The 144,179-nt window shown below is 40.2% G+C and overlaps 1 protein-coding gene and 2 long non-coding RNA genes across 4 annotated transcripts; 2 read left to right on the top strand and 1 right to left on the bottom strand.

The window, feature by feature from the left end:
* Positions 1 to 34,396: 34,396 nt before the first annotated feature.
* LOC111933206 (uncharacterized) lies at positions 34,397 to 139,614 on the bottom strand. 2 transcript variants are annotated; one of them, XM_086844328.1, is made up of 18 exons: positions 136,142 to 139,614; positions 134,930 to 136,088; positions 132,824 to 132,993; positions 92,825 to 92,925; positions 89,802 to 89,924; positions 84,936 to 85,058; positions 76,005 to 76,063; positions 75,391 to 75,532; positions 74,549 to 74,684; positions 51,115 to 51,267; positions 49,633 to 49,880; positions 49,068 to 49,156; positions 44,976 to 45,046; positions 37,426 to 38,092; positions 36,739 to 36,778; positions 36,326 to 36,394; positions 35,440 to 35,735; positions 34,397 to 35,140 (listed from the first exon to the last, which is right to left on the bottom strand). In XM_086844328.1, exons 1-2 carry the CDS (start codon positions 136,340 to 136,342, stop codon positions 135,144 to 135,146), a joined length of 1,146 nt encoding a protein of 381 aa, XP_086700454.1. In that variant the 5' UTR covers positions 136,343 to 139,614; the 3' UTR covers positions 34,397 to 35,140; positions 35,440 to 35,735; positions 36,326 to 36,394; positions 36,739 to 36,778; positions 37,426 to 38,092; positions 44,976 to 45,046; positions 49,068 to 49,156; positions 49,633 to 49,880; positions 51,115 to 51,267; positions 74,549 to 74,684; positions 75,391 to 75,532; positions 76,005 to 76,063; positions 84,936 to 85,058; positions 89,802 to 89,924; positions 92,825 to 92,925; positions 132,824 to 132,993; positions 134,930 to 135,143. The 2 variants fall into 2 exon arrangements, 1 of the variants encoding a protein (XP_086700454.1); XR_002866564.2 differs by lacking the exons at positions 34,397 to 35,140; positions 35,440 to 35,735; positions 36,326 to 36,394; ... (9 more) ...; positions 134,930 to 136,088; positions 136,142 to 139,614 and adding an exon at positions 71,473 to 71,526 and having other exon boundaries at positions 42,044 to 45,046.
* On the top strand, positions 44,996 to 47,014 carry LOC147651352 (uncharacterized). The gene is made up of 2 exons (XR_015274597.1): positions 44,996 to 45,059; positions 46,033 to 47,014. It is a non-coding gene; the product is annotated as an uncharacterized LOC147651352 (long non-coding RNA).
* LOC147651351 (uncharacterized) lies at positions 136,170 to 143,914 on the top strand. The gene is made up of 2 exons (XR_015274598.1): positions 136,170 to 136,764; positions 136,855 to 143,914. It is a non-coding gene; the product is annotated as an uncharacterized LOC147651351 (long non-coding RNA).
* The last annotated feature ends 265 nt before the right edge of the window (positions 143,915 to 144,179 follow it).

Genomic DNA, 144,179 nt, shown 5'->3' with positions numbered 1-144,179 from the left:
GAATGTCACCCTGCTGAAGAGGAAATATTAGCAAATAATGTGAATTTAGGTATTTAAACAGAGCACCTACATAACACTATGATGCCTGAAGGGATATTCTACAATTCTTAGAATTAGTGAAAATAATTAAAATGTTATTTTAAACAGACTGAAATACTAATTATTGCTTTAACTGATATCCCATTTATAGCAAGTTACATTTAACATTTCATTAAGAAAGCAAATGCAAGAAGTATCATTCATATCTACTTTGTTTATGGGGCAGCAGTAAATTCAATTTATCAGTAAGTATGCAAATTAATATAAAATGGGCCAGTACATTTAGCAGAAGAAAACTTGTCTTTTCTGAAGCTCAAAGAAACCAGAAGCTAAGGGGAATAAAAAATAAGGAAAAAACTCTATTACAGCTCAAATTCAAGGCAGCAAATTACAAGATTTTTCTCTCTACCCAAGACAGAAATTCAAATAAATAAAGAAGTAAACATCAACAAGAAAATCTGACACAGGCTGCCAATTCTTTCCCCATCAGCTGAATTAAATCATCCCTTGTGACTTTAAGGAGAAAACCAGTTTTCTTTCTAACCTAAAGACCTAAAGACAATTGCCTGCAGAGCAAGGAATGTCCAAGACATTTGACAATTCCCCTCATGAGTTGTACCCAAATATTTTTGCCTTGACAAGAGAGAGTACTGGAAAGAGAGAGTTTGTGGAAGTAATTACAGAATGTTGCAGCTACTCGCTCTTCCAACACCAGCTTAACCTGTTCCCCGTGGGTTTCCTGTTTACTCAGGACCTCTGAGGACTCGCATTACTCCTGTCAGCAGGACAAAGACACTTAAGAACAGGAAGAACAGAAAATCTCAACCTTTGCAAGCCAACCTCATCTGTCTCTCAACGCAGACTTGCCCAGACCTTATGGCCTAAAGCCCCAGTGCAGCACTCCTGGCATGGAAACCAATTCCAGGCAAACAGAAATCCTTCCTAGCAGTACCCTAGGGCTGTGCTCCCTAGAAATCTTTACCCTCATTGAACCAGACTTCCTTAGAAGATGCTAAGATTTCTTCCCCAAATAGCATGCTCCATCTCAGATGGGCACTCAGAATATTTAGGAAGTGCAGCAGGGTGTTCTTTGGAATCCTGCAAAACTGTTATTTTTCTTGAATTTTGAATCTTGCTTGCAAATCCCATGTCACTGTTCAAGAATCTTTCTGTGCAGCTGATCACGTTAAATTCTCCCCAAAACTTACACTGTTTCCTTCCTCTTGCTCCTATTCTTTTGCTGTTACTTGCTGTCTCTCTTGTTCCTGTCTCTGTGGTCTTCAAAGACCTGGATTCCTCTCCTGTCTCCACACCAGGCACACTCAGCAGCTGTGAATAAGTCATGTCTTTGCATATTTGCCATTAATTTCCAAACCTTTTTTAGATTAAGATCATTCATTCCCATGTGTATAGAACCTGCTATAGCAAGACCCTGATTGCACTTGAGGTTACTGATGTATGAAGGAATAACTACATTTCAGAGGGGAGAGAAAGGCTGAAATCAGTAGAACAACTGGCAGCTCTTATTACACAATAATAAAATTGAATCTCATATTATACATTTATTTCTTAGCTAGTTCTTTCTTAAAGACCTAGTCAAAAATTACCTCCTATTATAGTGTGGAGAGGAAATCTAGCAAATAACCCCAGTTTTTTAAACCAGAGGAAGCAGGAGGTGTAAAAATAAGAAGTGATGTATGTTGAGACAAGGAACCAAGTTCTTTTGCTTATTCTTAAAAGAGTACATTGATGTTCTTCCAGGTTTAGAGAGTATTTACTTTCTGAAATATGTTTTAGAGAGTGTATTATGGTCATATTCACAATTGGCCTCAGAGAAGGACACGGACTTGGAGCTTGTTCAGGGTAATTTAATCAATCTTACACAAAAAAGCAACAGCCAACCATTATGGCCCAAGTCAATACTAAAATGATTTCCCAAAACTCATTTCAAAGTCTCTTCCAGGAATCAACTGGTAGCTCAAAACACCGAGGCTCAAAAATGAATTTAATTTTCTCTGAAGTCCATAATGGAGCTTTTTTTTTAAAATAAAAATTATGGTTTACTGCCATCTTTAATAAAATACTATGCTTTGGGTAGCATGTCATTGTGTTCCTGGTAACTCCTCATTTTTTAACATAAATCAATATATTTGGTATGGTTGGTGCCACATCATAATGACAAGAAATACTAAGGCAGCTCATTTTGTAGAGGAAAAACAAACACATGGCATATATTTAATCTGCCTGCCTACCTACCAGATGGAGAAAAGAAGGGCCAAGACACTGATGGAGTAACTGTTTAATCACATCAGCTTGGTGGCTTATTTATAAACACAAACAAGTCCACTTGCACCTTTGGGAGCTCACCATGTTTTCTCCCAGCTTCTGAAAGTGCATGGTGGTTAATATTCCATTTACAGAGGAGACAGATACGTGATATGATCATGATATAATAAGGAAATAACATCTTTGTGACTACTACCTCACCTGGATTCCTGTATTATAACTACTTGAGAGCTAAACTGTTCCATTTCATCCACTGAGAATACCTCTGATTAATTTAAAAATTCTCATGTTTTGAGGAACTTTTCTTGTAAGTTCCATAAATATATCACAAGTACCTCACAGCTATTCCACAGAAAGCATCACTTACTTCAGCAAGATGTTTATTCAGGTACAGACAATGGATATTTTGACACTTTCTCCTTCACAGATTTGCTCAGTGACAAAAGGCGTGCCAGATTTTGTCTCATTTTTGGGTACTTCAGTTCCAGTTTAAATCAATGAAATTATTTTGTGGGATAAAAGGATACCCAGAGGAGCAGAGAATGGCAAATGTTTGTCTTGGAATACTCGGTGTGGGAGAGGGCACAGATCCTGTAGCACTGCCGACCTACTGATATTTGTGTGGAAAAGGCAGAGAATTCAGCTCTTGCAAGAAAGCAGAGTTAAGCCCTGTCTAGTCTGTGTCACTGGGTTGTCACTGATGTGAGCTACCTAAACAATGCTCACATGCCCTACAAATCAGAGAAATCGGACTCGGGGGGAATATTAGGGAGCAAGAAGAGGAGAGAGATGTAGTGGAGGGAACAGTTGGGATCATAAACAAAAAAACCCCATATATTTTTCCAGGACTGAAGGAATGCCAGCATTTTCCTGTCTCATTAAAAGTGTCCAGAAACATCCTGCATATTTTTAAATTCCTCTGTTGAATTACAGATTTTGTCTGCCACTTCTTTAATTTTTTTTTTTTATTTTCTGTCCTATTTAGTTTTGGTTTGGATTTTGTGGGGTTTTGGTGGGTAATGAAAAGAGTGAAAACTGAGAGAATGTATAGAAGGAAGTAAAATTTTCATTGATCCATTAAAAACACTAATACAGTAGAAAGATTATCATAAATTCCACATACAACTTTAATTCCTGAAAAAACCAAGAACAAAACTTTTTGTCTGTTTTCCTAATTTTCCTGGGGTTCATTTAGACAGAAAAAAAAGAAATAGAATCATATGGAAATATCAATGTAAATATGATACCAAAACTAAGCTGCAAACTTGAAAAAACAATTACCTTTAGATCTACTTACCCAGGCACCTGATGCATTTCCTCTTGCATAGCCTTTAAATAAGCATTGGTTTTCAATACAAATTGAAATACAAACGAAATACAAATACAAATGTTAATTTAAGCAGAGTTGAGGGGGCTGGTGGTGAGGCTCTGTGGGCTCTGCTTTGCAGACAGTAGGACCAGACCATCACTGTTGCTGCTTCTGGCCTAAAACCCATGAACCAATGAATCACAGGGATGGTGCTGCTGCCAAGTCAATTAGCAGCACATAATCCAGGAGAAAGAATTAATTATCACATATTCACCTTCTGCCTTAACAGCTGTGGAACTTTCTATTGGGTCATTTACCTGTGCTGGACTCTGGGTGTTTCACACAAATCACTTCATCTCTGGCCTCTGGATTCAGAAATCTACAGAAGCAAAGCCTTTGGCTCTCTTAAATTTCTTAACTTGGATACTTTGGCTCACAGAGTTTGTGAGGATTTGACACCAAATTTTCCTTTCCATAGCTGTGGTTTATGTGGGGCAGGGGCTTACTGGGACCAAGCTCCAGAATCTTGCTTGGACCTCTGAGAGACCTCTCAATTTCTTATTCCAACCTCCTGAAAAAAATTGTCCAGTTATCCTAAGCCCATGTTCTTGATGAAAACAAATTGTTATGATTTTTACTATTCATAGGGCCACCACAATTTTTTCTCTTTAAAAGAAGCATTTTATTTTTTTTTTTTGGTTCTTTATGGGTGTAATAAAGAATTGGATGAATAAAAATTCGAAAGAAAAAGTTTAAATAAAGTATATGTGATTGTAAATGATGAAAATATGGAATGAGAAATCCTCCTCCAAGTCGAGGCAGGATTTCTCTTCCAAAGCAACAGATTGCAGCCAAGCACCCAGATAACAATCGCAAGCAGGCACATCAGCCCCGAAAGAATGGGCAGGACACGGGCCATCAAACGAACAAAAGAACGGGCCCGGACGAGATATCGCCGAGCCCGAGCATCTCCGCCCTGACCACCTGTGCTGGAGAAATGGAGAAACTAGACAAAGGAAGAGGAGCCAGCCGAGATAAGCCATCGGCTCCAGGATGGCTCCCACCACTCCACCCTAATGGCCCGGACCAAAATGATATCAAAAAGACATCCTGGACCTCTTTACATATGAGGAGCCTCTGCCCAGCATCTATTGACTCTATTCTCCAGTGCCAGGAAATCTATTCTTCGAACAATCAAGAACCTCTTAGCAAAGGGTGCCTGCTTGGAATTTGGCCTCGGGACACAAACTTCCTATAAAAACCCAGGCCAAAGGACTCTCAGGCGTGGATTTGGGAGCATCTATACCTTGCGTATAGACCCTGTCCACCCAGCGCTGCGCTGCTTATTTTATTGTGGTTTTTTCTCTTTGTTCGAATTTATTATTGTTTGATAATAAATTTTCTCTTTTATATAACCCGAAATTGCCTTTGCATTTATAACAGATTGGTGCCGTGACTCGGATAGGAGAAATTGCAGGAGAATCTCGCTACCCAGGACGGGTACCCCCGCTGATTTTAGCGGCCTGGTGAGCCGAGAACCTCCGCAGCACATTCCTATATCCGAACCAAATTTAGGCTAAGGAAAAACCACAATAAAAAGGGAGAAAGGATCCAGAGAGCTCGGGAAGGCAAGGAGCCTTCGAGAAAGCCACGGCTTGGTAGCTCGTAAAAAGTCATCTGTGCACGAAGACACCCTCGCAGGAAAATAGCTGTAAGTATTGTGAGGTTGAGCTGGTGATTGGGCGATTGTGTGAGACGTGATCTGATCACGAAGCGAGTGCGGACTTCAAGGTCGCGGTTCCATCCTCCCGCGAGGGAATTGGCCGGCCGAGAAGGAAGCGATTCTGTGTGAGAAAGGTCTCTCTTTACACGATTGTAAAAACCTGGGACGAAGGAGGTCCTGGGGGACCGATCACAGGAGGCTGAAAGGGGAAGAGGACGTCCTGTCGAGCTCGGGAATTAGTAAACCCTTTCAGTCAACGGGCCTAAGCAAAGGTCCAAGAGAGAATCGAAGTGCTGAATACAAGAGACTCCAGTACAGCTAACTGCGAGGTGAGTATTAGCAAAGACTTTGATTCATCTGGTAAAGGCGGAACGAACACAACGCAAGAAAGGTAAGATATTTTTCAATATGAGACAAAGAAAAAGTAAGATGCAGAAAAAGGGTAATGAAAAGGGTCCCTCTGAGAGAGAGAAGGGATCACTAGACATCCCACCGGAAAGTCCCTTAGGATGGATGTTAAAATATTGAGAAAATTGCCCTGAGAGAAAAAAAGAAATCTAAGGCAAAAATGATCTGGTATTGTGCCGAGGTCTGGGGAGGGCAAGAACTGAGAAACCACCTCACTTAGCCTGTGGTGGGCACATTTGAAAGGTGGACGTGTAACGAGTATATTTGCGAAGTATAGAGCAGAGAAAAAGTAAGCTACAAAGGAAGAGCACAGGGAAAAATCCCTCCAATCCGGAGGAGAGATCACCAGACATCCCACTGGAAAGTCCCTTGAAGTAAATGTTAAAACACTGGGAAGATTGTCCCCTGAGGAAAGGGAAATCGAAAGAAAAATTAATACATTATTGTATAGAAGTTTGGGGAAGACAGGAGTTGAGAAGTCACCTTACTTAGCCAGTGTTAGGCACATCTGAAAAAACAGACCTGTAATAAGTTGTTCTCCTATGTGGAGAACAAGGACCCCTCGGACCCCGAGGAGAAGGAATATGCTAAGCTCTGGTTAAACGCCAGAGTAGAGCTGTTCCCAATGAAACAAAAAGAAAAACGTGAGTCGAAAACTGAATCTTGGGAACCCCTTGACCACTTACCTCCCCCGTACCATGGACTGGCTGGGCCGTCGTCCCCAGATCAAGTGGTGCCTTCAGCACCTTCGGGCCCCCGAGACCAACCCACTGAGATGCATGTGTCTCAAGCGGGAGACTCGGTGCTGGCAGCGATGCCGGCAGCCCTTCCCCTTTCCCCGCCTGCAAACACCGTAACCACAGGAGTCTCTTCAGAGGTTTCTCCGGCACAAGGCTGGGGACAGCTCTATCCGTCCTTGCCGGTCCGGCCGCCACAGCCGGGACCCTCACACTTAACTGAAGGGGTCCCTACCGGTAACCGGGTGGCAGGGGAGTTCCCACAATCAACAAAAGAGAAAACCCCCACAAACCTCAGTTCCCCTCCTGCAAGTAGAACTCGTTTGAAAGCAAAAATGATGGGCGAGGAGGGGGGGGAGAGAGTAGTGAGAATGAGCACCGGTTGTTCCCTCTCAGGGAAGTACCGACAGCCCCGGGAGTGATTGGATTTGTGAATGTTCCTCTTAACTCCGGGGATGTGCGAGCGTTTAAAAAGGAGATGGGGCGATTGTTAGACGATCCTTTGGTGTAGCTGAAAAGCTGGATAACTTTTTAAGAAGTAGTATTTACACATACGATGATCTTATGGCCATCCTGAGATCGCCTGTTTAATCAAGAGGAAAGAGAAATGATTAAACAAGCCGGTATCAGAGACTGGGACCGACGCAGTCCACAGGGGACACCAGGACCAGAAATGGCCTAGCGTGAGCCCGAGCTGGAATGCCCAGGGAGGAGGGCAGGCAGAGCATGGTGGATTTAAGAAACATGATTGTTCAGAGAATAAGAGAGGCAGTTCCCCGAGGTCAAAACATTAGTAAAGTGTTCGGGGAATGCCAAGGGAGGGAGAAATCGCCCACGGAATGAGTAGAGAGGTTACGGCGAAGTTTTCAGATCTACTCTGGAACTGACCCGAACTCTCCCGTGGGGGAGGTCTTACTAAAAACACAATTTGTTGCCAAATCCTGAGAAGACATTAGGAGGAAATTAGAAAATATTGACAGGTAACAAGATAAAAGCCTCCAAGAGCTTCTGAGGGAAGCTCAAAAAGTATATATGAGAAGGGAGGATGAAAAACAGAGATTGTAAGCTAAGGTTTTGGTAGCTGCGGTCAAAGAAGTCCAAAAGCAAGAACAAACACAAGGTAAGTTTAAAACACTACCTAGAAAACAGAAAAGCACTCACAAGGCAGCCCCTACCCCACAGAGAGAGCTCCCCAAATGTTACTACTGTAAGAAAGTAAGATACATTCAGCAGGATTGCAGGCAAAGAAAAAAAAAAAAAAAAAAAAAATGAAAAGATTTTTCAAGAAGATTAGGGCTGTCAGAGGCTCTTTAATTTGGGGACAAGAACATCCAAGGAGCCCTTGATAAAATTAAAAGCGAGTCCCCAATGGCAGGAAGTAAGCTTTTTAGTGGACACTGGAACAGAGAGAGGTACTCTGCAGAAATTGCCAGAGGGGTGTGTGACAAGCAAGGAAAAAGTTTTTGTAATTAGAATCAAGGGGGATCCTTTCAAAGTATCTGTAATAGAGATGTAAGAATAGAATCGGAAAATAAAATTTGTTTAAGAAATTTATTGCTTGTAGAAAAAGCAGATTATAATTTATTAAGAAGAGACATGATTGTTGCATTAAGAATTAATATCGTTGTTAAAAACTCTGAATTAGTAGTAAAAATATTCAAACTGACTCCCAAAGACGAAGAAGAAATTAACCCTAGAGTGTGGCACTCAAAAGGAGAAATAAAGAAATTAGATATCAAGCCTATTAAAATAGAAAACGAGGACCCTGAAGACCCTATAAGGATCAAACAATATCCCATCCCGATGGGAGGGAGAAGGGGATTAAAACAAGTAATTGACGACCTCCTTAAAGGGGTACCCTGAAACCCTGTATGTCTCAGCATAACACCCCCATCCTGGCTGTAAGAAAAACAGATAGCAGTTTACGATTAGTTCAGGACCTCAGAGCTGTAAATGTTAGAACCCGAACCAGATTCCTGGTGGTGGCCAGTCCTTACACTTTACTGAACAGGCTCTCACCTAAAGATGTATAGTATAGTGTAATCGATTTAAAAGATGCTTTTGAACTTGCCCTGTAGATGAAAAGAGTAGAAATTTCTTCGCCTTTCAGTGGGAGGACCCGGACACAAACCGAAAGCAACAGCTGAGATGGACCGTCCTCCCGCAGGGGTTTGTAGAATCCCCAAATCTGTTCGGACAGGCTCTGGAACAACTACTCACCCAATTCATTCCAGAGGAGGGGACAAAATTGTTACAATATGTAGATGACTTGTTAATTGCCGGAACGACGGAAGAAAAGGTGAAGAAAAGCACGATTTCTTTACTGAATTTCTTGAGACAGAAGGGGTTAAAAGTATCTAAATCCAAATTGCAATTCACAGAGCCCGAAGTAAAATACCTTGGTCATTGAATATCTCAAGGGAAAAAGAAATTAGACCCTGAGAGAGTAGCAGGGATTCTTGCACTCCCTGCCCCAAAAACAAAAAAGACAGATAAGACAATTTTTGGGGCTCCTGAGATATTGCAAACAATGAATTGAAAGATTTAGTGAAAAAGTAAAATTTCTGTATGAAAGGTTAAACACTGATAAGTTGAAATAGACTGAGCAAAATGAATTTAATTTTCAGAAATTAAAAGATGCACTCATAACTGCCCCCGTACTAACTTTATCGGATACCAATAAGAATTTCAATTATTCGTAGATGTGAATAGACAAGCAGCACAAAGAGTTCTGACCCAAGAGTGGGCAGAAAAAAGAAGCCCATAAGGTTTCTCTCAAAATTTTTAGACCCGGTTAGTTGGGGTTGGCCTACTTGTTTGCAAGCAATTGTGACAGTGGATTTATTAGTAAGAAAAAGAAAAAGAAAAAAAAAAAAAGGGTAACTTTCGGAGCTCCCTTGATAGTCTACATGATGTAAGAAATATCTTACAACAAAAAGCAGAAAAGTGGTTGACTGATTTGAGGCTTCTGAAATATAAAGCCATCTTAATCAGCTCGCCTGGTTTAGAATTAAGAACCACTACTGTGCAGAATCCTGCGCAGTTCCTGTTTGGAGAACCAACAGAGAAACTATTACACAATTGCATTAGAACTGTGGAATTGCAAACTAAAGTTAGACCAGATTTAGAAAATCAGGAGTTAGAAAGAAGAGAAAAGTAGTTTATAGATGGATCCTCAAAAGTTATTGAGAGAAAAAGAAAGTCAGGATATGCTATAGTGAATGGCATATCAGGAAGCATTGTGAAATCAGGCCCCCTGAAAGCAAGTTGGTCTGCACAAGCTTGCGAGCTTTATGCTCTCCTGAGAGCCCTCCAGGGGTTGAAAAGAAAGAGGGGGATCATCTATACAAATTCGCGGTATGCTTTTAAAGTAGTACATACTTTTAAGAAAATTTGAGAAAAAGAAGTCTGATAAATACGAAAAGAGTTAATCCATAAGGAAATCATTCGACAAATTCTACAGGCTGTCAGAGAACCAAAAGAAATATCAGTTGTCCATGTAAAAGGACACCAAACAGGATGGCAGTTCCACACCCGAGGTAACAACCTGGCAGACAAAAAGGCAAAACGAGCGGCTTTGTTAACCAATCTGCAGAAAAGAGGACTGATTCCCCAAAGCACAACACTGGGATTTGCCATACACCAAATGCAGCCTGGGGATAAAGTCCTGATCAAAGCTTAGAAAGAGCTCCCCCTCAACCCTCACTAGGAAAGACCGTTTCTCATCCTCCTGACCACAGATACTGCTGTCCGGACTGCAGAAAGGAGCTGGACACACTCACCTCGAGTGAAAAAAAGTAACAGATTACAACTCCTCCGAGAGGAAAGTCACCACACCTCCGAGAGAGCTGAAAATCAAACGCCGGCGTCATCACAAATGACAAGTGACGACCAGATAAGTTGTATTAATCCTGATTGTAATTGTTTTCCATTTATCCACTTCGAGTGTGCTTATTGTAAACAGATTTGGGTAGCCCACTGTTTAAGAGGGTACAAACCTAAAGGATTGTGCACAAAGTGTCTAGAGAAAGAACAGGAGGAGACTAGCCGTTTCTTAACACTTGCCACCCGGGCGGGGTCCTTGGAACTAAACTCTCCTGAGTGGTTCCTATTGTTCCAAAAGGGGTTAAGAGGCCAGTTAGATTCCAAAGCCAAGGCTTTAGAAATCGAGGGCCGAAAAACAATTAAAGTTTAAAGTACTGTGTAGGACAGACCCAACTAAATCGTCTCGGTGAGCTACTTTCAAAAAAAAAAAAAAGGCACGCCTTAAAGACTACCAGGGCCCCTGAAGACAGTCCCTGCTGCCGAGAAGATGATAATCCCCGCCGTATGTTCCTATACGGGCGAAGGGCAAGGCAGAGGGATGCAATGGTGGGGAATCCTGATAGTCCTGAACCTAGCCGTGTGCTTAACCGAGGGAATGAGTCCCAAGGTACCTCCAGGGGGAGAGTCCCCTAGAGAAGTGTGAGCAGTGTCAGACTGCCACAGAAACCGGACGAAAGATTGACTGTCCTCCAGAACTGCAAAAGGGGATGTGTTTTTCCAACAGCACTCAGTATAAGATCTGTAAATTAAAGGGGGAGGTCTGATGTTACCGCTCAGAGGCAAGTTTTAAAGACGGGCAGTTTCAAACTCCTGAAAGACAAAAGATCAAAACTACCCACTTCAGGTACAAGAGAGAAGTGGGAGGGATTCCTCCGATTTCAATTTATAGTCAATGTAATAAGACCATCTAGATCAGAAGAAAAAGACAATCCACCTTTGTAGCATATTTCAAAATCAATCCTATGTTACAATAAAGCGAACTTAAAAACGTGTACTATAAGTAGAAAAATGTATTAAGAAGATAGAAATTTAAAACATGAAACAAAAGCTTCCTTCAATAATGAACCAATAATTTTAGATTTGTTAAAAAGTGAAGTTAACCGAGTATGTTTACAATTAGACCAAGTATTCTGTTTCTCCAGAGATGAAGACGAGTTAAATCCTAAAAGCAAAATATCAGACTGAGAGAAAAGTGAATGTGGTTAATCTCACACTCATCCCTCTGTAAAATTGAATAAAATAATACGAATTTTTAATGTAGTCAAATTATTAGGTGGGGGACTGTAATAAAGAATTAGATGAATAAAAATTCGAAAGAAAAAGTTTAAATAAAGTATATGTGATTGTAAATGATGAAAATATGGAATGAGAAATCCTCCTCCAAGTCGAGGCAGGATTTCTCTTCCAAAGCAACAGATTGCAGCCAAGCACCCAGATAACAATCGCAAGCAGGCACATCAGCCCCGAAAGAATGGGCAGGACACGGGCCATCAAACGAACAAAAGAACGGGCCCGGACGAGATATCGCCGAGCCCGAGCATCTCCGCCCTGACCACCTGTGCTGGAGAAATGGAGAAACTAGACAAAAGAAGAGGAGCCAGCCGAGATAAGCCATCGGCTCCAGGATGGCTCCCACCACTCCACCCTAATGGCCCGAACCAAAATGATATCAAAAAGACATCCTGGACCTCTTTACATATGAGGAGCCTCTGCCCAGCATCTATTGACTCTATTCTCCAGTGCCAGGAAATCTATTCTTCGAACAATCAAGAACCTCTTAGCAAAGGGTGCCTGCTTAGAATTTGGCCTCGGGACACAAACTTCCTATAAAAACCCAGGCCAAAGGACTCTCAGGCGTGGATTTGGGAGCATCTATACCTTGCGTATAGACCCTGTCCACCCAGCGCTGCGCTGCTTATTTTATTGTGGTTTTTTCTCTTTGTTCGAATTTATTATTGTTTGATAATAAATTTTCTCTTTTATATAACCCGAAATTGCCTTTGCATTTATAACATGGGTTTTGCACAAAGCTCCCTATGGTGAGCTCAGACAGTGAGGAACGAGCAGGATATGCAAGGGTTCTGTCCCCTCTCAGATTCAATAAATGGATCTCTAACAGATGGCTAATCACAAAGATAACTATTAACCAATCCTAGGAATGCTTATCTCTTCCAAAAACATCATGGAGGGGTATTTGGCACGCTGTGTTCCAGCACTGCAGCTGCCCTAGGCTGGTGCAGAGATTGAAAAAACAGAGTATCTGGTGTCCTGGTGGCTTATTTTGATTCTAACTGCAGCCCTTTATCAGCCATGGACCTTTATTCAAGACCAGCAAGGGCTGAATAATTGGATTTTCTTGGCAGGTAACCTTTCTTACGCTGCCAATTAATCCAGAAGAATAAAAAAGGGCTACTGATCTCCTGTGAGAAGAAACACCCAAGTGATCAAAGGCTGGATTCCCTCTCCCAGCACTCCTGCCAGTGACTGTGTGTGATGCATATGTGGACATACTGCTCATGCACCATAAACGGGCACATTATCGGGTTTTTCATTCATCTGGAAGTTCAGTGGGAGTGATGGAGGTCCTGCATATTCATAAATATGGAACAGATGCCCAGTATAATCAAATTTAGCCTGAAAAATCCTGGCTCAAGAAAGGAAACTTGTGTGGTAAAGGGATACAAAAATCTTAGAAGCGTGCGCTGTGATGGGCAGGCCAGTGATTTTCCCTGTGCTCTCTGGCCAATTAGTCATAAACCCTTCCCTGCAGCTCCCCGTGTTCCATAAGATTTTTTCCCCTCTCCTTCCCCTTTTCCTGCTCTGATCTGGGTACTATTTCCAGAGAGTGAAATACAGATAAGCACCCTCTTAGGCAGACAGGAATATTGACTGTGGGCTGCACGTTCCTGGAGGAGCAGAGCAGCCCTAGGAGGGCTCCAGAGATGGTGATGCCACACACAGAGTGTGGCAGGAGCTGAGGGCTGCTGGGGGCTGTGCCACACTCCCAGGAACATCTCTCCACATGGTTCCCTTCTGGGTGGCTCATATCTCTCTGGCACTTTTGAAGTAAAGGCAGAGATTCGTATTCCCCATGTCCCTGAGCTCTGGAACAGGGTCAGCCATAGGTGTCCCCTTTCAGCCCTGCATGGCACAGCTGATAAACAGGATTCTTTCTCTCCACCTCACTGATGTGCTGCCTGCCCCAGGGAGCAAATCTGAGCCATCCAGTTTGTCCACCTCACTGCACAGGGAACCCTGTGCCCTCATATTGTTTTGTGTTCATTCCTGGCAGCTGGGCTCACAAAGGCAGGAGCTGCAGAGAATAAAGCAGGGACTGGCTCTGGCTGAGCCCAACATCAACAAGAGGAGCTGTGCTTTGGATTCTCCGCTGCTGATCTTCAGCTAATGTAAATCAACTTGATTCTGCTGGCATCAGTGGAAATGAGCTGATTCAGGCCATTTATAATTTCTTCTTGTTTACTTACTGCATCCTAATGACTGCCAGGCACAAAAACACCTGACTGAGGACATTAGACACAAAGGCTTTATACCCCTAATGTTTTGTTCAGTTAAAGACTAAGACCTAACTTTACCTTCTGATGAGAAAGCCAGGCCCCTGAACACTTAGCACTAATAAGGTGCTTTTCAGTTTCTAAGTGCTTTACAAACATTAATTAATTATTCCTTTCAACAACCCTTGGTTATTTTCAGTGACTAGAGTGCCTGTTTACCGAGTTAGCTCCATTGGTGCACAGCACATTGTTGGCAGCAGGCAGGAGCATAAATTGATCTATAACCACACGCTGTAATTTGCAGCAGATTTGCTTCACCAAACACCATCAGGGCAGCTCCAGAAGCAGCTCGGAGGAGTGACCACTCCTCCCCGTGTCCTGTGGTGGGGATAACCTTTACCTTCCCTGCTACACTGAGCAGAAACAGAGAATCTGTTCGCTGCACAATTTAGCTAATTCCATGGGAACATATGTCAAACGGGAGCTTCGCACAGCTGCAAGAAAGTAGCAACAAATGTTGTATGTGTCACACAGAAACACCCATTACACTACAGAAATGACACAGAGGATAGACAGATTTCTGGTTAGAGAGGTTGCCGTGGTAAGGCAGCAGAATTTCCTGCTTGCAATTAAAATACAAAATACTCCTCATCTGTATCTGGAAGAGGTAGAGAAAAAAAAAAAAAATCTAACCCAAAAATCAGCCAACCAACCAAAAAACAGAAGCATGCCATACTACCAACCCTAACATGGCCAAGTTCTGCTGGAAGGGAAGATGACCAGAAGGCAGGAGCCAGAGTCTCACACCCTCACCTCAAAACAAGGGTGGTGAAACAGTGGCACAGGTTTTCCAGAGGGGCTGTGGATGCCCCATCCCTGGAAACACATGAAGAAGCTTGGACAGGGATCAGAGCAGCCTGATGTAGGGGAAGGTGCTGAACTAGATGACCTTTGAAGGTCCCTTTCACCCCAAACCTTTCTATGATTGTACAATTCTCTGATTCAATGATCCCTGCTCTGTTCAGGCCACACCAAAGATGTGACCCACGTCTTGGCTTTCTAGAAGAGCAGCCTTAGCCACCACGGTCTCATTTCTCCCATCCCTGTTTCTCTCTCCCCTTACACCACATGCCAAAGGGAAGGAATGCTTTCTGTCAAAAATGCAAAAATAGCAACTATTATCATGGGCAATACCTCTGCAATAGAAAACAAGGTCTTGGAAAGTGTTAAGAGATCACTTTTTAATTAGACATACCCACAATTTCTCCAGGAAGCAGACTTCTGACATAAAATGCTGAAAATATCTAGGTGATCATAACCATCAGCAGAAACCAGGCACAGCTTTCTGCTGTGTCTCCTGCCCAGGTCCTGGTTACTGAGGGGCTGGTACATGCTAGCAGAGCACCAAATGCACCCAAACCTCATTTTATGGAGCATTCAGAGCACTCTGTCTGCTGCCAGCACTGAGGTGCTCCAGCTGTTTCCTTTGACTTTCTTCAAACTCTCTTTGCTCTGGGCAATCAAGGACATGGCTTAGCATCATGTACACAACAGGAATTAAAATTGCAGAGTCAGGAACTAAATCTCTCAGTAGAGGTAACCTGCACCCCGGGAGGGATAAGGAACACCAAACTTTAATGCTCTGAGATGTACAGCCTAATTAATTAGCCACCATTCACCTTGATCATATTTGCAGTGCTTTATCTGCAGGTGGAGCTGTGCTGGCACACACTGGGAATGTACTGTAGGTCTCCAAACAGAAAGAAGATGTATTGGCAAATAAACTCTTTTGCCTGTATACCTCTATCCATACCAGGGCTTTTGCAAACACTGCTATTTTCTCACAGCCCTGCTCAGCAAATCTTTCAGCAGCATTAAAGGCCTGAGACTGGTTACTGAGCATTATCTTCAACATGGGTGTTTACAGCTCCCAGCACCTCTCCTGAAAAAATCTCACTGTAAGTAATACACAAGTATTTACCGGAATCAGGAGGAAAAAATTCAGTCTATTTTCAGTCTGAATAGCTTAAATTGGGCTCTGGGATTCTTCGATGCTTTGGCTGGGAGGAAAACAAAACCCCCTCCTGCCGATGAGTTCTAATTCGCCTCCATCTAGGCTGGGTACAAAGAAATGGTGAGGTAATCAGACACACTTCTGTGTCTGCTCTGCAAATACTCAGCCCTCACCTGAGAAAATGGCACATTGCACACTGATGCAAATAAAAGCTTTGGGATTATATTCATTCATCCCAAAACAAATGTAAAAATAATTCCTTTCCTGAAGTGTTGAGAGACAAGAAAATTATTTTCGTTAATGAAATACAAACATCTCTATCTATGGAAATACAATGTAATTTTAACCTTTAAAATTTTTTAAATTTTTAAATTTAAAATTTTCTGCTTCTGATAAATAATTATATTCCTGCTTCTGACTTCAGGGGGTCGCATGCAGTACAATTTTTCTTCATGTTAACATATAGTGCAGAAAACAATAAAATGTGTCACATTCTAAAGGATATCTTTTCATTGCTTACAGACACATACATATCAATATAACTTTGCATTGATTCTCTGTAAAACATTTATATCTTAAAGGTACAATGATTACTGTAATACCACATGTGACCTCAAGATGAATGTAATAGTACCACAGATATAGAATAAGTAGTTTTTTGCAGCAAATAAGTTGAAAATTACACAAAGGGAATAACCTTATACATATAGAAGCTGTATAAAATCCTTCCTCCAAGGAAAGGACACACCAGGAGGGTAGTGGCTCTTCTCTTCCAGTAACTACTCTCCACTGCTGGCCAAAACTAGAACCTCTAGAGCAAGGTACCAAATCTCCATGAAAAATGTGCAATTAGATGGGTACAGTACAGTACAATACATTTCCAATATTCATCAGGAAAATATGTGGATCATGCTGTGAAAAGAAACATGAGGGAGTCCTATTCCTTTCTGAAATTGGGATTAACAGCCCCTGGTCCCAAACTAATTTTAAAGAATTCACCCATGGATGTTCTCTTTATTCTAAATATCCCCAGCTTTCAGACTTTTGTTATGTTTTTGGTCCCTGCTACATTCCTGGCAACACAAAACACCAACTAATTTAACACATATCAAAATTATTTTTCTCTACCTTTTGAGTTCACTGAGTACTACCTACCCCCACATGAGAAATGCAGCCAATTAATACAGTCTCCATAGCAATGACTTGTACAAAAGCATCCAAGTCCAACAGCAATTTTCAACAATGTAAACCTGTGATCTCTTTATGCCATGGAAAATTTCTTTCACCATTTTTTTTATTCTGTATAGGAACCAAGAGATAACTTCCACTTGCCTCTTATGATTTTGTAGGAAAACAGAGCAAGAAAGAGGAGCATAAGAAACATGTTCACTCTTGCACTTCTCCAAATGTGGGTGTTGGATGTGTTTGTAACATAACTCGTTGCAGCTGATTGGCACCAAGCCCTGACACGCTCTCTGTCTAATAAAATGTGTTCTCTTGATACCAAATTCCAGTCAGGGGAACTTGGTTGATATATTCTAAATGTAAAATATTTTAAACATCCTAGACACTGAATATGTGAAAAGGATCATTATTCACAGGCTGCTAATCAAAGTTTTGGTTTGTGTCATTATTTGTTTGGTTTTACATGATTCTTGCTTGCTTGAGTGAAAATGTCTGGTGTTGGAAATTGTCACATTTCTCTCAGAGAAGCAAGGCAAGGAGCAGTGCTGCATTCAGAAAAGCCCAGGCATAATGGCATGCTTGTTTGTTTGTTTGTTTTTCTTTTGGAAAATTCTGCACTGTTTGTTAGGTTGTAAATTATTGATTTATTTGGTGATTTGCTTTGCAGCAAATTGAAGTCATATGCAAGCTAAATACAGTTTCACTTAAGTTAATTATGATGATGGGGACTATAAAGCTTCAGAAATAGACAATTGAACTTGACATATATACTATAAGCCAAAATATATCCCTTTTCCACAACACCTACTCCCACTATATAGTAAATGTAACTTAAACTTCATTTATTTCATTAACAGCTGCAACATCTGTGCCTATGAAAGCTTTTAGGTGCTACGAAACAATGGCAAGGAAATATTTTAGGCTCTCCTGGTTTCTCTGTAGGGAGAGATCACCCCCAGAATGATGTGGCCTCAGAGGGTCTAAACCAACAAGTGGGGATGGGGACACCATGACCTTCCCACCTCTTTTCACTGAAAGCCAAAATACAATTAGTGTTTTCCATGTGAAACATTTGCTGAATTACCTTTCTTTTCTGTATTGTTGGGGCCATAGATGTTCCTCAGAAAAACAGGTTTGGAAGGTATGAACATCTGGATGGAAAAACTGGAAGCTTGGCAAGAGCTGGTAAGAGTGTGGAATGTGGGCTGCAGTGCACAGAGACCTCACCTGCACCTTGCTGGAGGCATAGGCCAGGGCCTGGAGTTTGATTTTTGGTATGGATTTTCTAGAAATAAAAATACACCCCAGCAGAGATCTGTCTCAGGATCCAACACAAGCGATTGCACATGGAGCAGGATGCAGATATCTGAAGGGAAGTCCAAGTTCTGTCCCAGAGACACAACAGATTTTGGGGTGCTGGCTACCAATTTAGGGATGTTACAGCTAATGTTTAAGCTGACTAAGCAGGATACTTATGGCAGCATAAATCTGAAAATCCCAGTGCAGCTGTCTCTACTTTGTACTGTGAAATCCATGCTGCTGTGGGTGTCCTGCCTGGTCAGATTCCAAAGTAGCGTGAGCAGCCAAGGTGCAAACAGCCTGCGGAACAAATGATATTCCAAACCCACGTCTGCATCAGGGCATGGAGAAGGAATGGGGCTCCTGTCAGTGAGAGCCAGAACCACAGAATACACAGCATCACATTCCCACACTCTAGAGCAGGCTCACAGGAGAGATCTGGGTGCCTTCAGAGTCTCTCTCAAGGATTCTGGAGTCCCTCCTGTGAAACTGAGCACCTGAAAGCCCTGACTAATCTGAAAAGAGACCCTTCCCACCCAGAGCTCCTGCTTAATGAAATCAGTATTCTAGTCAGCTCCATCACTGGAAAAAGCAGCTGCAGTATGCAGGGGAACATATTCTGTTTTCCCAGCTCCATGTGCTAGCATTTTGCAAATGAAATTTTCTCTGACTTTTAGGCTATATGAAATCTTGAAATTAAAATGAAATGTAATTGTCAGTGAATGGAAAGTACTACTTTTTGGCCAGCTCTATTTGTACGTATAAAACATCCAAGATGTCCCAAAGTGTCTTTCATGCCATCTTGAATTATTTCCCTTTTTTTTTATTTTTATATTGAGATCTCCAAAGCCAGCTGCTTAGGGGTTTTCAATGCCCAAATTCCCACTCATTATTTCATTTGACACTCAGATCCCTTGAGCAGCACTGAAAAATTACTAAACCTTAATATCTGTGCGAGACTTCCAAACAAGAGCTACAATGAAGAAACTGGTCTTGGCACTAAAAACCAATGAATATGTAAGACAAATTGTATCTGGAGAGAGCAAACACATTAAAACAGGCTACCAGTAGCATCTTTCAAAAGATATCTAATGTAAGCAGCACACTCTTCAATAGCTCAAGGGGCTTATAGTCAATAAATTTAACAGGTTGCGAAAAAAAATCAAAGCTAAAGTACAGTATGTAAATGGAAGCTGGAATGCACTCTGCTTTTCAACCTTAGGACAGAATTAATAGAGGGGAAATGACAAAATATATGAAAAGGAATACACAGGATTTGACAGAGTATGTTTTTTCTTTTAACTTCAAGGCAAACTACCAGACTATTTTGGTTTACAGATAAATCAAACAAAGAACTTTTATCAGTTTGCATAAAAGTCTCATTTTCAGCACTGGAAAGATTAGTCTTCAGAGCCTTATTCTGTATGTGTATGAGGGGGATTACAAGGGAAGTGGTGAAAGTAATGACCTTGCCAGGGATTAGCTTCCACAATTGTATGGTAAAACAGTTGCGTTTCCTGTGCTTATGGATTAAGATATTCACTGACAGTTTCTGTAAACTAGTGAAATTCATGGATATTTTCAGTAACAGGGTGATGACAGTAGCAGTATCTGACAGCCCCATTGCTGCCTCTTGACATTACCCATGGTGTCGTGATGTTCAGCCCGGGGAGCCGGACCCTCAGCCTTGCCAGATTTGTTCGCAAAGGCTCAGTGTTTGTGTGACAAAAAGGGTTTCCTCTTGAAATTCCTTTTATTTTACAGTTGTATGGTCATGCTAAATGCAAATGTATTGGACCCATTTGGTCCTTCTTGTTTTTCAAAAGCTACACTTGGCTCCTCCCAGCTGACAGCCACACTTGGTTAGGTGCCAGAAAACTGAAGTAGCTGGACTGTTCCCACTGAGATTCTCTTTCTTCAATGTTTTTTTATTTTGCTATTCCTAAAAAAACCTCTCGGGAAGAAGACAGGAACTACACATGTGGGGCAATCAAGACCCTTGTTTTGGCTATGACAAGCCCAGTCTCTGCTCTGACTAAATGTGTCTCTGGATTGAAAGCTGTTGCTCTGAGGAAGGCAGAGCAGAAAATGCTGTGGAGGCTCTTGAAGCCCAAGCCAATATCTTAATACAGAAGATAACAGGCAGAAAACCCCTCTGAGTGAGTGGCTCAATGTTTCTGAAGACTCTCCAGCTAGCTTAATCTTCCCAAGGAAGTTGAAAATAAATTCACCAGAAATGGTCAGCTGTTTGTCTCTGTGCTCTGTTTACCCTGATGATATCATTTAACTTCGCAAATATATTGGAATCTATTTATTGTGCAGGTTAGTGAAAGAAGTTCACTTCGTTTACTTGCTACTTAGTCAGAGTAATTTATATTATAAAATAACTGGATAGAAGAGTAAAGAGAGTTTGGTTCATGAGAGAAACCTTCCCATGAGGGACAGCACAGCATAAACTTGGTTAGTTTGCCTCAAGCAGTCCCAGCTCACTCTGGTTGGGTTCTCCACACAAAGCAAAGCACAGTCTTATAGCAAAGAAATGAAGGCTTGTAGCAGCCTATACATATTTTCTTGCACTAGCAGAATTAACTAATATATAATCATGTTCAACAAAGATTTCAAAGTCCTAGTCTTTGACTACCTGAATCATTTCTACTACAGATGCAACATGTTAAGATTTTTCTTGAACAATGTTATCTGTCAAGTCTATTAAATTGTGTGAAATAGTGCCTGGGCTTCTGCTCTCATTTCATGACAATGGAAAGTGAGATAAGCAGAGAAAAAAGAGATCTGGACCTGGATGGAGGATTTTGGAAGTATAGCACAAAAATAGTTTTAGGTCCAAGTAAGGCAGCCACCAAAATTGATGATTAAGTCTTCATAATCACAGGGATGGGTATTTGTACTCCCTGCAGTGCAACAGGGCTGTGGCCAAACTTTATGTAAAGCAATCACACTGGCAAGGGCAGCAGTCTGTCTTCAGAAGCACAGAGCACACAGTTCAAGCTGCAAAATTCATTCAGAAAACTGAAAAAACAAGGAGGTTAACCTCTGCTGAACTCAGTGTTGCTTGAAATGGTTTAAAAACTAGGCTATGTTTGCCCTGAAGTTTTGTAGTGGTTGAGACACAAAAACTCTGAGCTTCAGCTTGGACTGTGCATGCCAGTAATTGGCAAAAAATGAGCTGTCTACCCCTGATCAAGGGAGAGGTTCTGGGACACGCACAGGGTGTGAATGATGAGCTCTCAATATGGAAAAGTGTTGGGAACTAATCACCCAGGGAACATAACAGGCTAATCAGAAAGTCCAGTAGAAATAAATATCTTTCAACAGACATAAAACAATCTCTTTCATGTAGCTGAGCTGGGAAATCTTTCTCTCATGTAGGTAATGAAAAAGACACATCCACAGGATAGATGTAGTTCTGCATATGGCTAGAAATTCACTTGTTCTTGTAATTACCTTTTCTCCCCGTTCATTCTTCGTTTCTTTAACATAATCATCCAATGGACAGTTTCATGGAGACAACCTTAAGAACAGAGATCTCCCTGTTTTGTAAAGAAAGGAGAAAACAAAAGGCTTCTAAGTGCTATATTCACCATACTCAATCCCCAGGTGATTACACCCACAACCTAACTGCACTGTCTGATTTTAGCAGGAAAAAACAAAAGGCAAATATACTCTCTATATCCACAAACTGGGAAATAGATAGGAGGATGCTGTGCTTTCAGAAGGCATTAAAAATGGGGAAAAGATTAAATGTTTTTGCTTTTCTTTACCATTGTTTAAAAGATGTAGAGGAAGCACTTCATTTTCTTTTAGTGTGCTTTTACCAAGTTTTTTTTCCCAGTGGTTTTGGACCCATGAGAGCTGCTTTTAAAATCTTGGTGACAATTTCACATTCTAGAAGGAATCTGAACATGTTATCACATGTTCCAAAATATATCAACTTGCATATTACTTAACAGTAAATAAAATCTGTCTCATTACACTCGTAAACCAAGAAACTTTAAGAACTCTGCATTCTTTTATATAAACTCATTTACTTGTCTGATCTAATTCAGTAAAGAAACACCATTTAATATGTGGTCATAATAGTTTCTTTATGCCATAGCAATCACAATTTCTACTTATAGTTGTGCAAACAGCATTTGAAGTAGATGTGATCTGTCTTTGCTTTGTCTGACCTTTGCCTTTCAGTGACCTGGAAAAAATGTCAATTATTAAACCAAATTATTATAAAGGTAGTATTCAGACAGAAAACTTCTCAGACAAATGGTATCATGTATAGTAAGTAAGTTTAGATGGAGACAGGATATTTGAAACTAGATAATAAGAATCATTTTAGAATCAATAAGGTCAGAAAAGACCCCCAAGATCAAGTTCATTGAGTTCTTATCTTTCTGAATAAATATATAAATGCTAAGTCAATGGTAGAAGTACAAACAAACTTGCCTTGTCTTTTCTTATGAAGTGGATTCCAGTATCTGTAAATATAAATTTGGAGCGCTCAGTTCTGGTGGCCAGAAGTGATCAGCTACAGGAAGACAAAACTGCCAAAGTAGCGAGTCCCAGTTTGGTGGAGAATACTGAGCAGTCTCCTGAGCTATTAATGCATCTGAAAACCTTTGAGAAAAGTACCAGGACAAACCTCCCACCTCCCAGGCCCATCACCAACACACCTGGCCAGACCCTGGGCAAGCAGCAATTGCTCAAAGTTCTGTAGAACACAGCTGTTCCCTATCTGAGGACCTAGGACAAGCATTTTATTTCCTGAAGCCCAAAGGTCTTCAGCACGATGGCCTGGAGATGGTTTTACAGGTGGGCACTATCTCATGAGGGACTGGATCCAGACCTGCTCTCAGTGAACTGCTCAGAGCGCTGTAAATCTGTGTCACCCTTCTGCCATCACACCCCCACACACCGAGGAGGCCATCAAATCCATTCAGTCTAGGAGACTTATCAGCTCACAAGAATTGAAGATCTGCAGGTCAAATCTTCATTCTAAATTGGATTCAAGTACCTCTGAAAGTATAAAATGATGAGAGAGCTCAGCGTCATCATTAGCAACCACCCCTGAAAATGCTCCAGAAACGATGCTGACTCTTCCTTGGAAGGAAGTCAGAGAGATATTCCAATTACCAACTATGCTATATCATTTAAGTATATATTTAGCTTAATTGTGGTAAAACTTGATAGTATTCTGTTGATTTCATAATTACTAAAAAACTGCAAAATAAAACACATGTCTAGGGGGACTGGGAATTTGATATGGTTTATAATCAACAACATTGTTCACAATGACAGATCTGAGTATACAGAAATTATTTCACATTGCAGCACTGGTGCTAACACTTGCTTTTCCACTTGCTTTTCATTACCATTGCAAAGTAGTTTTCCTAGACAGTGCTTATTTTAGTCATGGCAGAAACTAATGAATTTTTCAGACTTGTGTCTGGGTTTTATTATACTCCTATACAATCTTTTATTATACTCCTACAAAATCTGGTTTTTATGTATTGTACTATCAAAGAGTGGGCTGAGTATGCCCTTACTTCCCTTTGAATCTTTTTTACAACTTTATAATTCAGAAATTTAAACTTCTCTTGACCCATTATGAACCACTCACCCCAGAGTCTGGCCCTTCTTCTCCCTCTGGGTCGCTGTGAAAATTATTGGAGCTCCAGGGTCACCCAAAGCCTCTCTTCTTTGGCCCTGTTGTACTAAACAGTGTAAAAACAAGGCTGTAAACAGTCCCACTCTCAAGAGCCTGCAGTTTGGCATGTTTACAGGACAGATTTTAGCAAAGTTAGGAGATGGCTGAGCTAATTCCTTTCAAGCTGACATTTGTATCTCTAGTCTGTACTAGAACGTAAGCACGATCTAAGTTGGTAAGACAAGGGAGATAAATAAGTGATAGGAAAAGGGAAACTCATAATTCCTCCCTGCACACAGCTGACATGAATGTGGATATTCACAGCAAGAGACCCAGCACAGGAGACAAGGGATTTTGTGTGAGAAGCTGTCAGTTTGAACATCGTTTTGCCCTTTCCCAAAATTTGTCCTTTGAAGAGGCATGAACACCACCAGGGTGATTCCCAGCCCTGGAGAACCTCTCCACAAGGAGAATCCTGTGGCTGCCCAGGTGCACAGGGAGGAATCCAGCACTGATATTGATTGGCTTTGTGCTGGTGTGTAGAGGAATGTAAAGACGTACAAAATGTGAGAGGGAAACAGAAAATTTGGTTGGTTGATACAGCAAGGCACCAGCAGCCAACAGACTCTAAACCCTACTCCCTGTTTCTTCTGCTGCTTCCACTCATTTTGCTCCATGGGTTGACTTCCTTATTGGAAAAAAAGACCAACAAAGGTGTTTCTTACCTCTGTCTTCCTGTTGTACTCCATGGGGTCTGTGGAGTGGAAAGATATTGCAGATGTGAAATGTGTGATTGCTTTTGTGGACATAGGGGTCTCCTGTTACTGACTGGGGGAGCCAGCCTTTCCCCTATATCAGGAGCTCTGAGCAGGCAGATCCCAACACAAAAGTTACCTGATATGAAGGTGTGGAGAGGGCAGACTTAAGTGAAATACTTTCTGTATGCTCTAAATGTGCTTTTTCTTCCTTGTAGAGATAAGGTTTGATTGAGCACCACTTAATGGAGAAGAAGGAAAGATATTGTGGAAAGGTAGACACTGTGGTGAAGAAGAACTTTTGAAAATTAAGTGCAATTGAAACAGTAAAAACAGTAGAAAATCAAGACTTTCACATGCATAAAACAATGGGTTTTTTCCCTCTTATCATCTATTGTTATAGATAAGTACTCCTTACCTACTCCATGCTCGTCTCACAGCCTCACACATCTAAGGTCCTGGCTGGCTTTTTAGTAACACTAAAATAGGAGCAATGGAAAGGCAATAATTTGCAAACAGCAAATTCAGTTAAAGCATTTATTTAACTTGAGGGTGGATAACCCTCCCAATTGAGAGCCCCATAGAGATTCTTTAAGACAAGGCCTGTTTTTTTTCAGAATACCAGAGGAAAAGCCAGCCACAGGAGTAGTTCCCTGGTGAAATATGATCACTGCTAATTGGTCCAGATCTGCTCCAGAGCAGGCTTAAATATCCAGCAGCATCCCTGGATCACTCCAAACAGACAGGGATGTAGCTGAGCAGAGCAGTGAGACTCACCTGCCATCATTTCGGTTTGAAATCTGCCAAATTCCTAATGAACATGCAAAAACCTGGTGTTCAGCTTGTGCAAGCTCTGGGAAGAAGAGCAGATATCATGTGGAGAAGGATATAAACAAACATAAAGAAATCCCAAACTTTTACTTTCAGAGTTTAAGGCAGTGATCTTCACATGAAGATCAGTGCTGCACTAATCCACAAGCATGATGAGTGCCTTATTACAGGTTAAGTAATATGACAGCTCAGACAACATCGCAGACCTCAGTTAATTTCAAATTATATAAAAATGTTGGCATCTGCATACTTTAAAACCATACTTCAAGCAGCTTAATAGAAAATTATAGCCTGCTTTTTAGTAGCATAACCTATAATTTATTTTTCATTAACTGCTCAAGTTCAATTTTGATACTGTAAAGCTAAATGCATTTTTTAGGCTTTTACTTTCATCAATCATTTGATTTTTTTTTCTGACACGTGGCATATCTTATTCAATGGTATTGGCTGCTCTGTTTTTAAATAATATTCTGTTTTCTAGAATACCAGGAGGATTGTATTTAGACATCTATAAAAAATGTAGTGACAGCAATTTCAATCAAAAAATGAGAGGAAAAAAATACAATGAATAACAGCAACTGAAATAAGTTAGAAATAAGGAAGGCAAAAGCAGTATTGGAATACTTTGGTTTCATTCATTCTGAAGTTTGTGATGTTGTGGAAGACTTATGTGGGCCTTGTATACAAGTTAATACTGCAGTAGATCACCATTGCCATCTCCTGGTAAATAAACCATATAACTGTATTCTAGATCTTTTTCTAAACAGTCATATATTGTACAACTGTAGAGAGATTACACCATAAATAGGCAATAAAGGATTTAGGGTATTTATTGTGAGACTATCATTGCATTTTTATTCTTTGCTCACATAAGACCTTTATAAAGAACTGCATTACAGTTGATAAACAGCAGTATTTGTTCCAATGCACTCTTTATGCTGAAAAGAAATACTACTAGTTATGGCTCTGTAAATTAAGGTGAGACAATGGGTTTTGCTGTGATTGAAACAAATAGCAGAGCTGCTTAAGGAAAACTCCCCATAACCAAAACAAATATCCACTCAGAGAGAAGGTGTTGGTTGCCAGTGTGCTGTGATGGGTCTGTGCCACAGCAGCTAACCAAAGCAATATTCAACAGCACTGAGCCATGGCACCCAGAGACAGTGGGGACAACAGCAGTGACAACAGCACGCTGTCATTTCACTTTCTGGCATTTCTAATCCTTTCATTTTCTTACCACTGTCCTTGTCCTTCCCGCTGTCATTTCCCATTCCACTCCCTCTCTGCCACAGCTTCTCCTTCTCTGTGCAGGTCCCTGGAAGCTCCTGACACACAGCACATCCCACCCTGTGGGAAGGAGAGGGAGCAGGCTGGTCCTGGAGCCAGCAGGAGCAGCCTGTCCCAGCAGAGCTGGCATGTCACACCAGAGCCAGCAGGCTCTCACCTTCCCCAGCACCCTGGCAGCCACGTGGGGAAGGAGAATGAGATGTGTCTACAACTCATTACCCTTCGGAGCAGAGAGCAGCACTCAGTGTGATGCTGAGCCTTGATAAATCATCCTTTCAATCAAATCAGTAAACAGAGGGAAATGCTGTCTAACTGGCAATAAATTTCAGGCAAGTTCAGCAAGGAGTGACGGATCAGTCAAAAGGCTGTGCCTAGCTCTGTTTGTGTATTGCTTTTGCAATGCCTCTTTCTGCATCAGGGAAAGTGAATTCCCTCACTTGGAGCTGCGCTGGCTGCCAGCATTGCCAATTAATGTGACAGGGAACAACCCCTGCAACAAGTGTTTGCTTTTTGCCATGCAAGCAAAAGAAATGTTTGCAATACTCTGGAAGAAACTGGGGCTGAAGGCTTTCTGATTACACTTTCTGAAGCCAGAGCTGCATTATGAAGAGCATCTACTTAAGAGCAACCTTTGCAGTGGTGGCAATTCAGTTTGAATCTTCCAGCTCAGCACCCAGACAGCCAGGACAGCAGTGGATGGGGTCAGGCACAAACACTGGGAAAAGGGAGGATAAATGCAGGCAAGTGCAGTGGCATTTTAGAGCTGCCATAGTGTCAGGAGGAGTAAAGATTAACTGCAGCTCAGCAAGAGCTGTGAAAAGTTGCTGGCTGTGGATACTTGTGAGGAAAAGAGCTTTGGAACAAAAGTGAGGACAGTGTCTTGAGGGACTCTTATTTCTCATCAAACCAGTTCCCTCATGAGGGGACACAGAGCTGGTCTTGGACTCACAAAGGCATTTAGAAACTAGAATCTATGGTAGGTTACACTTAATGATCATAATAGCTATTAAAGCCAAAAGGGACTGGAAAACACAGGCTTAATTATTTGACTATCCCAAGGGACCCAGAATCAACACACAATACTAATAGTATCTCCAGTCATTGTTATTAGATTATGCCTAGAAACTTTTCCCTGAAGCAACACTGTAATTATGTATTTATTAATTTATCTTTATTTGCTTTAGCTTCTCCACTCTTTAGAAATATGCAGACTTTCTTTTGCAAAGAAATTCAAAACAAAGTCATCTCATTGGAGAAATGGGTAAAAACACCTGAACTCTAAAAACAGAGGAGTAGAACTCAAGAATTCTTCCTTTGGAGTTTACGAGAAAAAACAAAACAACAACAACCCACCTTCATGAGGGAAAAGTAGAAGACAGATGGAAATTAGAAGCTGAGATACATTTCCCTTTCTACAGAGAGTGGCAGTCAGGTCTACAACTGAAATTAAATCAAGGACTTGATCATTCTAAGAGCTTGTCTATTGAAGGAAATCTGTCATTAAAACAAGCTAGAACAAAAAAGAGGAAGGAATGCCATTCCCATTGCTCTCTCCATGTCAGGTACCAGGTTTCCACAAGACACATGGCAGGCTGTGCTTCTGATACCTCCCATGACCCTGAAGGATCCAAAGATGAAACTCTGCATTTTCAGTAATTGTGCTTAAAATATTTTCCTTAAAGACAAAGAGGGAGCAGTAAGAGGGGACAGGAACAAAATGATATTTCAAAGACTTGATGAAACACAGCTCATTTCTGACTGTCCATCTGATCTTCACATGACACATTTTTGAGGACTGGGAGTTTACAAATAGCACTACATCTTTTCCTTAGCATGCATGGGTGGGAAGACAAAGAGTCAAGCTTTTACGATCCAAAAGAAGAACTGTCCTTAGGATAGATAAGTCAGAGGTACATTTGAGAAATGCAGAAAAATGTGTCTTCCTAGAATTGAGTGCACTATCTAACAGGACCTATATAGCAGGATTATACTCCATGGCTTACAAGAGTATTGATCTGTGTGTACTCCTCAGTGGTGTTACATTCATTTTAGCATTGATCTCTCTTTCATTACAGCACTGCATCATGCACTCTCAGTGTCATCTCAGGGCTCCTCCAAAATCTGACTGTCTTCTGTTGCTGTCAAGATGTACAGATGCATTGTGCAGCTTCCAATTCAAAACATCAATTTCGAAGTCTTATTCACACACAGACACTCCCCACCTTTTAAAATAATACTAAGGATCTACCATCCCTTAATCCTCCAAAACAAGTTAAACACAGAATGAAGAAGACATAGGCAAGTGTTTTTTTCTCCAAAGATTTCTTTTACCCTGTGCATTGTTTGTGTTACCTTTCAAAGAAGCTTGAAAATACCATTTCTTTTCCTCACGGCTCCTTTCTATTCCATTTGGAAAACATTGATTTTGCTTCCCCCTGTGATTCCTATGCAGCACAAGTAAACATGGCTCTGTTTAATATATGTCCAAGTCTGTGCAATGCCATCAAATTCACTGTAGCTCTGGGAGAGAAACCAGTCACTTTGTTGGCTTCTAGCTTTGCTACAATGCAAAATACCACAATTCTTGCATGTCCAGAGAGGTTACTGTTTTGGTTAATTTGCTTATGCATGCTTTGTTCTTCAAAGAGCATGACTGGGAAGCAGGAACTTATAAATTCTGATGTTAGCTTTATTAACACACAGTTGCAACTACAGAGAGACAAGGATACATGGATTGAAAGCTCATGGCACAAAATGTGCAAATGTGTGAGCAAAAAGCCTTCTTTCCTTATGGATTACCAAAATAATATACATGATCTTGAGCTTTCACTTAAGCTTCTGCACCATGTTTTGTTTACTGCACTCCTGGTGTAAGTTAGAGATGAGTTTGTCTCCTTCATGCTGGTAAATATGAGGACACAAACCTTAGAAAACCTACTACAACTCCCTGCAGGAATTTCCTCCTTCCCTGCTGAGTGTGCCTTCGAGAGTGTGTGCTGTTTTGCCAGTTCCCACCATATTCTGTAATTCTGGGCAGAAATATCTAATCTTGCAGCCATCTAATTATGCCAGCCTGGGGAGCAAGTGCAGGGCATCTCAACATTTGTACCTTGGCTATTCCATAATAATAACCCCTCAACTTCACTGTGTGATGTCTGGGTCCTAGCCTTCACACCTTTGGAACCAGTATCATATTTACCTGTCTGAGTGGAGAAAAACACTTTGTTCTTCCCTTGCATGTATGTCGCAACAGATGAGAACAAGCTGGGAAAAACACCTATTATTTTAATCTTCACGATTTCCAAGTTTTTCCTCTATAAAGTCCCCTTTTCTGCCTTCACACAGCTCTTGCTTTTTCTTGTCAGTATTTCACTGTCAACCTATGTTCCTGTAGCCTTTTTCCTACATTAACAGCAATGCCATATTTTATTGCTGCAAGCACTTTAGCTACTGCACCACAGACCCCAATCCGGTGCTTGAAGATGGGAATCCTTCCAAGAACATCCTTAGGCACTGGCACTGGATCAGACACTATGTGCAAGGATGGATTTCTCATATCCATAGGTTAACTTCTGAAAGAAAAGGCTCTATCCAGAGGGAGAGTTACTTACCAATGTAATATTTTATGCATTGAGCTCCAGAGTGTCGCAAGATGACTTTAAACATCACAGCAGACAGAGTAATTTCACATAATGAGTTAGTTCTTTAAACTGTTACCTCACTTAACACTGAACCAATTAATCAGGACAAGGAAAAATAAAGTAGTTCTTGTGCACTGCTGTACCACAATGCATTACTGCTCCCAGCTCAAAGTACTTTTCTTACAAAGATTAGATCTCAAGAACCCAGAGCACTTTTACTTGCTTGCACTGCCCTTTTCTAATTGCTCACAATAGGAGCTGACAGGCAAGCAGTCAGGGAGACATTGTATTCACAGAAATTGCATATAAAAGATTCAGCAGCTGTGTAAATACATCATTTTTAGAAAGTGGACCGTCCTTTAGAAATATGGAGATGTAACAGTGTTCTGAAATTATAATATCAACAACAAAAAGATGGTTTCAGCTTCACCACTCACTGCTGTGGGCATGGGCTGGCCAGAAGAAACATTGTCCTGAGCAAAAGAAAACAGGATGGATCCAAAACAGCTGCTGTTAATGCAACCAGTGGCATTTAAAGGATTCATTCAATATTTTGTTATTTATTTTCAAAATACTTGAAAAACCATCCTGTGTCAGGACTGAGACTTGTTCTGGTTGGTGTGGTCAGCATTCAGATACCAGGGCTCTGAATGTCAACCTGATGTCAACCAATTATTTCTCTCTCTTGGATAGGAAAACATTCTTTTCTCCATGTTGTGTCATAGAGATGGTGTAATTGGGGAGGAGGAAAAGAAAGGGAATGTCATTTCACAAATGGTTCAGTTACAGTCATTCTTCTCCCCCCATTTATTTCACTGAGTATCTGACAATCAAGAAAGGTGCAATTATCTAAAGTGAAGAAACTGCAATATTAACAGAAATGGCATTTTACCACAGAGATTAAACATGGAATTTCAAGGGCTCATTTGTCAATGTGTTGCTTACATGTTACAGGTAATCTCTGAAAATCAGTCGAGTTATACTGCTGGGAAAGACAGTGATTAATGAGATCCTGCCTCTGAGGGAGATACTGCAGGTGAGAAGAAACAAAAGTAGAATAGACAAGTGGCAAGGGCCAATGAAACAAACTCTTAATTGTAACCATGAACTAATTCACAGGGCTATGCGAGATGCAGAAAGATGTTTGGGGAATTTATGTCCTTTTGTTTTGGAGCAGAGAAAGAAAGTGGCCAGTTTACATGGTTGCCATAGTAATGTAAACTGTTATTTAAAATACTTAAATATACTCAAAATATTTCTAATGCTGGGATAAATTGCACAGCCAAAGCTCTAAGAAGCAGTGTATTGTTCAAAGAGGTCCTTCCTTTCTTACTGCCCTTTGAAATTTTTAGGAATTTTGCTGAAGAAATGTAACCAACCTCTTTCTTCAGGAAACAGCTAATCTCTGTTTATGTCTCAACTTTTCTGCATTCCTTTCACTTTTTAGTCTTCCTCCATTTTACTTTCACTAACTCTTGTCCTCCAGCTTAATCCATGGATATTTTACTCCCTTGACTCCACTATTCCCCTTCAGTTTCATGAGGTAAACTTTGCCTTTACTTTCACAGCCCCCTGACATCAGAATGACTTTCAAAAAGTGATTCATTAGCAGCTCTCATAACAATAGCTTTCAGTCAGGAATGACTACTTGTAAAGGACACAACTGGACACAGCAAACCCCTGAACACCCAGAATCAGTGGCTAGTGCAATGAAATCCCAGCCCTGTGTTTAGATATGTGGCACTCTAACAGATAGTTAAACAACATTAATTTACTAATTTCCTAATCTTCCACCTCAGCAGTCAGTCAGATAAGCTCCTGATGGAAGGTAGGCACATGCAGATGAAAGGATGAGGGAAATGGGGACTGTAAAGCCAAAATGAAGTGCAGAGTGAACCTTTCACTACTTCTAAAGTGCCCTCCCTCACATGCACAATTGTTGCTGGCTGCTCTGCCCTCCACACTGTCCCAGGCAGTTAAACTTCACCCAGACACAAAAGTTTTAGCTAGTCAGAAGTATTTCAGATTGTGAGAGATTATTCTATGTCCACTAGGTCTGAGATGATTATTCAATAGAAGGAAGCTGAGACATACTCAGATTACCCAAAAAAGCCAAACAGCCCTACAGAAAAATGTGGAATAATCCAAGGGCTGCGGGCACCAGGAGCAAAGGGAAAGATCTTTCCTTTTTCCAAAAAAACAGGAGTCTGGTCTTTCCTTACTTAGTTGGTTATACATGTGTAAATGAGAAGTCAAATTATTGAAATTTCCTGGTTATATAACTCATTTAATAAAGGAAGCATTTAATCCCGTGATAACTACATCCCTTCCCTTTGTTTCTTGCCTCTCCTCTCCCACTTGGAGTGGTGCAGCATAGCTCAAAATTCAGCTGTGTGCAGAGACAGCACATTGGGGAGCAGGCACAGCCCCACGTGTGGCACTGTCAGAGCATCAGGTGCTCAGACTCTACCTCCAGTGCCACAGGGAGCAGAGCTGGTTTGGAGAAAGGCTTAAAACCAAAGCAAGGACAATGTTACAGTGTCCACTGCTCCTGCTATTTTTAATGTGGTGCTGTCATTTTCATTATAAACCCGTATTTCCTGGTTTTATAATTCAGTCATTAAAAAAATTGCTGAGAGCTAAATATTAGCAAGCATCTCTGCTTACCAAAAAAATGAAGCATTTCCAGAGCGCAGGGGGAGAGAGGGAGTCTCAGATTCTGCTTATTCCAGTGGGAAAGTGATTCCAGCATGAGCAGGGCTATACCAACACAGAGATTTTGCAGAAGTTTTGTATAATACAGCAGAAGGCCGTGGCCACACTCTAAAGCCACAGGCACAGTGCATGGCAGTCCAGTGGGAACCATGGGACTAATTCAAAATGAGAGACTTCTCCCCAGATGTCAGATAGGACCCTTGCTCTCTGCCTCAGATCTATTCTGAAGCACAAAAATAATTGTATAACTCACTGGTATTACCTGGAATAGACCCCCAGTTGCTTGATGCAGACAGGAATATTCAGCTCTGGAATTCTCTTTAACTCTGGAATGCTCTTTAACTGCCCAAAGCAGCAGCCAGGAAAACCAGCAGAGCTCTTCCTCCAAGCTTTCCTGTGCCAGCTCCCTGTGACACTTCCTACCTGCACCCAGAGCAGCTCTGGGATGTGGGTGTTCCATGTGAAGCGAGAGGTGAGAAATGAGCAGCGTTACCAAAGGCCTGAGTGCTCTCATATGGAAGTATCAAGCATTATTGGAACGTTGGAGACAGATGGAATGGCCCCCACTTTTTTTTTTCCCCCACCCTCACAGGATGATACCTGTAAAAATCAGTTAGAAAATGTAGCCATGTATATATGGCAAGCATATATAAATATATATGTGACCAGTGCGACCTTCCTGTGACATCCACTCTGTACGGCAATGAAAATTGAAAAAATGGAAAAATAATGTTTAGGAAAGTTAACAGAAAGACAGAACTAAAGAGTATCAGCATCTCACACCTATACCCTATCATCCCTTACAGCCCAGTGATCTCAGCTGCATGAACAGCTCTCATAAAGTTAACATTCTTGAAACAGAATTATTTTAGATGCTCTATTTTATACACTGCTTTTAAATGCAAAATTAGAATTTATTGATAAAACAACAAAACAGACATTTACTAAGAAAAATATTATTGTTAACAAATGCAGACTATAATTTCATTCCAGACTCTGCCTCTTTAAAGATCTAAGTGGTGTATACAAGTCTTTGTTGTGTGATGCAGTGGTTACCATGGTAATTTATTTTTTTTTTTAAGTTTCGTGAAGACGGTGCAGTCAAAAACATAAATAGCCTGAGCCCCTGGCAGGGTAAATTGTACAATGGCAGTCTAGAATAAATTTACATGGCTTTTTTTTTTTTTTTTTTTCTGAAAGTATATATTAGAGACTAATAATTCTTTGTGAAGAAAAATACTTCACTTTTCTTAAGACTGCAATTATATTTGATTATAATTTTTAACTGTAACAGCTCCAGGATGATACTAAATTCTATAACCCTTCATGTGCCCATTATCTATAGTTCCTCAAAGACAGTGATCCAAGGTGGTGGGTGTGGGATAGTTTCATGGAGGGCTACCCAGTTAAAAGGGTTTTAAGTTTTGCAGGAGCACCACCAGAGAGATTTGTATCACACCATCAGAGAGATTTATATCTGCCAGAAAAATCAAAAATCAAAAATGTATCCTAGAAGAACTAATTGAGCTGCAGACCTGTGGAGAACTTATATATATAAAAATAAAAATATAAATATGCCAGCCTGGAAGCCAGGAAATTCATTTATACCTTTTTTAGGAAAAGAAAGGCAACATTTTTAAAACTAAAATTTTTGTTTGCCAGAATTGTTTGGTAGCAATACTGTTGTAGAGCACCTGACCAAAACATATATCTTTCCTCCAGCATGGGTGAAACTTGCAATCAGGAGAGATTCCAAGAACAGGAGAGGATGAAATGCATCACCTGTGTGCTCCCTGCTCCTCCAGTCCTTGGCAGTTCACAGACATCCAGGGACAGGCACAGTTTCAGCAGACTCAGTGGATTCATCTTCCATGAGTTTGTCCTTCAAGTCCAGTGACCTTTTGCTTTCCACAGCATCCTGGGGCAAAAAATCAGAGTTAAGCTACCAGGCTGAGTTGTACCAACAGCAGTCATCACTGTACTTTATAAATATAATGATGCTTTGATGCAAGGCTAAATGTCTAATTTTGCTAATGATTCTGTGCCCAGAAGTAATGTGTGATATATGGTTAAAGATAGTTTTAAAATGCTTGAGCAAGATGAACAGAGGGAGTTAGTAAAAGGGCATTTTTAGTCCTGTGGTATTTGGAGCTACTTCTCCAGGGTACCAGCTATGGCATCTCACCAGCTCACTTCTGGAAGAATTGGGAAAGATACCTCTCAACAAAACTGACAAGCTGGAACTGCTCTTTCTCCAGTGCTCCTGCTTTGTCATGGGCAGAGATTCCTACATGGAATTTTGCAGTGAAAGAATATTGTGTCGTGTCCTGGTTTGCCTTCTACTGGGCAAACATATGGCTTCCCCACAATGACTTTAAACTCATTAGGAGGAATCTGGCAAAGCAACAAATGTTTGACTAGCCAACAAAAGTCATATTCCTGCAGGATTTTCTTATAATTATATCACTCAGAGTCCTTCACATACTTTTCACCCAGTACAAATTAGTGTAGCCCTGTTGATAAAAGGAAATGGTGCCAGTTAGAATGAAAATCTAACATTTCAAATTCACAATAGAGTATGTCTATTAAATAATTTGAAAGTAAGAGATCTTTTAATACTAAATAGCTGAATTTCTATGCAAGCCATGTGAAATACTGGAATACAGGAAATTTTTTTTTGTCTTCATAGAGTCTTTATGCCTCATGGGTATGAAAGAGAATTTTTTTAGGAAATGGGCCAGCAAAGGAAAACTAACTATCCCCTATTTTATGAGTAGAATAACGCATTCCTTCCAACTGTCCTTATTAATTTCTAAACAGCTATGATCCTAGGTTGTTCTGGTCATTCAAATTTATGATCAGAATAAAATTACTCTCAATAGAGAGAAAAAAATGCTTCTTCTCTAAAACTTTGTAACGAGTGATAAGCATTCACTGGACCATAATTACATCTTTCTATTTTTCCTATGCTGCTTCAGATTTTAATTTATTTTTTTTTTTTAATATCACCATTTTAATTAAGCTTTAATCTTCACAGCACTAAACTAAATTAAAAGGATCTTTATAGTGTTGCTTTGGTAACTAACAGAAGGGGTAAAATTACCGTATCTGTTTGTTCACCATGTTGCTGCTGTAAACATCCCAGTTACGGTCTTTAATTTGCTCATTTTCACTAGGAAAAAAAAAAGAAAAAGACATGTGACACTGAAAACAGTTATCACTGCTGGAACAGCATGGATCCTCTAGCAGGATCTCACTGTGATTGTCATGGACAAACATGGAGTTGAGAACTCTGCTCCAAGAGATTAAATACAAGCTAATTAGGCAAGACACAAAGCAGGCAGAGTCAAGTGAAAGCAGCAGTACCCATCACAGAAATTCCCACCTCCTTGCCCTTCTGTCTCATCCCCTTTATTTCCTTCAACAATCTGCAACACATTAAAAGTTAAACATAAACTTCTTATGATTTTCCCAGAGTTTCCTGCAGATAATTAGCAACAAATCTTCAGAACACACCTGCCATGTATCTGCCATGTCATTGTCCAATTTTATATCTCTGTAAAATACCAAACAACAAATTGAGTTGTCCAAGAGTATCAGCTAAACACAATTCTACATCACAGCACTCTAACAGAAACATGCTGAAGGCATGAAAGCACACTTGACCTTGAAAAGACTGTACAACATGAGTTGTGGAATAGGTAAGAGAAAGGGGAAGAAAATTGTTAGATTTTTCTTTTAAAACTGAGATATCTCAGATCAAAACAAGAGCAAGTTCTTGTTACTATCTAACAGAGAGAAGAATACTTCTTAAGATTGCTTGAAAAAAAAAAACCAAAACTTTTATATCATTTCAGAGTTCTGCATGTCTGTTTCTCTTTTTGAACCTTTCTCTGATTGATTGCTTCACCCTCAGTAAGGGACTGATGCTCATTTCTATTCAAACAACCCCACAGACACTGGTTATAGTGGCCTGAAAATGCAGTTTCACCCAAGCTTTGGGGACCTTCTGGACTGAGGGTGAGTGAGGAGCTCTGCCAAAACCCATGTGTGTATCAACATCACCCAAAGACACAACAGGACCTCTCACACCTGTGCAGATGAGTCTTCCTGACCCCAGGAAATAAACCAGCACCGATGAAAAGGCTTTTTAATTACAAATCATTCCTCCAAGACTCTTTTGCTATGAATTGTACTTCTCACCTCAGCAGATTTTTAGGGAGACTTGATTATTTACAAAGCTGTGTCTGCCCCTGGATCCCTGGAAGTGCCCAAGATCAGGTTGGATGGGGCTTGGAGCACCCTGGGATAGTGGAAGGTGTCCCTGTCCATGGGTTGGGAAGGAATGATCCCTAAGGTTCCTTCTAACCCAACCCATTCCATGGTTCTATGAATATGGAAAACTCTTGTGCCTACACAGCTGATTCCCAGCAGCTTTGGTAGTCCTACAGACAGATTGACTTCAGAGCTATTTTCCCCTTCAATTTGGCTGTCCATGTGCATTTTCCAGTGTTCTCAGAAAAGCACTTTGAGCCTCAAGTCCATCATCATCATTCGCAGCAAGGTCAAATGTTGAAAATTTAGTTGGTTTGGTTTTTTTAAAAAAGAAATTAATGTAGCAAAAAGGGTTTAACATGTGCAGCACTCCACAACAAAGCTGTCCCACAGCTCTGATTGCAACTTGGTTTGTATTTTCCACTTATTTTCAGTTTTCAGCTAAATAAACACAAAACATGAAAGACACTGAAACTAAGGCAGATAATAAAGTGCTGTCAAGCTGTGATAAAGTCAGTCTTCACCAAAGATCCATCTTCTCCCACTGAGAGATCCTAAATTTGAGGCTGAACGAAGAATGACAGAACAGGCAGCACTGAAAAACAAAAGTTTTCACTTGGTAAGATTTCTTTGTTTTCTGATTTTGATGGACAACAAATGGTTGAAAGTTACAACTAATTTAGAAACATGAGAAAAATGATGAAAAATAGAAGGTATCAAATAAAAAAACCTAAGAACTGTCAACCACTGAATATATAAGGAGGACAAAAACAACATTTTATTTTGCATCACCTTTTCTATGTCCTGGAAAAACCTTTTTTCAAGTCACATGTGTTAAACATCTTTGGTCTTTCTTCAGTAATCCATAGAAAAACAGATTCTTAAAGTAAACTTAAATGTAGGTCTCATAGCAATTAAATAGGACTAATTATGAAATAGAAGTTCTATCATTTGATATTCACTGAGAGAACTTTTCCCCAGAGTATTTTACCCAACATATCCTCCTTAGAATCATGTAAACAGATGAGCTGTATTGATCTCACTAAGAACAGCCTGAACCTTTTTCTTATATAATGCCTCTTTCCCCCCAAGAATGTTTGAGTGTAAGGAATATTTAAGTAGCACTTAAGCAAAATAAAATTGCTCTGTTCAACACACAAAATATTTCAAAAAACTACCTGTGTCTGTAATCATGCCACTGGCTGTTTGCTGATTGCTAGTTGTTGTCATCATTTTCATCACATAGGAAAAAATACCCCTGTAAGTATGCTGTGAACACTGTAAGGGTGATCTCAATGCATCAGGGTAAAGCAGCTGCCAGAAATCAGCCAGATCAGTGCTGAGAGTGCAGTCAAGCTTCTTGTGTACACTTAACAAATATAATTATACAGAACCTAGGGGTGCTTCCATGTCTCCTTGCTATTGCTTCTATTGTGTAAACAACAAATGAAACCCTCCCTGAGCAGGGACTGGGCTACAGGCTGAGGGCAATATGTTAACTTACCAGGAATGTGCTTTCCACAGGGAATCTAAGGAGCATCTCATAGGTTTCAATACAATCCAAGAATTGTAAGAGCAACTGGGGCCACAGCTGGGTTCCACCTGTTTGCCTCCCTGGCAGATGTTCAGGGCTCTGGAACCCCTCAGTTAAACAGCAGCTGTACCTTAGTCAGGGAGCAGACAGCATTTATTGCAGGCTGCAGGAATTGCCTGCCCTGTCAGCCTGCTTGTTGGAGCAATCTGCCTCAGAGAACCACCTCGACACCCAGACCACTTCCCCAAAGCCTTCCCTTCAGTGCAAATGCACATCCATTGGTCTCCAGCAGAGATTCCTCCATGGAGCCTGGCTCTCCCTGACTCAGGAGCAGAGAAACACATTTATCCATGCCAGCCATAGCCTGACATGCATTTACTCTCAAGCAGAGCTAAATTACAGGCTCTGTGCTCATTAGGAGTTACTCATCCCCACATGCAGCCCTCTCATCATCGGGTCCGTTCAATGGATTGGATCAGGAATCAAATCTAGCTGAAAAACCACCAGAAGACAAATCCTCAGCATGCTGAATTTAGCAGGATCCTCTCCCCACGCTGTTCACCATCTGAACAGAAGGGACAGCACAGGCTGAAAGCAGCTGAAAAGCCAAGCAACTAAATGTTTAAGTACTGCCTCAGCTAAAGTAGCTCTCCAAATATTTCTTCTTCTAGCACACTCACAATAATTAGAGTTGCCCAGAAAAGCCAGAAAGCAGACACTGGCATAAGTCTTGTATGCAGAAGATTATCTCTTCTGTAATATACACTAGTATTCTGCAAAATTTCCTTGGGATTTAAAAATAGAATTTTATAGAAAAAAAAAAAAAGAGATTTCATGTTAATGTTTGACACCTAGTCTGTACAGGGATACGTTTTCTTTTTAGTGAATGCCACTTTTATATATATATATATTCCCCTAAACTTTCAAAACAATATGCATTAAATACAATGAACACTATTTATTGCTTTATTCCTAATATTAATCTTGTCTATCTGATTATTTCTTTTCCAACAATAACAGAAAATTACTTTTTCAATTATACTGCTTTTCCTATGCTGAAATATTATAGACTAAAAGGCAAATTCAAGAGAATACTATTCCAAAGAGACTGCACACTGGTTTATAACAAGCACTTCTAGACCATGGCCAGTAAAAACATTCTCTAAAAGAAAGTAGGTGGTAGGCTGGACATTTTTTGGCTATTTGAAACCTGTTCTGTTTTTGCTGCATATTCCTAATCACGTACTTTGTGCTTCTGTGAGCTTACTCCCCATTTTCTTCTTTTACCATTTCCTTTGTAACATATATTAGTTTATTTTTAGCTTTGGTAAAGTCCCTCAAGACCACGTTTTCACAATCTCTCTTGCAGCTGCTGTATTGCTGGGGAGGCACTTTTAGAAACCCATCCATAACAGTTCAGTCTCAGTCTCAGAGAATTGCTCCATGGGTGTGATACTTTGCTTAGAAAATTATAATGTGATTTTCTTGGGAAATAGATTTCTTCCTTGAAGTAATTGACAGGAATGTAAGATGGTCAAAGAGCTCTCCCTTATCTTTAAATAGGTTTCAGGCAGAATCACAGATTATTTTGTTGTTGCTGCAGTTATTGTTTTTGCAGTAAAGACAGAACCATCTGTTCCTTTGAAGAGGTGCCAAATCAGTTGAAAATAATTCATTCAGGTATTCAGTGAACCACAAGAGCTGATGGTTTAAGGATTCTGGAAGGCTTCACCAGGGAGTACCAAATGCACTTTGCCCAGTTTGGATTAGATTTTATTTAAACAGTTGGGCTCTGTGTAGTTCAGGAAAGCAATAAGAGGACACAAGAGAGCTCTTCTCTTTCTGTCCATCTCCTTCCCATATCAAACCTGCTTTAATAAGAACCAACAGCGAGATATCATGTGAACATGACCAGCTCACACTCTCCAAAGGGTAATTATAAATTACAGCCACAACTTTGGTGTAGTTGTGCATATCAGAAATCAGTGGAATGGCCAAGACATGTCTGGTTTAGAGCTGTTTTATGTCCCCAGTTTGTGCTCTTGTGGCACAGCTCTGCCCTGTTGGCCATGTCTGGTGTGAGTAGCAATAGCAAATATCTCCCTGCTGGGGACAGAGGCACAGCAAGGGCAGGACATTTGCAGCATGAGCAAAGAAGGGGAGAAAGGACTCTCTAGAAAAAATCTGTGATTCTGGACAAGATGATGACTTGCTTGACAAGTCTCTGATAACACAGACCAGCAGCAAAAGAAAGTAAAAATATTACAAGGACCTCCTGAGCCCTTAACCATCCTTATTTGCAATGGTTTTCTGATGAAACAACTGGCAAGTTAATATTAGCTGGTGTCTGAGAGAGGATAATTTCTGAAGCATTTTCTACTATAGGTTTTTTAATGATGAAGAATTGTCTGCAGGAATTTATAACTGAGTGGGTTAATTAAACATTACCCCTGGGCATCTGAACATTGAAGAATATGTCTCTATTCTGAAAGGAACACTTAATCCTCCTCAGCCTGATGCATTCCCTGTATTATTTACTAATAAAGTTTAGTTTATTTATTGCTTGAATTATTTATTATAAGCATTGTGAAAAAGAAAAAAAAAGGCAGTAGCTTAATAAGGTTTAGTTTTCTCACTTTTCAAACTCATTGGGATGTTAAATTTTAAATTATGGAAACCTATGTTTCCATAGGAGCCTCCCTTTTCCTGTAAAATATTGGAAACAACTGAACACAAATATGACTGATATTAAGCCTTGTTTAAAGAAATTATGAATAAAAGAAGTAATATATTAAACCACTCTGTAACAACTTCCAAAGCTGTGACAATTGAACATTCATTACAATCTTGTTAAGCAGCTATTCTATCAGTAGTTCTAGCATCACAATGTAGGACCTTAATTAGGTGATGGTTCTTTCATCCTTTATTTATTAGGTTTTTGAGCCAAAATAATAATAAAAAAAGATTTGCAGCTCTAATAAAGTACCACCATTGCCATATTTCTTTCATATATTAGTAATTTGTTAGTTAATATGAACCTGCATTTTCTATATTTTGCTTATGATAGATGTGCCAAACATAACAACAGAGAGCAAATCAAAATATTTACAGCATACTATAATTTCCTTTGCAGCCTAATGTCATAATTAAGAAACAACTAAGTTTATGAATCAGCTTTGCACATTTGCAAGTCATGTGGATGTGTGGCTGACAGAAATGACAATCTTTTCAGGAGCTTTATCAGTCACAGTGTTGAAATACTGTACTCCCCAAAAAAAACTTTCACATATTTTTGCAGTGCAACAAGGTTATTTTGAGGGTTCCTTTGTCTCATGACTTTTTAGAGAAAAATGGCTTTTAGACCTGGGTAGGAAACAGCTTTAAGTCTATACCAAACAACTAAATTCTCACTTCACACACTGATTCATCAGATACTGAAGCTAAAGCCTGTTCCTGATCGAGAACACACTGTTATTCTCTCTGCACTTTAAACAATTCCTTTTTAATTAAAAAAAAAGACTCCTCAAGCTGTCTCTAGATATATTTTTACTTTATCTGGTTATCTCCAAATAGACAGCTTTGGGTTTGTATTGTGTGAAATAATCCTGTCAGATACAGATTAGCAGGAAGGAGGCATCAGAGAGGCAGGATGGATTCAATCGATCCCACTGTGCCTGGGGAGGCACTGCCAAGAGCCATGTGCTCCCCATGGACAGCTGCTTTAGCAGTGCTTTCCTGGGGGTTTTGCAGTGCTTTTCTGGGGGTTTTGCAGTGCTTTTCTGGGGGTTTTGCAGTACTTTCCTGGGCCTTTAGCAGAGCTTTCCTTTCCCAGCTATGGGACCTGCATGTCCTGTACTACCCCTCACTCTGCTGAACACCCACCTCTTTTCCTTATGTTGCTGCTCTTGCTGTGGCAGGAGAGCTCCTGTTCAGCCACCTCCCATCACCCAGCACGGGAGGCAAAAGGGAAAAAAGAGAAATAAATGGTGTTATCACGCTAATCTCAAAACAAGTCAAGATGCCCATGTGTGACAGAGAGGATGCTGCACACAGTGGGTAAGTGTCCTGCAGCTGTGAAATAAAGCAAGTTAAATAACCTGGCCAGCACAAGAGCTCAGTACATGGTGCAAAGTGCCTTTACTAATGCAGAATTTGTCACTATTTTAGGACTGGTGGCCTTAGAAAGAACTGGTTGGTTGGCAACAAATTTCTGCAACTTTTCAATATTCTTGTGTCGAGGAATCTATCTGCAAAAAAGATGTCATTTCCTGCCTGATATTGAAAGAATAAAGAAAAGACAAGCAATGTATATTTTCTGTATAAAGAGAGTCTGCTCTCAAATATGGAGCTTCTCTCTGGCCTAAAGTCAGAGGAAGAATGGCTGAGCAACACCATTACTGAGATTATGATCCCTGAGCAGCCCTACAAAAAGGACATACTTGGAGGTGTTTATATAACCAGCCCTTACTAAACATTATTCAAATAATTGCTTTGATGGCATGGGGCTTATTTGTAAACTGTCCAAACCTTCTGCACTGCAGCTATGACTGAGGGGTTATGGTGCTTTAACTTAAAATTCTCTAAGTCATTATGAGCCTCTTAATAGCAGATGGATTCCATTCTGAACCACATCAAATTCCAGTTAAATAAGGTTGTCAGTATAATAATTTTCTAGCTTGGATGTAGCATGCAGTTGGCCAGAATCAGTTAACAGGCTTTTAGTTTCAGTCTAAATACGTAAAACAGCAAATGTTTTAATCAGGCAGCTCTCATTAATAAAAAACAGTGATTCCTTCTAAGCTATAGTATTTATCCTGCATTCCTGTACCCTGGAAGCACTGAATGCCTACATCTCTATGTGTATTAATTGGATTCCTCTATTCATACTAATGCAATGAAAATATGCACACACCAGGCACGAGAGCTTTTTAACTGAATGGATAATTGTGCCACAGGAAAGAAGTTCATCTTGTAATTTGTGACAATTGCACTTACACAAAACTCTGGCAGTTCTGGAGTGGCGATGAGGCCAATCATATCTGATAAAAGAATTCTGCTTGTAGAGTGCAAGCAAATACTCAAAGCAGAAATCTAATCAGCCTTTCTTGGTCGCAGCATTCCCTTCACAGCATTCATGCCTTGGGAGGTCTTAAAACAAAGGCATGGAAAATCCATGCCCTTGGAGAAGGGGTTCACAGGAAAACTTTTGAGCAAAGGAGAACGTCTACAGCAAACGTGCAGGCAGAGCCAGTGAGATCCTGTGCAGCGATACACGAAGCAGAACCATGGTACAGACCCCACATGGATTTCAGAGGATGCTGCACAGCCATATGCTGCTCAAATGTTCAGAAAAGGCGTTCATCCGCCCCCAGCACAGAAGGGAGCGGTGGTGGAGCAGCTTCTCCCACATATGCACCGAGGCAAATGGGCACGGAGGGAACAGGGCTGTACTTTCCAAAGAACACTCAGGTTGATTAAGCCTTGTTGGAAACGCAGGGATACAACAGAAGGAGAAAATAATCCTATGTGCTTTAATTTCTTACTATTTTCTCTTTTTGCCAGAAGCTGAATCAGTGTAATAGCAAGATTTGCTTTTCTGTTTCTAGAACAAAACGCTGATGGCCAAAACATAGGAGTTTAGCATTTATGAAGTTCCTGTCTTGCATTCTAAAACACTTCCAAACCCTTTTCTTTTGCTACCATTTATCTGTTTTGAGTCGGCCTCTATGTTTCACAATTGCAATATAAAAAAATATTATTTAATTAACGTCCTTCGTTTGTATTCACAGTGACTCCCATTTGTATGCACACAATTCACTCAGTCTGTGGTCTATAGCTGGCAAATAACACCACTTAACAGCTGTTAAATAGGGTAATCACCTGTTGTTATCCACAGGTAGCTTTAATTCAAATGCTAATTGCTCTCAGTGCTCTACTTACAAACCTGCCCCAATGTCAGCTGCTGTCTGTGCCTCAGCAGATGGATGGGAGCCTCGGATGGATCGAGCTGTCCCTCTGCAGGAAAAAGGTCTGAGTTATAAAAAACCTTGCTACCCTTCAGTGCCATGAACAAAAAGATAAAACAGCACAAGAGTTAAACAATGCAGGTCTTTCAGAGAGCAAGAATTGCAGCAAAATACAACGAGAAGGGAAGGTGAAGAGAAGAAGTGCAAACAGGACATCAAATATTGTATGAGCTGGTGCTTCAACCTACTTATAACCACAATGAGTTAACATTCATACCAAAATCAGTTTGATAAAATTCAGAAACAGCTGTTGCAGATGTATTTCAGCCTTAATAGGAATAGGAAATGAGGGCTGAACTGCTTGAACGGGTCAGGTGTTGGTAAAAATCCCACTAGAAAAATAAAATTTCTAGCCAGATACAGGTAAATTCCTTTTTTTTTTTTTTTTCCCATAGATGTAATTGTTCACAAAAATATTTTATGATTTTTCTCCCTTTGGTAGAAATGCCTCAAAACTACACTGTACAACTACTTACTCCTCACAGCAAGAGGCTTCATATTATTTTTTTTCTAAAAGATCTGCAATTCACCCAAGCTCTCTGGAGGCACAGTTTCACGTTGTGCCTAATTTCATCAAACTGTGCATTGCTGCCAAAAGTGATGGTTTAATTCTGTCTCCTTTCCCCTCTTAACTCCACTGACGTCTTCCTTACCCTTTCCTCATATTAGATTTAGTCATTCCCTCTGTTCCTGGAATATGACTCACTGATCCAAAGGGAAAGTAATTTATTTGGAGGGGAGATCTACATGTGAGAGCCCCAGTCAGTGGGGAGTGAGGCTGCTGTGGAACAGTGCCCTGAGCTGTCCTGTGCTCCTTGCTGCTGTATGGTGGAGTTCCTGGCTGCACAGCTGCAGGTTTTATTTTAGCTCCCCCGGCTGTAAAAGGGCCATTCATCCCCCAAGGCTATCGGATTTTCACACTGCCCTGGATGATTTTCCTGCCCTGCTCTCCAAAGGGCTGCTTTTTTTTTATAGGTGAACAAAGCCATCCATCAGTGGCCCAGGAGCAGAACCTCCTTGCTCGGTTTCTACCCTTTGATCTGCTCAACTCAGATAATTCTGCCAAGAACCCAACACAAACAAGCCTCAACTCTGGAGGATATCTGCCTGTCCACTGGGCAAAGTGATGGCCTCAGAAAATGACTGCTATAAATAGGAGATCAACATCATCACAGGTGAAACCTGGCTCTGAGAAAGGAACCAAGTCCTGTGAAAGTCACATATTAAATAGATCTGCAGCAAATATCGGCACAAGTTTCAGTCTTGGTCTGAGCTCACTAAACTGGTTGGAGCTGTGGCCTTGAAGAAGGGAGCTGCTCAAAATTTCCAAACACAGACTTTAAATTTAAAAAAAAACATATATTAGATAGTTCCCCAGTTCTTTGACATCCTGTGCTTATGATGAGCAGAGGGAGGGATGAAAACCTATTAAACCCAGCTTACTTTATCTCTTGGTGTCCTGCTTTAGGGATGTAATTGAAATGAGCATCCTGTGGCAACCACCACTTATGTCTGAATGTTCATTTTAGCAAAGTCAATTAGTTCAGTCATCAAAAGGAAAGAACTGCTTGTTTGACGGTTATGACTCATTAACAAACATTTCATTTTGATGAACATTTTTTTTATTTTGCATATTTTGCTTACAGGAAGGGAGTAAAATAAAATATTTTTAAAAGGATGCAGAGTTTATACTTTGATAGACTTTTATAATCTCTCATTGAAAAGCTGTAGGTAGGCCTGCTTTGCCAAAAAACTATATATATATATATGATGAAAACTATATTTTGTCTGATTCTCTTTTGGATTGTGAATAGAAAAACAAAGCTACAAAATATAGTTGTAAAGTTGAGAATAAAGAAGTTATATATAAAATTCTATGTTAAGTATAAAAGTACATTTTAATATTTTTTCAGTCCTGCATGAAAAAAGAAAATAAATCAAAAAAGCCAAGTAAAAATTTCAATGCTTCTCTTTCCCTGTTTAAGTCAGAATCAATCCACATTTTCATTTACTTTCAATGAGAGATTGAAAACCAATTGGTCAAATTATTTCTTTCACTTAACACTGACTGTATAAAAAAAGGAAATAATTCAAACAACTTAGAGGGTTTTTTTTTTGTCACTTCTCAAGGAAAAAAAAACCTCACATAAATTAATAATTAACCTAATTTTCTTTCATCCCAGAGATCACAGGTCAAGGTATCATTAAGCACATTTCATCCTGAAACAACAGAATTGCACAGTTTACTCTTTTGTCAAAAGATTAAAGATTGCTTGGCATAAGAATATGCAGCAGTGGGAAAACTTAACCCTCTGGGACTGAGCCACAGCTTTCTGTTGATTCCTGAAGTCATAACTCTTTTTATTATGAGTCACAAAAGGCCACTGCTATCTCTTGTACTACTGCTCAAATTAGGAGCCTTACTCATTTCCTTTTTCTCCCACAGTTTAAGTTCCATAGCTATTAAAAACACCCACTATAATTCATTCAGGACTGCAGAACACCTGGAGAACCCAATCTATCTGAAAGTTTACTGGTGGTCATTTTAATTCCTGTAAACTGTGTCATGTACAATAAATGACATAACAATTAAACAACTGAGATAATATTGGAGACAACCAGACACATATTTTATTCCCCTAGAGGTATATAAGAGAAAGGGCACCAAATTAACAGAGAGGAAAGACCACAAATTGCAGTTTCAAATCTGGCTTCTCTCAGATCCTCTTTCATGCTACTGTTGTTGGAATGACAAATTTTCACCCAGCAGGTTCAGTGTAATTCTGGAAACCTGCGGAATGTAGAGTGTGAAGCTCCCACTAAACAGAGAGGAGTACCTCCACATTACTTCAGGCAGGGCTGATGTGGCAAGGAGGTGTTTGGTCAAGCTGTTATTTCTTTTCTATTTATCTGTATTTTTGCAGAGTGAAGCTGAAAGATGAATTAAATACATAAATAGGCAGGTTAAATTTTTGAAAGCTGTGTACTGATATTCCCTGACACCAATGGGGTGATGGAAAGTGTTTGGTACAAACCACTGTGAGAAGGAGGAAGACCTAAACCTCTGGATTTCCTGCTAACAGGTTAGAAAGTGTCTCTGCTTTGGAAGGTCACTCTTCCCTAACTCTCCTCATAACTTTTGGTAAAAACACACTGAGTTCATAAATCCTGGGGATTTTTGGCAAGAGATAAACAAAAGCCTAGCAATGGCTTTTCCTCATACAACAGCTCTTGAACAGAGGCAAACCCTTCTTCCTCAAGACGGTACCTAATTCCACAAGTAGCCTTTAATATTGACGTTGACAGGTCATGAGTCTCCTTTAACAATCAATAATGAATTCAAACATCTCAGGTCTCCACAAGGGAAGCAGGAATGTGCTCGTACAGCCTTTCAGGACTCACACACCATTTCAGGATGGAGCAGTGCCCGTGTTGCCCACAATTGATGAGGGACACAGGACAGCACGTGCAGCCAACAGCTGTCCCCACCCTGCTCATGGCCTGGCCTGGACCAAGCAGTCTCAGTGTGTCCCTGCAGCCCTGCTCAAGTGGCCACAGGTTTTCAGCAGCAAGGCTGTTGCACAGATAATCTCTCAGTGTTTAATTCAAGATAATTCAAGATATTCAGATAATTCAAGCTTTGGGCCACTCTCGGGGGTGTTCAGGGCCACGTTGCCTCTCCAAACTCTGTCAGCTATGATCTGAATCACAACCAGTTGCTAAATTTGGGTTCAATTGTTTCTGTCATCAAACCTTTGCAGCACTTTCCAAAGCCCAGAGTCACTAGTCTAAACACTCTTTGTAATCTTGCTTTCAAGTAAAACCTGAAAACTATCACACACCAAGGAGTGAATTATGTTTAGGGGCTGGAATAAACTGGGGAGGGGAGGAATTTTTTTCTTTAAATGACAGATTTTAACCTCAATTATTAATCTTCAAACATGAACAAACACTTCTAGTCCCAGAATCAACTAAGAATTTATTAACTGTCAGAGTATTAAAAGGCATACCTAATATATTTTACTGAGAGCAGTTGCTGGTAAGTGCTCATGCAGTAAGACATAAAGAGATGTGAGTCTAGGCATGTCTGTCAAACTTCCTGGAAAATGACATATAAAGAAAGCACATTTTAATCTACAGGCACAGGAAACTTGGGGTATAAAAATAAAAATCAGATTTTGAGAAGTTTGTTGTTTTTTTAAAAAAAAAATACAATAGGTTTTTTCCTTCTTTCAAAATTACATAACTTTTCCAAGTCAGATTTTCCCTGAATTTTACCTCTTTCAAAACTTTGCAGCTCCACAGACTGAGACAGCATGCTGAGTAACCTGGCAGCACGACTCCAGTTTTTTTAGTATTGTTTACCATTTTCTATCCAGATTCTATGGTTCTTACCAAAAAATATATAGAAATTCCAACCTGGGAATTTAAAATGTAGAAAATATGGGATCTGTAGGGAATATTCCTTCCAGGATAAGACTGTTGGGGTCGAAGGAATCCTTTTTGTGCTGCAAAAGGGAAGGGGGAAAAAAACCCAACAAAATTATGTGGACTTCACCCGTAAAAATGACTTACTTAGGAAGAATTTTAATTCCAGAGCTGTGGTCAGGCAAATGAAGTCTCTCCCACCATGTGCCTCCTCTTCTTTGGCAGGGAAGGCCATCTCTGATGCCACCAGATGGTCAAAATGTGTTAGGCTGCACTGACCATGGTGCAATATCTCATGTGAGGGGAAAGCTGCATCAAGGCCAACATTTAACATTGCCCATTACCGCATCTCTGGTGTGCTCTCCTGTCCCTGTAACAGCCCATGAATTTAGTACCTACAAGAATCCATGCAAAAAATCATCTTATAGATGAAATAATTACTGTAAAAGGTTAGAAATTTAAAAATTTCTTTATGACGAATTGGAGCTTAGCACGTTATTTCTCTACAACATATTTCTTACATTTTAAGATTAGCTGAAGCATTTTCCCACTCAGTTACAAAAAATACTATTTTTAAAAGATATTTTGTTTTAATATATTAATTACCATAACTGCTTATAAATTCTGGCATGAATTTAAAGTCTGATGCATAGTAATTATGATACTTCAGTTAATTTTGCCATGAATTAATGTGTGGTACTTCCTGATTCATCAATAGCAAAATTTCATTTACTTTAAGTAGCATTTCTTTCTATTCCTCAGGAAAAGTTCTGAACTTATTGAAGTTAAAATACTGATGGAAATTAAATTATCCTGTGAATAAAATCAATATTGCTTTTCTCTAAGGAGGAATAAGCTGCATATTTAACATTAATCACCTGATAAATATATGAGATAAATAAAGTGAAAGTCAAAAATGAGATAGTTTTTCCAGCAGTAGAGACTTGATTAAATAGGTCAAGAAGTCCTGAAAAATAATTATTGCTTCTCTTGTTTGTCATAACCACTCTTAAATGGGAATTTGTTGCCTGCTTTCCTTCAGTTACAAAAAAATGAAACACAGATAATATTTGAATTTATTTTTTTTACACTGTCCAAAATTAAAGCACTGAACTAGAAGGTTGTTAAAGATTTTGAAATAAAATCAATGAGCTATAGGCTCTCTTGTACTTTTCTCACAGAAGATAATTCTCATAAAAACTCATTGGAATAAAGCAGAAACTGTTTGGGTTAGAAGACAAGGAAAAAATATAACCCCAATATAAATACTGTTATAAGAATATGGTACATTTGTGTCAATGTCTGTCTTCATTAAACTCTTTGCTACAGATATAAATTGTCAGAAAAATATGAAATATCACGTTCTTCACTTTATAAAACAATCTGTTAACAGCTTAAGATATTAACTTGCTATAATAAACTCTTTTAATGATTCCTTTTCTTAGGTTCAGCCTGGCTTCAGTGTGGGAAACACAAATCTCTTCTGCTTCTGCCCTGCTCATTAGAATTTAATCCAAGGAAAAGGGCTCAAATGAGTTTCTTTTAAGTGAATGCATATTTGTGGAACAAGATTCCAAAGCCATATATCCCTCACACTTGGAGATGAAGGAAGTGTGATGAAGTACCTACCTGCACTTATCCATTTATATGCTTATAATTGTAATATTCAGACACTTTAGGCTCCAGGCTTAAGTGGAACCAGGGCTCATGTCCTGTCACTCTTCAGTCTCCAGCAAAGCAACTTCAAATGCTTTGTTTGAAAATCTTCTGCACATAAAATATCTGTGAGGAATAGTGTAAATTAGGTTAATTTTTTTCAGCAAGAACATTTGAAATGAAAATCATTGTTTCAAAATGAAAATTCAAAGTAGACACACTAGCTTTAAATAGCAGGTTAGTTCCCACTGAAATTTTGTTCTGATATTACGAACAATTTTTTCCTATGTCTTTTTAATATTTAAAAACTTTTGTGTTTGAGGTAATCTAATTTCAAGATGTCAGCAGCTCCTACAGTGGAAGGATTTCTGTTTCTAAAGTTGAAGTCTTTCAATGTGCTCTGCAGTGAAACCAGCAGAATTCCAAGTTATATTTTACAGTCGTCCAAAAAGCCCAGGCACTTTTAGAACAGAACAAAACACATGAATGTGATGTGCATGTGCTCAGAGGTAACAGGATAGCATAAAACTGACTACAATTCCATGGAACACCTTCCAAAACCTTATGGAGCAGGACTTTAGGCTCATCTGCACAAAAGTTAGGTTTTTTTCTTTTAACCAAAAATGGGCCTTAAATTTAGGTCAGAATATCCACGTTCTAATTGAATTTAAGGCCATTTTATTCTCTATGTGGAGTCTTTCAAAACACTGAGTGCTGACTGCCCCACTCTCCAGAACCCAAATAGCTCCATTTCACCTTTCTCTAGGGGAGACTCAAAGACAGGCAAGCAATAGTGCAAAGAACAGGTAATTACTGAATTTGATTGTGCTTTGAGTTTAGTCCTCCTTAAATAGTTGAAATTCCACACTCAGCTGAAAAATGGTTCTCTGAAATGATCTTGCTGCACTAAAAATGACTAAACAGATATTTAGCTGGTGGAATTTTAAAAGAATTATGTCAGCTCACCCTTGTAAAGTCCCATCACTATCATGGAAGCCCCTGGTAGAGTGCCCTCAGCAGTGCTTAACAAGAAAGCAGTCAGAAATCAACAATAGCACAAAAAAAAGGTGAGGTGATTTATGTAACAATACTGAGAAATGCAATATAATGGATGTAAGAGCTATCAGTCATCATTTACTAAATGCAACAAAAGAAACATTGGGTGTTGCTTTTTTCATATACAGAAATCACGCTGGAATAGAGGGAGCCATTTATACATGCTCAGAGTACAAAAGTTTAAGGTCACTAGCTTTTCCTTTGTAGTAATCTTCTGTTAAGTCTAAATGAGGATTTGTAATTGTAAGCTTGGATAAAGTCAACATTTACCATTAAGATTACAGAGAGCTACTGCTGTATTTTGGATTAGGCTGTCATGCAAGCTATGTCAGAGCGGGCTTTTTAAAACTATGATTATCACCTAGACTTATCTGCACTTATCACCCCTGCACAATTTAGATTTAAAAGCCAAATCACAAAAGCCAGGATGAAGGAGTCAAAAACAACCCCAAAAGGTTTCTGATGGCTAATCCTTTGTATTGCTCTTGCTCAGATGCCTGGTATCACTTTATGCCTTTCCATATGTGAATGCAGTGAGGAAAATTAACTGAGGGCCATAGCTAGTGAGGATCTGCAGTACCCAGAGCACAGCCTGCCTGAATAGTGCTCCTTTTGTGCCATCCCTTTGTGTGAGGAGTCAGCTCCCTCAGCTGGCGTGAAGAGCTCCAGAGAGCACAACCCATTTCATGCAGAGAGAGGCCGGCAGGTCAGGGGGTTAACATCTGCTATAAATACCACAGGACTTCTTGGCCTGAATTGCAGAATGAGATTGCTTGATGTTTCTACACTGCACGGGCTGTGTCACCCTCTCCTCACTGCATGACACAACTCAGAGCACAGGGTCAGGTATATAAAAGGAATAATGCACTCCGATTTTCTCACAGAAACACGCTGTGGAAGCCTGCACAGATGAGTAACAAGTATTCCAAACCACCAGAATCTTAAAGCACACCAAGTTCTAGTTCTTATTCAGCTCTTCAGTCAGGTCTGAATCATACAGTACGATAGAGATTTTATTAAGGTGTATATATATGGAAAGAGAGAGAGAGAGAGATAGAGAGAGAGAGAGAAAGGGAGAGATATATAGATATAATCTAAAGCAACAGGCTGCAAAAAAGTGCACCAAAAGATCAATTTTTGATTTGGGTATTGAGGTCACAGCCTGCTCCTATTCCATTAAAGGATGGTTTTTTAGCTGAGTTCTATGGAGCAAGGGGAGGACAAACACTTCCTGCTAAATGGATGTTCACCGGGCAGCCTTGGCAGCGCTTTGAACAGCCACTGGAGAGTGGCAGCTTGCTGAAAGGCTCTGACCTCCCCCACAAGCAGCTGTCTGCACAGCAACACTTGAAAGCTTTTTCATATGCTTTTCTCACATATTTGGTAAATGTGATATAGGAAGCCCACTTTAATACACGGGTTTTTATTCAGCATTCATCTAAACAGCAAAGGAGAGATGCTTACAAGAAATAGTTGAAGGCTGGTTTAAACTATTCTCATTAATCACTAATTGCCTATCCATCAGCTTTGAAAATAAAAAAAAAAAAAAAAAAAGGTTAAAGTTGCAACACTGAAGTTGTAAGGAATAGTAAATACAACAAATAACCCCTGGTGTTCAAGAACAGGCTGGGTGGGGACACTGGAATGAGATTATCTATAAGGTCCCTTTCAATTCAAGCCTTTCTATGATTCTGTGATTCTATGACAATGATACTCCTGAAGAGAATATCAGAACCAGACAAGATCATCTAGAGCAGTGTGAAAATAGACTGTGTAATATCAGTTAAGGTCAGACTCTCACCTTGATATATCATTTTAAATTAGCTCAGTTGCATGTTATAGCCTCAGAATTATGGTTATACAGAACTAGTGAAAAGCTGAAGAAGATTGTCATTGCTAAAGGAGAAGTTAAATTGCACCTAAGATTATTAATAACATATCACATATTCAGTGTCTACGTTATTTTAGTTATAAAAGCATCCTCCTCCACCTAAGGCATTAACTTTTTGTGATATAACACTATTTCTTTCCTGTGGGCATGGTGGATTTTTGAGAAGATTACATCTAATGGATGAACACAAAGTGTAGCATGAGCATGACAGATGCCAGCCCTGTGTGTCACCCACCCATTCTGTGATCTCTCACCACACCTGCACAGTACCTGCACTGTCCAAAATATGAGACCTCATTTTCAAAACATTTAAAGAGACTCGGATATGAGGAGAGACAACTTAGTAAATTGTGTTGTTGTGTAGAATTAAATACAGGCGCCATTTTGAAAGAGTCCACCAATTCCACAGAATGTCCCCAAAATACAGTGAGAGGATAAATCACAAACTGCAACAGCCTTTAAAAATGCAGGTCTTTCTTTTTGCATAAGCCTATATAAACACATACACTAATTTATACACCACAACATGAGAATTTCCCAAGTATAAGTTCAAGAGATGTAAATTATTTGTGTATGCACCATAAGAGTGGGTGCTTCCTTAAGCCAGACTCTTTTGTGACGTGCTAATCCACTAAATCATTTCATACATGCCACAAAAGCAATTTCCTAATTATTCTAGGCAGCTTGTTAAATGTATGAGGTGTGAATGAATTTTAAATAAAGTCTAAGTCCTCGCTTTGGAGCCTCTGATATTAAATAGTATTAAATGTTTCATTCCACATGCTGAAGGAGCAGAAAGGAGGGCTTGTAGGAAGATAAGTATCTATCAAACTGATCTTTTAATTTTCCTAGGAATTCATTGTATTACTATTGTTAGCAATAGAATTCTTAAAATTCTGAAACCTTATGCAGAGAGAAATAAGTTGTGAACAACCATGTTAGAACCAACAAATGAAATATGGTCTGGTTGAATATCTAAAATGAAGTTTCCCAACTCAGCTTTTCCCTCTAAGTGTCATCCAGCTGATTTTCATCAGATCCCTATTTTCATCCACTTTTACAGAAACAGGCATTAGAACTCCACAGATAAAATGGACCACTTTATGCAATTCATCAAAGAGATGAAGGGCTCAACTTTTAATGTTAAGACCCTTGGGAGATTGTAGTGAAAAGTATTCCATCGTAATTTCTAACAAAAAATTTCTTTGAAGTACAGTGAGTAAATATTTAGGCAGCTCAGTGGATAGGACTGTATTTTCATTCCTTCATATTTCCCAACATGAGTCCTTACCAATATAATTTTCAGTTCAAATTGACTTGCAGAATCTACAAATGCTCTATGTTAGTTGTAAAAACACTTTTTTTTTTCAATTTGAGTACATAATAACTGTTATTAGATTAGAGCAATGTCACAAACTTAATTTGATATTTTTAGAGGGAAGACAGAAAACTTTATAAGGATCTTTGAAAAATGAAGGTTCTGCTTTAAACTGTAGAGTTTGATGTAGTATTTTAATAAAGACTAGTGCTGTGGCAGCTAAGGGAAAAAAAACATTAAGGCATGACTCTGTTGGCATGCAGAACTTTGGTGTGAGAGTGAAAAAACCCAATGACAACAAATAAAAACAAGAGAGAGCAAACATTTCACCCTTTGGTTCTATTCCTCTGCTGTAACAGGGCTGACCTGGGATATAAAACTCGTATGATTCACACCTTGCTCTCCTCTTGACTCTCACAGTGCCTTTTCCCTCAATGCCATGGCTGTCTTGGGATCTCACCTGCAAAACTGGGTGTGACAAAGAGCATCTATCTTATTTACTACTGTGCAACCAATAGAAATATGAAGCTGAGATTCCTGTGGACCACCACTATGATTTAGCCTAACTTTGCTTTCAGCTCACTTTTTACAGAATGTAATTACAGGAACAAGAAAGAATGAAGATAAATATTGATTAAAAAAATCATAGGAGAACATTTTTGTCTAGGAAAGATCAAAGGAAAAATAATAATATTTGAAGGTAATAAAAAAAGTTGCAGATATAAATTAGAAGAAAATATCAACTTTCTTCATTGCTGCATATGAACCAGAGCAAAAAAAGCCCAGAAAAATTGAGTGACAGTTCAACTGCTATGAGATGCAAACCCATAGCTGAAAACAGTTTTAATTTTTTCTGATTTTTTCCTTTTTAGTCACATTTAGTCATTTTGAATTAATGAAACAAGTAATGATCTTAAGCTACACAGGAAACTGAATATACTCAGTAAAATTAGAAGTAAGCTTTAAGCATCCTCTTTGCCTGAGGCAACAGAAATGATGGATGATAGTCTGAGGCATACTTTTTGCATTCTGGACTACTAAGTAAGTAATCTCATTAATCTTCTTACAGCTTTTACCTTTTACTTCTGTAGCTGTAGCTACATAAAACCTGAGAATTTTTGGATGTTTTTTCCCTGAATTTTTGATATTGAGTAACACCATTTGGATGCAATGGTGTTAAGACAATTGCAAAGGGTCTGTGCAATGTTAGTCTGCTACTTCAACAAACCGTTTTAGTGCACAGTAAGAGGATAACAACACAGTACTTAATGAAAACAAAACCTAAACTATAGAAAGAACCTTTGAGATGGAACAATTCCAGATCTGGGTTTAGCTTTACTAAAAATTCTGAAGTCAGTGAACCAACCAAAAACATCTGGCATGACAGAATAAAGCAGGAAACAGGGCAGGGTGAATGCTGGAATTCAGCTCTTATCCACATTTTTTGGAATCAACACTGGGCAGGCCAAGGCTACCAATACTTCTAGTGAGCACTTTTATCTGAAATTTAATATTTCTAGAAATTAGGAGAACTCAATCTTGAAGACCAACAAAGAAAAATACTTGGTTGAACCATTCAGCTAAATTCCACTCCTGAAAGTCAGGTACAGCTTCCCTGCACAAATAAGCTCCCAAGCTATGAATCTTCACAATAATTTATATTCCAAAACACACACCAAATTTGATAGACACAAGTAACTTCACCAAATGGGTTCAGCCAAGATGTCAAATGGTTCCTTTTAATTAGGAAGGAGGGAAATGCTAACAACACCTTGAAGTACAGTAGAAGCCTCACCATGAAGATGTATTATTGAGGGCTTTTGGCAGCAGCAATGATGGGCTGCACAGAAGCCCATAGATTTTTACATTCACAGTCCCAGCTGCCTACCTGAACAGTAATCACAGCAGATGGATAATGTGCCGTGTTCGGGTTTTTTAATAAACATGTCAAACATTTAACGTCCTGTTCACAGATGTACTACAATAAAATGTCTTTGCTGTGATTTGAAGTTATGCTGCCTCAAAAAACCAGTTTTGCTTTAGAGAAAGAATTCTACTGCTACATACACACACCTTAGCCATGACTTATTTCTGTGCCTTGTAACTCTGGAGGAAGAATTTCAACCCCAAGACTTCAGCCATAATATGAAGATAAGCACTATGATAAGCATGATTGAAGGCATTCTGCCTTAGAACATCCATTTTTCACATGTATTAATGATCTTTGGAGACCTTACAGAACTTTTAGTAGATTCTTTAAACTTCTAATCCTCACATAGAAAAGTGTGCTGGAATTCATTGAGCTTCAACAGTGTTCTTCACGTTACATACACACGCTGTGAACAACACTCTCAATGTGAGAAAACAAGAGCAGAGGGAAATATTCTCAACAAATTAAGTCTGAAACAAATACTCGAGTCTGAGGCAAACATTGAGGGTGGTGAGGCACTGGAACTGGTTGCCCAGAGAAGTTGTGGATGCTTCATCCCTGGAAGGCATCCCTGTCCACACCATGGGGCTGGGAATGAAATGATCTTTAGGTTCTCTTTCAATCCAGATCATTCTGTCATTCTGTCATTATTTAATCTGGAGTTAAGTGGAAGGTCAAAATAAACCCTACAAACATTTTTATCTCAAAATTCAATGTGTCTTTTTACTTTTTGTAAGTTCAGAACAGATTTTGCACAAGTCCAGTGGGGATGTGAGCTGTGGGCTTGGCCAACAAAAGAGCACAAACCCTCACAAGTGTGAGGGCACCAGACACACTCATATGTAAAGATTCTAAAACAGATATTTAGGGCTTCTGCTCCCCTTTTGGCAGTGCTGACAGTGGAGAGACAAACTCTCTAAAGCTGTGTTTCCAGCACATTTCATCACAAATACAGGTTTCCTTAGCAACGTGCCCCAAAACATCCAGGAGTGCTTCACTCCGTGTCCCTGGTAGAGCATCCTGGTAACATGGAAATACAGAGGCCATCAAACACCCTGTCCCTTCCATGCAGCAGCACCTTAGCAGTTGGAGGCTTTGGGGTTGATTCCTAACTACAAAATAATTGGTTTATTAGCTAAATGAGCATTACGTGCTCAAAAGAAATTCAGCACAATATTTCAGATTTCTGTCATCCTTCTGGCAAAAAAGTGATTGCAAGTTATGGTCACAGGTCCCAAAAATCTCTCAGCATTATGCACTTTTCAGAAAGTCAAAGTAATTCAGACTGCCTGCATAATGAAGTAATACATCCATGATTAAAAAATACCCAAGTTTAAAGAAAAGCACAGCCACAGCACTCTTTAAAGTCAGTGATTCATTGAGCTTAACAGGCACTTTTGCCTCAGCACTGTCTTTGATAAACAGATATTCTTGCCTTTCCTGATGGCTGATACATGCCCAGGTTTGGGGTGAAATGTGCAATATGTATGTATGCACATAATTAAATAGAATGTAATACTTCTGCTGCTCATACTCCCAGGCATGTCAGCAATAATATATAATATCAAAACTAAATATGACAGGTTGAGGAATAGATGCTTATTGGTCCAAATGGTAGAAATACCTGTGCAGAAAATAATTTGAGTCATGCCTGACTGTCAGAACACTCCAAAAATATCCCTTGGATACCAATCCATATGCACTTTTTCTTCAAACAGGGTTGTTGGGGCACAGTGATGACCAGTCTTCCTTGCTCTAATGGCTTACAGCTTCTCTTCAAGTGCAGATAATTTCCCTGCACTTACACAGAAGACTGCTCTATTAAAGCAAGTACCAATATCTTGCTTGAGAATACTACAGCATTTGGGAGGACAGCAGAGCATTTGTCAGACATGATGAAACATGTAATTTTGAGAAAAATGAGGGGTTTTCCTGTTCTCCCCTATAAATCCTTTGGGTTGCATTACGTTTTCAGGGGAGCTGTTGATGGTCTGTTGCAGATGAGCATCTGTGGGTAAACCTACAGCCCTCAGCACAGACAGATGAAGATCCAGAGCACATGTCTGCCTCATCAGAGACACCAGCTAAGGACAGAAGGAGCACCACTCATAAATCTCCCCTTTAAATTAGTAATGCACTTCAGTCCTGAGGTTATTCTTATTTCTCATAATTGATTATGTCAGTGTCTGATGGCAGAAGGAAGAGAATACAGGAAATAAGTCTTTCTAGGTACATATATTTGCTTTGGGTTTTTTTCCCCACAAGTACTTCGTTCCTCCAAGGATATGTAATGAAAAAATCCTAAATTTACCTTGTGTGTAAATCCACATGCAAACTGATCCTCAACTGAATCTAAAAAGGAGTTGATTTTGTGGGGTAAGAAAAGCTGCAAAGAGCTGAAATCTTCACCACCACCTCATTAATACTATTATTTCCTTTAAGGGTTTATCTACTGAGTAGATTCACAGTAGAGAATCTCAACTTCCATTCAGGAAAAAGTATTTCTCCATTCTGCAAAGGAGAGGGAAAGCTTGAAAATTACCTCACTGTAATTTAAAAATTCAGAACTCAGAAGGAATTCAGGAGATAAATGAACATAAGACAGATTTGAACACACACATAATGATTCTGAAAGCCAGCTACATAATTTTATCATATGGAGAGCTGATAACAGAGAGGAAGAAGTTCACATACCATTTGAGCAAAGCCCTGTTTGGCTGTGCAAGAGTTCTGCAAATATAAATACTTTATCAGCTCCCCTTCTGATAGGATTATCAGCTTGTAGGTAGGCAACCCAGCAGCTCATTCCCAGAGATTTTTATTTATATATGGGTTAATTTACACCCTGGTCAAGGCTCTCTCAAAGATTTTTCTCTTATTTGACATTGCCTTTTCCTGAGTTTACAAGGAGAACTGGTATGAAGACAATATGCTGCTTGTTCTTAATATGTCATTTGCTACTGAAGCAGGGTACAGATATAGAAAAATTTTAGAAGGAAAACAGACTTGAAACATCCTTATATTCATATCTCAGTATGGCTTAATCTCTATCTAAATGAAGGGATTTGTTACAATCTGGCTTTTTGTTAGTTTCAGGTGAGTTCAATCTCACCCTGATTCATTTGCAATATAAATTAAGTAGCCAGCCTCGAGCTGCTGAAATTATTTTATCTAATTACACATACAAATATTTAAACAAAAAAAGTGAAAGGACAGGTGCTAGGAAGTATTTAAGGTTCACTGTTAAAGGTAAGAGCAGAAGGAAAATGTGTGATGATTAAAGTGAGAACACTATTCACCTCTACTCTTCAAGCCTCTATCAACACCACATTATATTAATTAACAGTTTAATTTCAAGCCAAGGACCAATAAAAGCTATACTTAAGTTGGTATTGTGATGTGCTTCTCATTGTTCACATAGGAATCTAGTTTATTTGGCCTCAAGAAACCATCTATTGATCATTTCTACCTTCATAGTCCCTCTCAACAAGGTCTGTTGTTATGCTGTCTAGAAAATGCAATAGAGTCACACCAAATGACTTAATTTCACACCCACTAGATAGAATAGACTTAATTTTGCTTTCATTACCAGTAAGTCAAAGCTATTTTATTGCACAGTTGGAGCTCAGGCTTCATCCTGTAATACTTTCTGTCCCTGAAGAAAGAATGATAAAGTATTCCAGAGATCACTGGTTGTACTTCAGGTTAGATTAAGGAATAATGTGCAAATCACTGGGAGATTTATCTCTGTTTTTGCCACTGGAGGACAGGCACTGGTGCTGTATTGTCATTGCAAGCTGAAGATCCAAATTAGTCCTGTCTGACTGGATCAAAATTTTAACTGAATGCAGGACAAGAAAAAGTCCTTGGAAAAGCACATTTCTTGGTTTCAAAGCCCTTCTGCTGGATCTCAGACAACCTCTCTCATTTACCTGGCTTGCTTTCCATGGAGCTTTGCCATAGATGGTGCCTTACAGCTGAAATTTGGATAAATATCAAGTTAAACTCAAATGTGCAATGGCAGGAAAGGCTACTCCTCAAACCACAGTTTTTCACATCTTTACAAAGCTGGCAGTTCAGTAAATTGATTATTTGATGCTTCATCACCAAGGCCCCAAGAGTCAAGGTGCCAAGGTGCCAAACATCCACCTTGTTCACTGGGCTTTTGTGCAAGCACCAGCCTTAACATGCAGGGCTGGAAGGATGGCAAAGGAGATGGATAAAAGAGGAATGTTCTGGAGGAAACAGCAGCAGTCAGTGCTTCTGAAGCAAATTAGAGGCAATGTATTGGCAAAAGAGACTTAACAAGCTTGATTTTTTCTTTATCAAACATGAAATGAACTAAGTGCAGAATTATGGTAAAGCAAGAGTAGAGGTGTCAAAATGAACAGAATGAAAATGAAGAAAATAGAAGACCAAGCAAAGATTGGAAAATGATGAGAACAAGGAAAAACAGCTATGAAGAATGAGGTGTATTTATCTTAATAGCATATATTTTCTAAACATAGTTATGCTCAGTAAGATACACAGCAATGTGCTCTCTATACTGCTCTGTATCCCCAACCAACATAAAGTGCACTGAGACCTTTTACAGTAACTAGAAACTCTCTACTAAAAGAGTCAGATGTGAGAATTTGGATTTTACTACTTCAGAGGCAGATTTGCCTCCAGTAATGTTTTCGGACTTTGGGTTGCTTTTTTTGTCTCTGCTACGTATTTCCTCTCTAGACCTTATAAGTATAAAAATCTTTGAGACACATGAAACTACTCCAAAACTCTTTACCTATAAATTCACATTGTAATCTCAGTTATTTCTATTTCAGGTTTTAACAAAATGGTATAACAGCACATTAAAGTTTTTTAGTGGTTTAAATTTGGAATCCAATCTTATAACTCATATATCAAACAACAGTAGACTTTATGGGGGATACTAATTAGTTCCTAATCATACTCTCAAACCCTTTTTTAAATTTCGTGTTTTAACAATACAGCAAGGCACATCTTCCTTTTCCTAATGTTCCTGAATACTAAAGGTCATCATTAACATTATGGAATTTTAAGCACTGAGGAAATAAGTTTGAAATGTGTAGGTGGAATTTCAGTTACTTGCATGGCATCATGCTTCTTTATTACAAATTCTGCTCTATCTCCTCATTTGTAATTCCCACTGAAACTTCATCTGCTACTATCAAAGCTACTGGCTGCCTAAGGTTTTTGCTGCTGTTCTTCCTTTTTTTTTTTTTTTCCTTTCCCATGCTCATTAAGTCATCAGCACCCAAATGCACTCAGAGAGAGGTCAGCACAGTACAACCTCTTAGGAAATCAAAATGGGACCAAGATAAGGGAGAACTAAGAACTAACAAACATAAGTACAAGCTGGGTGGAGAATGACAGAGAGCAGCCCCGAGGAGAATTTGGGGGTGTTGATTGACAAGAAGCTCAACACAACCCAGCAAGGTGTGTTCACAGCCCAGAAAGCCAAGCCTGTCCTGGGATGCACCATAAGAAATGCCACCAGCAGGTTGAGGAAAGTGATTCTCCCTCTCTATTTTGCTCTTGAGAGGCCCCACTGGGAGTCCAGTGCTGGGATCCCAAACATAAGAAGGATATGGACCCATCAGAGAGAGTCCAGAGGAGGCCACAGAGATGTTCAGAGGGCTGGAGCACCTCTGCCATGGAGACAGGTTGGGAGAATTGGGGCTGTTCAGCCTGGAGAGGAGAAGGCTCTGGGGAGAGCTTGTAGTTCTTCCAGTACCTAAAGGAGCTCCAGCAGAGTTGGAGAGGGACTTTGGGCAAGGGTATGGAGAGATGGGACAAGGGGAATAGCTTTAAACTGCCAGAGGGCAGGGCTAGATGGGATATGAGGAGGAAATGTTTCACTGTGTGTTGCCCAGAGCAGCTGTGGCTGCCCCATCCCTGGAAGTGTTCAAGGCCAGGTTGGACTGAGCTTGGAGCAAGCTGGGATAGAGGAAGTTATCCCTGCCCATGGCAGGGTGTTGGAACTATATGATCTTTAAGGTCCCTTTCAACCCAAACTATTCCATGAATCCATGATAAGATAATGTAGTAACTCTTATGAGGACACGTTGCACTGGTTCTCTTTGTGCATTTTTCAGAAGCAAAGAAACCCCCACAGACTGGTAACCATAAATTTTGAAAGATACTGAATTTTGAATAAAATTCATTTCAAGCAGGAACAATTTGTACCCATTAGGCAGATCAGCCAGCTTCTGCTGAAAGCATTACTTTCAGAAGAGATATGGAGAGCTCAGGGTGACTTTCAATTTGTGGAAAATATTTGCATTTCCAACATTTTTCATTTTGAGTTAGAATGGACAATTTTTTGGAGGTAAAGACATTCTTTCTCAATCCCAGGACAGCAAATGATCATAAGTCACTGTAAAATATACAGACACAGACAACAATTATAATCAGCAAATGGGGATCCAGACAGGCTTAATTTAACTCACACAGTTATGGAACAGCACAAATTGTCACTGAAGCACTAAGTTTTGTCAACCAACACCGGGCCACCTCTTTGTGAATCAGTTTGTGTGTGAGTTCTAGATGTGGCAGGCACAAATTATGCAAAAGAGTTTGCCATGATAAGAGAAGGATTTGATTACCAATGTTTAAATAAGGATCCCCTGAGCTGTCTCTTTTGTGTAGGAATGGTGTTAAATATTTGGCAACGGGATGACATGTCCTGCATAATTTAAGCAGTTCCTTTTACTGGGCACACCACACACACACGCCTGCAATTCATTAGTTCCCAGCCACACTTTCCACCAGCATTAAATATACATGTAAGATGAGCTACTGCAATGTCCATCAGTCCCTCCTCTCCTTATTACTTCATTGTTGACTTGTCTTTTAGTCCAGGTAACATAGCAGCATTTTTGTCTGGTGCATTTGGGAAGCAAGAGGACTCAAAAGCCCTGTATTTGATCTCTTCCTCTGTCTCACTGCCTTCAGTGCTGTCACATCAGTGGAAACCCAGTTCATGACTCCAGAGACAGCTTCCATCCCTCTCTGCCTGGCTGTAGCTTATCAGCTTTGTCTGGTCTGAGCTTGTTTTATTTATCGAGAGTCAGGAGGGAGCAGGAAAAGGATGGGGTGTAAAAGGAGAGGCAGTGAACAGAAAGGTTGTGTATCTATTTAACGAAGACATACAATGCCTCTGTGCAGCCAGACAGGCTCTCCTTGCCTCAAATAGGAGCAGGCAGCTAAAATGGAGAGAAACTTCAGCTGATTAAGTCACTTTAGGCCTTTATGGAAGAGTGATGAATATTACTTTTGACAGGTGCTGAAGGGGGTTAGATGTAACTCGATGTGTGGAATGCCAGATTCCAACATGTAAACAAGAGTCACTGTTACTGCTATCTGTCCTCCACACTTATGATAATTTGCTTTGACTCTAACACCACTCCAAAAAATGATTAGGTAGCCACTGCCTAAGTTATCATCGAGAAAGTTTACTTTTTTCATGTCAGCCTTCCCAGTTTTTTCAGAAAAGTTTTATATTACATACATGTGATCATCCTAGTGAGCTATTTCTTATTTCAAAACCAAAAAGTTCAGTTAGCCAAGTTCTTCCTGACAAAAACCCCAAACCCAAACATCCCTGTAAAAGATAAGAATAAACGAGGAGTGAACGTATAGCTAATGTAAATACCCATCAAGCATGAAAGACAAGTAAAAGCATGAGGTATGGAAAAGCAAACACTAAGGATTACACTGGAGACGTGGAAGTGTCATCGGTGGGAGGTGATATTTGAATCAGTCCCTGTCTCTACAAAAGAGACAGCACAAGAGTCCTCTCCTACTGCAAATTTGGCACTTCCAAGCTATCTCTAAGTTTGCCTTACAGACACACAAAATACACATTAAAACCTGCTTTGAGATTAAAGAATGAATTTGCAAAGACTTCTGTCCAAAGCACGTTACACAATGTTATATATATATATATATATGGCAGCACATCAGAGCACATTCTCACAGAGCTGATAATCCAACTCTGCATTCCTCAGTAGAAAACAAAGCCAGAAAACAGAAATTATTTTGCAAGAATTAGAAGTCAAAGCACGAAGAAAAGTAGTAGAAAACTATCTATATTTTGTTTAAATTGTAATTATTAGGAATATTTCCACCACTGGAGTAAAAAGTCCAGTGAGAAAATGAGTGAAAAATGTCACAGGAAGATGTGAAAATTGAAAACTGAAATATTACTAAAAGTAATATTTTCCCCACCAAGCTTGGGTGGTGGAAAGGCTTTGAGTTCAAGCCACCTATTAAAGCAGCAATACTCTGACAGGTCACGGCCCAAAGAATCTTAGAGAATTGTAACAGTGTCACAGAAACAAAACATGAAATACACTAATTCCTAACTGTGAGTTTGAGGATGTCCCTTCTCTATATTTTATCAGCATCTCCAAAATAATTTAGCTTAAAGTAGTTGAGCTGGAAAGCTAGTTTCAGGACAAGATGGTGAAAAAAGAATCCCTAGAAGGTGTCAGGACATGGACAAATAGATTTTATGGTGCAAGGAGTTTCTGACAAGCTTGTTAAAGTAACAGCAAAAAGAGATTTTAAGGTTTCCTTTATCCTTCCCCAGGAATTCTTGTGTGCAAAGCTCTCATGCACAAGAGCAGCACAATGATGTCAAGAAACTAGAAAACAATGATAATTTTTTATGCAAAAAAAGGTGATTTCTAACAATTAATAATTCTAATAAAAATACTTAATAAATTCCAGACGTGAGTACATCATAATAAAATATTTGTATCTGCACTTTCCAAGATTAACTGTGTGGACTCAACCTCCAGGGTGTGAGAGCAAGATCCTCACGTGTGTGTGTGTGTGTGCGCTTCCAGGACAGGATCTCAATTGTCTGAAGGTAGGGTCCAGGGTGATTTTCGGAGGTGTGGAGCACCTGAGACCCCTGCACACAGCCAGCAGTGATGTCTGCAGGCAGACCTCTGCCCTTCTGGATCAGCAGCAGCAGATCCTGGGAGATACAGATCCTGTGAGCACAGGAACAAAAGGCACACGATTACCTTTAAGTGACTAAATCACATGTGGGTGCCACTATATTTAGCACTGAGAAAGTACAAGGGCAGTAAAAGTCCAAAGTATTACCATGGAGAAAACTGCAATCCCACACCTCCACAACCATCTGTTGTCCTGCTTTAGTTGAAACACATCCATGTTCTGCCAAAGTGACATGAAAATGAAATGCTGTGTGCCAGGTAAGTGAGCTCTGCATTCATGTTGAACAGAAAGTACAAAACATACTGCATTAAATGAGGCATAACAATGTGGGTTTTCTTAGGTATACCCATATTGAATCAATTTGTAACCCACAGATCTATTTACTATTCTAAATTCATGCTGCTAATTGCATCAGGCAAGATAATACATCAGGCAGGTAACTTATGTTGATGAATGCAATTAATAAAATGAAAGAAGGAATAATGTATAGTTGTCTTCATTCTTCTATGGTGAATTTCTGTTTTTCACTCAGCAACTGACAAAACTTACATATTGCTGTCCTGGATTATTGCATGGAGCAATAAAAATACTATTTCATATAAGCACTTAACAAAATACTGTATCTAGACCCTAAACATTTAACCAAAGTTAAAGTGGTTATTATTTTTATTTTCTTGCTCTGTTTTACATTTATTTGCATGCACTGAATGTGTCTGGATGTTTTGTGGGGCTACAAACATTTTGCAATAGTTTTATGCAGCACATACCTTATGCTACCAAAGACTAAAGAGAATTCTTTAAAGTAAATGTCCAGTTCCTGGACAGTGGATCAGTGGATCAGGGTCAGGGCTCAGCATGGCCAAAAGCAGAACATAGACTCCTCAGAGAAGTCCAAGTGAATAGTCTTTGGGAAAAGGCCTTTTTAAGCACAACACCCATTCAGAAGTTGAATTAGAAACCTTGGCAAATGTGGATTTTTAATAGGCAGTACAATGGGACCTGCATCTCTGGTATAAAATGACCAAAGCAGTCTATATCTGATATTAAGATGACTAATCAGAGTAATTTCCCCCAAGGTCTTCTGAGGAATTCCTTGATTTTCAAGTGATACTTTCTACTAGAAGTTGCAAACAGATGTGTGAGAAACAGTTCTTACCTTTGTGGCAAAATCTTTCTCATGCTGTCACACTTTTGTCTTTCCTTTTGTAAATATTTACACACAATTTACCAAACTTCAACACTTTGCAAATAACCATTGACAGTCTGGAAAGAGAAAACTCTTAACTATGACTGAATACCCAGAAAAACAAGGTCAAAGTCACAAAACCAGGAAATAAAACGTCTTGTATAAATTATTCTCTGTGTATCGTTTCTACAAAGGATTCCGTTCCCATCTGAACATCAAAGCCATTCAATTCCCAAAGGTGTTTGAGGATATTAGAAAGCTGTGGTGGGAGGAATTAGAACAGGGAACTACCAGTGATGGGAGGAGAAGAAAATTTGATTATTGCTTGAGATTTGTTGGTCTTCTGCCCTTAATTTGTCCTGCTCAGAGGTTTGCTGATGCTGCAGCTCAGATGAAATCTGTCTGCACTGTGTCCACACTGTTGCAATATGCAGGGTAAGACAAGCAGCTACTGATGGCTCTCATGTCATGGGCTGTCCAAAAGTCTTCATGTCCTGAGAAACAATATTTTGAAGAGGTGTGAACCTCTTCAAAGGTGAAGAGGGTTGGATGAGGGCAGAAGTCTGCAGATGTGGAACTTTTAGCTTTGCTGCAGAGGAAAGAAAAGGACTGGAAAATAAAAGTACTGGGAAAATAGCATGTTTTTTTACATATTTTTGAAAATATCAGATACTGATACATACTCTAAAAGAAAAGAAATCTCAATTATTTAGCTAGAGAAAGCACTGCTAAACCCATACATGAGGTTATTGTGTAACCACAGAGGGAAAAAAAAAATCTTGTGGTACTTCTCTTAATATATGAAGAACTGAACGCCCTGCAGAACTAAGCTGTCAGATTTGAAAATTAAATTTTAATACTACATGTCCTTCAAGTGTGGACTTCTCATTGTTAATTTCTCCTTAACCAGAAATATGCCCATTATGTTTTTAGGTAGTATGATAATTGCTGGAGGTGGGTGAAAAATGTAAGACCTTTTTCCAAATAATAAGATATATTATGTATCCTGTTCTAAGTCCTAAAATCTGTCAGCCCTGCAGTCACAGTGAGGATGCTGATAACAGCAGTAAGATTTTATAAGCTGCACCAAGTTAAGTTGTTTTGTCCAGACTTGTCTATTGCATGTAATAAGCTCAGTTCTATAAAAATGAAGTCATTACTGGAACTCCAGGAGTCAGAAGGACAGTGACAAACTGCTAATTAATTTTTCCTCTGAAAAATGCAGTAATAATTGGATCAGGGAGTGACATGTGCTTTGGAAAGCAAATGTATCCCTATGAACCTGTTTGGCCCAAGAAGTTTTTTTAATATATGATTTTGGGGATTTGTGAGGAAAGGCAGAATAGCTCATGTGTTCAGGTTCTTTTTTTTAGACAAAAATACAGGCTATTTTAAACAACTTGCTTTTTCCACTCTCCTGTAAGAAAAAATGTTTACATTTGAGGGCCCATCTGAACTGTATTGAAAGGTGATATTCATGACTGTAAGAGCCATTCCTCTTGGAAAAACACACTACCACTCCAAGCCTCCAAATGAAGGCAACAGAAGGACAAAAAATAAGTAAGTTTTGGAGAGAAAAAGATGAAAAATGGAAAAGAAATCGACCAGAAGAGGCATCAGTAGTTGCTTTCTCTACAACAAAGCCTGTTCAATACTGAACCTTCTGCAGAAGCAAACTGAAAAAACTTAAAATGCCATCTATTTGCTGGCTATTACAAATGATGCTATAGAGCTTATTTCCATCATGATAGCAACCACAAGTTTCAGTGAATACAAGAACTCATTGCTTAGCTGTAATACATTTAATGAAAATCTATTAAAAACCTCAGGTTGTCTTTTCCTTCCTTTACTCTAGGCAAAAAAAAAAAAAAAAAAAAAAAGGAATTACACTGGCTCAGGGAAATGAGGGAAATCCCACGGAACAAGTTTTCAACTGAAAATGAAGTCCTGTCTTTCCCACATATACCCTTACTCAATCAATTGTGCAAGAAGCCTTTAAGACAAACAATGAGTACAAGTTCAGGTTGTTTTGTGGTGGAACAAGCCCTGTGTTGTTGATGACCACCCATCCATCTCCAGTCACCTCCCACATTTCCCTATTTCTGTATTTCTCTCAGCACCATCCTGCCAAGCTCTTCCACCGTGGCAGAGCTCTCTAAGGCTGCTGACACACCTTGCACAGAACATGCTAAATTTAGCAGCTCCAAGACACCCAGCACACAGCAGTGGCAGTAAATTAATGGCACTGCAGAAAAGCCCTATTTCCATTTTATCTCCACTGCACACAGCTCAGTGCTGCTTTTTTGTGCTGTTGACCTAGCACAGCCTGATACAGACTTAGCTTTAGGGAGACCCCAGATCTGTAAGCTGAGGTCCTCAACATCCAGTTTTAGCTATCAACTACTTGATTGACAGGATTGGCTTCTCTAATATAAATCTGTTTGAAATATATGCCCACTATAGCCTTAATCCCTTAGCATACATTGTAATTGTTATCAGGAGAGCACAGCTCACAAAAATTACAGGGAGCTCCCATATTAACCACCAGTTCATGGCAGCAAATACAAAATAAACAGGGAAAAAAAAAAAATCTAACAGTCTCATGACTCAGGACAAGTCACATCTGAACTCAGGGCCATCTGACCCTTCATCCCATGCCACACCACAGCTTCCAGGGCAGGACACAAAGCCACGTTCAATTCAAGCCCCAAACAGCTTGCACTACACTTTTAAATGTTTCAATAATGCAGAGCACAGACCTTTCAGGGAAATTCTCTCTGATCAGCACAGTAGTTCTGAGCCCCACAGTTCTCTGCTTTTGCCATGTGCAAAAATGCATTTGGTCTCCAAGGGCAGGAGAAAAGAAAGATCAAAGATAAACCCCACTACATAGATCCCAGAGGAGAATTTGTCATAATCCCGTGTTCCATCTTTTACCTTGAGGCATAGAACAAATGAGAAAGGAGAGAAAATGATGTCTTAATACAGTATGCAATTAGCAATCAGAGGGAACTCACCCAATAATTTTTTTTTTCCAGATACTGCATAACTTTTTGGAAGATACACTTAACCCTCTCTGATCCAATCTTCTCATTTCAGACATGATATTTAATTACTTTTTGAAGCCTTGATGGCAATCTATTTTGACAGCTGTGCATCCAGAAGGATTGTTTCCCAGAAGGAGAATTTCCTTCACGTGCATCCATGCCACCACACAGTCCTGAAACCTCTTGCTGGTAATACAGAAGGGCAGAAGAAACATCTGAGGAGCACTGGGATCGGCATTTCTGGTACTCTCCTCTCCTTCCCAGATCTCTGCACTAGCTTTTGTTGAGTAAAGAGGGTTGTATTTACTCTTTGTGTGTCTGAATTCCAGTCTGACTAGAGAGCTGGCTGCAGCACAAGATCAATCACAATTATGATGCCCACAGTCCAAGTTATGGTCTGAGCTTCAATGCCAGTGAAGAATTGTTGACTTGCATTGTATTTCAAAAGGGAGAAAGGAAATTTAGAAAGGGGAGCACAGTACTAGAATTTGTAGAACCCAGATAATTTGTGTGTGCTTTATTCCTCTCAAACACCTCTGTCAATACTAGAAATCTTTGAAGAGCTGTATTTTCCATCACAACTCTTTTCACCTGAAAGAAAAGAGTACAAGTTTGCCATTTAAAGGAGCAACGACAAAATTAGTCTGGAACTAGCTCAAATCACTGCATCTTCTGTTTGCAGGCATACCTGCAAAATCAACCTGCCTAAGAAAGCTGTTGAGGTAGCAAAGCATTATTTTGTCCCTATTTACAATTGCTTAAGCTTTTAGTAGGTTTGTACCTAGAAGGATGCTGAAAAGAGATATTAGAATCATATTCTGCAATTCAATTTTGTCTGTCTTTCCAGCCAGGCAAAAGACTATTAGATTAAATTCATTAAAATGGCAGGTAAAAAGTACAGAAATTCTTTACCTTTCCGCAATAGGTCAGCCTCAAAAGGGAAAAGATTTGAAAGCAGGTTGTTCTAATTACCAATTATCTGAGACAACCAATATGAGGGAGATGCTGGAATCAAGTTGCTCATTTAAATAACGAAAGAATAAAAAGTTTCAAGTGTGACACCAAACATGGCTGTAATGGTGTGGGGTTAATTGGATTGAAGGGAGCAGCCTGGGCTCTCCTGTGTGCTGGAGCTGACAGAGACCACAGGCAGAAAAGAGCACAGGGAAAGGAGAGGGGCTTGCCAGCAGGACAGAAAGGTCTGACATAATGTTTAGGCTGCTGGCAATTTTAAGACAAAAGAATTCAGAGAAAAAAAAAAAAGAATTGGCTCTGGAAATTTTTTTGAGGCCAGAAGACACTTGCTATTTTAAGGCATGGCATATTCCTTTAAAAATAAGTTTGTGTGTGGGTGCATCAGCCATTTGTATCTTCCTCAATATTACTAATAAAAATTCCAAACTGGTAGATTTAAAATAACGTAATAATTTCAGAATAAGATAACAATTATAAAAGTGAGAAAAACAGACAAATATATATTTACTGACTGCCTCTACATATTTGAACAAAAGTAGTATTTCTAATATTACAATTTGACATCATATTTCCTTGCATCAAGTTCCAGTCATGAAAATTAGTAACCTTTAAATTATAAAAAAAACTGGCTGAAAAGTCACCCTTTCCCCAAACTATGGCTAAATAGATTTAATCTGCTCAGTCTAGTATTACAGCCAGAGCAAAGTATTTATGATCAATTCAATTAAAATGGTAATTTCAGGGGGACTGGCAGTTCTCCTAGACTGTAAAGAGTTCTAGTTTACTTGAAATCCCATGGCATGAGGTAATAATATGGGATGTTTGCAGTTCTGTCACTGTGGTAATTTTCCATGATATTACACTGAAACACTTGCACAAATATAACTGCAGATAACACTCACACAAAAAAAAAAAAAAAAAAGAAGTAAAATATTTAATTTCAATGTAATTATCATATCCCACTGAAAATACATTACTAAGATCAAAAGATAATTACAATACAGACCAGTGAGAGCTCTGTTTTAATCAGAAGGAGCTCTGAATCAAAGGTATTCTGCTTGCCAAAGAGAGTGTCTTGTTGGGTCAAATAAGCTCACACAGCCCCTTAGAAGCAGTCATTGGAATTACATCATTATTTTCAGCTCTTGCAGAGTTTGATAGTGTAGCAGACCCTGAAGCAAAGCTTTGCCTTTGGTTGCAATTATATAAACTTCACAGTTTTTACCACAAGTCCTCCTGAATAGTTTTGTGATAAGCCATAAGCATAAACCGGTAAGCAATTGTTGTTACAGAGATCTATTAATAGATATTTCTCTTTTAAAAGAAAAAAAAAAGAAAAGAAAAAAGATAATGCTATTCACATTCAGCACTAATGCACAGAGCATTTTAAAGGGAAAACTGCCAACTTGAAATTTCATTTCCTTCTGATTACTTCAGACATACCCAGAAGCTAACAAAAAGACTGAAGATTTGTATTTTTTTCAACATCTCCTCCTCTCCTCCTTCTCTTTTTGGCAAATTGTTCACAAATGTGACCATCTCTGCTCTTTTCCTGCTTTGCTGATGGCAAACACCTTGTGTTCTGTGCTGTGCTCCGAGGCTGGGCTCTCACACTGACACTTCCCCTGGTTTTGCAGAAAGGAGCAGAGCAGGGTGGGAGTTTTAAGAGATTGCAGTGAAGAAACAAACAAACAAACAGGAGTACACCCAAGGAAAAATCAAGATGACAAATGTCATCTTGCTTATTACCATTGTCCTAGGACCACCAAAAAGAACTTTCAAAAGCAGTATTAGATAATGAGTGGAAAAGGCTCCCAAAGGACAATGAGAATCTTTTGACCACATTATCTAAGTAATGTGAGTGTTTAGAGATTGCTGCAGTTGGACTACAATGAACTAAGGAAGGAACTGGATTTGGACTTCATCCTGATAGTGGTGAAGTGACACAACTGCAGATTCACAAACATAATTTTGTAAGTTGAAGCTCTGTCTTGCCTCAACTGCAATCTCTGCTGAGACCAAAGCCTGGCTAGGTTCACCTGCCTCAGCCTTCAGCTGAGTAGCTCACAGCAGTATAGCTGCAGGGAAAAAAAAAACAAGCTCAGTCTGGATTGCAGAACCCTTCAGAAAAGCAGAGCAAATATTTAGGCTGCTGGCTGGCACTGAAATCAGCATTGCCATGGCTGAGAGTGCCAAGCCAAGGCAATGTGATTACACACTGAATGCCCTCAGCAATACAGTATTCACATTCTATTGGACTGGATACACCTGCAAATGCAGTGACTGCAGAGCTCACTCAATTGGGACAGGGAGAGGGGAAGTAAAAAATGTAAAGAAATCTGTGCCAATTTGCTGAGTGAAAATTCATGCAGTCAGCATAGCATGGGAACCATAGAACCTTACCCCTTTAATGGCATCAAACATTGTGGTAGTAAAGAAGTACTTCTATTTTCTGTTAAAGCCCTTAGAAATCTAACCAAGCAGTTGGTGATGTAAAAGGAAAAAGGCTAACTAACCAGAATTACCATCTAAATCTTTTGTTAAATTCAGCAAACTTTAAAGTAGGTTCTTGCAAGTGACACATTTCACAAATCATTTATCTGCTTTTTTTAGTGATGATCTATTTGAATGTTCAGCAATGACCCAAGATTCTGGGTGTGCTGTTGAGTAAAAGACACACAGATGGGTCCCTGGGTGATACACAAAGTAGAACAAAAGGAGGAATTACTGTCTGTCCAGGTAATGTACAATGTCCTTAGTTTAAGACAATGATTCATGAATACAGCTCCTAAAAACACTACTCAGTTTTCAGCAGATATTTGGCTTAAAAGACCTCTGAAACATGGAGTGTAAGAAACCAAGCTGCTCCAGATTCCTAACACCATTATTTAAGATGTAGGTGCTGAAGGAAGTGAAGGAAACACAACAACCTTGACACAAAGTACACCAAAGAATGGGCAACTGCAAAATGAACAGTGCAAGAGAAAAGCACACAAAGGAAAAATGAACTTACAGTTTCTTCAGGAAGTCTGAAATATTCTCAAAGCGAAGTGTAGGCACATTCTTATTTAAACATACCCAGAGCAGCAGATCTACACCCAACATCCTGTCGAGCAGTGACAAGAATGGAGAACTGGAGATGAAACCGTCTGGGGGACAGAAACATGAAGACAATGTTACTTCTGGCTCAGAAATTTGGGATGTTGTGTAGTTAAAGAATCTCAGTGTGTTGATGTGACATTTTTTGGGCTGTGGTACTTTTGTGGTGGTTGGCCTTGGCTGCCTGTTTTATCTACCTGACTCTTAAAGCAGTTAAATGATCCCAAAAATATTTCTGCACCTCTGTGTTCCTTCCTTACAAGAAGGATCTGCTGCTATTTCCATTAATACAAATCCTGGATGCTGGTAAGAACACATGGTTTAGCTTCTAATCAGCTGAAAAATTACAGCAGGAAGCAAGATATTCTTAGGCAGATTATAAAATTAAAAAGCTCATGCGGGAGGTGTTTTTGAAGTATTTTTTTCTTCCAGAGGAAAAAGAAAATAACCTCTCTTCTGTGTAGCAGGAAGATACAGCTGTAGTCAAAAGCAGAAACTTAAGAATATCTCAGGGTTCATATAGAAATTTTTTTTTTTTTTCTTTTGGCATTCAAAGAGTCTTCTTTCCTTCTGACAGTAGGTTTCCTTGCCAATTTCATTCTTCTGGAGTTTATAATTCCCAAGGTTACCATGCTTTCAACTGCTGTGCTGGGTACATGGATAATTACTGCTGTTGCTATTTGGACTTAAATATTGATAAAGCTTTGACTGTTTTGAAGTACCCTCCATTTCTGTTACTGATTTCTCCTCACAGACCTTTATGGAAGTGCAACTTCCTACACAGGAGCGGGGAGCTTGACAATGTAATTTCTGAGATTGTTCCATGTTTGAAAAATCACGTAAACACAATCATCCTGCCTGCCTTCAGTATTCACCCAGGATTTAGAAAGTTTGCCAGCTGGAAAACAGGAAAAGACAGGAGCAGAAATGGATTGAAAAAAAAACAAACACTTTATAAGAAAGATTTGCCAGTATTACCCAGAGAGCACCCTCAAATCCCAGCAAAAATCCTAAAATCCAGGTAAAAATGTAATAAAAAAGTGGTTTGATGGAACCATGTGAACTTAGGGGATAAAACCCAACTAGTTAATTTGAATTCAAACCAGAAGTCTCAGGGAAAAAAAGCATTATCATTGAGTTGAGGAGAAAACATCACAGTTGTTTCTGCTGACAGATAAGCAGGAAATGAGAAGACCTTGAGGAATGAGAAGCCAAGGAAGAGAGGCAGAGGAATACACTTCCAGCACCAAAACCTGTGGAAGGCAGCTGCCATTCAGCACACCAGCATGGATCTGACCTTCCAACATAAGGATCAAGAGGCCAACAAGATGTTATCTGAATGTTTATGGTGTAGGTAAATTTCCACCCACCTGAAGTCATCAACAAAAATTCAAGAGTCAGTACTTTGTTAAAAGCAGACTCAAAGCATCTGTAGGGAAAAAAAAAATAATGTTTGAGTGAAACAACAATAGAAAATTTCCAGAACTACATTTCTGAACCACATATCATTTATAAACAACCTGGCAACATTATTGTTTCAAGGCAGGCAACTTTAGAAAATATATGGTCAGATACCCAAAAGCTCCTCCACTTTTACTTTGTGCATATGGCCTTTGAGCACTATAATTTATGTTACCAGGGCTTGCTTGTCCAGATGGACTTTTACAATATCCTTCTCACAGCTCTCCAGGTATTGCAAATAAATAAAACACTTTATTTCAGGGAGATGAGAATAGAGTAGGTACCAGTGAGAGTTGCCAATGCACGTATTTTAGCAACACCCATTACAAAAATGTATTGCAATATTATTATTATTAAGAATGCCAAGTGATTCTTAATCAAATGCCACACATGACAGGCAAACCACAAAAACTGCTTTCAGTAAACTGCTGAAATCAAGTTGACTGCTGCTAATGATACTGTCACTGTGTCAAATTCAGTAAGAGAATTTAGGAGGTTTTAGCAACAGAATGATAATTGGCTCACCTTGCCCTGTGAGATACACTGTGCCACCAATATTAACAACAACCAAAAAAAAATGTGTAAAGATTCAGTGGATTTCTACATGAGTAAATGGCCAACCCTTCACAGAGATTCAGGAAGCAGAAGAGTCTGAATTTGTGGCATGAATAATTTGTTGCAAACCATTTATGACCTCGAGTCTACAGCAGATTAAATATTCACACAACTTGTTCAGAATGAAAAAGGTTGGAGCATGTGAGAAGTGATTCTGAATCTTCAGCAGCCTCACACAAAGTGGGCTCTGCCCACAATCACAACTTCTGGATTACTGGGGGAATATTAAGCACTTTTGCCTCATTATTTGAGACAAAACTCACCTTTAATATAGAGGCTATTCTAATTACTTGAAAATACTTCTTAAAACATACACTGCTTTTGTCTATGAAGGCTCAGATATAAAAACTGTTTCAGAGTTGCCCAAATCTCCTTGCACATATGCCCAGGTGACTGAATGGGTTGGTGCTCTTCAAGTTCTCTTGTCTGTACTGTAGTTAGTAAAACAAATCCAGGAGCATAATTGAAATTCACATGTCCATACAAGAAATAAATTAGCATTTTTTAACTGAAAAGGCCTAGTGGTATACTAGCAGGCAGAAATGCAGATCAGAGAAGCAGAAAAACCATCAAATGTTTCACATCAAGCCTACCACACATAGAGAAATAGAACCATCTGTGGCCCTTCAGATCTGTAGATCTCAAATGACTGTAATCTTATCCTGAAAATTCAATTAGTTGTCAATGAAAGCGTGGATTTGGACAGAAATTGCTTTTGAAAGGTTTAGGTAAAATTAAGAACTTACACAGAACTAAAAACTTGATCAAAAAGTCAAATGTTCAAAAGAAACTCAGTGTGTTCAAAAGCATAGCAAGAAAGCTGAGATTCAGACCTAAAATATATGATTTAACAAAATTTGCTAAAATTAATCTGACACATATATGCACGTCCTTTAGAGACCTTCATCAATGTTAACTGCCTTTGAATTCTCTACCCCCATCCCTTTGGAATGATAAAAACCTAAATCTAAAAATGAAAAAAGGCATCTTCTTTAATAAACAGGCAGCTAAGTTTGGGACAGAGAAAGTCAGACAAAGCTGTGAAATTAGGCATTCAAAAGACAAAACATGAATTAAGCCAAGGCCACCCAAGAAGTGTTAATCTCATGCACTGTTGAGGTGACATTCCCGATGTTGTTGTTCCATTGTCATTTCTATTATTATATATATTTATATACATATCTATAAATATACATTTGTAAATACATTCATGCACATTCTAACATAGAGCTACCTATGCCCTCATGTCTCAGATTTGCAAAAGGGCAGCCTTTGTGTCCTAGACCTATGAGACCAAATAAGAAATTCTGGCATGGAGCTGTTTATCTGAGGTATCTTCTAAAGAAGAGCACCATTATTATTTATATTTCTGTACTTTGATAAGTGGAGGAGGGGAATGTTTGGGTTTTGTTTACACACAGAAGACAAAAATAAGCACTTAGAGACATTATAATCTGAATAGACAAAGGGAAGAGGATGCATCCAAACCACAGAGCAGTGAGACATACAAAGATCACTAGCATTTAAAAGTTTATGGAACAGGGGTTTTTATGGTAGTACAGAAAACTCATGTTTTCTTTTAAGAAAAGTTATATTTTTCTCACACAATGCTAACACTTAACATCAGGCCAGATGGATGTATTTGATATAATGAGTATTCAGTCAACTGTATCACACAATAAAAGTGGAGTTTTCTATATTATTATTATTATTATTATTATTATCACCTTTGTCACTGTAATTTACATACTATGTAAATCCAGACAGCTGGCTTAGGAAAATCTCATTTCTGTCCCATTAAAAAAAAAAAAAAAAGTGTTTACCAAGATTATTGTTAATTGACCAAATTAAAAATTTTCATCATTTTACTTCCTCTATTACAGTGCCAAAAATCATATAAACATTGTGGGTAGCCTGGCAGTGTGTCTTAAAATATTACTTCTTTTTTTCTTAGTTCTATTTTGTATTCGTGTAAAGAAGTCCATCCCTGTAGGGTGCTGCTGTGTTTGAGAGGAAATGGTAATTCAGGAAGATTGGAAATGAGTAGATGATTCACTGAAGATATTTCCTCACCTATTTTCCCTGTATTACATACTTAACACTCCTGAAGTAGGGAGAAAAAATATCCTGGATTTCACGGATGTACCTGTTCTACTACAGTGGAAGTCTTCCCACAATGTGTCATTGACACTGAAATTAGGATAGAGGTTTTCCTTAAAAAAAGCTGCAATTAAACCTGGATGCCAAGATCCTTTTAAAATACTCTTGTATACTGCCTGTGATTAGAAGCAGGGATTTGGTATTTTTCAACTAGTCACAAAGAACACACAATAAAACTGAGTATTTTTTAATTTTATCATGACAGTTGGCTACTTGTAAGCCACCCTGTGTTTTGAAATAGTTTCTGTGGTTTGGCAGTGAGTTTTTACAAATACAACATCTACAAATTGGCCAATTGTTGAAAATACTTCCAGTGATTCAGAGTAATTTCTTAATTTCTTGGGAAGATGAGAATGGAGAAGGAAATACACTTATGCTTTCAGAACAGGGATCCTTCAATCATTTCTATCAAAGTAGGAGCAATATTGTGTTTAATTTTTATGGCTCAGTATTGTTCTCATTGAAAAGATGATAACAACATTCAAGCCATCCTGCCTTCACAAAGCATAAAATAAGTCCAACAGCTGCCATTTGGCACAATGCCCATTGTAACAGTATTCATGCACAGGGGAAAGGGATGATTTCCCAGAATCATTTAGGAATGTGACTTCTATCAACTGAGTTAAGTGTCAAAGCTGTCTTCATAAAAATCGAAATGGATTCCTCTCTCACTCCTAAGGGTTATATGGATAAGATCACACAGCTGAGAGCACCACAACACAGCATCCTTCCCTTTTTCTTCAGGGGTGGTTGGACACACCAAACTCGTGCACATGCAGCTTCAGAAAAGGGTTGTGGGCACACTGCTCCTAAAAGCTCACACCAGAAATGATCCAGGTCTCAACCTGACTGCTGTACACCCACGAGGATCTCACTCCCAAAGCAATTTCTGCACGGAATATGTCAGTGAATATGAGAGATGAGCTCTGCACCCTCCCAATGAACCTTAGAGGAGGAAGTTTTCAAGGAATTATGCTTTAGGCAAGGCCTGTCTGGAGAAGCCAAGACAATAGTTTTAACATTTTCTATCTGTCCCTTTCTCTTTTCCAAGCTGCTGTTTCTCCTTGAGACTTTCACAGTCCCAGGGACAGCCTCAGACTCTTCTCCTGTGCTATGTTTATTCAACACAGAGACAGTTGCAGCATTGTGTGACTTATCACAATGAACCCACAAGACTTGCATGTTAAATATTGACTACCAAATAATCAAAACAAGCCATTCACTGGGAAAAGAGAGGCTTAAATGGGGAAAAAAATAAAACAACACTCAAAAAAACCCAAGTGATAAACTGTGTGAAAGCATTATCTCATCTCAAAGGACCATCCATAAACAGAAAGCTAAATTCATTGCTTGTTCCCTGAATTAGTGGCTCAGCTCCAAGAGATAAATTAATCACATTATTCTAGAAAGAAATAAGGAGACTGATTTCAAATTTTAGACAAAGGATCAAGGGGCTGTTATGAATTTCTCATCTTTACCTGGTTTCATAGTAATTTCCCAAGTTAAAACTCCCTGATGACAAAAGAAATCCTCTCTCTTATTTAAATAAGTCTTGAGACATATTATAAACACATAATATCTAATCTTATGACCTGTTAGCTTCTAATTTCCCTCATATCTTTGTGCATCACTGGCACTAAGGGTATTAGAATGGTCCAAAAAAGTACTTGGTGAAGTGAGGCAGCCCTGGAGACCATTGCTTGTCTTGGGGGCTCAATTCTAACCCAGCCCCTAATGCTGAAGGGAGGACACACATTTGTTGATTAGGCTAAAAATTAATTTAATGACTTATTAGTGCTATGATATCCATCAAAAATGTCAAGGTTTAAGTACATAGACAAAATGGAATAACAATTTTGCAAAAAGCTCTATTTTTTACTGTTTTATTAGAATGTAGCCAACTACAACCTCAAGATTACTTCAGCTTGAAATCAAAACAAGCCTTTTTTCCAGAAAATATCTCCTGTTCCCACTAGTTGTGTTCAACTTTCACACATCATGGGGTGGGTTCTGCCTCCAGCAAGATCATAGCTGGGAAACAGTTTTAGAAAAAAATGGGGTTTGGTATGGGGCTTCACATCTTAACCAGCCAGTCCACTGCAGGCAAGGAAACTACAGAATACAGTCAAGAACAAGAAACTTCAACTATGCTGAGCAAAAATATCACTTTATAGTTATCCTACATTTCCAGAGATACTCCAGCACATTTCCATGAACACAAGAAAGCATTCAGACAAAAAAAAAATGATGAAGCTGATTTTCTTCATGTTGCTGTTCATGCAAATTCATTGATATGCTGGAGACAAAAAAAATTAAAACTTGAGACCATTGTAGGAGAATTGGTTTGGAACCTGGTAAATGGAAGAAAACCCTGAATGTTTGGTCCATGTTGTAATAAATGCATGGTGCCAAAAGTGTGATTGTGTCAGGTATGTGATTTGTAGTCACAAAAGCACAAGTTTGGCCAGATGATGGCTTAGAGGCATTTGTGTTGCTACCATTAGAAGGGTTAAAAAGAGAAAATAGATATAGATATAGATATAGATATAGATATACAGATAGATAATATGAGTATCCAAAAGAAGCCTTACCAGACCTGAGCTGTTTCACATACATGACATACATGGTGTGCCCCACTGTTTCTTGCAGACTTTTTAAGTCTAACCCATCCACATTCCTGACCATTAACCTGACTTATTTTGGTCTGTTAAGGAGAAACCTAATTAATATACAGCACATGTGTCGAGTCACATTGTAGAGCAGCTTTGTGTCCTGCTGCTGGTTATCCACTGTCCTGTTCCTGTCGATGCTTTTGGAAGTCTTTTCAATGAACCTCTGCTCAAGTAATCACTCTGCCAAATATCAGTTGTAGAGGAGCTTGGTTTTTAACAAAAGGTCAAACAAAATTGCAGTGAAGACCCATGGGATCCTTGCAAAAGGTCACTTAAGACAAATCGGATTCCCAGCTGAAGTACAGGTTTCACCACAGTGTATATCTTCTGTGGTCTACCTTTTGAGAGAAAACCTTCAATTCAGAGTCAAAATGTATGGATTATAATTTTCTATGCACAACCATCTTTAAATGAACAGTCATTTGACACCCAGCAAATTAAACAATCACATCCAGCTACATGACTTGCAGGCAGATAGGCCTCCAAATAAAACACTCAGTTCCATAGCTGTTTTACTGATGATGGCAAATAAATTTACAGTTTGGTGATACAGAAATGTAGTGGTCTGTGGTATGAAGCTTCCTAAGACCTGGCCTCAAGAAATCTATTTTCAGTTCTATGCTTGTTGAGCTGGATGAGCATTTCACAGTGAATAATTTACTTGATTAATTTAGGGCCATCCCTAGTTTACAGAATTTCTTTGTGCTGACTTCTTCGGCCACTTTGTTCATTATTTGAAGTTGCAGAACAGATGGTTTGTTCACATATATTTCTGCATAATGATTGCTCATAAACACTCTGTCCTGGATAGTGCTTTGAATACTTGCTATGCAGGCTCTGTGACTGGATTTTTAACACACATAGCACATGGGCTGGATTCCCAACTCACTGTTTTTTCATGTCAAATAAATACTTTCCCAAATGACACAGGATCTTCAAAACACATGAGGGGAAAGTGTTTGGTTTAAAACAAAACTTCTTAAAGATATGTGCAACTTGCAATTTTTGAATAGTCTACCTGGAGCTATGAAAATTCTGATATTTCTGATAGTAAGCATTTGATGGGAATGAAGCCTGTATACTAAGGGATTGATGGAAATATATGCTAAGCAAAATAAAACTCAAGAAAACATTTAGAAAAATAAAAATAAATTGATTAAAAGGTACCCACAAAGCAGGCAAAAGCTGACATAGATTTTATTGGTGTTGTCAAGAGAGATTCAGAGCTGGTCCAAGATTGCCAGACTTTTAACTGGAACAATAGCAGCTCTCCTAGAAGATGATGATGAGGCCATCAAATGGATGTCATCTGTTTCAACCAGGTAAGAATTTGGGCAAATTAGCCGTTGTTGAACCAGATATAATATTGGTGTAAAAATCCCCTAGCAAGTACAATTCTGCAATAAGAGCAAACAACAGTGATCCAATCCTTTTACTGCTAATGATGTGTTTATAGATATTTACCTCTGCAGCAGTTCCAGCAGCTGTATCTCGAATTGCCATTAATGCCTTTCTTCACTGATTAATAGAGTGAAGCTATTGAGATGTAGGATTTCCACTCGTTTTTATCCCAGTGTAACATTGCCATCTACAGGAAGCTCTCCCTTACTTGGAGACTAACATTACAGTCAGGGAATAGGAACCACTGAAGGTGAAAATATAAGTGTCCAAAATTAGCCCTTTTTGATCAGCCTGAGAAACTGCTATTTTAAAAATTAGCCAGTAATAGTATGGCTCACCAACAAAAGCAGTATATTAACCTATGGTCTGGCAAGTCATTAAGATGAGGGACTGGCATTATCTAGTTGAATAATACATTAGGACAAAAACACAAAGGACAAGAGGCTTCTGATTTAGTTACTCATCATTAGTTGATATGTGAGGTTCTCATACTGCCATACAAAAATTCTATAATTTTCTGTTCTACAGATGACTCAGAGAAGTCTTTCTCAGCATCTGTTTTTCTTCTCAGCTTTGTTAAAGGTTTTTTGTGACACATACAATTTTTCACTGTGCTAGGCACTGGATATCCCTTCACAAGTACTAGATATACTGCCCAGAGAACCAAAAAGGTACATATGCAAGAGCTTATTTTAGACTGTTTAATTTTGATCTCTGTCTTAAAGACAGAATATTTGTGACTTTCCATATGGCAGCGATTCATTTAGAGCTATCAGTCCTCTAGAGCAAACTCTAAAGACAGATTCACAACTATTAGCATCCTTGTAATGAAAGAAAATGTGTTCAGGACTGAAATTCTGTGTCAGCTGACCAATCACCCCAAGAAACAGCACAAGCAGTGTGAATTAGGGCTGACACACTGAAATCTCTCAGTGAGACTGGGAAGAAAACCAGAATTAAGAAGTGATCAATATGTAGTGCGGAAAAGCTGGGGAGGTCATAGGAGGCAACCTGAATAAAATAATCTGATTGAAAGTGTGATCTCTGATGTCAGAAAAAGTGGTTATTGACTTTAATTCAAGGAAGACAGAATGCTGCAAGACATTTTCATTTTTGAGAATCGAAGGAAGTTAATCAGAGGCGAAAAGAACCAGCAGCAATAAAACAGACAGGATCTCGAATTTGAGATGGAGAATTTATGTATGCAGATGAGTCAAAGACTTGTACATTAGTGCACTGGGGTGGTTTTCTACTTGGAAACCACTAGACGAATTCCTTAATTTACCTAGGAAAAAAACTGACAGCCTGTTGGAGAAAAAAAGAAAACTTAAACAAACAAATCACACTGACCCAAGCTGAACACTTTTCCATTTCTCAATTCACTAGCCAAACTAGAAAATCAATTACATTCACAACCCTATCTTGACATAATCCAGGAGACACATTTCTGGAGCAGAACAGGGAAGAAGGGGTAATTTTGCTACATGCAGAGTCACATTCTGGTTTCAGATTTCTCTTCTGGTGACTTCACACTGGCCTAGTTGAGATAGATGACAGAAAAAGATGATTTATTGTTATTTCAAAACTGTCAGTCTCCCATAGTTAAGGATGGTTCTAAAGCTGTTATCAGGGGAGTGTCAGCAGTAGGATATTAAGATCATTGAGGGGGTTGATGGAAGTTGGTTAACACTTGAAGCCAGCAGTGGAGCAGTGAGCAGACAGCCTCTCCACCAATGCTGTTGAGGACACAGATTTAAATGTTAACCTGCCACTTATCTTACTCCAGCTGACTCTCTATTGCTGCAAGCAGCTGATACAACACTACAGGTTTCAGGGAAAGAGGCAGAGGAAACTCTTTATCTCTGCCATGGCCAGGAATTGACAGAGGTTTGCAAAGCATCCCCAGAGTGTGGAGCTACAGTGGGGATTTGAGAGCTACAGGATGAGATTTGTCACTGCAGCTGCTGTGAGCAAGATACTGCCAGTACCCACCTGAGTGCTGACCAAAAAGGAGCCAGTAACTCTCTAGACACAACTCACAACCACAGCAGTCACCCATATCTGGAGAGTGTGGTTGTGATAGTGTTCTTCTCCCTTGGTGAGGCTCTGCTCTTCCTAAATTGAAAATTAATTAAAATAATAATAAATTAGTGTCTTGAGAATGCTCTTTCAGTATTTTCAGGACCATTTTATTGTCCTGCATAACATATCAATCTCTTACTACTAGAAATGTTGATAGAACACAAAATTTCATTTCAGGTTTATTTTGATTAAAACATTTGCAATTTACATGCTTCTTAAGACTCACCAGTTGCCTAAAAATTATTTGTACACAAACTTCCATGTCAGAGTACATTTATTATACCTGATATATGTCAGAATTCGGAAATTATTTGCAGAAGAAAATAATTTGTGGTCTTTGTAATTTTTTTCAATTTTTAAAGTAATTCCGTTGAAAGATTGCACATCCACACACTCAAGAAACCAAAATGCTTCACAGAAATGATGGCAGTTATAAAATCAAAGATTATAATACAGAAGGGAGGGGAGGAAAATTAAAGCTATAAAAAAAAAAAAAAAAAAAAAAAAAAAAAAAAAAAAAAGAGGCAATAAAGATATTTACACCTTCAGTTCCCTAAGGAAGCAGCCAGAGGCCACTGGCAGTGGCACTGGAGTGGTGAGGGGTCCCCCTGGGACGTGGCAGGTCTGTGAGCTCAGGGAGGGGTTTCTGGCAGGAGGACACGAGGGGGAGATGCAGCATTTCAGGGCTTTCAGAGGCACACATCTGCTGCATGGATTTTAATGACTTGCAAGAGGCAAGGTCAGCACCCTCCGAGTGGGAGAAATGAGGCTGGTCCTGCACCCACCACCAGTTCAAACCCACATGGAAAAGGGTGCAAATTTTTACCCAAATCATGGCCAGCAGAGAATGACTGCCAGGATTTAGTGCAGAGTGGATCTGGTAAAGTCCATGGAGCTCACATGGTTCTGGTGAGTTAGAGGCAGTGAGATGTCCTTGCCAATCTGTTGCTGCCTCTGCCCTGATCCCAATCCAACTGCCTGTAAGTCACAACAGGGAAGCAGAATAATGGTTTTGTGAGCACTGTAACCTTGGGCAGTTAGGCTGGGATATGGGGAAATTACTGCAGTCAGGGCTGTGATAAATGCCTGTTCTTGAATAGGCGATGAATAACTCTGCATTAGAATTGTAAAATATATTATATTTTACAATTTATATTTTACATAAAATATGAACTTCTACTGGACCTATGGGAAAAACTTGCAGGAGCTTGGTTGGCATTCACACTGCTAATCCCAGAGATGAATTGGACACCATTAAATAGAACAAAAATGTTACTGAATAAATAGTTAAGGCTAATGGCTTTCTATGCCAGAGAGAAAATAAATTTTCCAATGTGAGATGTTGTATAGGCCATATCACAGAATTATTAAATAAAGTAAGTGTCTCAAAAAACTGATCTAGGAAAATTATATGGTATCCAACTGTATTTTTGAAAATAGAGGAGCTAATTAAAGGGTGGGAACAACAATTTTTTTAAACCTGATTGCTCTTACTAGGATCAAAGCCATCCTTAGCTGATGAGCAAAAGGGCAGTCCTAAACAGAAACCCTAGGGAGCCTAAAATCAGTGAGCCAAAGGAAAACTTTATTTTAGTGCCTGTGGGGAGCATAACCTGCTCTGTAACAGATGGTCCCTGCCTGCCCTCCGACATCTTTAGCAGCACTAATCTAAGGCACTCTTGTGCTCAACTTTCCTTTATTCTCTGCCTGAGAACTCCACCACACATAAACAGCTTCCTCAGAATAAGGTTCATCCACAGACATCCAGGTACACTTCTGCAGCCAGCACACAAGAGCCTGTCCTGGCATGGTGAAAACATTGGATTTTTCACCCATTCAGAGACATTACAATTTGACAAAAGTAATGGCAACTAATTCTCATGCAGGCTTCTTGCATATTCACAGCTTCTACATGGTCCTGCTTTATCATGGATGAACAAGATGAAGTTCTGTCACAAACTAAAGCAGCAGCAGATGGGTCAGAGTAGTGTCACAGAATCACAGAATGGTTTGGGTTGGAAGGAAACAAACTCATCTCATTCCACCCCCTGCCCTGAGCAGGGACACTTCCCACTAGCCCAGGGTGCTCCAAGCCCTGTCCAACCTGGTCCTGGACACTTCCAGGGATCCAGGGGCAGCCACAGCTCCACCAGCACCCTGTGCCAGCGCCTGACCACCCTCACAGCAAGAATTTCTTCCTAATATCCAATCTAACCCTGTCCTCTTTTAGTTGTACAGCTATGGGTGGAAGGAAGAGGCTCCAGCAAGACCCCAAGTACTGCAGTTTAAAAGATTGCTCTGTCTTTGTTTTGGAAGATTTAGGTTTATTCATTTTCCTTTGATAGGAATGCATTGCACAACTGTGCAGTTTTCTGTCTAATCAATGTCAGTTCTCTAGAAATGTTAGTCCCCTCAGCAGCCTTCAAGGTGGGTGATTTCACAATTTTAAGTGTAGGAAGTGTGATTCCAGAGACAAAAAAGACCCATTCTTTCTCTGTGCCAGACAAGAAGAGCAATGTTCAGCCTTAGGCTGGTCTTGTAAGGAAAATTTCCAGGGTTCTCTCTCTAATCCATCTCCTTCACCACACAGCAAAATCTACATTTACAGAACTAATCATCTGAGTGACTTGTCTGGGTACCTGGAACTGCAATTTGAACTCATCCTGTGGAAAAAATAGCCCAGAGCCACAGGTTCTATGCCAGGTATCAGACCTCACCTGTATTCCCTTGCTCCGCTGCAAATTGCAATCAATTACAGATTATTCTGAGTTCATATTTCATATTTACAGTTTCCTGTCCTGCCTCTGAGGCAGTTAAGATGAAGTTAGTCCAACCAGCTACCTCAGTCCTGCCTGGGGAGGCTCAAACCTCTGGCTCACAAAACCTCTTAATGCTGTTACTGGTAACTCATACTCAGCAAGAGCTGGGCACACCAGAGACCTCAATTAAAGAGTCTCATATTTTAATCTCTGGAACCTAACAACCAGCTCCCCTTTTGAATAAAAGAGACAGTAAAAACTGGGCTCATTAATCCCTGCTGTGACTTGATGCACTTCACATAACACCAGGAACACAGCTGACCTGCTGTGGCATTACCCAGCACCTCTGCAGGATCAGCATCCTGGCAGACCATTCTGTCACCCTGTGAAAAGCCCTCCCATTTCCACATGCCCTGATCCCCACACAGCGACAATGCCAAGGACTAAATTTCCACTGAGCCACAGCTCTGAGCTGACCAGCACTACAATATAAAAAGCATGAAGGTCAGAAGCTGCTGTCACCTCAAATGTGTATTTTGCAAAAAGTTATTTTCTTAGAAAAGATATTCACTTGAGTATATTACCAAACTGAGGAAAATAACATGAGAAAATGGGAAGAGGCCATGTAAAAAATGGGACAATCAGGCCAGAACCCCCAGTTCATTTTGACTGCATCAACATGCTTGATCCAACTTCTACACCAGCCTTAACAGAGAAGCATTTTCCCTGTTTGAATTGCTTTAAGAAGTGGAATTAGCTTTATAAATATAAATCAGTTAAATATAATGCAATATTTATAACACGGTATCTGATTTTTTCCCCCTTTAGGATTCCATTTAAAAGGAAATAACAAGGAAACAGCGCTCTCAGAAAGACAGCGGGTTTACAATTTATGCTAATTAATTTTCATATTGACACAAAACTAAACCCTGCATTTTATCTGACTGCAGCGAGGAAAAGACAAAAAAAAAGGCAGATGGAACAAAATAGATTTTTTTTTTTCTGCAACAGATAATTCTGTAGGAAAGTCTCTGTTTTTTACCAAACCTGTAACCTCATTCATTCTTCTTTTGCCCAGCATGCAGGTCACTACACCCAAACCAGTCCCAATCCCTCTCCCAAACCTCCAGACACAAGGACGAAAGCATAAGCAAGAAAAATGGCTCAATTTATTTGAAGCCCTGAAAGGCTCCAATCAAGATCGAGAAGTCATTATTCTAGGAACTATATGAAAAGAGAAACAGCCCAGCCCTGACTTGCAAGAGGTTCCAAATTTTCCATTAAATCAAATAGCATCACTCAAAGTTGGAAGAAAAAATTGTAGTGCTTGTGAAGCTAGGAAAAAAATGCAACACCATTCCATGGCTGGACAGCCTGTTTGGGATTTGGAAAAGGAATTACCAGTTGGCTGCTTCCATATGTATTCACTGAAGAGTCTGTGCCAAACTCAAAATTGCTCTAAGTTGCTGAGTGTCATTGATGCTACATTAAAAAGAAACCCAGGCCACAGAGGTTCATTTTCTATTACACATATTAATCAAAGATCTGCAAAAGCCTGACATGAAGCTTTCTTCCAATTTTGGCTGAGTCAGTTTCTACTTGGTGTTCAAACAGATGCATTTTTCTCTTCTTCCTCCCCACATATATGTCCCATCTCATTTTGGAAAGAGTGAAACCACTGAAAGGGATAATATACAGAATTATGTCTTTGATTAGAGAGCTGGAGAAAAACTGGAAAGCAATTACTCCACCACACTGACCAGCCCAGGCTCTGTCAGGTTTACCCCTGTCCTCCAAATATTTACTCTACTTTGTTATACTTTAATTATTCATTCAGCTTTTTTCCTACTGTTAATATAATTTGCCCATCATATTGATTAGTTTATTTAGTTCAGTTGGATTCAGAGTGTAAATAAGATTTCTTTTTATTTTCAATTTAATAACCCCTTTGCTCCACTCGCTCCATTTTGATTTTTTTCCTCCCCCTAATTTTATTAGAAGCAGCAGCACTAATTACCTGCCCTCATGTCAATGTTTCCTCAGCAGCATCTTCCAGCACTGAATTGCTGGTTTCCTTATTATTGTCATTAGCACAGAAGTACTGTTGTAAGGAACATTTCACTCAGCCAGCCTGAGGTTCCTGCAACAGAAAAATAATAATTTCTTGGTTAGAATCAGGATACTGTCTATCCTTAATGAGACAGCAGCATGATTAGAAATGGAGATGTTTTCCATTTCCCATCCACATTCATTTAGAACCACGTTTCAGAGAAGCAAGCACAGGTTTATCCTGAGATGCATGTTGTGCCTATTGAAAAAAAAAAAAAAAAAAAAGTGAATTCTTTATCTCAGGTTTGCAGCTTTCCCAAACATCATAAAATCCTAATTCACTTTTCCTTATTTTAATGGCTTTCCCAGTACAGTTTTTAAGCAGACATGGAAGCTAGATTTATCAATGTCTGGAAATAACATGGTGCTATAGTCCTCCCCTAAACAGGCAGTGTCTGAACTATGCTGTGCAAAGATATCTACAATATTAACAAAAAGGAGAGGGCAATAGTTTAAAGCATGATAGCAAATGCTTCAGCTTAAAATCCATCTCCCACATCTTATCTCTCCATAAGAATAAACTGATTTTATTTTTTTTTTATTATTTCACCAGAATAGTTGTTTAAAAATTTTATTTGATTGAGACAGCAAGCAACTCTATTCCACTGCTTTTCCATTTTAAATATTTGCTTTACTTTCTCTGTTGCCTTACATCTTCCCCATTAGTTAAGTCATCTTCAATATTTACAGATGGTTGACTTTGCTAATCCTTGTACAATCTCGTTTTTAAAATAGCTGCCAAATAACTTGGGATGGGAATACTATGAAATGTATTTAGCACCAATTTATTACTGCGAAGAACAACGTTAGAAATTTGAGGAGAAAAGAGAAAGACTTTTCCTCTAGGAAAGGTTGATCACGTCTGTTGGAGGAAAAGGATGACACATCTGAAGATATAAAGCAACACAGGAACTCTGTTTTCTCCTATTAAAAGGTGTTGCTGGCCACAGTGGACTCAGGGGCATTAATCAGGAAAGACACATTAAGTGGCCAATGTGAGCTTTTGGGGGGAAGCCTGAAGGAAGGCCAGTAAGATGTGTTCCACATCAGTAAGATGTGAGAGGCAGTGGTCTGCTGGGGTGACTTAGACTGGGCTTGTGGGGCACAGCAACACTTGTGTTTTTATGCAGGTTCTTCTTAAAGCCCATCCTAGGAGCTCAGATTCATGCTCTTCCCTGGCCTACCAGGCAAGGTCTTGTACGGCTTGAAATCTTAACATAGAGGTATGGAGGGAAAATTTCACCTGAATACATATTCTGAATTCATGATTAGTGCCAAAATTCATCATGGCCTGTTATTAATCCATATTAAAAATTGTCCATGGCACACTAAGTCTGTCAGCATGGGAGCAAAGGGGTTAATTTGAATGAATTTGTGAAGTGGTTTAGCTAAATTGCATTAGATATTTGTATTAAGAGTTGAAAATGCCTTGATTAAATTTTCTTTACCGTTCTAGGTAATTTAAGTTAAATCAAATTAAATTGAGGACATTTTATTTCTGACTATGAACGTGGGCACCGAATTTAACACAGTTTAACTAAATCTCCTTTTGAGTGACTGAGGCAGGGAAGGAATCCTTGACAATTGCCACAGCTCCCAGAAGAAATCAAGACAACTCTCTCTAACAACACTTCATTCCTTCAGATAGTTGAAATCTGTCTTGTGCATTTAAGGAGGGATAGGAGGGAACAGAAAATGTATATGCCTCATGCTGCAACATTATATAATGCCATCCAATACCAGAGGCAGACATTGGACCCCTTCCATCCCATATGGCAAGACAAATGTTCTCCCAGTTTATTATTAACAGTGCTGTGACAGCACTGTGACTCAGCATCAGAAATCATTATTTTAAATATCTTCCACCAGAACTGACTTGGCACCAATCTTTTTGCCGCAGAAGGTTGGTCCTGACTAAAACCTTCCACCCAGCCCTGAGATGAGCACAGTGATGCAACAACCTGGTGATCCACTTCCACAGGAAAATGAAAGTGTGTCTAACCTTCAAGGAGTTGATATAGCATTTTGAATTATACATCAAGGAGAAAAATTTAGTGGGTAAATGTTAAAATCATTAAAGTAACTTTTCACTGCAAATAGAGAGTGAATGCCTCATCCCAAGACAGCTATGAGATGTATCAGTTTAGGTTTTTAATCCCAAAGTATGCATAAATCTCTCCAGTCTCATCTCTTGTCATCTTCTTGTCAAAAGAATTTTCATTTCACTTCCACCCATCACTGCTCCCAATGGTTTCTGAAAACATTCCACTTTAAAATTTTATCATGGAAAGGGGGAGGTTCCTTCCAGATTTCACACAGAGTTAAACTATGAAACCCTCAGAAGAAGAATTTATTAAAAATAAAAAAAAAAAAAAATAAAAAGAGGCTTAATACAGCTAATAAAAATATAAAATCATATGTCATATAAAATGACTGAACACCCTTGATATTTTCCCTCTCTCCACCTACCTCCATTTTGCTTCCAAAGTCCAGCAGAAAATGCAGAGTTTGGTGCACATTTTCTCTCATTAGTGTGTGTGTGATGCTCTTAGAGGGGAAAATAGAGGGATCAATCACCCAGGCTGATTCCCAAGGACTGCTTCTTTGTGACATCCCTTCTGCCACAAACACCTCATTAGTTCACAAAACCTACAAGTATCTAAAGGCTGTAAAACACCACACCAGATGACATCCATTTGAAATGACTCTATAGTTTCAGTTACTTGTTACTTTCTATGTTTCTCCACCTAATTTCTTTGCATAAGGCAACACACCCTTTTATTTCTGCAGGGAGCAGGTTGATTGGGAGGTCATTTGACTTTATAAATGCACATAAGTAGGGGCTGGCAGCACAAGAAAGATCTGTGCTTATTAGAGCAGGCATGACACATGCATAAGACATCAAAAAACCCAAGAGGTTCCCTTCAGTACCTGTGGTTGTTAAATCCCAGTGAAAGATCATTTCCTACTGCAGATCTAGTTGTAGGAGCTCCAGCAGATGGGATGTGCTCTCCTCTCAGCTCCATCCACACCTAAGGAGACATTTCAGTGTGTGACAGAGCAATGAATTCAGCTTCTACTTTGTTTCAATTGAAGTCAAGTTTTAAGGGATGAGACCTTAGATAAAATATTGCCTCTCACCTGATATTTTACAGAGTGCTAGAAGAAGGAAAAAAAAACTTACAAAGGTAAATAATAGAATAATAATTTTGGTCATAATAATAGCCTAATATCCATATGAGGATGGACATTAATTTGGCATTCTATAACATCTGCAACTTCAGTGTTCATCTATCACTGTTTACTAGGATTATTTATCTATTTTTAATTCTTTGGAAGTAACTCTCAGAAGGGGATAAGAGACAAAATTTGCTATTAGATTTCACAGATACTAACAGAAAAAAAAAAGAAACAATGAACCTGGTTCCCTTGAGCTCCCTCAAAGCTGTGAAAGGACCCTTTTTGTGCCTCACTTTTCATGTCTCTGCCTCTTCCTGGTCCTCAGTTCTTCTCTTTAGGATTTTATACCCTATTTCAAATACCATTATCAAATAACATTAATTCCCAAGCTCACACAGTATTTAGATCTATTCCTCTGCTCTGTCTTCACATCCCAACCCCCATCCCTGGATGTTACTCGATTTTTTCCCCCATAGGCCCAACCTAATACCTTGTTTTAATCTTTGGCTCAGCCGCTTCCAGGTTCCCTTTCCTGTACCCAAACCTTTATCAGATCCATACCTGTCCTATTTTTGCCCCCACCTTGTGTCTCTTTTCCCCCTTAATCTCCCATCTGATCCCAGTTTGGGATTTGGGATCCCGGATTTGGAAGATTTGGTTTCTCACTTCTCCCTTTCACTTCACTCTGGCATCAGTCACTCTGGCATCAGGTCACTCTGGCATCAGGTCACTCTGGCATCAGGTCACTCTGGCATCAGGTCTCCTGCCCAGAGCTCCCTGGTCTCCCCTCCTCTGCTCTCAATGGCAGGCCCTATCCCTTTCAATTCAGTGTCATGACTCCTTCTCCTGCTGCCTGTTCTGTGGGATGCAGGGAGAGGAATCCCATTTGGATGGCATTTTGTCCCTGGATAAATGTGACCCAGGAGGTTTCATTGCTTTTCCATTTCCCTTGAATTTTTTGTGACACTGATTTTGAGACAATTTTAGGAGTAGGCGTATTGTACATCATAAGCACACAACAGCTTCTGGCTGCAACCCAGCAGAAACCTCCTACATTTCACAGGTGGTTTGTGAGCTGCAGATGGAGAACTTCTGTGAAAAAAAAATAAAAATAAAAATAAAACCCATCCATCCTTATTTGTCCTTTCATTACTATTGGTTCTCTTCCCTTCTGCCTTTCTGAGCACTGCAAATTGTGTTCAGCTTAAAGAAAGCTTTTAAAGAATAACAAGTTCTCTTACTTTGCAACACTATTCTGACTGCTACCAAAGTATTTATTTCATTAATTTCCATCTTTCCATTTCTCCTTTGCCCTGTTGCAGAGAAATTTGGTCCTGGCTGGCAATTGCACAGAAAATAAAAAATCTTTAAGTCTGGAAAAGAACTCCAAGATCATCAAGTCCAACCTTTGACTGATCCCACCTTGTCAATTAAACCATTGCACTGTTCCATCATTTCTTGAACACTTCAGGGATGGTGACTCCACCACTTCCCCAGGCAGCTCGTTGGAGTGCTGGACCACCCTTTCAGTGCAGAAATTCCTGCTGGTGACCAACCTGAATCTTCCCTGGAGCTGCAGGTTATGCACTGGTGTCCTGGGAGAGAAGTGGCTGACACTTGCCTGGCAAGAACCTCCTTTCAGGAATAAATGAAGGAGCAAATCTTTAACAGCTTAATCAGACACCAACTCACCAAATTTTACAATATAAATTTGAAATTATTTTCATGAGCCATTCTGCTGCCAGTTTTCCCTGCCCAGGCTGAATTTTCCCTGCTGAGGCTCTTCCTTAAGGAACACTTTGCTAACCAAGAAATCTTTTAGCAAAACCAGTTTTAAGCTTTTGATCCTGCTGCCCAGCTCTGCCATATTCTCACTTCCAAATAGCGCATTAAAGTAAGAGCTGCTGAAAAGCACAACACCTATCATCTAGTGAACTGTGATATCACAGCCTGTAACACCAATTAAATAAATAAAATGTTCTGCACACTGCACTGGGGAAGAGCTTGACTGAAGTGTACAAAGTGATGGACACCATTTGACAATGTGGAGAATCTTTACTTACCAAGATCCCATCAGTAGAATGAGAAACACACTGGAATGAGATACTCAGATAAAAGTAGGTCCTTTTTCACATGGCTATAATTTGTTGACACAAGCTTATCAAAGCAGAAAGTAACAGCAGGGTAACAAATGGATTGGGCAAGTTCATAGGCAGTCAGTTACAAAAAAAAATGAAAAAATTAAAAAAAAAAAAAATCAGTGTTTTTCCATCTAGCTCATCTGCTAGTTTCAGGCAAAATTAAAGGTAAGAAGAAAAGGCCATTTATCTTTAAACTGACTTCAAACTTGCTTCTAATCAGCTGGGAACTTTGTTGTATTTAAGAAAAAAAAATAAAAAGCTAATTTAAAAGAAAAATAGAAACGTATTTCTAGTCTTATTGCTTTTGTTCATTTTCATCAGACTTAAGTACTTAGACTCTCAGAAGGACATAAAACAATGAAAATGGTACTCATGGCAGATGGAAAATGCACCCACTGCAATTATTTTATAATTAAGCCTTGATGGTCTAGCATTTAGAAAGAGTCAACCTATCAGAAAAATCCAAGTCTACAAACACAGAGCTGGATTTGCAAGCGCTCTGCTTGTACTGTTAATGAAGGAGAAATCAAATGAGACTAGGATACAGAAATAAGACTGTACCTTGGACATTTCTCTTTGGTGATATCATATTTTCTTCTTAGAGAAACAGCTCAGAGAGACAGATGTGCAACAAATAGAAGGTAACAGCGCACAGGTGTTTGTTGCTCTCATTTCTGGGTCCAGCTGTGTTCTAATACTACCTGCCAATGTTTCACTAACTGCTGTCCACTGGACCAGTATTTGTGTCCATATCATTCCACGCTGTCTAGATAACAACTAAAACACAGGGCATGGTCTGTGCATTCACAGGGAATGAAAATAATAACATGGTCACTTAACTCGACCCTTCCCATGCAGCTGTAACCTCTCATTAAGCAGCAGCCTCAAAAAGGCTGAGTTTTGAATCACTGCAGTGTCCCTGCTACTTGAGAGGCTGTGAACTTGCTGGCTGATCCCAGCATTCCATACTGTTAAAAAACCAGAGATTTTTAACAAAAACAAGTGCAGCTCCCACCAAGGATAAAGGCCTGCAAAGATCTAGAAGATCTCAGCCATTGTTTAGAAGTAACGCAAAGCCAGTTTCAAATAATCTTCAAAACAAAATACACAGTGAAGACACAGGTTGTGTCTTCAAAGAAACTCTAGAGCTGGGACTCTCAAAGGGAGATGTTTAAAATACCCATTTTGCATATTTTGTATACATCAACTTGAAAAAACATCCATCAGTGAGTAACAGTTTGGAATACTGACTTGATATTCTTTTTACTTACATTAGTGAAAAGAAAATTTCAAGCAAATAAAGGGAAATGTGAACTTTAGATTCACAAAGTTCTTCATAACAAGGCCATGGATTTAAATAGGAGGCATAAAAATAGAGCTGGTTAATTTTATATCCTATTCATACATGAAAAAATTGATATAATGAGTACCTCAACAAACTGACATGGTTTTGAGAAGTTCAGTTAACATTTCAGTTACATGCAGAGCTCAGCTGGGCCCTTTATTCAGGGGATATTTTCTTATAACGCACAAATGTGGCTAAAAATATTTTTAATCCAATTCTAATTTGCCTTGCCACACAAAAATAGCATACAGCACAATTAATATGCATAAAACATAAACCCATTAATGGACTGCATTTAGGTGAGTTAAAGGAAGTGAACCAAGATCATCATAAATCTTCTTATGTGCTTTTGGTGATACACTGACAAGTAGGAATTAAATATGCAAGGAACTTTTATTGAACTGTCCAGATCCTGTTTATATTCAATCAAAGTTGCCCACTTTATCATGCTGCTCTTGACATTGCTATGAAATAGATAACAGCTAAATCAGAGACTGTCAAACTGAGGTAACTTCCAGAAATTAAATGATAATGCTGAGTAAAAACCATAATTGAAATGCACAAAAAAAGAAGAAAGAAAAAAAAAAAGCCTCTAAAACAATGGAAATTGTTTTAAAGCAGTGGGAAAGTTTAAATGACATTGAAGAGACACCAAAAGTCCCTGATACAGCAACAGAATTGAGCAGATTGTTTGGGAAAAATGTCATCGTTGGAGCTTTCTTGTGCCTTATTACACACAGACATCATCTGGGACTCTGCACAGTGCTGAATTACTATTTACAGCAGTTTGACCTTGAACATTAGAGCTGCATTAATACAGCCCATTCTGTGGAACTGATGGATAGTTAAGAGGTCAGTGAAAATGTATAACAGATTTTTGTATTCAAATAGGAAAGAAAAAAAGAATAGAGACTTGCATAGATCCTAAAAGGAAGCATCTGTTCATAAAACACCTGGACTGGCAAAGGGCATCCTTTTCTACACAACAGTTAAGATGCAATACATTATTGATCAAGCATTGTAACAGGTTTAGCAACCTTTCAGAGCTTTCATGATGCTCTAATTATGGGATGTAAATTGGAATCTCTAAAATATGTGAATTTCCTGAGATGAAATTTAGCCACCCTCAAGCATGCTCAATTAACTGAGTGACAAAGAATTGCGAGCAGGAGTTTAAAATTCAGTATTCATTCAAAAGAAACCAATTTGAGGATTTCAAATACTCCACTAACAGCAAGAGACTAGCAGTATATAGCCTGATTATTTCACATCCTAAAGCTTTTCTCACCCCTACATTTATAGAGACATCTGCAAATGCTAATAGAGTTCTCTCTAGGATGGGGATCATTAAGTCAAAGTACTCGAGCACAATGGGCAATGAAAGATTGAATTGGTTAGTGCTCATAACAATCGACAATGATGCTAATATATATCAGTACTTCACTGAATTTGTGCAGTGTATTCAACATCTGGAGACTCTTCCCTGGATTTTATGCAATCACTATAAAACTTTAAATAAATACTCACTAACATGCACATTTCAAATATATATATATATATCTGTATCCTGTTTTCCATTATCTGGAATTGCCCATAAAGAACTTGGGGAATCAATGGGAGAAGAGAATAATGAGCACTTTCATCCTGTGGGCAGCCAGAAAGGTGGCACAGTAAAGTCTGCTCCTGCACGTGATACCACCACCATGTCCACGGGAGACTTGATCTGACACCAGTTACAATCACAGGGAGATTGTCCCTGATTTCTAAAGAGTTCAAGAGCTCCCTCCTCAAAGTGTTTTCAGCAGGGAGGCAGGAACCACTGAGGAGAAAATCCCCTCACTGTGTTGCTGTTTGGTCACACTCAAAGCAAGAAGCACCAGGGGGGTTCAAGTGGAGAACAGGAGCGAAGGCTCCTGTCTCCCCTCAGGTCTGAGAGCAGCTTGCAGCAGGTGCTGGGGGAACCAGGTAGGTGCAGTGCACCATTCCATCTGCTCACCCTGGAAAAATTGATTCATTGAAAGCTAATTCTATTAACAGAATACAAAATTACACTGCAAAGAGACTGCCTTAAACCTTCCCCTTCATGCAAAGCTCCTCTTCCCATCTTGAGACCTAAGGGCTCAGTTTTCCCCCACCCTGAGGAAACTATATCCTACAGATACAAATACTTTTATGGATCTCTCCCGTACCTATTTGCCTTCAAAAGGCTGAACTAAAACCCAAAACAGACTGAACTGCAAAAATTGTATGTCAAATTCTTGATTGAGCCAGAGGTCATAGGTCATTTATATATCTACACACATGGAACTGATAACTTTCCTGCACAATCACATGATATTTGTTTTAAAATAAGAGCTTTTTCACACATTTGCATCTTGAATGCATTACTGACTGTGAACATATATTATCACTCATCTGCACAGGAAACTTTGGGACATACAGAGTTATATATAAAGCTGAGTATAAAGAGGTGATAAAGTTCTGTTTCTTTACAACATCTATTCGTATTTCTTGGGGTAAGAAACATGAGTACAACCTAATGTATTTACTGAAGAAAAGCACTGACTTACACCTCTCGTAATAAAATTTTCTTTGTTTAAAATCTGGATATTATTTACACCAATTTAAATTATTGAAAACCCTCATTTAATCACTACAATAACATGAAGAATGGGTTTATGGTTTTCCCTTGTAAAAGACACTCATGTTTGTTTTTCTCTTCAAATTATGAAATATAAAAGTAACTTTTTTAATGAAATATTTCTTTTGTCAGCCTTTCATACCACCTCATATCATTTGTCAGTAAGAAACAACTGCAGTAGGATTAGACATCTCAAAAGACATAGGACAGGTTTTATAGCATAAGGCAACATATTCTTGTGTCTGTTAAGAATAAATAAAAGTATAATCTACTTCATCATGATTTTTCCCTCATTGTGAAATTATCAATTTCTTTTCCACAAGAAATCCAGAAAAAAAAAAACCCTGGAACATTTCTGCTCCATATATTGTTGCCTCTCAAGATCAGCAGCTCTCCTTTTCACACTGTGATGGATGCTGCACTGGATTATAGAACCCAACTATGTCTGCTCTGCTGTTTCCTCGATATTGCATTCATTGTATTCCACAGCATGAACTCACAGGCAAGATCCTGACTATTGCTCCATAATAAATATCACAGATGAAGAGATGGTCCAGTGTCAATGTTATTTTTGTGGTGCTGGCACACTTCCTGAGCAAAGTGTTTGGTAGTAAACACTATTTCAGTTGCAAAAAGTTCTCAGGCACTGCTGTAGCATTCAGACAGAAAGTAATTTTTCTAACTATTTTAATACACTTGATAGAGTTTTTTCATTCAGCAGCTCTTTGTACAAATCAATATTTCTCTTTCCTTTCTTGAACATTTGAAGGAGCAGGGGGTGATCCTGTCAATACTTACACCAGAGGGAAGTTCAGCTGCACTGGTGCCTGGTTTTATTCAGCAGTACTACACATGCAGTGAAGTGCTGGCAAGACTCATAGCCTTGATATATCAACTCAGTTCTTCCCTGAAATACAACCATCTCTGGGGTAAAGCATGATAAATATTCAACAGCATAGGGAAACACTACACTGCAGATTTAAGAACCAATCTGGCAAATACTTACACAAGAGTATATTTTCTTCACACTGCTAAAGAAAAATACTTATATATATAAATGTATTCATAGGCACAAGATTGCAGAGTACGGGACCCAAGAGAAGGAGAAAGAAGGAGAAGGAGGAGAAAGCCTTTCCAGTGCACCCCTGGGGCTTCATTGTGGATTGCATCTCTTGCCAAAACACAGAGAGGATCTCAGCTGGTCAAACTGGCAGCAGCTGGAGCCCAAGCCATTCAGGAATGCTCTGTAGCAGGAGTGGGGATGTCAGCCTAGCACTGCCAAAGGTCCAGTGAGCCAAGGAATATGCCTGAGCACTGCTGACAGCAAACCAGGCTGTTTAAACATCTGGGCATGAAGATGGAAGGGAACAGGCAGGAGTAAATGCCCCTTGCTGGCACAAGTTTGCAGGATGTATCTCATTCACTTGTCCCTCTCAGTTTCACCTCTGTCCCAAGATTTGGTAAATTTTTTTTAAATAATACACAGCTTTAGAAGGTCTTCAGAAAGCTCAGCTCATGCAAATTTTCACAGATGAGATAGTATTTCAGGGGTGTAATGGCTACTCTTTGGACATCTGATCAAGTATATTTCCTATTTTTTCATAGGAAACTAATTTCTTCACTGATCTTCCTTCATTTCAGTACTATAAAAAGAAACCACCTTAAACACCTCTCTGGCACTGCTTCCCAGAGAAATGTTTCCCTATTTCACTCTTCATAAAGGTCTGCAATAAAGAGATACCTGTAAGCCATCCTTTCTAAAACTGTATTTTCCATCTAATAACCCATACAGAACCAGAATTACAGGAAATATGTTAATGGATTTCTTTTTTCCACAGCCCAGGCTTAATTCAACCTCTTCAGTGCACAGAAATAGAGAATCTTTCATTCTCTCCTGTTTGGGTATGCAGCTTAGTGAAGTATAAGATGGTCTCTTCAATCTACAGAAACTCACTGACACAAAAAGATAGATCTATAATATTTGGAGATCACATATTTGATATGCATTGCAAAACTTGCTCAGGCAGTTACTCAACAATAACAGGCTGAAGTCATCTGAGCCAGCTGAAAAAGCTGCTTTTGTTTTATACTTATGAGCCCCTACTATGACATTAACAAGGTTATCTATAACCATAATGGCACAGCTGCAATCATTCTAATTTATTATCTGGAGGCTTGATTTTTTTTTTTGCAGATTGGTTGGGTTTATTTTCTTTGGTGTTTTTTTGTTTGATTTTTTTAATGGGCAAAATTGGGGTTCCCATTTCTGTCTTGTTGAAGACTGGATTTTCCCATAAAGGGACATTTCACAAAGTTGAAGCTTTAAAAGAAAATAAATGTCAATTCAGTTTGTCCTTTCAACCCACACCAATTGAGGAACAGTTATTTTTTTGCTGATGAAAGTCTCTTGGCCCTCTGGCAAACTCAGATTAGGAGACAACTGATAATTTCAAAGCTTCATGCAGGATTTGAGCATACAATTTCCATTTTGCTCTTGATGTACCTGAAGCTTCAGAAGTGAATAGGTAAAAACCTACAGCAAATTCCAGCACAGCACATGCTCAGCTATGAGCACACCTTGTACTGAAACATTCATTTGTAAGAATTTGTAAGATCAAGCAAACCCTGGTTCATTCTGCTGTAAATACCTTGCTACCTGCATGGTGTTAAATTATTCTGGGGCTATGTCACATGCTTGGACCTTGAGAAATGCAAGACTGCTACTAAACAACAATATTTCTGTTCCTTGGAAGGGAAATGTATTTCTGTACTTCATGTGCAGTTAAACTATCATCATATTTTGGTTGGAGTTCAAAATTAAACTACTATACCTATGCTCTCCTTTTGTGATTTTTTTAATTTCTCATGTCTAAAGCTCTTCTCCTGACCAACAGCTTCCTAGTAATTCCACCTATCATTTATATTGGTAGAGAATATTTCTAGGGCAGCTACTATCCCCACCTTTTTTGGTTGTACAAAGAAAAAGAAACAATGAAATTTCAAGAGAGCAAAGACTTTGAAAAGGGCAAGGAAAGAAGGAGACCTCCAAAGCTTATACAAACTTTCCATTCACAATCTAATATATCTGGACAAGCCCAAACTGAATGAAACTTCTGAACTTTTAGCCACCTATGCACTGAGTGCACTGAAGGTGTTCTTTCTATATTTTTAGGAAAAAATATAAGCCACATTTACCATTTTGAAAATTAATGTTCCCTTCACTTTGGTTTTTATAACATTAAAAAATTGGGTTGATGAGCATTTCCCCTAAAATTGTTTCTTCTGCCAACAGTCTGCAGATATATTATAACCACCCATCATTGAAGTGACAATACTTGCATTATCCAGAAAAATAATGGGGATATAGGAAAATCTAGCTCCTAAAAATGTTCGAAGCTGACTCAATATCACATAGATTTCTTCAGGTTCAGATTACCATTATTTCTGTGAGTAATTACCTAAGACATTTGGGCCAATATTTTGGGAGTACCTTTCAAAAAGAATGAATATTAAGCATTAATTGTGTCTCCTTAGGATATAAATATTCACTTTTGGAATTAAAAGACATTAAAGACATACCCCAGATCATTTAAGATATATGTTATATAGTGCAATCTGTTCAATAAAGACACTGTCATCTGCTTCTCATCAGTTTTGACTGAGAAAATACTTTGTGAGATAGAAAAGTCCCTTGTCAACACATTTTCAAATGAACAGAAATTCAGACTGTTTTTGTCTTTTTTGTTCCAGTCAATACAATGGCTTCATGGGATTAAATTAAATGTAAACTCTACAAAGGTCACAAGCTATTAGTCCAAGGTAGTCCAAATTAATCAATGCATAAAGATCTCAATAGACCAAGTGATACCTAACGTTCCTCAGCAGTTAAATTTCAGGGCAGCCCCATGGGTAAGGATATAAATTCTGTTGGGGTGTTAGAAACACTGGAGATTCATTTTCAGACACCCACGTGCCAAAGGAGTGTGAAAACTATCCGGTGGCCTGTCATTCCCATCAAAGTCTTCAGCAGAGCTATGGTACCCCTGCAACTTCTTCAGATTTTCAGCTGAGAAAAAAGCTTGGGGACAGTTGTTATATACAGCTAACCCCTCCCACTAAAAAAAGGAAAAAACCCTTCTAGCATGCATGCACATTGAAAGATACAAGTCACTAAATTAATTGCTATAGCAAAATTTAAAGGGTAAAATGCCAGAGATCATGGAAGTACCTTCAACTCTGAGTGCAGCCTCTAGACAGCATTCACTGGCTGAGCAATTATCCTGCATGGACCTTGTGCTTGGCCCTGCATTCTCAGGAAGGTGACTGGAAGGTTGTGACCCTGCTGCAGGCTGGTGGGCTGTCAGTGAGGCAGCACCATCCCTGCTGCTCGTGCAGACACAAGGAGCAGCCAAGCTGCAATTAAACAAATGGGCCTTGTTTTATCCACAGTTGGGAGGATAAGGTAGAGCAGGTTATGTTCTGCCTGTGTCAGGAGGACTTTGCTGGTTTGATCTACTCTCGGATGTGTTTTTATGCAAAGTGTTTCTTTTTAGAGCAGTTTTTTTAAAAAGGTCCCTGATAGACAGAAGTCCCATCCTTCTGCCTCAGGATGGAACAAAAAACAGCAGCAAACCCACACATATTACAGAAGATGCCCTGAAAAGTCTTCAAGAAAGAAATTAAAAATACAGAAATCAAAGTTTACTGTTCTATTACTCATCTCATGTTCACTCTTACGGCTCTCTATACAGCAGCCTAGACTTTCAGAATTAATTAACTATAAATTTCTATTCTGGAACTTGATATGGTAATTCAGTTTTAGCTGATCCTATGTAAAATCAATGGGATTAATGAATATACTTGCATCATTCCCACCCTCTGCTCCTATTTATTCTCAAAAATTAATTTACACATTAAAAAGGTCTTTTCTTTGTATCTTTGCCTTTTCTGTGTCATGGTGTAATAGCCTATTTCTTGTGCTGCAATTGATTACACTTACAGAGTGAGGACAGAAGCTTGAAATGGGAATTCTTGTCTAAAAACACGTTGATAGGAAGTCTACCATCTAAAAACTAGATATTCTCATTTTCCAGCAAAATCTGGATTCATTCTTATAGTGAGACAAAAAATATCATGTGAAGGGCACTAGCAGTCTAATTAAATGAATTTATTAAAAGTTTCTGGTTTTGACAGGTAAGAGATAGCTGTCATTCTTTTCAGCACTTTGTGAATTACTTCTGTCCTTCATTATCCCGAAAGATTATTATTGCTCTGTTTCTTGTGAGTGTAGTGAGCTAGAACAGCAGAGATAATAGGTTATTATAGGAAAATTTGACTTTGACATTTATATGATAAATTTGAAGTCAATTAGAGGGAAAATACTCCATTAGATAAAGTGAGTGTACCAATTACTGCAGCGAAGAGTTATTGCTAATGGCATAATTGAAATTTATAGAGTGGTGGTCCCAGAACTGTAGAATTAGATTGCATGAATGATGACAATAGCAGGCATGTAAACATTTTTTGTTCCTAGTCATTTACAGGCTAAGGATGGAGGGAGGTTTCTTTATTAGGATTCCATCCTGATATTAAAAATCCAGACTTACCAGGAAAAGACTGATGTGAGATACCTTCTTCCATTAGTTCTAGCAATAAGAAATTACATAACCCTTTTTGGTAAAAGTTGTATGCATTTTCATGGAAATTAAGTACATGTATAAAGAATCATTAAGAGAAAGTAAAAATAAAGCTTTTCATGGGAGGAATTAAACAAATATATTACTTAATATGAACACCGAGCTACAGGGGAAACAGAAATATATTTCGACAATTTAGATAAAGAGGTGGAAAAGAGGGGAGGGTTTCTGCCTTAGATATTGGATTGTAAAATAACCTCATGAAGAAACTACATGAAATTCAATTTATAGCAGGAAGACAAATATTAGAGAAAATCATGTCAGACTAGACCAAAAGGACAGGTTAGCCAGGATTTGATTAAAAACTTGCCAGGCACGCTTTTAACAATTCTGCATTTTCTAAAAGCCTTAAGGCAAGCACAAAAGTTGAGAAAACAGTACAAGTAGGGAATACACCAAAACCCCTACCTATGATGTGCTGTTTTCCTGTTGGTTTCCTCATGTTCATACCCAGCTGCTCCCTCCTGCCTCACCTCCACTCACGCTGACAAGGACCCAGCACGAGGCTGCAGCTCTGCCCCGGTACATCAAAGGCTGGTGACAGAGGCAGGAGCTCAGCTGGGAGCCAGATCCATGCTGGACACTGCTGCCTGACCCCACAGAATTCCAAACTTCTCCAGCCAAAACAAAAGGCAGGTCTGGGGTTTTCAGCAGCACCCAGCAAACACCTCAGCACAAAGGGCAAAAGGAGCTCTGTAATCACCACCCCGAAGTTCTGCAGGTTCAGCTGTGGAGCAAAAGCTAAAAGGGGAGCCAGTGTCCATCCTGTGCAGTGCTGTGGCAGGGAACAGCTACAGCAAATGAGAAATACCAGTGTGAGGCCTGAGAAGGGCACACAGGACATATTTTAAGTGCCACTGTCACCACACCAGGCGAGCAGATCTGTGTTTCAATCCAAAGAGGACTCATCTCTCAATCATGCTGATCATCTCCACTGACTTATGGGGAATTAGTACTTGGTGAGGGCCTGGCACAGGTTACCCAGAGAAGCTGTGGCTGCCCCATGTCTGGAAGTGTCCAAGGCCAGGTTGGACAGGGCTTGGAGCAGTCTGGTCTGGTGGGAAGTGTCCCTGTCCATGGCAGGGGGTTGGTCTTTAACGTCCCTCTAACACAAGCCATTCTATGGTTCTATGACTCTATGAACTTAGATATTCACCTGCCATAAAAAGTGAGTTCATTATGTGCCAAAATAGAAGTTAAGGTTTAAATTGAAGATAACTCAAGACCACCAGCTTTGATCATTCTGGTTATGGTGTACTGACATGAAAAGTCTTGGTGCACATGCAGAGCTGGATCTGTTAAACTGTGCTGGGCTCTGGTGAGATCTAAAGGACACTGCTCTGCTTTCACCCACTCCATAGGAGAAACAGACAGACACAGGCTTACTCTGGTCTGTTATTCCCCAGGTAAACAAGATATTCCTCAAGCAGCAGAACCCATAAGCCTGTTTCTTTATAGATTTGGGTCTTGTCCCCACACTCCCTTGTCAGCAGCATCATTGAGAGTCTCCCTCTCCTTCCCCTCACCCCCCCTTTACTCCAGGGCTGAGCTCTGCAGGTGAGCTGCAATCTCTGCAGAAGCCAGGCTGAAGGCAAACACATTTCCCAGCAAACAGCTCCCACAGGACAAGTGTGCAGAGCTGGAATTCAGCCTGCCTTTTCCCTGGGGGCTAATCTGGGTCTCTCCTTCTCAATCTGATCACAATCTTTTTGCAAAGATAAGATAGCGGGAACATAATTTACTTTCTATTTCAAAAGTTCCCAGCTGGTAACTGGAGAGAAAAAGGACCCAACAATCACATATCTATTGTTTCTTTCAGAAAGTAGATGAAAAATAAATTTGAGACACAATTTTTCACTAATGTAGCTAAAATAAAATAGCAGATACCTATTATGGGAGCAAAAATATGTGCAGAAGCTAAGGTTGCTTTGTTGTTTCCATTATGAACTCTGTTTCCTGAGCTGTCATCACTTCTTCACTGAAATTTTGCTGCCTATTGGGTTTTCTGCAGTTGGAAATAAGGGAAGCAATAATCCCTGTGTTACTTACTGCAGGGTAGGGGATGAGACAAGAGCCCAAATAATTTCTGGCTGGCCTGCTAACTTCTTCTTCACTTATCCCACTTATAGGAGCCCATCTCACCCCTGCAGCTACTGCAGCCCAAATAGTAGCTTAGACTTCATTGACATTTCTTCTCTGTTTTCAAAAGCCAACTCTACATGCTTTCAGATACAAAATATTACCAGTAATTTCACTCCACACACAAAACCCATTCCTTCCAAAATGCTCTCTCACAAACTCAACAGTTATTCCTCCTCAATCCAGTTTCTACTCAATTCAGCATATTTCCAACTCCAATGAGAGGTGTGCAGTGCTCCCCTCCACACCCTGCCAACCCAGGTGACTGATTCTCACACCCCTGAGGAAAACTCATCCCTTCCACCTGCAATCCTTTCCTCTGCACCCTCAGCCAGGGGCACAACTGTTAGAGAACACAGTCATGAACATCATCCATGAACATCTCCTTATGCATTCCCAATGGCTCTGTACGAGGGATGGAAACTTCCAAGGAGCTGCCCTGACATGGTTGTGCTGTGTTACCTGGTGTGTCAGCTGGTCTGTTATTGAGGCACATTTCTCCTGCCTGCTGCCTCCAGCAGAAGTCTGCAGTCATTAAGGCATTAGTGCAAAGCATGGACACGGAGCTGTGCTGCTACCTCTGGGTTATGTTTAATGAATGAAGCGTGGCTGAAGTGCACTGGGACTCAGCCTGTCCAAATTACTTGTTCTGAGGATGCCAGTCTGAGCTTCAGCCTCCTATGCTTAATGTTATACAAGGGACTACTTGTAGAAATAGAATGGAGATTGCCTCTTAATTTTGACTTATTTTCCTTTCCTGTACAACACTGCCATTTGAGAATGCTGGTGTGGTTCCCTCCTTCATTTCCCTCCACTTAACTCACAACATTCCAACTAAAATTTCACCAGTTTAAAATGCTTTTAATGCATTGGGCTTTATTTGCTTTTTTGTTCTTTGTTTAAAAAGCTCAGTGCTTCTTGATGAAATTCAACCTGTGAGCAGAAAGATGCTCAAAGGACAGGCAGAGATTTAAAAGCTCCAAGGCTGGAGTTTTATTTGCGCTAAATATTGCTGACTCCATTTGGTCTTTTAGCCAACTCTGATCTAACTTAGCTCACTCTTCTTAGGCCTCCTGCCAAAGCAGAGCTTGCTTTTGTTTAGTATGCTTAGAGTATTTTTATTATCACATTGGTGTTATATCCTTTGCCCTACTGGGGAGCTTTATTATATCCTATGATCTGCTCAAAGTGGAATACAGTTTGGGTTTTTCTTTTGCTTAACCATTTAGGGTAGCAAAATGAAAGAACAATTTGCTATTTCACTGTTCCATAACACTTCCTACAGCAGGTGAATAACTGGATTCTGGTTCAAAACAACTGTGCATTTGACAAATTTATTGACAAATGCTTTAGTGGACCAGCAAAGAGATTTTTTGGCTACATGCCCACATTAGCAGTTGATACAAACACTAAAGCCCCAATTCTCTTTGCTGTAAACCAAAGACAACAAAAGTAAAAGCAGTAGATCAGCATAGAAAGTGACACATGAATCAAGATCTATTTTCATCACAGTAAAATGAGAATAAACCTATCTGCCCCATTTTATCTCAGTCCAAATGAACAGAGTTAAAATTTAACCAATTTTTTTAAAAGCAAGTCAGTCTTCCAGACAGCATCCTCTCCATTTCTCTTTTCCTTCCCTAAATATCAATTCTAAACAGCGTTGCCAGGTAGATACATTGAATAAGAGACAAAATTTCCTTCTATTCAGAGTTACTCCCTGTATGCAAGCACCCTAGACAGCTTTGGACTAAAATTATAAACCAGTATTGATGAAACAATTTACTTCAGCTTTTATGTTTGCACTCAAGGATGTATCAAAACAAGCTCTAATGGTCAGATTTCAAAAGAAGTTGGTATGAGAGCTCCAGCTGGGAACAATGACAGCAGCTAAGCCTGCAGCCCTTTCAGAAGCGCAGCCTGATGGTATCCAGAATTGTGAATCATTCAGAATAGTATATTTTCTTCTTTTGCCTTCTTTAAAGCTACAGAAGCCTGTGTTTACTTGCTGTTTTACAGCTTCCTCTACCAACAGCCCTGTAATCATTAGATGAATTACCCAAGCATGGCAATTACTACAGAACAGATGCTCATAAAAAGAAAAAAAACAAAAAAAACCAAAACAAAATAAAACCAAACCTCCTCATTCCTACAATAATATAATACACTTTCTTTGTAAATCTGATATTTTTGTTAATACTGCTAGAACAATAAATCTGCACTTGCAGTGATCCTTTCACTTAAAAAACAAAAAAACAACCTTCGTAAAGGGGTATAGAAATCTATTTCTTTCATGGTTAATACCTAGTACAAAAGAGATCAAAATACTGTGGAATATCCAGACTGTAAATAAAGAAAATATGAAGTGTAAAACTCTTAAACTATTTTATTTAGGATTTTATGGCCCAATTTTCAATATACCTTCAGCTGGAGGATGCCAATGGGCCTGATGAGCAACAGGAACCTACATCCTGCTGTTCTTCCATGAGAGTTGGACCTTTACTGTTTGGTTTTTTTTACAATTTGAATTTTCATGCCAACTCCAGTTCACAATAATCATTGCTGATGAGAAAGTTTTGTTTAATTTGTTTTGGAGATGACAATGACAATAGCACTTGCATCTATGAAAAGGTTATTCTGGAACATTTACCAGCAAAAACAAGCACCTCCACAGTCATTTCCATTCCCTGCACCAACTTTTGGTTGTTTTTGGGAAATGTTCCCACTTGCTGTTCCTCAAATGTTTTCTTCAAAGCATGTGGTGCTTAAAAATCAAGGGACTTTGTGTTTTGTCCCTGTTCTGCATGATCCATGCACAGCAGTAATCACCAAAAGCAAAGAAATTAACCCCCCTCTTTTTCACTTCTTTTTCCATCTGTTCTCAATGGGTACACTATTTTAAACCATAAATTGGTGATATTACCTGTTAAATCTTGCTGAAATTATTTCTGTGGCATGTAATCCACAGTCATTGCTTTTAGAGTTTATGTCCTTGAATGAACAAAATACTGAAGCTCATGGGGGTTTACACCAAAATATTACCAGGATCTGGATGCAAGTGGCTTCTGACAATATTGTGCAATTTTGTTTCTTTTTCACTTTTTGCAAAGTACTTTTAAAAAGTCACTTTAACAAGAAATTTCATTGCCTAATGGGCTGTGACTGTTCATGATAGGATTTCATTTTAAATTCAGTTCATTATGGTGTCATTAGGGAAGATATGATTTGTCTTATTGTATCTTATCATTTACCACGATTTCTATGTCCATTATTAGTTTGGATTTCCAAAGTAAGATATTCACTCAGCACCTGATTAAATGCACAGCAGAAGTCGAAGTGGAAGATGAATTACCTTATGGTAGAAAAAAGCAATGAACTGAATCTCAACAAATCTGGTCCCTTTCCCACTCTGGGCAGGTTGTTTTGTGGTAGAATCTGCCTTCATGGTAGAGCTCCTCATCAAATGCAAAGACAAATACTGCACCAGCCCCAGCTGTCAGCCAGTCACTGGAGATGGAAAATTCTCCAGGAAAAAGCCTCTCATCCTGCCCCACGTGCCATGGGCAGAGCAGATTGTGCAGCCTTGCTGAGCCTCTTGATGCTGTGCTAAGGCAAGAAATGTTAAGTGCAATGATCAGGTGGGTGCTCCTTTACAGCCTCATTGTGCTCACCCTTTACCTGCTCTTTGCAGATCACTCACTTCAGCACTACTTCTTTATTTATCAGAAAAGCTGAAATTTTAGCCTAATGAACTGCCTTTGTCAGGCATCACTTTAGCCTCTGACCACCTTTTCCTACTGAAAGTACAACAGCACCAAGGTCAACTGCACCATTTCCAGCAAGCAAATCTTCTTTAAAACAACTGGCTGCTGTCACAGTGTCAGGGCAGCCCATGGTGTGTCAAAAATACATTGAGCCTCAAGAGATCTTATGGAGAAATTAAACTTCTTTTTCCATTGCACAATATTTAGAGGAGAGCCACACACAGCTAGATGCTGTTTACTTAGATTTAAAGCTGTGCTCAAGTCACACACACAAAAAAAAGGAATAAATAACATGAATGAACAATTTAGGACAGAATTTTCACAAATCTTTAAGTCTCATTTTGACAGTGATGCTCTCTTAAAGCTGACCAATGTTTATTTTGTTGTGGCTGGAAATGAAGCTCGAAGCTCATTCACTTGTTTTTGATTAAAATCTCAAAAACCATGAGACATTAAAGGCTCTGTGATCCTTCTTTTAACAGCACAGTAACAGCAGCCCTTGTCCTTCTCCCACTGGCTCTGCATGATCTCTTCAAGGTGAAGGTGGGCAGACAATATCCTGATAAAAAATGGATTAATCCCCAAATGGTTATTCAATACTGCCAGCTAAAAATAATTACAAAATTGATTCAAAATGAAAAAAAAAATCAGTAAGAAAAGAGTGGATTTTCTTCAGAATTCTTCAAAATCAGATTTTTCAGCTTTTTATTTTTAACTGGCATTTTATTTTTTCAATGTCTTTTTTTTTTGCCTATGTTTAGATAAAGCAAAACCAATTCCCATGAAACTGAAGTACTTCAATTTACATCAAACTGGTTTCTGGTTAACCAAAATAAAGTTTTCCAAATCCAATAACTACCTCTCCATCCATTGCAAAACTGAAAACCATCAGTAATAGCCATCTTGCTTGGGTTGCAATTCAGGTTTTCCCCCTTCAGTTTACATTTTGGCCAAAACACTGAAAACACCTCACATTTGCCAAGATCTATCCAAACACAAAGGATTATGGCTGAGTGCTCTGGAAACCTCTTTAGGGCTCTGGGAGATGAGAAGTGCTTTGGTACCTTTGCTTTTGTTTGTACAGCTGTAATAGAGTTGGTGGACGCCACATTTCAGTGCCACATATTTGGGATACTCAGGGGATGCTCTCCAGGCAATTTCTACAGCTTGTTGTAGCTTTTATGGTATGGGAGACTTTTTTTCTTTTTATCAGCTATTTATGTATTATGATCCACGTACCAGAACTAGACAAGATGGAGATTTGTTCAGTGTTGAACTCCTGCAAAGATCCGATCCACATTTCTGAGATGAGAAGCTGAAGCAGCAGAAATATTTTGCGTATTAGAGGTTTCAAATTCCATCTTGCAGAAATGGTAGATCACATCAGTATGCACTTTTAATCTATTACAGCAATATCAGCAGTCCTTGATTTCTCAAAAATGGGGTTATTTGTGAAGGTAGAGCAAGCTGTCACCATCTGACAGGTTTAGATTATTTCACCAGGGACAGCCACTGCAAGGCACAAACAGCAACTGATTCATTTCTCATCACACTACTCAGCACCTACTGCACAGCCAAGCTGGGTTAATGCAAATTAAAAGTTACCACCTTTGTACAATCTTTATTCACTAGCCATAAATACAGAGCAAGCCCTGTTTATTGTTAAAGTTTGCATCTTAAGTGCCTTAGTGCTTTACAGCTAATTAAAAAAAGAAAATCATTGAGTGTTAAAACCTAACAAATCCTGTGCTCCTTTATTCCAAAACAAAACATGTGGCAAAGATGCCACATGCTGAGCTGGCTCATCAGGAACAAGCACAAGCAAGTACTGAATACAGTTTTGCCCCTCAGTGATTAATTACCCCTTGTGCCTTTCCATTCCCATCTGGGAGAACGATGCTCTGGGATTTTGTCTGCTAATAAAGATTTGAAAATTCCAGCACAACTGACTTCTTGCAATAATTATTTTATCCACATTTTTGCTGCGTTTAGATATTGCTAAATCATCAGAGAAAAAAAATCAATAAGAAAATCAATAATGGCAAATATATGTGCACATGTACCACCTCCACGTGTGTGCACAGCCCAATGCAAACGTGTTTTACTAGACTTGCCCAGAACATCTATTATCATTTAAATTATGGGACATGGCTAAGTCACATCCAGGATTTTGCAAATTCAAAACTAATGGATCTTTTAAAACAATCTTTGAGAAACACAACCTAAAGATTTTCCCTAAATAATTTTTCTATTGTGTAGAAAGGGGTGGGTTTTTGCATTGCTGTGTTTGTCTCCTTCCTCATCTGAAATGAAATTTAATTATTGCTGCAACTCTGTGGCTTGTGCCTCCCTGTGGCTTTGGGGTCTGCTTTTGATTTTTAATGTGACCTGTGACAGACAGCACAGAGGAAAGAACAGGAAATCTCTGGGGAAACTGAGAAATAGGCCTATCTGAAACAACTTACATTGATTAATTTTATGAAGAAAATTAATAGACTGATACTGCTAAAGATGATTTTACTCCAGCATGTAATACAATGAACAAATGTTATGTCTTTCATGCCATGAAGACAGAAATTCAGAAATGTTTTGTCCCTACATTTACAAATCCCATGAATTCAAGTCCCAAAGCATTTGAAGATCAATAAAAGTAAAACCCATACTTCTTTAAAAACAACCCCCAGATGAATAATTTCAAAGTTTAAGTAAATGCTACATAACTTTTTGCCCACATGGAAAACCTGCATTGTGTCTAACTTCTGGACACAACTGAGAAGGAGAACATCAGAAGGAAAAATTACTGTCTCAGAGCTCAGCTCTAAAGTGCCACCCCTAAGAATGGAAATCTGCTCCTCCTCTGACCCAGAACTTACTCACAATATTTGGCAAGTACTCCTCTCACAGGGGAACACTCCTGGTTTCCAGCTGCCTGGGCTTGGGCACTCACAGTTGGGTTGGCAGGACTTGCTGAATGTCATCAGCTGCAGCTGAGATCAATTATAGCTGTGCTTTAAATGCTAAGATGTCTTTTTAAAGAAAGAAGAAAAAGAAGAAGAAAAAACCTTCTACGTTTTGGTCTAGAAACCCCAGACTGGGTGACATTTCCTACAAGATGAGAATTTTTGGCTTGACCTTTCTGGGCTTCTGTTTCCCTGGTGTAAAGCAGGAATGTCACCTGCTACTCTGGAAACTGCTATTGGAAGGTGAGTTCATCCATATCCATAAGAGGCTTGGAAAACATTTTGAAAGCCCTAGAGAAATGCAATGAGTAAGTGAAGCAGCACTTGGATAGTTATTACAAGGCAATTTTCAAGGCCACACACACTATGTGAGAAGTGGAAAAAATAGTGTGTAAATCTCCCTAGGGCAAGTGAAGAAGGCAGGAAGTCATAATTTATCAGTGACCAAAGAGAGCTGAAGCAAGAAGTTGACCTGAAAGTTCATGTGCATCCTTAATACTGGGCTTTCTCATCTGGCTGTTGGACTTTTCATAAAACATTCTTTAAAATGTTTGGGATGGGAGGGGGTTTCTCCTTCAAGTATTAAAAGACTGCTTCAGTCAAACTGACCAAAACACAACAACTTGAGAGTAAAAATACAACGTTATGTGTGTCAGGGAAATGCAGTGAAGATGATTTATAACTAATTACCCTGGAGATGATGTGTCTGTAATTGAGGTCTCTCCATCAGGGGGAAAAATGCTTGTGTCATTAGAAACAGCAAACAGAGGACCAAATCCATCAGTAGCCAGCTGGAGGCACTTCCAGCAGCACACAGGAGTTTTAAACTTTGATGTCAACAGTTCAGCCTATGACGTTTGGTCAGAAAAGTTTTTAGACCAATGTCAGTGATTCTTTAACTGAGAATTAATGGAACTCTGCAGCTGATTCTTGGTTACATGAGCAGGCCAGGAAGGTGACAGTGACAGTGAAATACTGGATGTGCCCCACTCCTTCCTGCCTTTCACCCAAGTGAACTCTCAGCACATCACAGTGAGATATGGTTTCTTCTGCAGGTCAGACTACTTGCAGCCCAAGAACATTTTCAATTTCTGTGCTGAATAACAATTACAGCAGTAATTCAGCCATACCTATGGCAAGCACATACCCTAAAGCAGTACTTGGTGCTCTTCCTGCTTGTATGTTTTTAACATTTCATTCCTCCCAGCAAAAAATTTACTGCAGGTGTGCTCCAGCATATTTGTAACACCCAAATATTTATAAATATCTTAGGGAGGTCTCTCCTGATCTCACATCTAATGCTGTTGATGCATCAGAAATTGCCTTTTCTTTTAGTAGGACCATCTGGAAAAGAATGAGAAACCCCATCACACATCTGATATTTAACCAAACAGGAAGTACAGCAGGAATATTGCTGCATTTCTACTGTGCCAGGGTGGTGTTGCCCTGTCCCAGCAATGGCTGGACTTTCTTCACTTCATATCTGTGTCTCTCTGAAGCCAATGGAGCCCAAGCCAAACACAAGTGTGCCACTGCATGCTGAGCACCATGTGGGAAAAAGCATTCCCTTACCATGTTCCAGTAGATCAAAATCTTCTCCTGTCCTTCAGAAATGGAGTTGCAAGGGCAATGAGGATAAAAAATGGAAGACAAAAGTGGGTCTGAAGAAAGCAAAAACCATAGATGAGGTACAGAAAAAACCCAAGATCAGTTGCTTTACAGCCTAGATACATTAAATCTCCGTATCACAAGATACACTAAACACAGAAATGCATTGTACCTCATTTATAGGCCTACTCTTCCTAACACAAAAGTACTTCAAAAGCAACTCACACAGCAAGAAGGGCTGAAACTTGATGAACTTACCTTTCCTAGAAAAAGGTAGCTAAATATCATATGATTTATTATTTTGGAGGAGTAGCTTTTGCCTGCCACACTCATCACTTTAAATAATGTTCAGCATTGTTAATTCCAGCGAGTGTTTTCTCAGTACATGGCACCATTACATAATATCTGAGCAGGGATGACAGCAGTGGGACTTAATTATTTCAGGAGATGCACTGACTTAACATCTCTGCCTTGTGTTCCAGCCAGACATTTGACTGACACTCCTCCTGACTGGGCACAGGAGATTTCCTTCCTACCAATGAATGAATCATTTTGGCCCATGCAAACAGGCAGGAACCGCTGGGCACAGCTAAAGGTTAAACCCAACTTCTCGCTTGCTCTCCCACCACCACAGACTCTGCAGCATGCAGGCCACCCCAAGCCTCCCCCTGTCCAGGGTGAGCAGCAGGATGGTTCCTACATCCACATTGTGCTGGGCAGCTCTCTTACACTCTCACAGAAGCATTTCTAAACAGATCCTTCTGCCAGAGCTCTCATTTAAACTTTTTTTTTTTTTTTTCCCTCAGTGAAGTAGATTAGGTACACACGAACTGTTCTTCAAAGCTCTCTATTTAGATGGTTTTTAGGTTACATTCTCTCTTTCAGGAACAAACACATGAGCAGTCCTGTGTCTTAAGGTGCTTGGTTTTGTCTTCTGACCACTTCCTCCAGTGAAGCACAGATTCTGCTGGGTCTTCCAACTCCACTTCTGCTGAGCAGTCAAGCTGCCTAACCATGAACTGCAGAAAGTTTTAGCTATTGACCATCACTCTATTGATCAAATCTCTTTGGCAAAGGCAACACAGCAGGTCTGTGTGTGTTTGTCTGTTGTCCTTTCTTCCAGATCAATTCCTGTCCCTATCCTGGGGTCCAAGAATCCATTTTTCTCCATTATTGAGGCAGGGCAAAGATGCTCCCAGACACCGTTCATGAAATAGATTTTAGGATACCATCCACTCCATCCATTCATTCTTCCAGTGATCAAGAAAGCCTGATGTTCAAACCACAAGACATTAATTTCTCCCCTCAGATCCCATTTTATTCTGGTTCAAAACTATCTTGTTCCTAAGTTGCTAATTCTATCAACTAGTTTTTTTTTCTAGTTAACATTTTGTCACTCTAAACTTTGGCTAAGCTTTGGCCAAAGTTCCAAAGTGTTGGGATTTTATTTCATCTGGAAAAAAATGAAGTCATTTTGGAGGATTATTTTCCTTATGTCATGGAATAATTCGCACCAGGAATTTGAAGAAGTGCAGAACTGGAAACTGATCAAAGTATGGAGAGCCTGATCAAGGTAGTTGGCCTGTAAATACCAAGTCCTATTTCTCCTTCTCCAGAAAGCACACAAAGTGATCTGCAGCATTTTACTTCAGCTCAATGTCCCTTCCATCCCCTGCTCTGACAACTATTTAAAGAGGAGCCTTGATGTGACAGTATCAGATTTTTGTCACACCTCCCATACCCACATTTCAATTACCATGTTCCATGGGACAGCAGCAGCAAACAAATTTAAGCAGCTTTTTCCACAAAGCTCTGTGGGCCCACACAGGCACGAAGAGGGATGACATCTAATTCATTCCCAGTATTGTGTGTGATGAAAAACAAAGCACAAGGGAACTCAAATGGGAATTGAACACTTTAATTGTGATTTGTACTTCTCAAAAAAGCTGAAAGCTCTTAATATAAAAATGGCTCTGACACAGCAGAGCCATATTGCTATTATATTCAGTGTTAAAATCTGAGTGCTACTGGCACATTATGGTATACTATTTAAATTCACTCTACTCAGAAACCTCTTCCTTTCTCATCTGTCTCACTTTTTCACTGAACTGCACTCCTTTCCATTGCCAAAATGCCTTTGGAATACATTCTTCCAAACAAGATGGGGTGACATCCAAACAGTGTCTAATACCAAGGGCCTTCCTGCAATAATTGTACTCCCATTAACTCGTTCTCATTTGCAAGGTATATCAATTTCTGATCCAGCCTGGAGTCCTCATAATTAATTAAGTCTGACTTTTTAAATGATGTCTTTTATCCCAGAAAACTTTGTAAATGGGAGCTGGGTGTTCCCTTCACAATAAAAAGGAACATGATTAAAAAGCTGACAATCATTTTCTGTTGCAATGCTTTTGGGCCATAGCCAAAAGGTTTGGATACAGAAATAAGTCTCCAGTGTCCACTTCCCCCTCTCTGAGCTAGCTTTAATCTTCCTTCTTGCACCATGGCCACAGACTCTCAGATGTAAACTCACATGGTTGTTCAGTAGGAAAAGACAGAAAAATGAATCTTGGTCCACAGGGATTCAGACTGAAATGTACCACCAGGGCCCTTGAAAATAGCTATTCTCAGATCCTGACCAGGAGCTTTTGGCTGAAAACAGCACTATTCATTCCCAAATTTTTCATTTCGGTTTTTATTATTTTGACCAAAAATAATAAAATAAAAATAAAAGAAAAGCAGGTAATTATGAAGTCCCAACCAGCACTAACCCTGTAGAGGATATGAAGTCATTTTGCAACATGAGTTGTTGGGAAGATAAAAGATAAACACAGGTTAACCCCCATCTCACATAAGCACTGCCAGTGCTGCCCAGGCTCTGGCCACTCACTGAACTCCACCATGGTATGGCATCACCTGAGAAATGATGAGCTGTGTACAGCAGCATTACAATCAAATTCAGCCTCTATTTTACCTGGGAAAGCTCAGTATTATTGAGGGAAGTAGCTGTGAGCTAAGGAGCCCAAAATGCAATTCTTGATTTCTAAGGACTAATTAGAAATACACACCCACATGCATTTGCAAGCCCAAGTCATTGCCTTCCTTCAAATCCTTCCTAAAATCCCCATGCTACAACACACCCTGAAGCTCCAACCAGCCAGGAAACCACCCTGGCTCAGCAGCAGTGCATCTGCTACCCTCTTTATCCCCATTAGTCTTGGATCATTGGGTCTTTAGGCACAAGGTATGTTTTCTGTTTTGTATTTGTAGCACAACCAACACAATGACTGCAGCTCCCCTGCAGCACCAGGGGCCATCCATGTGAACATTCTTGAGTTTTTTCCCTTTCATATTTGGTTTGATGCTTGCTAGATACATCATATAAAATGCTTCAAATTTTATAAATATATATAAATTTTATAAATATAGAACTCCAAAAAGAATACTCCCTTATTTACACAACATCCTATTTCCTTATTTAAATGGCTCAGTGCTGCTCTTCCTAGGAATAGCACTTATTGTAAGAGAAAGAAGGAAGGTGAAATCCACCTTTAGACCCCCTTTCCAGAGGGATTCCATACTCCTTTACCAAATGTTTGTTAATAGCCTCATCCCAGCCTCTCTGACAAACAGAGAAGTCAATGAAGTAGCACAGGGCTGCTGTCATCACCATGTGTGACCAATTCCTGTCACTTGCAGGTCACTTATTGTCCTCTCTCCATTCAGCCCCTCCCCAGGAGCAGAGCTCCTGCAGGCAGTCAGGACCCCAGATGGGCAGCAGTGATGTGAACAAATCCCTCTTTCCAGCAGCCACTCCCTGGAGCTGCATCCTGCAGCTTTTCTGCTCTCTCTGCACCCTTTGGAAGCACCAGATTGATCAGTAAGAACTGAATCAACAATGCCTTGAGGAACAGGGTCTGTGTCCAAATCTGTTTATGATTTACAAGGGCACTAAAAGAACCATCCAACCTTTCCTACCTGCTGCACCCCTGTCAGCAGTGAAAGGTGATCTTCCCATTGTTGTCCCAAACACAATGTCCCATTGCATATCGAGGGGAATTGTAGCTTTCTAGGTTCAGGTATTAACTTCTCACAACACTCTCCAATATATTCCCAGTATGGGACCAGTTTTTGCTCATCCTTATCCAATTTGCACAAGTTCTTAGACAAAGAACTAGGCTAAGAAAGATAAACACTCTGGAAAGTCTTCCTATAAAAGAGAAATAAAAAATATGAACAAGTCACAGGAAATAAAAAATGGCAATTGTGACAATTTGAAGCCATAAGCTCTGAGATGAGCAACCACTCTCCAATAAGCAAAACAAACATGATGTCTGATTACATTAACAAAAAGAATAGAATTTAAACCAAATGTAACTGGATTTTTTAAAATTGCATAGATTTCCAACAAACTGTGTTGAGCACTTCAATGATGTCCCTGTGAGTAATAAAAGTAATACAAAAAGGAACAAGAGGTAGAGCACTCTGTCATAATTCCATGGAGGTAAAATAACTAACTTAACTAATTTAATAATGCAGTTGTAAAATATCTGTCTCTGAGTCTGCAATGGGATTACCAGGCTTGCATTGGCAGGAAAGCAAGATACCAGAACATTTGAAAGGGGGGAGGGAGCAACATCTTCCTTCCACAGCAGTGCTTTTTGGATCTGTGGGGTGCCCATTCTAAACTAAATTATTATTTGTGACACTCAGCAGGAAACATTTCTCATATAAACAATTTTGTTGAGTTAAATCTGCCAAAATGTGCACTGATTGTATTTTTAGCTACAGCTAAAATGATGCCCTGGAAACTCAATACCAATTTAATATGTTTATATAAAGAAGGAAAATAAAGCAGTTATTCTGAGGCTGTTGAACTATGCTACTTTGACATGATGCACATGTTTTAAGCCCATGTTTCACACTTGGCCTATTTGCTTCTCAGAGGAGGCAAACAGCAGAAAACTCACAAGAAACTATGAACTGCAAGAAGCTGGTGATGCGGGTTTTAATAAGTTACAGCAAACAGACACACTCACTTGGGACCAAAGCAGCCATGCCAGAGCAAAATAGAGCAGCTCCATTCCCACTCTGCCAAGTGTCATCACACCTGCAGCTCAATGGGATGGAAAACATTTCCGTGGACATGACAAGACAAGACTGGCACCCCTTTCCTTCCCTTAAAGTCACTGAGCTTGTTGTCATTTATTAGAAAGGAAAACATGAAAGGGAGGACGTAGGTGCATGGCAGTGTTAAAAACAAGGTCATTTGGGGACTAAAATTTCTGAGACATCCAGAGTAGGTGCCATTAGTTCATGTAAGTAAAGACTTCATCCAGAACAACAGGCAGACACATAGAAGATTAAACCCCCCCATAATGATGCACACTCTTTTCTTCCTTCCATTTTGCTGTTCATAAGGATCATTTTATATTGCTTACTCAGAAAACAGTTGAGAAATTGTGTGTAATAAATATTTCCTTAAATTGAGCTGGCAGAATCTATTTCTTCTTTTAAAATATATTGTACCCAGTTTGCTTATTACTCTGTGCTGGGACTTGCCTCTTAAAGAGAAATATTGCTTGAGGGACCACTCCTCATTTAAACAAATGCTATTAAGCTGGAGTGTGAAGATAGCACGGAAAGTACCGAAAGGCTTCCCTGGCTGCACTAAATCAAAGCTAATGGCTTGAGATAAGGTAAGTGGAGTTGTTCTTCTGTTCTTTGTCAGTATTAATATTTTAAGTTACAGCTCCTCACTAGACTGTCTCTGCTTCCATACCCTCTTATTTTAGGCCAGGAATTCTAGAAGGCTCCTCTTACGCACAGCTTATGCTTTTTTCCTGGTGTTTTGCTGCTGCTGCTTTCTGACTATCTTGACTGCCTGACATTTTCTGAGCTTGGAGTAGTGCTCATATGACATTCAATTTTTCATCTGAATGCCTGTTAATCACAAACAAGCACCAGGCCAATTGCAAGCACGATTTACCTGGAATATGTGGTCTGGTAAACTAATTAGGGCAACATGGAGTGCTAATGCCCTGCTTCACCGAGGGTAATTACATCAGGAATTAAGAGCTTTCAGAAGCTTTTGCTCTTGAACTACAAATTGTTTCCTGACCTTTAAATATACTTTTTTGCCTTGCAACAAGCAGTTTCCATCCTCGTAGCCCAAGTCCCTCTCTTGAATGCATCCCAGTTAGTCTTCTCCTGACTCTTTCCCACTCCCTTTAATTAAAAAAAAAGCTCTTCAAAGTATCTTTCCTGTAAGCATTAGATGTCTTTTTGGCTGTTTCTGAATAAAAGATTTCTCAGAGACCACAGAAACTCTCCCCCATATATTACAGTGCTCCAATCATTTCCAATAATGCAATTAGATCTGGGTGGATTTTTTTCAAAAAGCAGTAAGACCATTAGAGAGTGTGGTTTTAGAAGCATCAAAATTCTCATAAATTCAATTTCAGTTTAGGGAACAGATTCTGCCAAAGTGAGAGCAAGGAGACATTTTTAGAGAAGGCCAAACACTAAGTTTTGTCGTTTTTTTGGGCACTAAAGTCACCCAGTCTGGCAGCCAGGAAGCAGTTGCCCTTGACTCTTGGCTGGAGGGAAGGAGAAGAATGGAGAAGCTAGACCGTGGATAATAATCAGAAAATATCTATAGTGTGGCAGAAAAAGTAGCAGCTTCACATAAATAGGTGTGGGATGAGGACAACCCAGGAAAGTGCAAGAAAGGCTTGAGAAGTGCATAGAGAGAGGGTGCTTTCTTTTTTCCTTTAGATCATTTAAGTAGTTAATGTTATAGAGAATTTATAAAGAGTGAGAAAGATAAGTTTATTCATTAAAAAAGAGTGTATGGACAAAATCAGAGAGATCAAGGCAAAGAGTTGTAAAAGATATGAAGAATAAGGAATCACTCAAGTAACATCAGGAAGAAAAGAAAATCCAAAGAAAAAGTCAACAATGAGCACATGAAAACGATCTACAGAGGAGAGTCCTGCAATTTCAGTGGCCTTTCTGAATCAACCTTTATTTAAAACATTACTTTGCAAGTAAATGGTTGGTAATGAAATGAGCAAACTTTCAGACAGACAGAGCCTGACAAACACTATCGAGGCTGCCAAAAGAACTGGTGGAAGCTATCAAAGAGCTATTAGCATTCATCTTTGTGATCCTACAGAGGAGGGATAAGCTACTGAAAGACTGAAAAAAGATCAGCATAGTGCAGTTCTTTAAAGACAGAAAAAAGGAGTAGCTGGGAGATTTATAAATCAATCGGATTAACTCCAGTTCCTGCAGAAACAAATCAAACCATTTGTCAGAATCAGGAAGATAACAAGGAGATGAGATGCAGCCAGCAGTAGATTTGTTAAGAGAAAAGCATGGCAAAGAAATGTATTTTATTTCTACAGCAGGTAACAAACCTTCTGGAGGTAAAAACAGTAGCTATCATCAATCTCAAAGCAAGACCTTCAATGCTGTTTCACTCACCAGTCTCAGGAACAAACCAGGGAAAATGGTAAACTTTTTCTCTGTGACAGGTAAAGCAGAGGGTGACAGGGTGCCTGTATCCAAAGACTGTTCCCCCATAGAACAATCACAATGCACAAGAATCTACTTGTGGATGCTGCAGGGCCTGTCCCAAATCTCAGAGTGTTATCAAAATTTTCATTAATTATCAAGGTGATGGAATGGGGAGTATGCTATTAAATTTTCAGGTGAGGGGATGTCTGGAAGCACTGTGGTCAGAATGAATGACATATCCAGAATTCAAAATGCTTTTAAGAAATAGAGAAAAATATCTCTGGTATTTGGCCATGACATGCACATTGCTGCTTACCTTAGATAGGATAATCAACTACTGAGATTCAGAAATCCTTTAAACAAATAAAATTAAGTGAGTCTGAGGGTAGTGGACTACCTGGTGAAGGTGGGCTGCACAACAGTAGCCTGTTGGGAGGGTTCAGTGGGAGGAGAGTTTGCAAGCATCACCTTCCCCTGCTTTGTGTTAGCCTTATCCAAAAGACTGCAGAAGTCCTAAACAACAAATCCATGAGGTCGAATTTTGGGTTGTTGTTTTATAGGGATTTTTTTGTAATATAAGTAGACCATCAAGCCAGCACTGATTTAGGATCAAACTGTTCTTCTCTCACTCTGTTCAAGTACCAATTTCACCTCCACATATCTTGCTGCTGTCCCCAAATCCCTCATTTGCAGTGACCTTCAGCCTCCTCTCAGGCAGCTGCTATAGGACAAGGACTACTTTTTCTTCTGGGAGATGTGCTTGCTGTTTATTGCAGATTAATGGAAAATGAAGGCATTGGCTGAAAACTAAAACAAGCAAAGGATTATTGAAAAACAGCAGCTTTCAAGAATTCAGAGGATTTGGTAATAGTGGCAGTGCATATACAAACTAACACAAAGAAACTCTGCGTGGGGTTTGAGATATGGGTGGGGCAAAGGAATTATTCCAGTATGGCTGGTGTTGAAAGCAACTGAGGACTGCCCAAAATTTTATTCCAAGTCTCATGTAAATCACTAAGGTACTAGAGCAGGGTCCTAGTCCTCCCTTTTACATGACCAGGGAACTCCTGAAAGGAAAGTCCATGGCAAAGATTTCTCATAGGGTACTTGCTACCTTGAGCTAAAAGGGGTAAGCCTCACTTACAGCCTCATCTTTGATAGAGGCACCAGCTTCCCTCTCCTTATGAATGTGCTCTCTCATGTTGAGTAGGTGATGATACACTTTTCTCCACCAAGGAAATTTTTAGTCTTTTTCTTTGGAGTATTAGGCTTTGCTCTCTGCATGCAGTGCCACAGCCCTGCTGACCTGGTTGTGGTGTGCCTCAAAAAGGCATTTTTAGAATGTGTTCAAACCAGCCTAAGCTCTGAAGCAGAGCAAAATAGAGCAGCTTTTTTTGAAGCCAACATTTGCATTCAAACTATTATTCTGAGATGCTGAGTCCTTCCAAGTTCAGGGACTTTCAGGAGTTTGAGTGCAAACTTGCAACACCCAAGGCCCAGTTAAAGCTTTTTTTCTGTCTCTTGCAAGGAGTGAAAAATATCTAGACACGTTTTCATAGCTGCAGTTCCACCATATCTGTCTCAAATCCCAGTTTTCATGCGAGTGAGTGCTCCAGCACCAGCACATTTGAGTTCTGCTCTGCCAGCTGAGGCCACTTCCCCAAGCTGCCATTCCCACCTATTCCTCACAGCCACAGGAAACTTAAAACCTCAATGCATATCTATTGAGACAGTAATATACAACAATCTAGCTGAATGAAGCAGCTCTGTGTGTATGTCCTAGCTTGACACTGCCTGGCATTAAGGACTTTATTTTTCTCAGATTCCTGTCTCTGTGAAACTGTGCCACCAGGCTCATCTGTGCATCACAAACCATTGCTGCTTCTGAGGTTCTTCGTGATTTACTGTCAGAAGCTCAAGGATATGAAGCACAAAGCTTCAGCTGCTGCCACAGCAAAACTCCAGACATCAGGGAGCAAACAAAATGACCAATTGCAGCAAGATAACAGGATGTTTATGATTTGCCAGGCAAAGCAGTGTATTCCAACCAAGCACAAGCATTCCTATTTTCCTTTATGATCTAATCTATACATTCTTGCAAATGAACACATCAGAAAATAAAAGGTATTTGAAAACAATGACTGCATGTAGCTTCAAATGAAGAAATTTATTTTTCTTTTTCTTTTTTTTCCATCTGATTCACCAGCTTGGGAATCTAGCTGTGAGAAAAAGCTTTTAAGATACTGGACACTGGAAGTGTTAAAGAGAGATGATTTCTCAAGACAATAAAGTTAATACTCGATTGTGATGCTTCCTGTGGCCAACTGGAAGACCAGCTCAAAAGGCAGAAAATGCCACACTTCAGGTGGTGAACTGGGAATGAATCCACATTTAGCTTATTCACATTTGTGGGAAGGCCTTCACATATATTTGAAAGTGTTCAAATGAGAAATCCCATGGGAAGAAACACAGGATTGTAAGCAACACTGAAAGTTGTCCTAAAGCTTTAAAAAAAATCATTGCCCCAAAACAATATCCTTCTTCCTAACAGGTTTAAGGGAAATGTCATTATTTTATTAAAGTGATCCATCTAGTCCTTCAGGACTGGCTCTATGGCAATGCTCTGGATTCAAGAGGATGTTATGAAGGGCAGACTCCAATATAAACCTGAAATAAAATAGCCACTGAAAATATTTCTTCAGCAGTCTCTGAGAGATGTGGTCAGACATTATCATAGAGGGGATACTATCAGCTTTAATACCACTGTCCCAATTGTGTTGGAAGGGTTCATGTCTGTGCAAACAGGATATAATAAAACACAGCCAAGAAGAAATTTAAAAAAAAAAATAAGTCAGAGAAGTTACAAAAAAGCTTCAAATACAATGCCTTACATGCTTTTGGCAGCTTCTCACCTGTAATAGCCCACATATCCTTAGAAGTTGGTAAAACCAGAATTTTGGAGAAAGATAAACCCACCAATATCTTCTCTGGGCTAAAGATAAGAGAAGTGGCATAGCATCAGCTGTATCTGGGCCACTAGTGAGATCTGGCCCTGAGAGTGATGCTCACACAGGAGATGTGTGAGACCAGACCCCCTCCAAAGCATAGAAGAGAGCCTGCCCTGACATGACAGAGATAAAAATTGGCTACACCTCCCATGGCAATGCTTGCTAGACTCTGCACCATCCCAGTGGGGAAAATCCATTTAAAATTCAGTCTTCAACTCTTTCGATCCAATAAAACTATTAGCACTAGCACAAAATTCCTGCTTTAGTACAGAAACTCAAGCATATGAGCCAAATTCATATACACCTAAATTTAGGTGTGGTATAGGAATTAATATTCTCTGAGAATCTGGCCTGGAGATGGGCATATGATCAGCCTCTGAAGAGAGCACCATATGTTGAGTCAAATATTTTTAAATCTCCTTTTTAGAACCTTAAACTCTGCACTGAAATCAGAATTAAGGGAGGCACAAGTGGAGCATGTCAGACAGCAGTACCTACACCTAAGAGCCAGCAGGTTAAACAAGCACCTTTATTAGCCCCAGGAATGATTAGAGAGACTTGCTCCAATTTGGCTTCTTACAATTAAAAAAAGACTTAACCAGAGCTAAATAAAGCACACTTCTCAGCTGGAACAGCCCTCCCCTTCTGCAGCACAGGAAAGCAGGACAAGGGAGGCTGCATGAATTTAATGACACCCTTCTATGCAAATTTCTGAGCTTGTATATGTGTGGATTCTTCCTTCTTTAGACACCTCCTTCTCCTCCACTGCACCATTCCCAGAGGCCTCTCAGTGCCTTTTCCAAGTCTTAATATCAGCACAGCAGTTATCCTGTTACACCTGTGGATAATGCTGTGCAATAGGTACTTTGCCTTAAAGGAAAGGAAACGTTAGTCTTATATGTGCAAAAGGGACATTCTCCTCTCTATTTCATGTTTCCAACTCTCTCCTTGTCACAGAAGTCTGTGCAGTTCTGGGACAGTCACTTGTGAGGAAGAGCACACATAGGAAAATACCAAGATAAAATAAATAACAAGATTAATACCCTTTTATACAGGATATTTATCTTCCTAAGGTACTCAAAATTATAAGCTGATCTAGAGAACCAGTAGAGATCCCAGTTTGACGGAATATTCTTATTTCTAACAGGCTCTTTATTAGGGTCAATTACTGTGACATGTTAAAGAGCAAGAAGCAGCTTGTAGTCATCTCTGTGTGGATATTTTTATTATATATGATATTTGCTATATGGCAAGCCAGTATCTTTCTTATTCTGATATGTGACTAGTTTCTGACAGTAAAATCACAGCAGTGCATCTTCCTGACCATGCTCTGCTATTCCTCCTTGCTCCAGGAGCACGGCTGTCTATAAACAGTCACTTCCTTGTGGCCTGCAAGGCAAGAGCTGTTTTAAATGCTGAAGACTTCAGCTTACAAACAAAGGTTTCTGCGCCACCACGAGCCAGTTAGCCTGACTGCTCAAATCCCCTATTCCCTTCTCATGAGGCTCCTGTGTCTTTTATCATCTCAGAAGTGCCAATCCAATGCACCTGAAACTGGCAGGCACTTGCACTCCTGCCTGCTGGCATCCCCCTCCCAGGGGAGCCACGGGAAATGTCTGGTGGAAGGCAGGATTCGTGAGCACCTCCATGGTGAATGGCAGAGTGCTGAGAGTGACATTTGGCCCTTGGACCTTCCTGCTGCAGACTGACACTTCAGCTTGATTTATTTTGTCATTTTTCCATTTCCCTCCTGGTCACGAAACCTCGTTTGGTTTCACCAGCAAATGAGTGTTTGGCCTTTGATTTTACTGGGGACCAGGAATTCAATCTATGCCCTGACTGCTCAGCTCTGTCACCAAGTATTCAGAGAATATCAACCTTTCCCAATTCCCCTACAAGCAAATCTTGCCCAGGATCTTGGCAGCAGAAAAGCAATGACTTGATTAATACGAAGCATAGGGTGGCTATAGAAGGAGCATTTCTTGTAAGGAAAATCAGCTCTTTCTTGTCAGTAAATGAAAGCTAATACTCTTTCCCTATTAAGGCAGGCTCCTGCTTTAAAACTTTTATACCTTCCATATATCATGTTTTTGGAAGAAAATTTTGCTATTTAAATAGCTGCCAGAGTGTTACAGGCTTATATGATTGCAATTTACAGTACTCCATAAATCAGCAGACCTCAGATACATTGGATAGATGAGAGCTTAAATTGACACCCTGCCTTTTTATGAACATTAAAAGGCTGGATCTCATGACATATTTACACAGAAGTATCCCTGCTGCCTTGGCCAAATTGTTTCTAAAGTACTTTACATGAAGGGACATAATGACGACAACCTGAAGCTTTGTACGTTAAATTATCTAAGTGTTACGGCTAGTCCAGAGGGGTTAGCTCAAGTCCAGGAGAGATCTCTGTGGTTCCTGCTGCTCCCACATAAAAATGGAGGAAATTTGTCCTTTAAATAACAATCACATGCAGGAATCCCATGCACAGTGTACCTTCACTTGCCTGCAGAAGGCTGGGGCATCCCACTGACAGGATCAGCTTCCAAACCAGCACAGCCTGGCAGGGCACTGTTACGGACACCAGATGCAGGCATGTAAAAAAAAAAAAGGCATGTCTGAGTCACACCTCCCTCTCAACTCCTTCAACAACACCAAATACATCTCATCTCATCTCTGCTGACATCCTGGAGGGGTTTGCATTTGCCCCCAGCAGATATTCAGTGCCCTCAGCCTCCCTGAGGCACCATTCAGCTCCTGCACAGCCACTCCTGATCCAGTCCTGATACTATTTTTTTCACAGGCAAACTGGAAGATGATGGTAATATTCCATAGAATGAACATGAGTGAGGTCTTTTCAGGATTTTGCCTCAGAGGCACTTTTTGGGGGTCAGCTGTCTTTGCATAACCAGAAACTCAGCCTTTATAGACTGAGATTATTTCAGGAGTAGAATAGTTTTAGTCACTCAGCAGTCAATTCTCCTGCAAATCTATCTGATACATTTCAAGTAGAAATCAGAGTTAAATGTTTATATACTATAACCTAACCGGACTTCTCATTTTCTAATTACTACAGATCTCCCAGCAAAGCCAGAGCCAGCTATTTCAGATCTTCTTTCCATTCTGAGGGCAAGAATCCACTTCTTCATGAAGAAAAAGGAGTAAACAAGCCCGGAAAAAATCATCACATCATTGGAAACAACCCCAGGAGATAGAAGACTGACTTAAATGATGCAACTAATACTGGTTGTCTGTGAGAGGATACCAAAGAAATTACTCAGTTATTAAAAAAGAACCAAGCAAAAGAAACCACCCTCTGGCCTTGGTTGCTGGTTCTAATCAAGTAAGCATTCCTGCACATTCCTTATCACTGAGACACATGCTTCAAAATGCTGAAAGAACAAAACCAATCAACATTAATAATAAACTCCAGCTTGCTCATGGTAAATTTAGTTCACTTTTTCAGTCATACTTCCCCACTTAAGAAGGTATTGCTTAAAAAAAAATCACATCCTCCCCCTTCCCTCCTGCCAACAAAAGACATGGAAAATATTATGGCTATCATTATTGTCCTTGGATGAGCCAGCCCTCCTGAAGAGTTTCCCTTCCCTGCAGCAACGGAGCGGAATGGTCACAGCCAAGAGAGGAGCAAAGAGCGAGCCTTGCTGTTGGTTACAGCAGTGTAAAACTCTGTCAGCAGCTGAGTCAGTCTTTCACACCAGGAGAATTACTGTTCCAGTCAATTTGCCTCATGGTTGGGGTGCAGGTTCATTTTTCTAAGCACTGTGGAAGAAACAACCCCTGCTCGCAGTCCCTTTCCTGGCTGTGATGTGCAGAAGTTGTGCAGGATCACAGAACGCCTCAGTCCCAAAACATGGCTGAATTATGGATGAGGGAATTCAGGCGTAGAGATGCTGAAAAAGACATTAAGTACCCAAATGTACAGTGAGGAGACTCCTAAATATGAATGGGTTTAGCATCCCTGCTCTCCAGTTGGGCAGGTACATCTGTATTCCTGCACAACACTGGGAAATTGTGCTGTAAACAAAACAGCACAACGCTTCAAAGGTATTTTTGACATTTCAGCGCTGGTCTGCCCTGCCTAGCCTCAAGCACCTGATTTAGGCTATGAAATAGTGGATATTTGATGAAACAATTCCCCTTTGTAGAAATCCAAGTGCCTCTGTGCACCACAACACTCCCAACCGAAGTTACCACTGCTGCTTATGACAATTTCATCCCCCATTTCCCCAGATGCAGTCACATCCCAACAAACCCAAGCTCAGTGAAGTAGCCACACCAGGTATGAATGGGAATCAGGTGTGGTCCTGCTCCAGCCACCTGCCTGCTGCAGGGCTCTGCTCCTGCAAGGAAACAACCCACCAAACATCCCACCTACTACTAAGAGCAGTACGCTTTGTCTATCCCTCCTGCTCACTGCCATGGGGCAGCAAACTGTGCAGCTCAAGGGCTCACATCACATTTCACCCATTTGCTGCTCAATAAACAGAATGAAATGTGTTACATGATAAGTAATCTCCAGGTAGGCATTAAACATTATAAATTCTGACACTTAAGTATGGTCCCAGACATAACAACATCATCACGTTCTTGCTCATGTCCCCAGAAGAGACTTCTCCCAAAATTAAACTTGGTAGAGGCACAAAAGGACCTTTTTTCCCCCATGAGTTCAGTCAGCAAGCATAAGAAAATATAATAAATTTTGTAACAAATATACACCATAGGAAACTGCATAATCAATGCAAACTCAGTGGATATTTTGGAAAACTCAGTAGCACACAGGCAGCAAGTAGAAAAGAAAAAAAGCAAGAATAACAGTTCAATTTGTCTTGATCCTGATATGGAAACCTAGCAAGGTGGTCAGTGCACATGCATTTTGTATTTAGCACTAATTAGCAAGTTTAATCTGATATCTATCTTGATCTTCCCAACTGCTGTGAAGCACCTTCATTGATTGTGTAACAGTTTACAAAGCTCTGCCAATTTTCAATGATTAAAATCTTGGCAGCAGTTGCCCACCATCATGGTGCAGCCTTTAAAATAATGAAAAAACCCCACTCAATAAATAATGACAGCATTTAATAACAATTTGCAGATGAAAGGTGTTTTTCTGGGTAGGACCTAACTCCTGATCTTTGAAATGCAGGGTCATGTTTGTTTAATGTTTTAAACTTTTCTCTGGCTCAGGAAGGTGAGAGCATAACCTTTCCTTCCCTTCCCTTTCCTTTTTAATGAAAGCTGAGATTTGCCTAAAATATTGTGACTATGGCAACCGGACTAGTTTTTATTATGGGGGTATTTTTAGCTGGCAGACCAGGTGACACAACTGCAGCAGAGCCACTTGGATGCCACCTGCCCAGTTCAGTATTGTTGTGGCATGGCCAAAAACAACCCTGTTACTGCCTGCTTGCTCTGAGGTGACCAGAGTTACCAGGGCTGGAGTCAGGTAACTCTTGTGCTGTGCCCAAACACTGTGCAGGGGGAGTTTGTGTCCCATGGGCACACAGCAAAATGCAAAATGCATTTCAGTGTTAGGGCCATGCTCTGTCCAGCTTTTTGAGGATCCTGCCACACAGAACAGTCCTGCAGAAGGTCAAGTTATCTGTATGATCATGGCCATGAAAATATTGGCACCAGGGAAGTGCAGTCATGAGCAAACTCTGAGGAGCATTTTCCTGATCTGTTTTCCTCTTCCTGCCCACACTCAATTTATGTCCTTCTGACAATCATAAAATACAGGCTTTTCCAGTGCAAACTTTGTGAAATTAAGTGGTTTACCTAGCCATAGCCAAAGGTTAAATACACATATTTTCCTGCTGACTTCACTGCATTTAACCTTTGAAGCTTGGTTGTGAAAATCCCTAGCCCATCCATGTAAAACAAATGGAAAAACTCAGAGAGCAGCACTATTTGGGATTACTCAGGGATGTTTGAGTAGGTATTATCTTTGCCTTTCTCAAAGCACTGCAGAAATGATTTCTCTTCCTCTAAAAAACCAAAGCATCCCTTTCCCCTGCACACACCTGCCCAGGGGCAGGGCAGAGGGGCAAGGTTACTCCTCACCCTCCCTACTTTAAAGATAACATTTTGGCCCATTTGTCTACCAGCCAAATGTCACAGCCACAACCATTTTCCTACATCTGGAAATCACTCTGGAACAGAGATGGCTCCCAACAGATCCAGGACAGGACTTGGAGGCACAAGCAAGATCCTGCAGGGATCTGTGAGAGCAGAGCTGCTCCGGGGGTCTGGTGAGAACCCTGGGGACACAAACCTCTCATAGCTGCCTAGGGGAGGGATAAAAAGGCAGAGGAAGTTTTGGGGTATGTGTTCAATAGGGGAAAAATTGCTATTTAATCAGATCAACTAAACAGGCAAGAGCTTAAGTCTATGTGGTGGGTTTTAGCACTGTCTAAAAACACCGGTGCATTTACTCATTTTTTACTATGAAAATCTAACAAAAACCTTTCTAGACTGAGGTTTTCATTCTATTTGTGTGGCCAAACTCATGTTTGAGAGGGAATAGAGCTTTACAGCTATCTACAGGTTCTCCTGAAAACCCTGCACTGCTTATCCCTCCCCAAGGGTTTCTTCTCACATCAGCTCTCCAATATGTTTGCTCTGGTAAGGACAAGGTTTCATGTGCCATGTGAGATAAGCAACAGATTGGGGAAGAACTCTACAGAAAAGGCCTTTTGAGGATTCTGCCTTGCAGGTGGAGGTGTTGGAGCAGGGAGGAATCATTTTCCAAGAGTGTAATGCATTTAATTACATTTGCTGTTGTCCAGTGAGGGCTTCAATTCAGAACAACAAATGCATTTTTACCCAGTTTGGGGTCATCCAACTCCTTAATTTTGAGCATTCTCCACCAGCAGCATCAGAGACCAATAAAATCAAACCTACCTGAATTCTACAGAGGTCAGCAGCATCGGGAGCTGGAGACAATGTCCCCACCTGGGTCTATGGGAATCCTGGTCCCATGCTGGCACTTGTTGCAGAACTCAAGCAGTTTATTGAGCTGAGACTGGCCAAGGGCACGAGCATCATTGCCTCCTGCTCAGGAAACATCCTTGCTACAGAAAACATGGGCAGCAAACAATCAATTAGAGGAACAAAGGAAGAGTTCAGAGCCAGGACAAAAATGCATCAGCATTTGTTTCTCTTTTGTCACCAGTGTCACCTTGTGCTTCCTGAGGGTCTGATCCTGCTTTCGGTGCAAAAGCATTGGCAAGAGCTGCAAGAACATGGCAAGGAGAGACCCTGAGAGGAAAATCACTCTACACTGCCATAGCACATCTCAGGCAACTGGAAATGCTTTTGACACGGGAAGGGATGCAGGAGCACACCTGTAGTTATGCAGCACATATGTCAACATCAGCACTCAATGTGTTTACAAAGAATTTCATTGAATAAAAGATCTGGCAAAACACTCCTTGAGTGACTGCAGTCTGCAGCACACAGAGCCCGTGACATGCCTCTTCTCTCCCCAGTGTTATATCTCACCAAACTGGTGACAAGTGTTAAGTGCCACAGGCTGTCAACCACCCACAGGGAGCAGTGGTTTCCTCACCATTTGCCCCTGTGCCTTTCCAAGAACAGCAGTTCCTGCGGGTTCCCAAAGCCCCCACATCTCACAAAGGCACATTTCCCGTGCTTCAGTGGGAACACAGCACAGGTACAGGGGCCTGCAACAGCAAAACATAATTTGTTCAGATCTTTGCCTTCAGGGTGAACACCGAGATGTTGCCAAGAGCCAGAAAATTTGTGATCTAATTTAGAGGCAGCGAGGCATGCCTTTTCTCCAGGTCCTTTGGAAAACAGAGTTGGGTTTCCACTTTTGCTTGATCTAGCAGGTTTTTTTGGTTTGTTTTATTTTTTCCTTTCTGGAGTACTAAGCCCTCTCCACAGAGCAGCATGCTGAGACAGAAATGAAGGCACACTGCTGGCTGGGCATGCAGCCTCATGCTCCTGCTGGATGGCAGGTCAGGCACTGGGACACTGAGTTAGGTGCTGGCAGTAATCAATCACAGCCACTAGAAAGAGGGGAGAGTAGGGGTTTACAATTAATTTTTGCCACAGGTGCACTATTAAATGTTTAGATGGCTGTTCAAAAATTTTTTGTGCACTTTCTCCCTAGTCCTTCATCACAGTACAAAAAAAATTGTGGTTACAATGACTGATAGGAGATTTCAGCTACAATTTTAATACAGAACGTTCCATTTTCCCTGTTTAACCCTGCCTCCTGTGGAGTGTTAGAGATGGCCTTAGAAATATCTCACAGACAGACCAGGGATCTTTTTCCCCCCTCTTCCAGAAAATTTCTGGGTAAAATCTGCTTCTTCCAGTCAAGCTAAAAATACTGCAAGAAAGAGTCTTTCATTGTGAAGCAGCACTTGGAAAGGTTTCCTAAAAGTCTCAGGCTGGGACTGAGAGTGTGAGCTCCTGATTTACACTTGGCTCTTGCACTGAACTGTTGTGTGTTATATGGTTTTGTTCTCCTTTGCCCCTGCTGCACTTGGACAAGTGACAGCCACAGGGCTGGAGATGCCAGCACACCCAGACTGCCCAGGCTCTGCCCAACTGCAGCTGGAGCACGAGGTGCCCCACACATGTCTGGCACTGCAGGCTTGTCAGGGAGACATCACCTTGGCCCCTTTCTGGGGTAGTTTGGATGAGGTTCTTTCCCGGGAAGGGCTTTCAGGGGTGACACCACCCCAGCTCCTGCCTGTGATACCTCATTCTGGCTCTGCCCGCTGGGGATCCCCCAGCAGATGACCTGCACAGAATGGATGACACATGGAAGTGCTGGATTTGGGGCAAAGAAGCAAAGAGATGTCCACACCTTGGCAGAGCCATCCCTTCTCCTAAAGGAAAAGGTTTCCCCTTTCCACCCTTTCTTCCCAGGAGCAACTCCCCAGGGGCAGCAGGTGATTCGTGTCACCTTTGCTGACTAAGGCAATGCTGGGTTTTGGCCGCCAGCACCTCCTGAGTTTTTACTCAGCCCATTACCATCGCTGCTGGCTCCTCTAGCAGTGAAGGGAGTCCTGAAGACGAAACATGTACGGCCAGCCCAGCTCCCTGTTCCCAGCACAGGCACAGGGAGTCACTCCGGCTCGGAGGCTGCAACGGTGAGGGGCTCGCGAGTGAGGAGCGAGTGTGAGCCTGCACCTTCAGACAGCCTCAGCGGTGACAAGGGGCATCAATCCATCCGTCCCTCTATCCATCAATCCTTCCATCCGCCTGTCCATCCTTCCGTCCGTCCGTCCGTGTCCGTCCGGAACGCGCCCGGCGCGGTCTCAGGGCCGGGAGCGGCGCGCGGGCTCCACCTGGCGGCGCTGGGCGGGCGCTGCAGCGCGGGCGTTCCCGGCCCTCGGCATTCCCAACATGGGGCATTCCCAACATGGGGCATTCCCGGCCCTCGGCATTCCCAACATGGGGCATTCCCAACATGGGGCATTCCCGGCCCTCGGCATTCCCGACATGGGGCATTCCTGACCCTCGGCATTCCCAACATGGGGCATTCCCGGCCCTCGGCATTCCCGGCCCTCGGCATTCCCAACATGGGGCATTCCCGGCCCTCGGCATTCCCAACATGGGGCATTCCCAGCCCTCGGCATTCCCAACATGGGGCATTCCCAACATGGGGCATTCCCGACATGGGGCATTCCCAACATGGGGCATTCCCAACATGGGGCATTCCCAGCCCTCGGCATTCCCAACATGGGGCATTCCCAACATGGGGCATTCCCGGCCCTCGGCATTCCCAACATGGGGCATTCCCAACATGGGGCATTCCCAACATGGGGCATTCCCGGCCCTCGGCATTCCCAACATGGGGCATTCCCAACATGGGGCATTCCCAACATGGGGCATTCCCGGCCCTCGGCATTCCCGACCTTAGGCATTCCCGGCTCTGGGAAGAGCCGGCGCACGCCCGGGCTTTCCCTCGCCTGGCACAGAAGGCCCGAAGGCCTGTAGTGGTGTGCATGGCCTCAGCCCACCCACACGGCCGCCCTGCGGCTGGCAGCTTTCCAGCAGCCACCCATTCACCGCCCCCTGTAATTGCATTTTTTCCAGTACCACAGGCTAAAGTTATCAAACCCTTCCATGCGCCTTCTTGCCTTTCGCAGCCCTGCAGGCTGGGGACACCCTGGCAGCACCCAAAGCACTGTTGTGATAAACGGGCCAGGAGACCAGCTTTTTTTAAAGCACCCAAAGCACTGTTGTGATAAACGGGCCAGGAGACCAGCTTCTTTTAAAAAGGCCTTGATTAAACAGGACAGCTCTGGGGTGGGGGCCCGAGGGGTCGCGCACACCGCCACTGCTCCCACTGGACACCGCAGAAGAGGAGGATCCGTGCAGCTCTGTCACTAGGGCAGAGCTGGGCCTTCCTTCCTCACGGGAGTCCCCAGAAAGACTCATTCTCTTGGCCTCGATAGTCTAGGGTGTCATCCCAGTCGAGTCTCCTCGAGGTTATGTCGGCCTCTGAAGGGAAGTCAGGGGACTCCTCTGGGTCTTCCTTGTTCGATGGTGCTGTTTTTATTCCTTCCCTTTTGCGTGACTCGTTGTTTCGGGGTTTTTTCCAGTCTGGGTGCGCCCCATGAGTCTCTGGTCTCTCTCTTGTTTGCATAAAAGTCAGTATGTCATCTTCCTCCTCAGGGCTGTACAGCAACTCGGGGCAGGGGTACAGTGTTGGCATGTGGGAGTCTCGGAGCAGTGGGGGCAGTGCCTGGCTGAACACAGAACAAGAAACACAGGGTACAGCAACTTGGGAGAGGGGGCAGGGCCTGGCCGAACAAGGAACAAGAAATATGGGGTACAGCAATTTGCGACAGGGGTACAAGGTAAGTAAACCTGGGACAGGGGTACAAGGTAAGTAAGGGGTTTACAAACAGCAACCGTAACATATTATTCTTAACACTGTCACACACAAGGGTGGTCACCGTCGGGCAGCGGGAATTGGCTCCTGAGACGGACACCTGCACACCGGGAGAGCCAACAGCACCTGCACACCAGGAGAGCCAACAGCACCTGCACTGCCTTTACAGGACACTTCTGCCGGCGGCTGAGCTGGCCAGCTGATGCTGGGCTGTCCATCCAAGCTGCAGTCTGGGCTGGGACCAGCATCGCACCGTGAGCCTGTGGCTGCTGGGCCCTGCCACATTTGGGGTGAAATCCGAGCTGGGCATCAGCGTCTCCTCTGGAGAGTCACTGTGAGAACCCCTGGAGAACCAGCTGCCAGCCGAGGCGACAGGGAGCTGAGCTGGGGATGCCTATTCCTGATTCCCAATGGATTTTGTCTCACCCACAGAGTGGCAGAATAAAAGCTGGCAGAAATGAGCGTTACTGGCATTTGTGTTCAATTCTCGCTCTGCAGGAACTTAGCTCTTCCAGCAATTAAAGACAGTTAGTGATATCCTCAACACTGCAAACACGTGCAACCAGTAATTACCAATATCACTTCCCCATCGGAGCTGCTGACTGCTGCTGTCTGCCCCCCCAACCCCTCAACTCTTCCACTTAAAAACACCTCACCAAAACCAAGCAAAACAAACCATTTTGCATTGCTTGAACAATCACAACACACCATCTGAGGCATACCTGGCCACATCAGTGCTTAAATCACTTCAGTAGAGATAGTGTAAAAGATACTGGTTCAAGCTACTCTGGAAGGATGGTGAACAACAGCAATTGTCCAATTCCACAGACTAAGGGTCAGATCCTCAACTGAAGGACTTGACTATGCAGCATCGTCGGCTCTCAAGGTGAGAAGAGCTGAAATGAAAACTGGAGGCTCATATATAATTCTCAGCCATTCCCAAGGCTCCCATGGCTGATCTGAGAGGCCCTCCCCAGCACCACAACCTGGACATACACCAGTTGTTCCACAGCAGTGGAGTATTTGTGATTCTGGATAAGTGGACCCGTAGTTCAGTTTCCCAGTCATCAGTGGAATGACAGGTGACTGCTGTAGGGGCTTGTGTGAAACTCTGGTATGTGAATTAAGCTGGCCACAAACCTTTCCCTTTCTTCCCCATCTGAGGGAACAGGCATCACCACAGTGCCCTGCTGCCAGCCTGGGAGAGCAGAGGGATGATACAGGATATGCCCAGAGGCTGCCTGCTCCCTGTATTGGCACCAGCTGGAGCTGTTGGGAAGCCATCAGCCTGCTTTTACAGATGCCTTGTACAAACATTTACATTTCTCTGCAGACACCATTTGGTTTTATCTGTGTGCTTAATCTTTTCTGCTGTAGCCAGCTGGGAGGGAAGAGGGCGATCCCAGACCCCACAGTGAGGTGCCACGAATTCTCCGAGCTCCCAGCCCCGAGGAGGATCCCAAGCAGGAGGGTCTGGGATATTCAGCATCACCAGGGATGCAGAGACAACAGGGCTCATCACTAGGTCATGTTGTACTCTTGAACTGTGTCTTACCTCAGGATTGCTTTTTGGGGAGCATTATCTCAGTCTCAGTGCCCCCTGAGGATGAACTGAATAACCACTGATGTTCCCTTTTATAGGTGGGTGAGAAGACAACAAAAAGACTCCCCCATCAGCAAACTGCACCAGCAGTCACACCCAGGAATTCCCAGGCCCTAAACCTGTGTTTATTTTCTGTCTGCTTTCCAACAGGAGAGGCAACTTAAAAGTTTAAATCTCACCAAAGCTGAGTGATTTAAAATGAAAGCTTTCCAGAAAGCTGGATTTACAAAATTTCAGGGAAAATACTGACATCTCAAAATATATTCTTATTCACTATTAGGAGAAAAACAAGCTTTTCCAAGCCAAAGTCACAGAACTTCTCTGTTTCCATGATGTTGAGCCGTTTCATTTTGATAATGTCAAAACATCCTAAAATACTGTCTTATGCAAAATAGTAAACAGATTAAGCATTTCAATAAGGCAAAATGAAATTAATTTATACAAGTCAAAATGGTTTGTTTTGACTTCCTCCTTTAAAAATTGTCAAATTACCAGAAACCTGAGGTTTCAACACTAACAATACAAGGTAATTCTTCCAGACTGTTTTAGACCAGCTCTTCACATAACAGCCAGACTGACTTCAGCCCCAGCAGTTTTGTTTTGTTGTTGCCTGCCCCACCTCCCACTCTTCTGGGGGCCTGGGATAAAGAGCTGAGTGCAGTTATGGTGTGTGTACAATACCCATGCTAAACCCTCAGGGCTGCCTTTGCTTTATTTTCTGCAACTTTCTGTAACTTTACCTGGGCCTGAGCAGGTAAAACTGAACAAAATGGCACCCAGGTGACACCTCAAAGGAAAATTGTGGCCATCAGAAGCAAAAAGCTGGAAAAGAATTGTTGTCACCTCTGTGGAATCACCAAGAGCACATACAGCTTGAGACTGGGCACTTCAATCTTGACTTCTGAGGCTGTACCAAACCACTCAGTCTATGCTAATTTGTAATTAGGAGTGGGTGATTTCTTGTATTGGCATCTCTTTTAAATGAAACTGAAAAACTCGTCCTGTTAGAGTCTGTCAGCATTTCCATTCTCTCTGTGGTTACTGCTACCTGAGAAAATCCAGACTGTGCTATTCCAGACCTCACCTTTCTTTCACAAGTAATTTTCAGGTATTTCAGCTCCTATGAAAGAGCTGAGACTATGTTTTTTGATGCTGCAAAGACATGGCCCAAAATATTCCCCCTATGTCTTTTCCTCCTGAGAACACAAAAAATCCTCTCCCCATCTACCCCAGTTTGTGCCCTGCTTTTAAGAAATGCACAAAGCTTCAAAAACTGGTTACAGCTCCCACAGGCAGCAAGGCCAACCAGCTACAACACAATGCAGGCTCAAAGAAGTGAGAGAAAATTTTAATTTTCACAAAACCAGTCTGCAGGCAGCCTGGCTCCCTGCACACATCACATGAGTGCCACTGCAGACCATTTTGACAAGGCAAGGATCCTCTCTCTGACATTTTGTTTTCCATCTCCCCTGGCTGTGGGTTCCCCAGGGTGCCAGCCACTGCATGCACCACCTCCCCTGTCTGAGCCCACTGCTGGGCCATTAAATGGTTTCTCCATCTGTCTTCAAAAGGGATGGCAAAAGAGACATCCATGAAACATTCTCTTCATATGTTTATGCCAGATAAGTCCTCCCACCAGCCAGTCTGACCTCCCTAGGGCAGCTGCAGGAGGGACCACAGAGGTCCAGATACATTTTCCCCAGTTCTGCTTTTTCCAACTTCAACACTGCGTTTTAATTTTCAGGCTATTTCTTCCTGACCCCATCAAGTAGCACCCTGAAACACAAAAATAGATCAATTTAGAGATGACAGTTTTAATTCAAATGCTAATCTCTGTTTTTATAAATGCATCCTCTCTAAGTTTCTTGGTTGTTTGCATACTAAACAGCCTGTCTTGTTTTCACTTTGCCACCTCTTTGTATTAGATTATTTTTACAGCTGACAAGCACCGTTAGACTGTGAGAATGCTGCAGTGTCAAAAGCAGATTGAATTTGCTGATTGCTGGAGTTCTTTGTGCTGCTCACACGAAATTCCTTCTTTCTCCTATAATACATCTGTTGTTTGTATATTCGATAAAGTTAATATCTGTGAAATCAGTCATTTCCCTGAGCTCTAAATTATACCTCAACAGACAGAAGATTGACTTCATTGTATTGACAAGAGAGAACTCTCAACTCTTATTATTTGTGGGGACTTGGAGAGATTACAAAAGCACACAGAATGGCTTTATCTGGGGAGTGTATTTCTGTAAAAGCTGATAAGGTGATGCATGCACATTAATGTGGGAATAGTCTTTAACAAACCTCCACCTTTCTAATAATTTTGGGAGGAAGAACTAAAGAAATAGCATAAATCAATACATCAATAATTTCTTCTCTTCATGCCAGTATCCTCTTTAACACTGATCTCATGTGCAAAATTTATGTCTACATAAATAATTCAGGAACCAATTAATCCAATTCTTTTATAATTACCTCTTATAATGGCATACAGCCCAAATCCCAGCAGTTTAATTGCTACTTAATGGAGATATTTATGACACCAACACCAGTAAAGAATATAGGCACTCTCACTTATGTCAATTAGGGACAGGGCTTAAGGTACTAAACTCCTGCTTTATATTTCAAACACCTCTGAAATCCTGGCCTTTAAGGCACACAGGTTTTCACTTCAGAGCAAGAGGCTCCAGCTCCCCTATTTCACATGGATGAGGGCTCATCCCTCATCAAGAAGTGAAAATTTCCTGTGTCTTGATTTAGAAATTAAGCTCTTCCTGCTTCAACTTAGCAGGCCTTGGATTTTCCCATTATCCCTTCAGAGGAACATGTGAGAGAGAAATCTTGCAAAAGATGTTTAGTGGCCTACCTAATTTGGTTTTTGTACTCAAGTGAGGAAGATATTTCCTGAGCACAGTGTGACACGCAATGCCTGCTATAAAAGCATCTTGTGAGGTTGTCTCACACATCCCTTAAATAATCCTCCTTGAAAACATGAGAGCATTCCTTGGAATTCTGGTCAGGGATGTTTTAAGCAACCTGTTACAGGATCAGCCAAGAATTGATATTGGGGCAGACAGAGGCAATGTGGTGTTTTTGGGAAAGGCTTTTTCTGCATTTGGCTGCATCAACCTGGTTTGACTCAGCCAAAGAAACCCTAAAGTTAAGGCAGCACAACAGCCACAGGATTTAGGCACTTTGGGTTCAAGAGAATGCATTTAGCTCATCCTGAATGCATTTTTGATTGATTTAAGGGAAAATAAACAGTTCTTAAATGAAAAATGAACACCCACGGATTGGCTGGCACAAATTTGAATACACTCACAGAAAATCACTCCTTCTACCAGTGCAATTTTCCCTTTGTTACCAAGTTCTAAAATGTTAATAGTTTTCAACTTGCAAAAACACAAATGTTCTGAAACTTTGTCCTGTTACTTGTAAAGTGCATTGCATTCAGAAGTACTTAGTAATTAGAGGGAATGTGCATTTAAAAGCTTAAGAATACAGCTTCTAACTGAGAGTCACTTAGTTTTTATGATTGCTTTTATCTTTACAAGCAGCTGAAGACATCTTCTGGAGTCTTAAACCTGTCCTAATCAAATGTTTCAGTCAGTGTATTTTCATGAGACCTGGTAAATTTATTCCATTATGCTGCTATTAATGGTGGATATTTATGCATTAGGATGCAAAGAAGTGACTCCTACAACTAACATTTTGCCAAAGAAAGTTTTGTAATTACATCAAGAGACTGGGAACTGGAATTCCTGGGTTTCTGCTGAGCTATGGGACAGACATAATGTGCTATCCCCAAAGGGAGTCACTTTGATTCCTTTATCCACTGAAGGCACAGTAATGTTTCTAAGGAATTATTGTGAATATATTTGATAAAAGGGTGACTTTCTTTGGCATTTAATCCCTTCACCTGCGTTCTCACTCCAGGGCATGTTACTGCTGCAAGGTTCTTAGAGGTCTTCAGAGCAGTTTTATTGGTGTTTGTTTATATGTGGTTAATGACTTAATCCCTTTCTCTCTGACCTGGGTCACAAAGCTGAGAAGCTGAATTTGAAGCAACAACACTGGATAAGAGGTAAAACAAAGAAGTTTATGGGGAAATCAAAAAGAAATTGCGTTGTTACTGAAGGTGTTTTCAAATAAGTCCTTTTTATTTGGGGAGAGGATTTATTTTTTTCTAGACTATCCAGCTTTTCAGAAAGAAAATGAAACCACTACTGCTCCAAGACCCGAAGACTGAAAACTTCTCAATTTCTAATACAATCTTAGATTTGTTTGTTCAATAAAAAAGAACATCTGACCTTCATGCTGCTAGATCCCTCACTCCCAGCAGTGATGAAGAGGCAGGGCAGACAGGCAGTGGGATCCCCTGGAGAACAGCAGGCAGCAGAGGTGTCAGAGGAATACAGGTGTTGCAGAGATCCCAAGGGAAGCCTAGAGGCAGCATCCAGGTTCCTCTCCCACACCTGCAGAGAGCCAGGCAGGCAACTCCAGCCAGAGATTGTTCTAATCTCAGCCTCTGGCTCTTCCTCTATTCCTAATAAACCTATCCCCAAGGACAAGGATATGAACAATTTCCTGGGGAATCCCATTGTCTTTTAGCATTGTAGGCCTTGTTTGTTTCCATTGTGAGAGCTTCAGCACCAGTGGTGCTACTCCAGGATGGTGCTGGACCAGTACAGGGGGACCACTGCTCATCTCCAGGGTCTCCCCTTTCCCTGGACACCAAATACTCGGGAAAATCCAAGATATGGGAACAAAACTGAGCCCTGTCAAAGCCTCTCATGAAAAAAGAGAAGAATCCCATGCCAGGACAGCCTCTATCCTAGGACAGATCTCTAGTGGTGTCCTCTCTTGTCTGCCACGTGCCAGGTGGGCAGCCCAAACTCTGGCCTTTCCATGTGCCAGTGCAGCCTAGAGTTCAAGGATCTGTTGGGTTGAAATTTCCCATAACAGCTCTATCTGGCTGAAATGTTCAACAAAAGACTTCACAGAGAAAGATATGTTATTCAAAGGAGTGTCTGGAGTTTTGTAACTGCCCTGACTTTGGTGGAAGAAGTCTCCTCTTTGAGCTGATGGTGATTTATCTGCTCTATTAAAACAGTGACAAGGCCCTGGTGCTTTCAATGGGACCAGAAATTGGCCTGTCTGTGAAAAGGCAAGAATGGAGGTTTCACCTCAGTTGCTCTGATTTAAATGTAGAGAAGCTCTTGTGACTCCTTTTGTGTTATTTCTGCTCTAAAAGAACAGGACAGGGAACAGAGCTGTGCCTAGGCTAATTGCCTAGGCTGAGACCATCAAATAGCTCAAGCAAAAATATTTTATCATGGAATTCCCAAATATATTTGGGAAACTACTGATTAATTTCTCAAAAGTTACATAATTTCTTTTCATTTAATAATAACAAAACCAACAAATTTTAAAAACAACAACAACAAAAAACTCAACACCAAAAAAAACCCAAACCAAAACAAACCCCAAACAAACCCAAAACAACCAACCACCCAAACTCCTGTGCCACTTCTCACTTACATTAAGAATATACTTACCTGGACACGTGTATCTGTTTTTCCTCACATTTCTCTCAAGGTACATTTCAGCCAACAATAAATACCTGCATTTAACAAATAAAATTCTATGGTAATTTCACAATCAACAATGCCTCGTGTTAGGAATTCCATTATTAAATCTGATTGAATATGATTAAGTATGGCTCATGCTTTCCAAAATGGGTTGTATGATGTATTTAAATGAACTCATTAGTGGTT

This window comes from Cyanistes caeruleus, chromosome 10 (genome assembly GCF_971803275.1).
Source record: "Cyanistes caeruleus chromosome 10, bCyaCae1.hap1.1, whole genome shotgun sequence".
In the NCBI taxonomy this organism is placed as follows: Eukaryota; Metazoa; Chordata; class Aves; order Passeriformes; family Paridae; genus Cyanistes; species Cyanistes caeruleus.
Note: the sequence above shows the minus strand (reverse complement) of the source record. Positions and strands in the feature narration are given on the sequence as shown.

Bases quoted from the DNA above. Each gene is read 5' to 3' on its own strand.
- LOC111933206 (XM_086844328.1), bottom strand. From the start codon at position 136,342: ATGAGTCTTTCTGGGGACTCCCGTGAGGAAGGAAGGCCCAGCTCTGCC. The intron at 136,089-136,141 runs GTGCTTTGGGTG...TTATCACAACAG, and splicing joins CTGGCCCGTTTATCACAACA to TGCTTTGGGTGCTGCCAGGG.